We start from the raw sequence: 144,179 nt of genomic DNA on the forward strand, positions 1-144,179 counted from the left end.
TATGCATGGATACAGTTGCCACAGCAGCGGATCCCCCAGGTTCGTGCCGTACACTGCAGTAAGTCGATGGAGTCTTATTTTTATGTACACACAATTGATAAAGTTTAAACACTATAGATTGGGTCCACCCCACTGTCAGATGAATAGAAGTGGGGGCGGTATACACAGCTTTTTTCAATGATGTATTTGCATAATTAATTAGGTCAGATGACCAGCTTAGTAGGGTATATGTATTTGATTTTGAGTTCACAATGTTAGATTGCTTGAGAAAGATCACATCGATCGAAACGTCGCATTTTTTGTCTTGGTGAAAATAAAGCACTAAGGAACAAGGCTGGAGAGTGCTGCTGTCCTTTATTTCTATTTATCTGGATAGATTACCAGTATCTGACTGGTGGGGGTCTAAACTGATTACCTATCCTCTGGATAGATCACCAGTATCTGACTGGTGGGGGTCTGACACCCAGGAACCCCGCCAATCAGCTGTTTGAGAAGGCAGCAGCGCTTGCAATAGTACTGCAGCCTTCTCTCTGTTTTCCCTAGGTCAGTGACTACACATTCATGTGTCACTTGGACTAGGAGCAGCTCAGTCCCATAGAAGTGAATGGAGCTGAGTGCGATGCCAAGCACGGCCACTATACAATGTATGGCGCTGTGCTTGGTGTGAGAAGGCCACGGAGCTCACAGGAGCGCCACTACCTTCTCAAACAGCTGATCGCCGGGGGTCATCAGTAAAAAAAAAAAATCTTGGAAAACCCCTTTAATTTATTTATAGTGTATCATCTGTAAAATGTTCAAAATTTTTCCCAAAATGTTGCCTTTTTTTAACAAAAAGAAACCAAAACTTACCCATAACATAAAGTGCAATGTGTCATGAAAAAAAACATCTGAGGAATCCGCACTGTCGCATTTACAATCACAAAATTTGGCACACAGCTACATCCGGTGTCCGGGAGGGTTTTAGACCGGGTCTCAGCTCTCTAGGACGTACCGTTCCTGAGATATTCCCCAAAAATGCATTAGCCAATAGAAGCTTGGTCACATGACCCTTATCAGCTATTAGAAGCTCACACGATGTTACACTCCACATACATACAGTTTTACTTCAGGTTTCCATAACAACCCAGCCATTTTTCTTCACTGCTGTAGGAGAGCTTTAAAGGTAATCTGTCACCAGGATAATCGCTATTGCAGTAAAGCCATGGCCCAACAGCACTTAGTACCTTATTTCAGGATGTGCCTTTGTTCCAGCAATAGAGGTTTTTACCAGTTTATTTGGTATACAAATGATCCAGTGAGGTGCCCAGAGGGGCGTCATTCTTGCAGGAAGGAGCCCAGACACGCCCCCTGCCACCATATGTCCACCCTCAAAAGATTAACTTAAAACCCCGCCCCAGGTCCAGCTAAGCCACGCCCCTGATTCGATAAGGCAACACCCCTCCCAATCAGCCGACGGGGATTGAAAAAATGAAGTTAAAAATCAACTTCTGTCAGCTGCAGGGGTGGAACAGTGACTTTCTTCCTGCAGCTCACACTCAGACAGCACAGTGCTGCTGTCTGAGAGTGAGCTGTTCAAAAGGACATCCTTGTGTCCGTCCAGGCCCTGCGCCAGACTGAGGACAGGGAGTCTGAAAGCCAGACTGTCCGGCCTAAAACTGGACCTCTGGCCACCCTAGGGGCAGGCTGCTGTGTAGGTCACAGTTAAGGGGATGGTCCGCTATGGAGGTCGGTGCTAAGGGGCAGATTGTTGTAAAGGCCACTGTTAAGGGGGCGGGCCCCTGTAGAGGTCATTGTCAAGGGGGTGGTATGCTGTGAAACTCACTGTTAAAGGGGAAGGCTGCTGTAAAGGTCAAAGTTAAGGAGGTGGGCTGCCGTGGAGGTCCAATTTTAAGGAACGGTGCACTGTGGGGGAGGCAGTGTTAAGGGGTGGGGGGCTGTGGAGGTCACTGTTTTGGGGGTGGGGTGCTGTAGATGTCACTGTTATAGGGGATAGTGTTGATATCTTTTAACGACACACACAAACATTAAATGAAATAGATTAAATATACCCGAGCGAAGCCGCGTCCTTCAGCTAGTATATATATATTTATTTAATATACACTCATTGACAATAAATAATCCCGCACCAGATAGAAATGTTGGACACTGCAGTTATGTCTCTGGCAGATATGTAAATGATTACAGGTGAGGTTAGACACAATGGTACATCATAAGGATTGCAGTCATACACAGTGATTCAGCAGGGGTTTTATAATACATCTATATACCATATATATATAATATATATGATGTATAAAAGAAATTAACCTGCCGCACTCACCAGATTTCTTTGCAGCGTGTTTATTCAAGTTTAAAATATGGTCGCTACAGGCCTCATTGGTGGTGCACCCCTGTATATAAAATAAGTCAAAGAGAAGGTAACTGCTCCAGCCGAATTACAGATAATCGCAAGGCGAAGGACAGGGCACACATACATGTAATGGGGACGGAAAGAAAGGGAGAAAATAACATTATGGGGTCAGGTGGAGAAACCCCTTACACATTTTGTTACGTCCTGTGGATATGCCATAAATGTCTAAGGATATGTTTATGGCGATGGCTGACCTTGAGTTCCACCACTGTTTCGAATGCGCCGGATCTGCCTGCGGTTTTAGCCCCAATCCCTGCTTGATGCGGTCTAGAAATTAGTGTGAAACGATCTGCAGCTCGGACCGCCATTGACAACAATGGGAGGTGGTTTCTGCAGGTTTTCAGCACATAAATCCTTGAGCGAACAAACACATTGTGAAATCGATGCAGGTCTTACCTCCAAGCAGAAGATGGCACCTGAGGCTGCACACGGATCTCTCCCTTCACTTCTGTAGCACTTAGCTGAGCAAGCGTGCATGGCTGTTTATGTGACTTCCACAATTCCACATGAATGAATGGAGGAATCCCTGCACAGCCATCTATCCATTCATTTTCCACCTAGATGCGAAAGCCAGGGACTACCTCACTAGGCCAGAAAGTGGTCAGGACACCCTCAATCTGGAGATAGGGACCCGCATCGATCACACATTTATGGCACATTCTGTTTATTTTTTAATCATTTTCACCCAACTAAGTTTTCCTGACCAAGCTGATAAGCCAAAGGCAGCATGGAGGTTGTCTCTGAAGTTGGCAGTGAAGGTGTATATATGTCTCAGACGATCTCTCCTCTCATAAAAGGACAGTTTACCTTCATCATAGTCCAGATATATTCGCAGTCTCTCACATGATGCACTGTTTGGTAGACGGACGTCTTTACAGTCATGTCTTGCATAGATTTGATTACAATACCTGCGCAAACACCAGGACTTGTCATTGTCTCCTATCAAGGACTCTCGTCCTCTCCTGGCTATGCTGGAGTAGCTTACACCAACTCTCCACTCCCCCGACTCACCAGTGTCCACCTCCCAGTAATAATTTCCAGAGCTAAATTTTTCTATACTTAGAACCATAGGATACTGAAAGCTGTCCGGTGTCTCGGGGTAGCTCTGGTCTGTAACATGTGCTTTACATAAGTCCCCGGAGATGTGTAAATTCTTACCGGCTGTTGTTGGGTCAAGTGTTATGTCTGTGGGCTCATACCTAAAGATCCCGTTCTCTACACTTTTTACGATATTATAAACATCTTTGAATAACAATTTTAGGTTTGTGTCTGTTTGTAGATCTCCTGGACCTCGGAGTTCCCGGATTTCTGTGTCCTCTTCACAACTGTTGGTGTTAGAGATATCATCCTTCTTGAATTCTAGGACAGTGAGTGGATCGGTTGTCCTGATCAGTGTCTCCATGTCGCCAATCGTCTTGGACAGCTCGTTATTCTTTGTTTCCAGCTGTTGGATCAGATGAGTATTGGAGACTGACATTATCTTCTCCTGTCTGAGGATCTCGCTCAGGACTTTCTGTTCTAGGATTCCAAGTTCTTTCCTTATATTCTGAAATTGATCAGTGACTCTTTTTGACAAAACTGCAGCTTTTTGAAGAAGTCTGATGCTACGAGTCTGCAGACTCTGGATTTTCTGGTTAATTTTCTCTTGCATTGATCTCAGTGTCTCTTGTCTAAATTTCAGGTTCTTCTTCTTGTGCTCAACAGCTTTATCAAGTATCTCCACTTTGTGTCCCTTATGATCTCCATCCAACCTGCAGGACACACAGATACAAGCACTGTCCTCCATGCAGTAAAACTCAAGGATCTTCTTGTGAGTAGGACACTTTCTGTTCTTCAGGTCAGTGCTCGGGGGTAATAAAGTGTGCTCCGATGTCCTCATGTTGTGTCTTGTCAGATGTCTATTGCACATGGAGGTTTCACACTGCAAACAGGATTTGTCTGCAGGAACTGGGAAGTCACAGAAAGTGCAGAAGATCCCAGTCTCCTCCTGTTCAGATTGAGTACAGGCCTCCGCTATGTTACTTAGCCGAAAGTTTGTATTCAGTCCAGGTCTTCGACTTAACCTCTGCTGGCATTCAGGACATCTGAGGTCATCCTTATCCTGATGGTCAAATGTTTTGGTGATACAATCCCGACAGAAGCTGTGTCCACACGGCAGTGTGACAGGATCTTTAAAGATCTCCATGTGAATAGAGCACAGTAGCTCAGCTCTCAGGTCTGCAACCGCCATTAGTGATAGCAGGAAGTACAGCTGAAGATCAGATTTCAGCAAGTGACACTGTGTGGGTGTGAAGAATTTCTTATACTTTATGTCACTCCTCCAGAGACCTGCACTTTTTATGTGGCTTATCAAATAAGCCAAGAAAAGTACACTCTCTCTTGTTTGATGCCATAGGAAAATGAGCATCATTTTAGGTCATATATAGGGATAGTTGTAGTCACCTACTCTACAACAGAGGGGCTGGTGGGACACATTGATGAGGAGCCATCTACAGGTGCATCATGGTGTGGGATGGCATCTCCTCTCTCGGAAAATAATCACAGACCAAATAAAATTGCACCAGATGAACCTTACTAACACCATTGTAGATAGAATGTCACTCAGCATATTGTTCTGTCTCTTTATAAAAAGTACAGATTATAAAAATTGCTAACTTAGAATAGATTTGACTGATTTGGGGGGAGGAGAGGTCATTTATTGCATTGGTTCTTTTTCAAACTATCCAATCAATATTGGTCATGAATGGGTCTTACGCTGGGTTCACACCTGAGCGTTCGCGATGGAGTGCTCTGTATTGCGCGATTGTACCGGTGTTTGCAATCGCGCATACAGAGACAAGCGAACGCCCATTGTCGCGCGTTCCCGAAAGTCTATGTACGGGAACGCGCGACAAGACGCCCCAAAGAAGCTCATGTACTTCTTGGGGCGTCGGGTGTTTTACAGCGCGATAGTCCGCGCTGTAAAATGCCCAGTTGAGAACCATTCCCATAGGGAAGCATTGTTTTCTCCTTGTCGAGCGTTTTACAGCGCGTAGGAACGCGCTGTAAAACGCTCAGGTGTGAACCCAGCCTTAAAGTAGGACTAAGGCCTTATGCACACGGCCATCATACAGCCATTTTTAGCACCAATGAAAGTCTATGGGGCTATTCACATGGCCGTTCTTTTAACGGCCAGTGAATAGCGTCCGTCCAAAAATAGGACATGTCCTATTTTTGGCCGTTTTCTCGGTCAGACGGACCCATTGAAATCAATGGGACTGTTTTTAACGACCGATTGACAGGAGTGCACCTAACGGCCGTTAAAAACGGGTACACTTTACCCAGGCCATTTAGGGGTTAAAAAAAAAACTCACTTCATCCACTTGCTCGCAGTGCGGCAGTCTCTTCATTGAGCACGACCTGCGATATGCGTGGTGACGTAACCACGTGGGAGCGCGCAGTGACGTCATCACGCACCTTCAGCAGGTCCCGTTCTGTGAAGAAAGAAGAGACTGCTGCAGCGCAAGCAAGTGGATAAGGGGCGGTGGGCCATCATGGGGACATTATTTAAACCATGGGGGAAATTATTTAACATGGGGGCATTATTAAAGCTGGGGGCAGCAAAAAAATAAATAAAAATTCATACACTATGGGGGACATTATTTTAGCAGGGAGCCGACCATCCTGTAGGTGTCTATAAATAACTGCCAAACTGCCGTTTTCAACGGACATGAAAAACTGCTGCAAAACGGACATTAAAAACGGACACACGGACAGAAAATTGATGCACACACTGATGCAAAATGGCCATGAAAAACTGTCAGTGTGTCCGTTTTTAACAGGCTTTTTTTTCAATGTCTAGTGCATGTAGCCTAACCCAGGCCACATTAGAGTCTTACACCGAATTCTCGTCACCTACCACATGTTGGTGTCAATGTCTCACTAACACACTCTCTGGCTCCTGTTACTTGCAGCTCTAGGGTTCCATTCAGACTTAGTACCCTGTGTCTCAAAGAATCTGCCATGCCCCCTCTCCACTATCCCGGCCAGTCGGCAATGCCACATGGAATCAGGAACCAGGAATCAAAGAATTGGACTTTATTAAGTTATTTTTTGTCCTGATGAGCTGATTGACCTAGGTGGCCCATATTATGGTATGGCCAGCGTTTATTGCCCACATCTTTTTATGCTAAACCTTGCAGGTGGTCCACCATAGATGCTTGTGAAGATGGTTCCATTTTGGAGCATTGTATCGAGGAAGCTGGGCATTAGGGTCTAGAGCAGGCATGGCCAACCTGAGGCTCTCCAGCTGTTGTAAAACTACAACTCCCACCATGCCCTGCTGTAGGCTGATAGCTGTAGGTAGCCTGGGCATGCTGGGAGTTGTAGTTTTGCAACAGCTGGAGAGCCTCAGGTTGGCCATCCCTGGTCTAGAGATATCCTGTACCACACCTGGATGTCCTACATGGACATTCCCAGCTCGTGATTCCTTAGATTCTTACATTACGCTGATAATACAAAGTGCCCACCATGAGATGACCCAAGATATGACTTAAAAATGTAGGCCCCTAATAGACCATTTCAGTACCTAGGCATACACCCTTGAGAATGTATTTCCATAAATGAGACCCTGGTACATTTTAAAGGGAGGCCTTCATTTTGCCAGTAAACAATGAGCAAGAAGCAAGGTATGCAGCAAAGATGTATAAGTGTGTGAGAAGATATCTGAAGGGATAGACACTAGAACTGAACCCCATGAATGCATCACCGCCCACCTTCTTGGAAGTTGGACCAGGGTTACTACCTCTACATGGATGACCCTTATACTCGTGTCCCACTGAACAATTGCCTCGCTACCAGAAGTTCCTCAGCATGCAACATTAAAAAATCTGAATATCCTCCCCAGGTCACTACTCGGGCAAAGACTCAGCAAAGAAGAACGAGACCAGGTCAGTATGTGGTTATAAAACATTGTGTATCAAGTATAAGACCAGAGGTATGTCCGTATACTGACAACAATACACAATGATTGCAGCACACCTTTCCCAATACGAGGTACTAATACAGAGAACCCCAGGCCAGACTTCATCCTGGACTATAAGAAGTACATAGGACGGTTTGATCTGTCGGATCATGTCCTGAAGTCGTACTGGGCCATGCGGAACTCGAGGATGTCATACAAGAAACTGATCATACAAATGGCATTGTATATGCGAAATGGACAACAATCTGCCATGTGATCCCATATATGTTCATGCAGTGGCTTACACACAATCCATGGGGCCCCGGTGCGAAACTGATAAATGGGGCCCCCTCCCTGTCGCCACCGCCAATCCCCCCTCCGCGTGCGTGTGTGTATGTATGTATATGTATATTATATACTGTATATCGCTATATACAAGAGGATGATATGCGGTATAACATCTTGTATATAGTGATATAGTGGACCACGCTGATGATATAACCTGGGTATCTCCTGTATATAATTATATATGTACAGCTGGTATAAGGTATACATCTTCTTGTATATAGTGATATGGAGCATGCTGGTATAACCTGGGTATCTCCTGTATATAATTATATATGTACAGCTGGTATAACCTGGGTATCTCCTGTATATAATTATATATGTACAGCTGGTATAAGTTATACATCTCCTTGTATATATTGATATGGAGCATGCTGGTATAACCTGGGCATCTCCTGTATATAATTATATATGTACAGCTGGTATAACCTGGGCATCTCCTGTATATAATTATATATGTACAGCTGGTATAAGTTATACATCCTCTTGTATATAGTGATATGGAGCATGCTGGTATAACCTGGGTATCCCCTGTATATAATTATATATGTACAGCTGGTATAACCTGGGCGTCTCCTGTATATAATTATATATGTACAGCTGGTATAAGTTATACATCTTCTTGTATATAGTGATATGGAGCATGCTGGTATAACCTGGGTATCTCCTGTATATAATTATATATGTACAGCTGGTATAAGTTATACATCTTCTTGTATACAGTGATATGGAGCATGCTGGTATAACCTGGGTATCTCCTGTATATAATTATATATGTACAGCTGGTATAAGTTATACATCTTCTTGTATATAGTGATATGGAGCATGCTGGTATAACCTGGGTATCTCCTGTATATAATTATATATGTACAGCTGGTATAACCTGGGCATCTCCTGTATATAATTATATATGTACAGCTGGTATAAGTTATACATCTTCTTGTATATAGTGATATGGAGCATGCTGGTATAACCTGGGCATCTCCTGTATATAATTATATATGTACAGCTGGTATAAGTTATACATCTTCTTGTATATAGTGATATGGACCATGCTGGTATAACCTGGGCATCTCCTGTATATAATTATATATGTACAGCTGGTATAAGTTATACATCTTCTTGTATATAGTGATATGGAGCATGCTGGTATAACCTGGGTATCTCCTGTATATAATTATATATGTACAGCTGGTATAACCTGGGCATCTCCTGTATATAATTATATATGTACAGCTGGTATAAGTTATACATCTTCTTGTATATAGTGATATGGAGCATGCTGGTATAACCTGGGCATCTCCTGTATATAATTATATATGTACAGCTGGTATAAGTTATACATCTTCTTGTATATAGTGATATGGAGCATGCTGGTATAACCTGGGCATCTCCTGTATATAATTATATATGTACAGCTGGTATAAGTTATACATCTTCTTGTATATAGTGATATGGAGCATGCTGGTATAACCTGGGCATCTCCTGTATATAATTATATATGTACAGCTGGTATAAGTTATACATCTTCTTGTATATAGTGATATGGAGCATGCTGGTATAACCTGGGCATCTCCTGTATATAATTATATATGTACAGCTGGTATAACCTGGGCATCTCCTGTATATAATTATATATGTACAGCTGGTATAAGTTATACATCTTCTTGTATATAGTGATATGGAGCATGCTGGTATAACCTGGGCATCTCCTGTATATAATTATATATGTACAGCTGGTATAAGTTATACATCTTCTTGTATATAGTGATATGGACCATGCTGGTATAACCTGGGTATCTCCTGTATATAATTATATATGTACAGCTGGTATAAGTTATACATCTTCTTGTATATAGTGATATGGACCATGCTGGTATAACCTGGGTACAGTGGCGTAACTACCGGGGAAGCAGCTGCTTCGGGGCCCGGCACCCCAGCAGCGTGTGTGACAGTTTATTTTCAAGTTAGTTAAATATCGTGTTCAGGGCCCCTTCACAGCCACTAGTGTGATCTAATTTTACTGTCTACTAAAGTCTCCTGGTCTGGGATTCGAACCCACAACCTCCAATCTATCAGTGAATCAGTGGCAAAGCATTTACCCTCACAGCCATAAAGGCTGCATTACAACTGACTGTTAAAAAAAAACAAACAAAAAAAAACATCTATACACATGACAGCTGCCCAAACACACCTAGCACTGCTATATCTGTATATGACAGCTGTCCCAGCACACTCAGCTCTGCTATATCTCTATATATGACAGCTGCCCCAGCAAACCCAGCTCTACTTTATCTATACACATGACAGCTGCCAAAACACAGCCAGCTCTGCTACATCTATACACATGACAGCTGCCAAAACACAGCCAGCTCTGCTACATCTATACACTTGACAGCTGCCAAAACACAGCCAGCTCTGCTACATCTATACACATGACAGCTGCCCCCAACACACCAGGCACTGCTATATCTCTATATGAAAGCTGTCCCAGCACACTCAGCTCTGCTATATCTCTATATATGACAGCTGCCCCAGCAAACCCAGCTCTACTACATCTATACACATGACAGCTGCCGAAACACAGCCAGCTCTGCTACATCATTACACATGACAGCTGCCCCCAACACACCAGCACTGCTATATATCTATATGACAGCTGTCCCAGCACACTCAGCTCTGCCATATCCATATATATGACAGCTGCCCCAGCAAACCCAGCTCTACTACATCTATACACATGACAGATGCCTAAACACACCCAGCTCTGCTACATCTATACACATGACAGCTGCACCAGCACACTCAGCTCTGCTATATCTCTATATATGACAGCTGCCCCAGCAAACCCAGCTCTACTACATCTATACACATGACAGATGCCTAAACACACCCAGCTCTGCTACATCTATACACATGACAGCTGCACCAGCACACTCAGCTCTGCTATATCTCTATATATGACAACTGCCCCAGCAAACCCAGCTCTACTACATCTATACACATGACAGCTGCCGAAACACAGCCAGCACTGCTACATCTATACACATGACAGCTGCCCCAGCACACTCAGCTCTGCTATATCTCTATATATCTATCTACTGTATAGCAATACTTAGAGATATATAGATGTAGCAGGGCTGGTTGTGCTGGAGCAGCTATCATATATAGAGATATAGCAGGGCTGAGTGTGCTGGGACAGCTGTCATATAGAGATATAGCAGTGCTGGGTGTGTTTGGGCAGCTGTCATATGCATAGATGTAGCAGAGCTGGGTTTGCTGGGGCAGCTATCATATATAGAGATATAGCAGAGCTGAGCTGGAACAGCTGTCATATAGAGATATATCTGAGATACTGCTATATCTGTATATGACAGCTGTCTCAGCACATTCAGCTCTGCTACATCTCTATATATGAACAGCTGCCATGTGTATAGATGTACACTTAGCCAGCTATAACAGTAGAAGTCTCATATTTTTTCACTCAGCCTCAAGGCAGCTGGTATGGTCTAGTGGTTAGCTGCTCTGCCTCTGAAGCAGAAGGTCGTGGGTTCGAATCCCAGCAGACTCTTTTCTGAAATACAAGCACTGACTCCATATAAGGACATACAGGGCGGGACACAGGAAGAGGCTGCATCGCATCGCTGACATGGAGGTAAGTAGAAGTGTTTATTTTTTTTTTTTTAATACCCGACTGTTACTGCCATGGGGGAGCGGAAGGCACCTGATACTGGCACATTGGGGGAGGGGGGTTGGCACCTGATACTGGCACCTGGGGGGGGGAGGGGGGTTGGCACCTGATACTGGCACATGGGGGGGGAAGAGGCACCTGATACTAGTCTGGCACATGGGGGGGAGTGGGGTTGGCACCTGATACTGGCATGGGGGGGAGGGAGAGAGGCACCTGATACTGGCATTGGGCGGGGGGGGGGAGGGAGAGAGGCACTTGATACTGGCACTTTTTTTGTGGTGGTGGTGGGGGGGAGATGGCACTATGATACTGGGACATAGGGGGGGGGGGGAGGCACCTGATACTGGCACCTGGAGGGGAGAGGGGGGTTGGTACTTGATACTGGCACATGGGGGGGGGGGGGAGGCACCTGATACTGGCACATGGGGAGGGGGGAGGGAGAGAGGCACTTGATATTGGCACTTTTTAGTGGGGGGAAAGGGGGAGATGGCACTATGATACTGGGACATGGGGAGGAGAGAGGCACTTGATACTGGCATGTGGGGGGGGGGGGGTTGGCACTATGATACTGGCACATGGGGGGAAGAGAGAGGCACTTGATACTGGCACATGGGGGGTGGGATGGAGAGAGGCACTTGATACTGGCACATGGGGGGAGATGGCACTATGATACTGGGACATGTGGGGGGGGAGAGGCACTTGATACTGGCACATGATAGGGGCACTTACTGGCACATTATTGGGGGGCATTATGGGGGACACTAGGCCGGCAGCCTATCAGAGGCCGGACACTGAGCGGCATCTACTGGGGCACTATATATGGGGCATTTTATACTGGTACATTTTGGGGGGCACTAGCAGGAAGGGGGGAGAGGAGCACTATGGGGGAATTTACTGGGGGCACTATATAGGGGTATTTTATACTGGCACATTATGGGGGCACTATGGGGACATTAGCTTAACTGGGGGCATTACAAGGGGGTATTTTTTGCACTGTCACATTATAAGGAGAATTATTTCTACTGGGGGGGGGGGGGGCATTATGGTGGGTTTTATTACTGCCCCATGGTATGACCCCCTAGTAGCAGCACCGGCCTCTCCCTGCTCTGCTATCCCTCTGCCCCTTCTCCAAATCCTTATTATAAAATCTTTCTCATTAGGATAAAACACAACATCAGCTCCGCCGAGCCCCCGGCCAAAGTGTGGAAGTGGCGTCCGAGACCCCCAAGGGTCAAGTAACTGTAAGTGTTCATGTGGAGTATGTTTATGTTATGCACATATAGCCTACACTGTGCCCCACAATATACAGTATACCTCTACACTGTGCCCCACAATATACAGTATACCTCTATACTGTGCCTCACAATATACCTCAACACTGTGCCACACAATATACAGTATACCGCTACACTGTGCCTCACAATATACAGTATACCTCTACACTGTGCCCCACAATATACAGTATACCTCTACACTGTGCCACACAATATACAGTATACCGCTACACTGTGCCTCACAATATACAGTATAACTCTACACTGTGCCCCACAATATACAGTATACCGCTACACTGTGCCACACAATATACAGTATACCTCTATACTGTGCCTCACAATATACCTCAACACTGTGCCACACAATATACAGTATACCGCTACACTGTGCCTCACAATATACAGTATACCTCTACACTGTGCCACACAATATACAGTATACCTCTACACTGTGCCTCACAATATACAGTATACCTCTACACTGTGCCACACAATATACAGTATACCTCTACACTGTGCCACACAATATACAGTATACCTCTACACTGTGCCCCACAATATACAGTATACCTCTACACTGTGCCACACAATATACAGTATACCGCTACACTGTGCCCCACAATATACAGTATACCTCTACACTGTGCCCCACAATATACAGTATACCGCTACACTGTGCCCCACAATATACAGTATACCTCTACACTGTGCCCCACAATATACAGTATACCGCTTACACTGTGCCACACAATATACAGTATACCTTTACACTGTGCCCCACAATATACAGTATACCTCTACACCTGTGCCCCACAATATACAGTATACCTCTACACCGTGCCCCACAATATACAGTATACCTCTACACTGTGCCACACAATATACAGTATACCTCTACACTGTGCCCACAATATACAGTATACCTCTACACTGTGCCCCACAATATACAGTATACCTCTACACTGTGCCCCACAATATGCAGTATACCTCTACACTGTGCCCCACAATATACAGTATACCTCTACACTGTGCCCCACAATATACAGTATACCTCTACACTGTGCCCCACAATATACAGTATACCTCGACACTGTGCCCCACAATATACAGTATACCTCTACACTGTGCCACACAATATACAGTATACCTCTACACCGTGCCCCACAATATACAGTATACCTCTACACTGTGCCCCACAATATACAGTATACCGCTACACTGTGCCCCACAATATACAGTATACCTCTACACCGTGCCACACAATATACAGTATACCTCTACACCGTGCCCCACAATATACAGTATACCTCTACACTGTGCCACACAATATACAGTATACCTCTACACTGTGCCCCACAATATACAGTATACCTCTACACTGTGCCCCACAATATACAGTATACCTCTACACTGTGCCCCACAATATGCAGTATACCGCTACACTGTGCCACACAATATACAGTATACCTCTACACTGTGCCCCACAATATACAGTATACCTCGACACTGTGCCCCACAATATACAGTATACCTCTACACTGTGCCACACAATATACAGTATACCTCGACACTGTGCCCCACAATATACAGTACACCTCTACACTGTGCCCCACAATGTACAGTATACCTCTACACTGTGCCACACAATATACAGTATACCTCTACAGTGCCACACAATATACAGTATACCTCTACACTGTGCCACACAATATACAGTATACCTCTACACTGTGCCCCACAATATACAGTATACCTCTACACTGTGCCCCACAATATACAGTATACCTCTACACTGTGCCAAAGGAGTGGGGTTTACACAGGAGGAGGGAGGTGCGAAGCGCGCTGAGGGGGGCCCTTACAAATATTTGCTGTGGGGCCCAGTCACTTCTAGTTACGCCCCTGCCTGGGTATCTCCTGTATATAATTATATATGTACAGCTGGTATAAGTTATACATCTTCTTGTATATAGTGATATGGAGCATGCTGGTATAACCTGGGTATCTCCTGTATATAATTATATATGTACAGCTGGTATAACCTGGGTATCTCCTGTATATAATTATATATGTACAGCTGGTATAAGTTATACATCTTCTTGTATATAGTGATATGGAGCATGCTGGTATAACCTGGGTATCTCCTGTATATAATGATATATGTACAGCTGGTATAACCTGGGCATCTCCTGTATATAATTATATATGTACAGCTGATATAAGTTATACATCTTCTTGTATATAGTGATATGGAGCATGCTGGTATAACCTGGGTATCTCCTGTATATAATTATATATGTACAGCTGGTATAAGTTATACATCTTCTTGTATATAGTGATATGGAGCATGCTGGTATAACCTGGGTATCTCCTGTATATAATTATATTTGTACAGCTGGTATAACCTGGGTATCTCCTGTATATAATTATATATGTACAGCTGGTATAAGTTATACATCTTCCTGTATATAGTGATATGAAGCATGCTGGTATAACCTGGGTATCTCCTGTATATAATTATATATGTACAGCTGGTATAACCTGGGCATCTCCTGTATATAATTATATATGTACAGCTGGTATAAGTTATACATCTTCTTGTATACAGTGATATGGAGCATGCTGGTATAACCTGGGTATCTCCTGTATATAATTATATATGTACAGCTGGTATAACCTGGGTATCTCCTGTATATAATTATATATGTACAGCTGGTATAACCTGGGTATCTCCTGTATATAATTATATATGTACAGCTGGTATAACCTGGGTATCTCCTGTATATAATTATATATGTACAGCTGGTATAACCTGGGTATCTCCTGTATATAATTATATATGTACAGCTGGTATAAGTTATACATCTTCTTGTATACAGTGATATGGACCATGCTGGTATAACCTGGGCATCTCCTGTATATAATTATATATGTACAGCTGGTATAACCTGGGTATCTCCTGTATATAATGATATATGTACAGCTGGTATAAGTTATACATCTTCTTGTATATAGTGATATGGAGCATGCTGGTATAACCTGGGTATCTCCTGTATATAATTATATATGTACAGCTGGTATAACCTGGGTATCTCCTGTATATAATTATATATGTACAGCTGGTATAAGTTATACATCTTGTATATAGTGATATGGAGCATGCTGGTATAACCTGGGTATCTCCTGTATATAATTATATATGTACAGCTGGTATAAGTTATACATCTTCTTGTATATAGTGATATGGACCATGCTGGTATAACCTGGGTATCTCCTGTATATAATGATATATGTACAGCTGGTATAAGTTATACATCTTCTTGTATATAGTGATATGGACCATGCTGGTATAACCTGGGTATCTCCTGTATATAATGATATATGTACAGCTGGTATAAGTTATACATCTTCTTGTATATAGTGATATGGAGCATGCTGGTATAACCTGGGTATCTCCTGTATATAATTATATATGTACAGCTGGTATAACCTGGGTATCTCCTGTATATAATTATATATGTACAGCTGGTATAAGTTATACATCTTGTATATAGTGATATGGAGCATGCTGGTATAACCTGGGTATCTCCTGTATATAATGATATATGTACAGCTGGTATAAGTTATACATCTTCTTGTATATAGTGATATGGAGCATGCTGGTATAACCTGGGTATCTCCTGTATATAATTATATATGTACAGCTGGTATAACCTGGGCATCTCCTGTATATAATTATATATGTACAGCTGGTATAACCTGGGTATCTCCTGTATATAATTATATATGTACAGCTGGTATAAGTTATACATCTTCTTGTATATAGTGATATGGAGCATGCTGGTATAACCTGGGTATCTCTTGTATATAATTATATATGTACAGCTGGTATAAGTTATACATCTTCTTGTATATAGTGATATGGAGCATGCTGGTATAACCTGGGTATCTCCTGTATATAATTATATATGTACAGCTGGTATAAGTTATGCATCTTCTTGTATATAGTGATATGGAGCATGCTGGTATAACCTGGGTATCTCCTGTATATAATTATATATGTACAGCTGGTATAAGTTATGCATCTTCTTGTATATAGTGATATGGAGCATGCTGGTATAACCTGGGTATCTCCTGTATATAATTATATATGTACAGCTGGTATAAGTTATGCATCTTCTTGTATATAGTGATATGGAGCATGCTGGTATAACCTGGGTATCTCCTGTATATAATTATATATGTACAGCTGGTATAAGTTATACATCTTCCTGTATATAGTGATATGGACCATGCTGGTATAACCTGGGTATCTCCTGTATATAATTATATATGTACAGCTGGTATAACCTGGGCATCTCCTGTATATAATTATATATGTACAGCTGGTATAAGTTATAAATCTTCTTGTATATAGTGATATGGAGCATGCTGGTATAACCTGGGCATCTCCTGTATATAATTATATATGTACAGCTGGTATAACCTGGGCATCTCCTGTATATAATTATATATGTACAGCTGGTATAAGTTATACATCTTCTTGTATATAGTGATATGGAGCATGCTGGTATAACCTGGGTATCTCCTGTATATAATTATATATGTACAGCTGGTATAACCTGGGCATCTCCTGTATATAATTATATATGTACAGCTGGTATAAGTTATACATCTTCTTGTATATAGTGATATGGACCATGCTGGTATAACCTGGGTATCTCCTGTATATAATTATATATGTACAGCTGGTATAACCTGGGCATCTCCTGTATATAATTATATATGTACAGCTGGTATAAGTTATAAATCTTCTTGTATATAGTGATATGGAGCATGCTGGTATAACCTGGGCATCTCCTGTATATAATTATATATGTACAGCTGGTATAACCTGGGCATCTCCTGTATATAATTATATATGTACAGCTGGTATAAGTTATACATCTTCTTGTATATAGTGATATGGAGCATGCTGGTATAACCTGGGTATCTCCTGTATATAATTATATATGTACAGCTGGTATAACCTGGGCATCTCCTGTATATAATTATATATGTACAGCTGGTATAAGTTATACATCTTCTTGTATATAGTGATATGGAGCATGCTGGTATAACCTGGGCATCTCCTGTATATAATTATATATGTACAGCTGGTATAACCTGGGCATCTCCTGTATATAATTATATATGTACAGCTGGTATAAGTTATACATCCTCTTGTATATAGTGATATGGACCACGCTGGTATAACCTGGGTATCTCTTGTATATAATTATATATGTACAGCTGGTATAACCTGGGTATCTCCTGTATATAATTATATATGTACAGCTGGTATAACCTGGGCATCTCCTGTATATAATTATATATGTACAGCTGGTATAACCTGGGCATCTCCTGTATATAATTATATATGTACAGCTGGTATAAGTTATACATCTTCTTGTATATAGTGATATGGAGCATGCTGGTATAACCTGGGTATCTCCTGTATATAATTATATATGTACAGCTGGTATAACCTGGGCATCTCCTGTATATAATTATATATGTACAGCTGGTATAAGTTATACATCTTCTTGTATATAGTGATATGGAGCATGCTGGTATAACCTGGGCATCTCCTGTATATAATTATATATGTACAGCTGGTATAACCTGGGCATCTCCTGTATATAATTATATATGTACAGCTGGTATAAGTTATACCTCTTCTTGTACATAGTGATATGGAGCATGCTGGTATAATCTGGGTATCTCCTGTATATAATTATATATGTACAGCTGGTATAACCTGGGTATCTCCTGTATATAATTATATATGTACAGCTGGTATAAGTTATACATCCTCTTGTATATAGTGATATGGACCACGCTGGTATAACCTGGGTATCTCCTCTATATAATAATATATGCAAAGCTTGGTTACATTAGAAAATATCATCCATTACAGCTTCAAATAAATAAAATATATAAAAAAAAGTGGATTTATTGCGTTTTTTCCTGCAGTTTTCAGTATTTCATACAATATTTAAATATATTTTTTCCTCGTACAAATGTTTTCGGTAATAAAAGTTTATCTTCTATATAAAATGTCAGTCCAGTGATTACAGTCCGAGTTTTGAGTGCTCTGAAAATAGCTGATTTTTGTATTTTGTGGAAAAGTATCAAAAATCCTCTATGCGGCTAGTCCCGCGTCTTTGGCCATTCCATAAAATATTCCTCTGGCTGCGATGAGATTGGTCGGGGTGTCAAATTCCGCTATTCTCCCTTTGTCCAGGACTAAAACCCTGAAAGAGATTACAGAAATTTTTACAAGTAAAATCACAAAGGTATAATGTACAGAGTGAGCGTGATAATAAACTGCAGTTATTCATTTTGGCCACCAGAGGCAGTCTTAGAAAATCTTAACAATTCATTATCTCCCTTGCTGGTAGCAGATGACCCCCATTCCCGTTCACCTGTTTTTACCTGTGTAAAGCTGACCCTAAGCAGAAATGTGTTTGGGCTGGTGGGGAGCAGTGGACGGTGGTGAAGCTCCTGGGTCCTTTTGTGAAACCTTTAGCAGCACCCCCATCCCTAACGCATGGTTCCTAGAATGTAATGTGCGATTTTGCAGCAGCGTTGTGGATGGAGCCATATATGACCGCACACATACCTAGTGTAATCCATGATTGTGTTCAGCCGATGAGCAATGGTGAGCACCGTACAGTCCTCAAAATGCATCCTGATGGTCATTTGTATGAGGTCATCAGTTTCCAGGTCGATGGCGGCAGTGGCTTCATCTAATACAAGGATGCGAGTTTTGCGCAGGAGAGCACGGGCCAAGCAGATGAGCTGGCACTGACCAACACTGGAGAAGAAAGAGAAATATACATGCCTGTGACATGGGCGTTACCTTGTCTGGTCAATGTTTTTTTTATGGACCAAAAACATAAGGCACCTGTTGTTCCATATTGTTCCTTCCTAGAAAAAAAAACACCTCTACTTCATGGAAATAAGGAATCTGTGGCAGCAGTGGTGGTTGTCAAAACCACACCTCCCAATAGCTACGAAGCATTGACATCATTATCACCTGCCCCTTGATTTGTGGGTTTGGCAGTTGTGGTTGCTTCTTGGGGGAAGGGGGACATGGCATAAGATCTGATGAAAACAAGGCCCTTGGTATGTCAAGTGATTCATGTACGTCGATTTTACAGACCTTCACTATTGATTTAATTAATTGAGGTAATGGCTCTTCAGGGCTAAAGCTGGCCATGAACATTAGATGTTTGTTGGCCAAACACACAGATTTTGTAGGTTCTTGACGACTTTATAAAGTGTATGGAGGTGTCCTAATGCTCCCCTGATGGTAGATGGTTGGGGCATTAGCATTTCAACTGCCTGAACCTTTTGTTCTTGAGGGGATAAGCTACTGCCAGAGGAGTCTTGAATATGCTTCTTCCACCTCTTCCTATTGAGAGAACTTGTATGCTTGACCGAGGGAATTGGCAGTCATAGTGTTTGGCCGACTGGAATGATGTTTATGACCCTGTAGGATCAGAAATCCATTACCTGCCATGGGAATTCTGCCTCTCATACACACAGCAGCCCAGATCTCAGCTTCCTGCATCCCTGTGAAATAAACTAATTGGGGAGGGATAAGCTGCAATCATAGTTAGCTTTTCCTTTTAAATGGTGGGAGGGAAGTGCGTCCAGTATTTCTGTACCTCAGATTCTCTCCGCCCTCCGAACATTCGTAGTTCAACTTCTCGGCTTGGCTTGAAACAAACTTTTTCAGGTTTGACAACTCCAGTGCTTTCCAGATCTCGTCATCGGTGTATTTCTCAAAGGGGTCGAGGTTCATTCTGAGTGTGCCAGAGAAAAGAACTGGGTCCTGCAAAGAAGGTGACAATTATACTGAGGAACACTGATGTCACCAACACATATATTACCTTCTAATGCTGAGGACTGGGAGCGGACAACCCCAGATGAGAGTCATGTTTGGTTTTCCTGGCCACAAAGTAACCGAGATACGAGGTGTCAGTCAGCTTCTACCCAAACGACTAACCCAAGAATTGAGCTCTACCCCTTACTGCCCCAGTTCTTGTCTCCAGGGAGTATGGGGGGTTCACAGTCTCCTTGTCTTCTCAGAAATATTGCGTCAAGTTACCTCACTATTGCCACAACTAATTTGTTTTGGGGCATATAATCTTCTGACATGCCTATATGATATCAGGAGATCACTTTGGTGTGAATCTCTCCTGTAAGGCACAGTACCAGCTTGGAGGTCCACACTAATCATCCTTGTTCTGTCTTGTGGTGTCAGCTCACCTGTGGGATGATAGTGAGCATAGACCTGAGGCTGTGTAGCCCGATCTCAGAAATGTTCACACCATCGATTTTGATCATTCCTTCTGCTGCTTCCAAAATCCGGAAAAGACAAAGTGTCATGGAAGATTTCCCAGCTCCTGTCCTTCCAACGATTCCGATCTGTAAACCATTATGTCAAGTTATACAAAATCATTGACTAATTAGTAACCTCCAAGCTGAGGTCTACTGCATACTCTTGTTTACCCTTTCTCCTCCTTTTACAGATAGACTCAAGTCCTTCAGCACCAAGTCCAAGCCGGGCCGGTAACGGACTGAGTAGTTTACAAACTCAATTTCCCCACTGTTTGGCCAGTCCTCCGGAGGTTTATTATCTTCTATGATCCATGGAGCCTGAGGATGACAGAGTATAAAAGTCTTATATATACAGTAAGTATCACATATGTGACCAGAATATATGATCCATGGCTCCATCATCATTCAGTACAGCAATAGGATGACCGCACTGCAAGGAAATACTCATTAGCAGGGAGTTGGCTCCAAAGATTCTCTTTATTTGGACTACGTGTTATGGGGGCAGAATGATCCTTTCATCAGGTCCAGTCATATTAATAATAATAATTAATAATAACCATCCCTGCTGATAAGTATTTCCTTGCGGAGCAGTCATCATACTGGATCATCTTATTGCTGTACTGATTTCACCCACTCCTGTGTATGGCGGGTGGATCTCGGGACACGTGGCAGCCATATATTGACACTACATGGTGTTGTGCGCAAACATCGAAAGTAAGCAGCCCACTATCTGTCACATCGTCTTATACTGAATCTGATCACACTCGGAGTGCCGTGTTTTTTGAAATCTTTTTATTCTCATTCAGTCAGTGGCTTCCTACCATCGGGGTATCTACTGAGGACTCTTTCTGGAGGCTGATACAAATATGGTGGCTTCCCTTAGTATCTAAAGAGACATACATACACAATACAAGTTAGGTCCATATATATTTGGACACTGACACAAATTTAGTTTTTTATTTTACCTGTTTACTAAAACATATTCAAGTTATAGTTATATAATGGCCATGGACATAAAGCCCAGACTTTTAGCTTTCTTTTGAGGGTATCCACATTAAAACTGGATGAAGGGTTTAGGAGTTTAAGCTCCTTTACATGTGTGTTTTTAAAGGGACCAAAAGTAATTGAACTCAAAGGCTGTTTCCTGGGCAGGTGTGCGCAATTCCTTCATTATTTCATTCTCAATTCAGCACATAAAAGGTCTGGAGTTGATGTGAGGTGTGGTGCTTGCATTTTGAAGATTTTGCTGAGAAGTAAACATGCGGTCAAAGGAGCTCTCCATGCAGGTGAAACAAGCCATCCTTCATCTGCCATAACAGAAAAAAACCATCTGGGAAATTGCTACACTATTAGGAGTGGCAAAATCTACAGTTTGGTAAATCCTGAGAGAGAAATTACTGGTGATCTCAACAGTGCAAAAAGACCTGGACGCCCACGGAAGACAACAGTGGTGGATGATGGCAGAATATATAACAATGGTGAAGAGAAGCCCCTTCACAACAGCCGACCAAGTGACCACACTCTCCAGGATATAGGCGTATCAATATCCAAATCTACCATAAAGAGAAGACTGCCTGAAAGTAATACAGAGCCACTCATCAGCCTAAAAAAAAAAACTTCTTAAAAAAACATCACACTTCTGGAAGAACATTCTTTGGACAGATGAAGCCAAGATCAACCTCTACCAGAATGATGGAAAGAAAAAAGTATGGTGAAGGCATGGTACAGCTCATGATCCAAAGCATACCGCATCATCTGTAGAACACGGCGGAGGCAATGTGATGGTTGGGCATGCATGGCTGCCAGTGGCCCCGGGGCCCTAGTGTTTATTGATGATGTGACACAGGACAGAAGAAGCCGGATGAATTCTGGGGTTTTCAGAGACCTACTGTGTGCTCAAATCCAGCCAAACTGATTGGTCGGCGTTTCATAATACAGATGGACAACGACCCGAAACATAAAGCTAAAGCAACACAGGAGTTTATTAAAGCAAAGAAGTGGAATGTTCTGGAATGTCACCAGATGGGGACCCAATAGAGCATTTCACTTGTTATAGACTAAACTTCAGACAGAAAGGCCCAGAAACAAACAGCAACTGAAAACAGTGGCAGTAAAGTCCTGGGTGAGCATTAAAGAGGAGGAAACAGAGTCTGGTGATGTCCATGAGGTCAGACTTCAGGCAGTCATTGCCAACAAAGGGTTTTTAACCAAGTATTAGAAATTAACATTTTATTTACAATTGTTTAATTTGTCCAATTACTTTTTAGCACCTGAAATAAAGGGGTTGAGTTTAAAAAAAGCTTTAGTTCCTCACATTTTTATGCAATCATTTTGTTCAACCCACTGAACTAAAGCTGAAAGTCTGAACTTCAACTGCATCCGAATCCATTGTGGTAATGTACAGAACAAAGATTAGAAAAATTATGTCTCTGTCCAAATATATATGGATCTAACTGTATAGATCAACTATGGCCTACAAGTCGCTTGATAGCAGAATAAGGAACCAAAGACCTGTGTTGGGAGAAACCTTCCAGCATTTTCTTTGTTGGGGTCTTCTTCTAATAAAGAACTCACCTCTGTTTCTGTCTCAGTATACTCCTTGATTCGCTCCACGGCTACGATGTTCGTCTCCAGATCAGAGGACAGTCTCACCATCCAGTTTAATGACATTGTCACCTTAACAATAAAAAAGGAGATGATTTGGGGGAATTCTACAACTACTTTATACAACATCGGAGCCTGGCATAGAGATGAGGCAAATCCTTCAGCTTCCTCGACGACGGCACAATCTTCTCGGGTGGTCGCTACTCAATAGCGGCCATATTCCATTCTCTGTATCACCCCATCCCTTTGTATCCAAAATGTTCTGTGGCCAAAACATGCCGGTGTACAGAAAGAACTTTAATGGGCAGGTAACCCTCACAGTTCAGGGCATTATAAAAGGAATGGTTGATATCAGACACCTATGATGTACATATCTCTGGAGGTATGTATAGTAAAGAAGCGATCATGGGGTGTGCTAAGGCCCACCCATGCAGCTATGTGGATGCTGTTTCTTTAAATGTTGCATGTTTGCTATGCTTTCCTTATAGGACTGTCAGAGTTACCAGAGGGTCCTCCGTGAGCACTTTTGGGCCTAAGACTGGAATCCAAAGAAGACTCCCTCCTGTTACTGTTCTTCCTGTCACTGCTGGGACATATAGAGTGTGAGAAGTCACTCTACAGTGGCGATTCTGATGTGTTTATATGTTATGTGAATATGTCATGCGCTGTGTATGTCTTTTGTTGTGTGAATAACCCATTATTGTTATAATTTGCATTAGGTCCAGTGGTGGTTGCCGGGAGGACTGTGGTGCTGACCTCTAAGACACAAGAAGCATGGCATCAAGGAGAACCTTGGTAACCATGCTCCTGTCATGCAGGGTTTTCTTTATTGGGATGCTCCTGTAAAGACGTACTATGTAGCTGATGAGAAGGGAAACTGCCAAGCGTATGTGCCTGAGAAACTGCCAAGTGTATGTGCCCGAGAAACTGACAAGCATATGTGCCTGAGAAACTGCCAAGCGTATGTGCATAACTGAAAAACCGCCAAGGGTATGTGCCTATCTCAGAAACCATCAAGCGTATGTGCCTATCTGAGAAACCACCAGGCGTATGTGCCTGAGAAAGTTCTGAACTTCTAGGAAAGTTTGAGTCCAGTTGCAAGCTAATATCTGCTGTGCCATTCCTCTCTGTTAACCTGTCTCTACCATCTCATAGGGGCGGGATAGTTTTTGCTCTTCCCCTCATTCATCTGACTGAAGCCTCTCCCCAGCCTTATATGATGGGTAACAGGGACCAATAGATCGTAACTGCAGAGAACATGGAGAGGAGACATACTCTTTATCCCTCGGGATGAATTTGAGGAATGTGAGAGTACCGGGCCGTAGGAGTAGTGGACCTACCTGCAAGGCATAAGATACGGAGAGACCCACGAGACCAGGACTGAGATTCTCTCGTCCAATCACAGCAAAGATACCGGAAAAGAGGACCACACAATTTCCGATAAACTCAACCAGAATTCCAAGCCACCTGGAACAATGAGGTAAATTCATGTCAACTTTTCATCACTTTTTCTTTGCACGTATTTTTTTCCCCACATCAGCCTCACATGGCTGCCAGTTGGGTGCAAAAACGTATTTCTCACAATGGGCTTAAATAGAGGCAAAGCAGAATTTAAGGGTCCAACCATATGGCATGTTTTACCTGGAAATACAAAGAAGTAGATTCTGAAGGCGGAGCCTGAGCGAGTGGCGGCGGCAGAGAGAGAGAGAAGCGGATGTGGCGGCTCTGTTCATGCAGACAGCAAAAGCGCAAGAAAAGGCTGAAGGGACGGAGGAAAGGAAAGAGAGAGAAGAAGCATCAGCCAGGGGCAGGAGCCTGAGCAGCCGTGCAGTCCATTGTAGTCACGTTTTTACAGGGATTTTCATTCTTTTTATTTTTTTCCTTAAAGGGCCAGTCTAGTCTTTCGAAAATAAGGTCTATTTATTGTATAATGCACAGTTTTTCAATTTACGGTCCTGTTCATAGACATATCAGAGCAGCCTGGCCATAAAAAGAGGTAGGTATAAAAGGTAAATAGAGGTAGGTATAAAGGTAAAAAGAGATAGGTATAAACGTAACAAGAGGTAGGTTATAAATGTAACAAGAGGTAGGTCATAAACGTAACAAGAGGTAGGTAGAAACGTAACAAGAGGTAGGTTATAAACGTAACAAGAGGTAGGTTATAAACGTAACAAGAGGTAGGTTATAAATGTAACAAGAGGTAGGTTATAAACGTAACAAGAGGTAGGTTATAAACGTAACAAGAGGTAGGTTATAAACGTAACAAGAGGTAGGTTATAAACGTAACAAGAGGTAGGTTATAAACGTAACAAGAGGTAGGTTCTAAACGTAACAAGAGGTAGGTTATAAACGTAACAAGAGGTAGGTAGAAACTTAACAAATGGTAGGTAGAAATGCAGCATACGGGTAGGCTACCCGACACTGCTAGGTTGAAATGTGTATTTCCCTTTAAGCCAGTCAGGCCGGTTACCGGCAATTCTTGTCACAGCCAGCAGAGGGAGCCCCCAGCTCAGTATAAATAGGCTAGGGCCTAGCTCAGAAAGGCAGAAGTTTCTAGACTCAGTGCTGAGAGGGTAGAGTAAGCCCTGTAACCGGATTCCAGTTCTGAGGAAAAGGTTCCCCTCCTGAGTCATCATCCGTTTAATCCGAAACATCTTAATCAACCAGCCGGGACACAGAATAGAACAGAGGCCAATCTGATAAAGCAAGAGGTACTCAAGATAACAGAGGAGGTACTAGATAAGGACAGCTTCAAGGATACGCCAGCTATAGGGCATTAGACCTTGGAGAATAAGTCACATGTTTCAGGACCAGTCAGGAATAGTGTGCAAGCCGCCTGTACTGCATCTCCTGTAATTAACACTCTGTAAAGAACATTGCTATAACCGGCCATTCTGTACTTCTAAGAACCAACTGTATTCAAATAGAAACCAACTGTCTTCCATGGAGCTGCGCTTCCAACTACGTCCATGTATGATCATCACTGATATTCAGTAAAGTTCCAGTTTTTGGTTGGCTATCCCGTGGTTGCTTCATTCTTCTACATTACTATACACGGCGTGTCACCGTTTAATTGACACTGGCGTCACGAACTTTTAATCACCTGCCTGTTCCAGTATCTGCCCCGATTGAAGACGACAGTGGATCCCAGGTTAGTGGGTTAATCTGCACTACAAAGCCCAGCATACACTACTGACCCCCTGGGACACTGCATCGCTCTTTTTGGCGTCATGAACAGGATCGCATGCTTCTGAAGTGCAGAGAAGTGTGAACTGTGTGCTTTAACTATTCCACCACCGTATTGCAAAGACTGTAACCTTTATTCCCAAATCTGTGGATTACAATTGTGCCTGGGAGGAATCGGAGGCGCTGTGCTGTGTTGCGCTACCCCCAGGAAAAGAAAATCGTGGTTGTGGATTATAATTCATTAACTCCTCAACAACCCTGCTTGCTGTCAGGGAATGGTGATCAAGATGGCCACCAGCCGCCTGGAGTAAAGTTTCCCGCGCTGCTGAGGACCTTCGTGGGCGGATCCCTTCAAGGACACTGAAAAGCCCACCCCTCTTCATCATCGCACCGCCGCGGCCCTGTTTCCTCTACGTCACCGCGGTCGCAGGAAGTCCGGAGTCTCTCGAGATTTGGCCTGCGCACACCCGGCGATACCGGTAAGAACTTGTATCCGGAGGGAAGGGGATTGTTCCGGCCCCTTTAGTCACCAGCGGCCACCTCGTAATAAGTTAACATGTCAGATCCGGGAGTTGCCGAGCGGCCGGACCTGGGAGAGCTTGCGGCTCCTAATCATCCTATAGCCCCCAGCATGATGCCCTTTACCATGCCTTACTATTTTGGGGCCCCATGGTTTCCCCGCTATAACGGAGAGGCCCATACCCTAAGAGACTTTAAAGAAAAGTTGCTGGCCTTATTCAAACTATACCCCATAAATGCCGATCAGCAAATGGAAATCTTGCTAGCGCAACTGGAGGGGGCTGCCCGCAGAGAGGTATTATCCTGGCCTGCTGCTGAAAGGAGTACTCTAGAGCAGATATTCACCCGCCACAGGGCCACTTTTGAAACGAGGACTGCCTCAGAGGTAAAGATGCACTTCTTTGGCAAGAAACAAAAGTCCGGTGAGTCCCTCCGTGACTATGCCCTATCACTTCAGGAGGCTTTGGGGGCTGTAATCCAGATAGATCCCAGGGAGGCTGATAGTCAGGACCAGACCCTGAGGGAACAATTTATCACAGGGGTGTCTAGTGAGCAAATAAGGACTCAATTAAAAATGCTGTCAGCCCAACACCCCAGCAGTACCTTTCTGGATTTTAAAGAACTGGCTATAAAAATTCTGGGGTCAGCAGTATCCACAGAGTTGAGCACCCCACCTGAGTTATCAGCCTGCAGGTCAAAACCGCTTATCATTAACCGAGCTGAGGCCGGTCAAGCTGTTCAAGCTACAGCTACCGATACTATCGCCATGCTGACAGAGCAAGTAAATCACCTCACTAAAAGCCTAGAGAGAGTGTGCAGAAAAATGGAGGAATGGGAAAAACCCATAATGTCAGAAGAAGAGTTCCTGTCACCTCCTAAGCCGTTCCCACCTCCATACCAAGAGACTCACCCCAGGGATACTGGGAGGCGCAATAGAGATCGCAAGCGGCCCGTGTGTACATACTGCAAAAAGGTGGGACACACAGAATCCACGTGCTGGCAGTTAAACGGGCAACCCCTGAGGCTGAGGACCACCCCTCGGGAGGTAGAACACTAGGTCCAAAGGATCCAAATTGGATGCCACGGTATGTAGGATCCCATCCTAAAATCAATGTAGAGATCAACGGGGTCTCCTTTGAAGCCCTATTAGATACTGGGTCGCAGGTCACTACTATTCAGCTGCCCGCCTTTGAAAGATTCTGGGACACCAACCAATTGACCCAGCCGCCTGAATCCTGGGTAGAGATTATCGCCAGCAATGGCAAACCAGTAAAGATTCGTGGATACTGGGAACCCACCCTGCAGGTGGGAGAAGTAACCTTACCTCAACAGGGGGTGATAGTAGTACAGGCCGGCGACAGAGGAGGACATCCTGTCATTCTAGGCACCAATGTCTTCAAAAACTGTTATGCAGAAATACTTGCCGTATTACACCAGACTCTGCCCACTGCTTCCTCTGCATCCAAGAGGGTGATTCAGAAGACTATCACTGTGTTAAGTGCCCAGCAGAGGTTTGCTAACGGGAAAGGAGAAATTTGTACTGCCAGGATCCGTGATAATAAGCCTGTGACTTTGCCTCCTAATTCCCAAACTCTCTTATGGTGTCGTGCTGTCCTGGGAGTCCAAGGCCAAGATTATCCAGCCCTGGTGGAACCAATCCAGATGGAGAACTACCCTTATGTGAGAGCTGCCAAGTGCCTGGTAAACGTCTCCCAAGGTAAAGTACCTGTCCGTCTGATTAACCTGAGTGATCATCCTGTTGCGCTTACTAAGCATTACCCTGTTGCCCAGCTTTCTCAGGTGTTCTTCCAAGACATCATCCGTCTTCCAGTGGCAGAAAAGCCGCCAGCTGCAGTCAGCGGATGTCCGCCGGTGCCCCAGTCACAAGTGCCCTGGTGGGAAGAGCTCCATGTCGGGGACGAGACTACCCCCCAACGTCAACAAGAAGGGATACTACAGCTTGTCAAAGAGCACCACCAGGCCTTCAGTAAACATGCTACTGATTATGGAGAGGTTAGTGCCATACAACACACCATACCTACTGGCTCTCATCCTCCTATCAAGGAGAGATACAGACCCTTACCGCCTACTTCCTATCAGACTGTAAAGGAAATGATCCAAGAGATGAAAGACTCTAATGTAATCCGGGACAGTCGTAGCCCGTGGGCAGCACCCCTGGTCCTTGTAAAGAAGAAGGATGGTGGTATCCGTTTCTGCGTGGACTATAGAAAAATTAATCAAATAACCCACAAAGACGCGTACCCACTGCCCCGCATTGAGGAGTCACTAACTGCTCTGGGCTCCGCTGCCTATTTCTCCACGTTGGACTTGACCAGTGGCTACTGGCAAGTACCCATGGCCCCGGCAGATAGGGAAAAGACTGCTTTCACCACTCCCATGGGCCTGTTCGAATTCAATTGTATGCCGTTCGGGTTATGTAATGCCCCAGGAACTTTCCAGAGACTAATGGAGCGGTGCTTGGGTCACAAAAACTTCGAAACAGTGCTGCTGTATCTAGATGACGTCATTGTGTACTCAAAAACATATGAAGACCATCTGAAACACTTAACAGAGGTCTTTGAAATCCTTATCAAATATGGCCTGAAGGTAAAGCCATCCAAGTGCCACTTGCTCAAACCTGCGGTAAAATACCTGGGGCATGTGGTAAGCGGAGAGGGTGTACAACCTGACCCTGATAAGTTAGCGGCTGTCCGTAACTGGCCGGTCCCCACTACCGTCAAAGAGGTGAGGGGTTTCCTTGGTTTTGCCGGCTACTATAGACGTTTTATCCCCCATTTTGCTCAAATAGCCGATCCTATCTAGGAACTCTTGAGGGGGCAGCCCAAGAAAAGTCCTAGAACTCCAGTGCCCATTGAGTGGAATGAAGAAAGAGAGATAGCGTTCCAGTTGTTAAAAAAGAAACTGACCGAGCCTCCCGTGTTAGGTTATCCAGACTACAGCAAGCCCTTCCATCTGTATACTGATGCTAGCAAGCGAGGCCTGGGGGCTGTGTTAGCCCAGATCCAAGAGGGAAAAGAAAGAGTGATAGCTTATGCAAGCCGCTCCCTGAAAGGAGCTGAGAAAAATGACCAGAATTATAGTTCCTTCAAACTAGAGTTCCTGGCATTAGTGTGGGCAGTGACGGAGAAATTCAAAGATTATCTAGCCGCTACCCCATTCATTGCATTCACTGATAATAACCCTCTAGCACATCTAAATACAGCTAAATTGGGGGCTTTGGAGCAAAGATGGGCCTCTCGCCTCGCCAACTATGATTTCTCTGTAAAATATCGTGCTGGACGTACTAATGACAATGCTGATGCTTTATCCAGGCTTCCCACAGAGACAGCTCCTGATGATGTGCGAGATGCTTGGGAAGATGTAGAAATGCCGGCCTTCTACCATAAATTTGCTCAACAGGATCAGGCTCGGGCTACCAGTGACAGAGCTGCAGTTCCTTCACCCTCCAGTAGGCCTGAACTCAAAGAAGAAAGGTGGGTGAAACTACAGTCTGAAAGTAGAGTGCTGGGTGAATTGTTGGACTTCATTACCAGTGGCAGAGCCCCTGAGAGGATTCGGCGTAAGAGTACAGATCCTGAGCTCATCAAACTGTGGAGACAGCGCCATCAGCTCTTCATACAAAAGGGCCTGTTGCTACGGAGAAGCCTAGACCCAGTGTCCAACGAAAGAGTGCATCAGATTCTCATACCCCGACGAGATGCAGGTATGGTGTTAGAGATGTACCACAATCAATCCGGTCACTTTGGGGTCCAAAAGACTGAGGAAAATATCCGCCAGCGGTTTTACTGGGTGGGCATGAGAGAAGACATGGAGAAGTGGTGTCGAGAGTGTGTAGCCTGTACCTTGAAACGAGGTGAACACCATGATCAGAGGGCACCACTGAGACCCATTGTAAGTACTCGTCCTCTTGAACTTGTCGCCATCGACCATGTGAAGCTGGAACCTAGTCGCTCAGGGTATGTGTACGCTATGACTATTATTGACCATTTCACTAAGTTTGTTGTAGCGGTGCCTGTGAGAGACCAGACGGCCAAGACGACAGCCGAACTGTTCTGGAAACACTTCCTCCTGCCCTACGGTTGTCCAGAAAAGATCCTCACCGATCAAGGTCCTGCTTTTGAGTCCCATCTGTTCCATGAACTGTGCCGCCTGCACAACTGTAAGAAGATCCGGACGACGGCCTACCATCCGCAAGGTAATGGATTGTGTGAAAAAATGAATCAGACCTTGATAGAGATGCTGAGGACCGTGCCTCCTGAAACCAGGGGAGATTGGCCTAATCTGTTGCCACAGCTCATGTTCACGTACAATCATACCATACACTGTTCCACCGGGTATACCCCCTTTTATTTGATGTTTGGGCGCCAAGGGTTATTGCCTGCTGACCACTCCTTGGACGTACTCGTACCTGATTGCATCAACCCATTACCTAATACCGGCTGGGTTGCTGAACACCAAAGGCGATTGAATACGGCCCAAGCTATTGTTCAGGAACGTATGGACTATGCTAGAGACCGGCAGCAGAGAGACTATAACCAAGCAGCCCATGCAGAACCCTTGACAATAGGGGTTGTGGTATGGTTAAAAAATAACCGCCGTACCAGTAAACTGGACAGTAAATGGGAACAAAGTCCCTATGTTGTCACTGCAATCCCAAATGTTGGAACTCACACTTATGAGATCACCCGGGAAGGCAGGGGATCCCAAATTGTACACCGAAACCGGTTAAAGCTCTGCCTGATACCAGAACCCAGTGCCGAGAGTTCTATATCTGAACCCCCTGTGTCAGAGTCATCAATACGGCCCGAGGATCCTATGCAGGCTGTCCGTAATCTAAGGTATGACGCTGATCCCATGCATTGGCTTCTGACACCATGGTTGAACTTGTTGGTGCCCGCTCCGGCACCTACTGTACCTTTACTTCCAGAAGAGCCGGTTCAAGATGCCCCGGATCCAGCTCCCCCTCTAGTGGATCCTGTTGTTCCTGTTGTTCCAGTTGTTCCTGACCAAGGTCTCACGGATGGAGATCCTCCTGTTGCTACTCTCTCTTCTACCTCGGTGCTAAGAGAAGAGGAAACCCCTGTGTTGAGAAGGTCCACCCGGATAACCAGGGGACGTCCGCCAGTCCATTTAGGAGACTTTGACTATGCTGGTGGTGTCTTCCCCCGAACAGTTGTTACTAGAAATAGCCTGCTTGACGTTTGTGCGCAAGAATGGACTCCTCCACGTGAGCCCTTGCCTGTTCTACACCCGCGGGGAAACCCTGTGTAGTTCCTTATTATACTTCAGTCAAGAAAAATAGACTAACCTGGTTCACCTTAAGTCCGCTGTGCCAGGTCAGCGGCCGTGCCTAAGAAGAAAGAAGACGCCCTTTTTCTTGCGTCATTTGTTCATCAAGTCGCAAATGTTATATTTTTGTGTGAAATAGTTGTTTATCATATTTATAATGTAATGTTTAAATTATGCATCAGCTTATGTTGGTTCAGGCATGTGTGTGAGTACGAGGCCTTACTCACGTTAAAGTCTGGGGGTGTGCAGCATACGGGTAGGCTACCCGACACTGCTAGATTGAAATGTGTATTTCCCTTTAAGCCAGTCAGGCCGGTTACCGGCAATTCTTGTCACAGCCAGCAGAGGGAGCCCCCAGCTCAGTATAAATAGGCTAGGGCCTAGCTCAGGAAGGCAGAAGTTTCTAGACTCAGTGCTGAGAGGGTAGAGTAAGCCCTGTGAGGCTACTTTCACACTAGCGTTCGTCGGTCCGCTCGTGAGTTCCGTTTGAAGGGGCTCACGAGCGGACCCGAACGCAGCCGTCCAGCCCTGATGCAGTCTGAATGGAGCGGATCCGCTCAGACTGCATCAGTCTGGCGGCGTTCAGCCTCCGCTCCGCTCGCCTCCGCACGGACAGGCGGACAGCTGAACGCTGCTTGCAGCGTTCGGGTGTCCGCCTGGCCGTGCGGAGGCGTGCGGATCCGTCCAGACTTACAATGTAAGTCAATGGGGACGGATCCGTTTGAAGATGCCACAATATGGCTCAATCTTCAGGCGGATCCGTCCCCCATTGACTTTACATTGAAAGTCTGGACGGATCCGTACGAGGCTATTTTCACACTTAGCTGTTATATGCTAAAATAATGCAGACGGATCCGTTCTGAACGGAGCCTCCGTCTGCATTATTATGATCGGATCCGTTCAGAACGGATCCGATCGAACGCTAGTGTGAAAGTAGCCTAACCGGATTCCAGTTCTGAGGAAAAGGTTCCCCTCCTGAGTCATCATCCGTTTAATCCGAAACATCTTAATCAACCAGTCGGGACACAGAATAGGACAGAGGCCAATCTGATAAAGCAAGAGGTACTTAAGATAACAGAGGAGGTACTAGATAAGGACAGCTTCAAGGGTACGCCAGCTATAGGGCATTAGACCTTGGAGAATAAGTCACATGTTTCAGGACCAGTCAGGAATAGTGTGCAAGCCGCCTGTACTGCATCTCCTGTAATTAACACTCTGTAAAGAACATTGCTATAACCGGCCAGTCTGTACTTCTAAGAACCAACTGTATTCAAATAGAAATCAACTGTCTTCCATGGAACTGCGCTTCCAACTACGTCCATGTATGATTATCACTGACATTCAGTAAAGTTCCAGTTTTGGTTGGCTATCCCGTGGTTGCTTCATTCTTCTACATTACTATACACGGCGTGTCACCGTTTAATTGACACTGGCGTCACGAACTTTTAATCACCTGCCTGTTCCAGTATCTGCCCCGATTGAAGACGACAGTGAATCCCAGGTTAGTGGGTTAATCTGCACTACAAAGCCCAGCATACACTACTGACCCCCTGGGACACTGCAGAAACGCACCCAAAGATTAAGACATTTGATTTAAAAAAAAAATAATTTAATCAAAAAGATGATTCCGGAGCAGTGGGAGGTGAGCGACCTGGACGTGCCCAATTTTACCAGTCATCATTAGTTTTTCATTCAAACCTTCCCCCCCACCGAAACTGCGCCAAACCAAGGCTGACCATCTGAAGCCAGCTTCCCGTGACGGGACAGTATGTCCAGTGGCAGCGCCTGGGGACAGGGATTTTGAGAGATATGTGCTTGATGCCAGCAAGACCCAAAAGCAGAAAAGCAGCAGGAAGTACCCGACCCGATACATGAGCCAAAATACAACATCCGAAATCCCAATGAAGGAAGGTGAAGATTACAAATCTGATGGCTGGAAACTACAGGCCCAAAGCCTGAGGCTGCACTGCTGAGAGATTATGATGACTATGTGTCCCCTCCTTTTTTGTCAGGTGGACTATGCAGATTCATATCGACATCCGTCATCCACAGAATTATCAAGCCAGGCCGATGTAGTTATTGATGGAGATGACGCAGACCTGACAGAAATCAGAGAGGATCGTCACATTCTGTCAGTAGTGCAGCCGAGGGTCTATATCCTCTCAGCATAGGTCTGACATGATGCTCAGGTGGCACCACTGATTTCCACAATGTCCGCCCTGGTGATATACACAACACTCCGCACCTGTTGGACACTAGGCCGAGATAGAAGCTCTTTTGATTTTCATCCATTTTGCTGTCGCTGAACACAATAAAGCTGTTTTGGCGTCTGAACGCTCGGATGATGCTGGCACCGGTGAGGGATTCCGAGAAATGAGAGTAGATGGGAGACCGGCTGACCGATTCCAGACGCTTTAACTGTCGGGATGTGGGCACGTAGAATCTCTGCAGAAAAGCGTAGACGGTTAGCAGACTGAACGCATGTGACACGGAAATCTCTATAGGGTTCTAGATGTCACCCATGAGCCTGGTGATGGTTATCTTAAAGGGAAACTCCCCACAAGAACTGGATGGTGAAAGTTGAGTTTACAATCTCCACAGAAGTTCTATCTCTAGAGAGGCTCTCTCATTTGGTTGGGGAATGGGAACTTGATGTCCCAGAAGCTACAGAATATAAGGCGGTGGTTCGACATTGCCGTGTGCTACTGACCTTACCCTCTGATGATGATGCTGCTGGTCTGCAATGAAACTTCCCCCCCCCCCCCCCCCCCCGGGAATATCTACAAGTCTGACGCTCACCTGTACAAAGAAGTAGATGAAGGCCAGAGGTATGATAACCACCGCGAAGAGAGGCGTGCTGCACACTATGACAATCATGGTGGAGACGGAGATGAAGAACATGGCCAAGAACATGATAGTGGTGCCAGGGATGATTTCATCAATGACATAAATGTCCTTAGAAAAGCGATTGATGATACGACCGGTGGGTGTGGTGTCATAGAACGCCTGCGGGGTGTGCATCTTATTTTCCAGGAGCCCTGCGTGCAACTTCCGAGAGGCGCTAATCCCTGCCAAGGCCAAGGTGAAAGAGGATGCCACCACCAGGAGACCTATTCAATGGCAGAGGAATAACATGATACATTCTGACGAACCCTGAGAACTTGACCCACGACCCACACACGTTCCTGACCTTGTAAAAAGCCCAGAGCGGCGTAGACCCCGACTCTCATGTTTGTGTTCTGCTGCGTCCCATTGATGATCTCCTCACTTGTCCAGTCGCTGAGCCACACGTTGGTCCCAATGGCAGCTGCATTTTGGCAACAGTAGAGGAAGCAGACGACCAATGAGACGACGAGTCCGACCGCCTTGATGTATTCCCAGAACACCGAGGCTTTAACCTGAGGGCAACAATGCAAAATAAAATTCATCAGTGACATAAATGCAACAATAGACCGTATTCGGTACGCAGGACCATGGCACACACCCTCCCAGTCTCTGCTGTCTCCGCCTGAATGAGTTTCTCCATCTGAGGTTTTTTGGCTCCTGCGGTTTCTGCCACTTTTCTTTCACAGTATCTTCTGCGCGTTGACATCGTGTGTGACTGCTCTGTCTCTGAGGAGAGGACGCTGATCTGTCTGCAGAGGGAAGAGTTAAATGAGTGTATGCACCATAGGGGCACATGGAGAGTTGACCCATCCCTTGTCGTGGGACGCCCCTCTCCATATTCTGTACTGGCTCTTCATTTTGATAATGGCATTGGGGAACCCACTCATCTTGATACACCCCCTTACCGGATGAACTTTTTCCGTGCCTCGTTAGCGACAGGCTCGTTATCTGCAAGATCTGTGTGGTTACTGAGTGTCTCGTCGGCCAGAAGAATCTCCTCCTCATCTAGGACTGGAAATATGGAGAAGGTGGAGTGAGCATGGGAAGTGCGGTGACGTATCAGACCCGTTACGAGCTGCGGGGTCGTAACTTACTCGTCGGTACTTCCTCTTCCACGTTGTCATCGAACGAGTAGTTCCGTAAGAATTCAGCAAAAGCTCCGTTCTGGTCCAACAGCTCCTGGTAAGATCCCGTCTCCGAGACCTGACCGTTCACGATCACAACTATATGGTCGACTTGGGGCAGAAACGTAATCCCGTGTGTGACCAGGACCCGCGTCTGGGGGGAAGATCGAGAGGTCAGGGTCCAGAAGTATCTGATACATGGACAAAGGGCATCCTGATCACAAGGACATGGAGAATGAATGGAGCTTAGATACACAGCTCAGCAGGCAGTATCACACAGGATAGGATTAGATACACAGCTCAGCAGGCAGTATCACACAGGACAGGATTAGATACACAGCTCAGCAGGCAGTATCACACAGGATAGGATTAGATACACAGCTCAGCAGACAGTATCACACATGATAGGATTAGATACACAGCTCAGCAGACAGTATCACACAGGATAGGATTAGATACACAGCTCAGCAGACAGTATCACACAGGATAGGATTAGATACACAGCTCAGCAGACAGTATCACACAGGAGAGGATTAGATACACAGCTCAGCAGATAGTATCACACAGGATAGGATTAGATACACAGCTCAGCAGACAGTATCACACAGGATAGGATTAGATACACAGCTCAGCAGACAGTATAACACAGGATAGGATTAGATACACAGCTCAGCAGACTGTATCACACAGGATAGGATTAGATACACAGCTCAGCAGGCAGTATCACACAGGAGAAGATTAGATACACAGCTCAGCAGACAGTATCACACAGGATAGGATTAGATACACAGCTCAGCAGACAGTATCACACAGGGTAGGATTAGATACACAGCTCAGCAGGCAGTATCACACAGGATAGGATTAGATACACAGCTCGGCAGGCAGTATCACACAGGATAGGATTAGATACACAGCTCAGCAGACAGTATCACACAGGATAGGATTAGATACACAGCTCAGCAGACAGTATCGCACGGGACAGGATTAGATACACAGCTCAGCAGACAGTATCACACAGGATAGGATTAGATACACAGCTCAGCAGACAGTATTACACAGGATAGTATTAGATACACAGCTCAGCAGACAGTATCACACAGGATAGGATTAGATACACCGGTCAGCAGACAGTATCACACAGGATAGGATTAGATACACAGCTCAGCAGACAGTATCACACAGGATAGGATTAGATACACAGCTCAGCAGGCAGTATCACACAGGATAGGATTAGATACACAGCTCAGCAGACAGTATCACACAGGATAGGATTAGATACACAGCTCAGCAGACGGTATCACACAGGATAGGATTAGATACACAGCTCAGCAGACGGTATCACACAGGATAGGATTAGATACACAGCTCAGCAGACAGTATCACACAGGATAGGATTAGATACACAGCTCAGCAGACAGTATCACACAGGATAGGATTAGATACACAGCTCAGCAGACAGTATCACACAGGATAGGATTAGATACACAGCTCAGGAAACAGTATCACACAGAATAGGATTAGATACACAGCTCAGCAGACAGTATCACACAGGATAGGATTAGATACACAGCTCAGCAGAAGATATCGCACAGGATAGGATTAGATACACAGCTCAGCAGGCAGTATCACACAGGATAGGATTAGATACACAGCTCAGCAGACAGTATCACACAGGATAGGATTAGATACACAGCTCAGCAGGCAGTATCACACAGGATAGGATTAGATACACAGCTCAGCAGACAGTATCACACAGGATAGGATTAGATACACAGCTCAGCAGACAGTATCACACAGGAGAGGATTAGATACACAGCTCAGCAGGCAGTATCACACAGGATAGGATTAGATACACAGCTCAGCAGGCAGTATCACACAGGATAGGATTAGATACACAGCTCAGCAGTCAGTATCACACAGGATAGGATTAGATACACAGCTCAGCAGACAGTATCACACAGGAGAGGATTAGATACACAGCTCAGCAGTCAGTATCACACAGGATAGGATTAGATACACAGCTCAGCAGACAGTATCACACAGGATAGGATTAGATACACGGCTCAGCAGACAGTATCACACAGGACAGGATTAGATACACAGCTCAGCAGACAGTATCACACAGGATAGGATTAGATACACAGCTCAGCAGACAGTATCACACAGGAGAGGATTAGATACACAGCTCAGCAGACTGTATCACACAGGATAGGATTAGATACACAGCTCAGCAGACAGTATCACACAGGATAGGATTAGATACACAGCTCAGCAGGCAGTATCACACAGGATAGGATTAGATACACAGCTCAGCAGGCAGTATCACACAGGATAGGATTAGATACACAGCTCAGCAGACGGTATCACACAGGATAGGATTAGATACACAGCTCAGCAGACGGTATCACACAGGATAGGATTAGATACACAGCTCAGCAGACGGTATCACACAGGATAGGATTAGATACACAGCTCAGCAGACGGTATCACTCAGGATAGGATTAGATACACAGCTCAGCAGACAGTATCACACAGGATAGGATTAGATACACAGCTCAGCAGGCAGTATCACACAGGATAGGATTAGATACACAGCTCAGCAGACAGTATCACACAGGATAGGATTAGATACACAGCTCAGCAGACAGTATCACACAGGATAGGATTAGATACACAGCTCAGCAGGCAGTATCACACAGGATAGGATTAGATACACAGCTCAGCAGACAGTATCACACAGGATAGGATTAGATACACAGCTCAGCAGGCAGTATCACACAGGAGAGGATTAGATACACAGCTCAGCAGACTGTATCGCACAGGATAGGATTAGATACACAGCTCAGCAGAAGATATCGCACAGGATAGGATTAGATACACAGCTCAGGAAACAGTATCACACAGAATAGGATTAGATACACAGCTCAGCAGACAGTATCACACAGGATAGGATTAGATACACAGCTCAGCAGAAGATATCGCACAGGATAGGATTAGATACACAGCTCAGCAGGCAGTATCACACAGGATAGGATTAGATACACAGCTCAGCAGACAGTATCACACAGGATAGGATTAGATACACAGCTCAGCAGGCAGTATCACACAGGATAGGATTAGATACACAGCTCAGCAGACAGTATCACACAGGATAGGATTAGATACACAGCTCAGCAGACAGTATCACACAGGATAGGATTAGATACACAGCTCAGCAGACAGTATCACACAGGATAGGATTAGATACACAGCTCAGCAGACAGTATCACACAGGATAGGATTAGATACACAGCTCAGCAGACAGTATCACACAGGATAGGATTAGATACACAGCTCAGCAGACAGTATCACACAGGAGAGGATTAGATACACAGCTCAGCAGACAGTATCACACAGGATAGGATTAGATACACAGCTCAGCAGGCAGTATCACACAGGATAGGATTAGATACACAGCTCAGCAGGCAGTATCACACAGGATAGGATTAGATACACAGCTCAGCAGACAGTATCACACAGGATAGGATTAGATACACAGCTCAGCAGACAGTATCACACAGAATAGGATTAGATACACAGCTCAGCAGACAGTATCACACAGGATAGGATTAGATACACAGATCAGCAGACAGTATCACACTGGATAGGATTAGATACACAGCTCAGCAGACTGTATTACACAGGATAGGATTAGATACACAGCTCAGCAGACAGTATCACACAGGATAGGATTAGATACACAGCTCAGCAGGCAGTATCACACAGGATAGGATTAGATACACAGCTCAGCAGACAGTATCACACAGGATAGGATTAGATACACAGCTCAGCAGACAGTATCACACAGGATAGGATTAGATACACAGCTCAGCAGACAGTATCACACAGGATAGGATTAGATACACAGCTCAGCAGGCAGTATCACACAGGATAGGATTAGATACACAGCTCAGCAGGCAGTATCACACAGGATAGGATTAGATACACAGCTCAGCAGACAGTATCACACAGGATAGGATTAGATACACAGCTCAGCAGACAGTATCACACAGAATAGGATTAGATACACAGATCAGCAGACAGTATCACACTGGATAGGATTAGATACACAGCTCAGCAGACTGTATTACACAGGATAGGATTAGATACACAGCTCAGCAGACAGTATCACACAGGATAGGATTAGATACACAGCTCAGCAGGCAGTATCACACAGGATAGGATTAGATACACAGCTCAGCAGACAGTATCACACAGGATAGGATTAGATACACAGCTCAGCAGACAGTATCACACAGGATAGGATTAGATACACAGCTCAGCAGACAGTATCACACAGGATAGGATTAGATACACAGCTCAGCAGGCAGTATCACACAGGATAGGATTAGATACACAGCTCAGCAGACTATCACACAGGATAGGATTAGATACACAGCTCAGCAGGCAGTATCACACAGGATAGGATTAGATACACTGAACAATTCAGTAACATTAAATGATGAGATTGTAGACGATCTCAGTATCATATTTTAGTTTTTCCCCCTCTACTCACTTTTCCTCGCAGTAAACCGTCAGGACCAATCACATTGTCAAAGATGTGTTTGGCCACATGAGCGTCCACAGCGGAGAGCGGGTCGTCCAATAGGAAGACATCCGAATTGCTGTACACTGCGCGGGCGAGGCTCACCCTCTGCTTCTGCCCTCCTGACAGATTAATACCCTGCAGGGTGAAGAAATCAATGCAGTCATTATACACCTCGCCTCCTGTACTGAGCAAGATTAACATCGTGGTGGAAGAAGAAGCCCCCAGCAGCACAGAGTATTTCAGGAGAGGAGTTCAGATACATTGCAGTCTTTTCCACATTTTATGTCACCTTTTCCCCAATCTCGGTCTGGTCTCCTCCCGGCAGCATCTCCAGGTCAGGCAGCAGGGCGCAGGCTTCCAGGACCTTTTTGTAATTTTTTTCATTTTCTGATCGACCAAACAAGATGTTTTCCTTAAGTGTTGAGTTCTGTATCCAGGCCTGTTGTGGAACATACGCCACCGAACCCTGCAGCAAACAAGAGTGAGCATAGCATGTATATACCTCTCATTCCAGGTTACAGCAGCCGCACAGCGGTCATCTCCTCTGCACCCATAATACACCACAGGTTACAGCAGCCGCACAGCGGTCATCTCCTCTGCACCCATAATACATCACAGGTTACAGCAGCCGCACAGCGGTCATCTCCTCTGCACCCGTAATACAGCACAGGTTACAGCAGCCGTACAGCCGTCATCTCCTCTGCACCCATAATACATCACAGGTTACAGCAGCCGTACAGCCGTCATCTCCTCTGCACCCATAATACAGCACAGGTTACAGCAGCTACACAGCGGTCATCTCCTCTGCACCCATAATACAGCACAGGTTACAGCAGCCGCACAGCGGTCATCTCCTCTGCACCCATAATACAGCACAGGTTACAGCAGCCGTACAGCCGTCATCTCCTCTGCACCCATAATACATCACAGGTTACAGCAGCCGTACAGCCGTCATCTCCTCTGCACCCATAATACAGCACAGGTTACAGCAGCTACACAGCGGTCATCTCCTCTGCACCCATAATACAGCACAGGTTACAGCAGCTACACAGCCGTCATCTCCTCTGCACCCATAATACAGCACAGGTTACAGCAGCCGTACAGCCGTCATCTCCTCTGCACCCATAATACATCACAGGTTACAGCAGCCGCACAGCGGTCATCTCCTCTGCACCCATAATACACCACAGGTTACAGCAGCTGCACAGCGGTCATCTCCTCTGCACCCATAATACAGCACAGGTTACAGCAGCCGCACAGCGGTCATCTCCTCTGCACCCATAATACAGCACAGGTTACAGCAGCCGTACAGCCGTCATCTCCTCTGCACCCATAATACAGCACAGGTTACAGCAGCCGCACAGCGGTCATCTCCTCTGCACCCATAATACAGCACAGGTTACAGCAGCCGCACAGCGGTCATCTCCTCTGCACCCATAATACATCACAGGTTACAGCAGCCGCACAGCGGTCATCTCCTCTGCACCCATAATACAGCACAGGTTACAGCAGCTGCACAGCGGTCATCTCCTCTGCACCATAATACAGCACAGGTTACAGCAGCCGTACAGCCGTCATCTCCTCTGCACCCATAATACATCACAGGTTACAGCAGCCGTACAGCCGTCATCTCCTCTGCACCCATAATACAGCACAGGTTACAGCAGCCGTACAGCCGTCATCTCCTCTGCACCCATAATACAGCACAGGTTACAGCAGCCGTACAGCCGTCATCTCCTCTGCACCCATAATACACCACAGGTTACAGCAGCCGCACAGCGGTCTTCTCCTCTGCACCCATAATACAGCACAGGTTACAGCAGCCGCACATCCATCATCTCCTCTGCACCCATAATACACCACAGGTTACAGCAGCCGCACAGCGGTCATCTCCTCTGCACCCATAATACACCACAGGTTACAGCAGCCGCTCAGCGGTCATCTCCTCTGCACCCATAATACATCACAGGTTACAGCAGCTGCACAGCGGTCATCTCCTCTGCACCCATAATACAGCACAGGTTACAGCAGCCGCACAGCGGTCTTCTCCTCTGCACCCATAATACAGCACAGGTTACAGCAGCTGCACAGCGGTCATCTCCTCTGCACCCATAATACAGCACAGGTTACAGCAGCTGCACAGCGGTCATCTCCTCTGCACCCATAATACACCACAGGTTACAGCAGCCGCACAGCCGTCATCTCCTCTGCACCCATAATACACCACAGGTTACAGCAGCTGCACAGCGGTCATCTCCTCTGCACCCATACTACACCACAGGTTACAGCAGCCGCACATCCATCATCTCCTCTGCACCCATAATACACCACAGGTTACAGCAGCTGCACAGCGGTCATCTCCTCTGCACCCATAATACATCACAGGTTACAGCAGCCGCACAGCGGTCATCTCCTCTGCACCCATAATACAGCACAGGTTACAGCAGCCACACAGCGGTCATCTCCTCTGCACCCATAATACACCACAGGTTACAGCAGCCGCACAGCGGTCATCTCCTCTGCACCCATAATACAGCACAGGTTACAGCAGCCACACAGCGGTCTTCTCCTCTGCACCCATAATACACCACAGGTTACAGCAGCCGCACAGCGGTCATCTCCTCTGCACCCATAATACAGCACAGGTTACAGCAGCCGCACAGCGGTCATCTCCTCTGCACCCATAATACAGCACAGGTTACAGCAGCCGCACAGCGGTCATCTCCTATGCTCCCATAATACACCACAGGTTACAGCAGCCGCACAGCGGTCATCTCCTCTGCACCCATACTACACCACAGGTTACAGCAGCCGCACAGCGGTCATCTCCTCTGCACCCATAATACACCACAGGTTACAGCAGCCGCACAGCGGTCATCTCCTCTGCACCCATACTACACCACAGGTTACAGCAGCCGCACAGCGGTCATCTCCTCTGCACCCATAATACAGCACAGGTTACAGCAGCCGCACATCCATCATCTCCTCTGCACCCATAATACACCACAGGTTACAGCAGCCGCACATCCATCATCTCCTCTGCACCCATAATACAGCACAGGTTACAGCAGCCGCACAGCGGTCATCTCCTCTGCACCCATAATACAGCACAGGTTACAGCAGCCGCACAGCGGTCATCTCCTCTGCACCCATACTACACCACAGGTTACAGCAGCCGCACAGCGGTCATCTCCTCTGCACCCATAATACACCACAGGTTACAGCAGCCGCACATCCATCATCTCCTCTGCACCCATAATACACCACAGGTTACAGCAGCCGCACATCCATCATCTCCTCTGCACCCATAATACAGCACAGGTTACAGCAGCCGCACACCGGTCATCTCCTCTGCACCCATAATACAGCACAGGTTACAGCAGCCGCACAGCGGTCATCTCCTCTGCACCCATACTACACCACAGGTTACAGCAGCCGCACAGCCATCATCTCCTCTGCACCCATAATACACCACAGGTTACAGCAGCCGCACATCCATCATCTCCTCTGCACCCATAATACAGCACAGGTTACAGCAGCCGCACAGGTTATCCTCACACTCAGTAATCTCACATTGCAGAACAGTTGGTTGCAATTATTAAATCGTATTGATTGCTCATTGTGAACATTGCACAAAGTACTAATGGCACTGACCCGCACAGAGACATCGCCTTCTAACTTCTCCGTCTCTCCCAGAAGAGCCGACACCAGCGATGACTTTCCACAGCCGACCTGACCAACGATAGCGACCAGGGACCCGGAGGGGACCAGCAAGTTGATGCTGAGGGTAGAAGAGAGGAATGTTCACAGACTGTACAGTAAAGAGAGTCCCTATACTGTCCACCAGGGGGCATCATGGGGGAGGCGCAGGTTTAGGGTCTTTCATTTAGTATCTATAATACTCTCATCATCCGCCTGACATGGCGCTGCGTTTTCTTACTTGCTCAGCACTGGATCACTGGATTTTGCCCAGCTGAAGGTCCCGTTCTGTACCGCGATGGCGACGCCTGGGAATGAGAGAGAAGTACGTTACACGTCCCTTTATGGCTCTTCTCTGCTGGATAGTCAATCCCTCCTTACAGTGCAGTGTTTTGCTAGAAACAGGTGCCAGATTATCAGATTTTCTGGATTATCAAATTCCAGATTAAATGAGCTCACCGGTCATTGATTTCTCCTTGTTGACTGCGGCCGGATCCAACTCATCATGGCCCAAAAAGGTCTGGATCCTCTTTAAAGAGACGGCAGCCTGGAGTATGAGAGTGAGGGTTATACTCCAGAGTCAAAGCAGCCAATACAAGTGATCTGTCCTGTAATCCAGCATTTAAGAGTTCTGTTTGTGCCAGATTAAAGGAATTGTGCTGTAAGGGCTATAGATATACCCATGCATCCACACAAGTGCTGGATTATCTACCTGATAAATGCTGGATTATTAAAGGGACCACATAGGCGCCGGAGTATCAGATATCACACATTCTGAATGACTGGATTATGACGGATTCTGGATTATTGGATGCTGGATTAGAGGACTTTCACTAGAGTTCTTACCTGTATAACGTTGGTGATGACTTGGGGCAGCATGTTCAGGGGAAATCTTAAAATATTGAACAGAGAGAGGGAGACGAAGGCCTTCTCTGCGTCCAGAATGTTCTTGTCATCCACAGACACGTAGACAGAGAACGTAGTCAGCGCCACCTGGAACAAAGCGAGGGAGATATCAGTGGGATGTTGGTGGTTGTAGTTCCACCTCTATGTCTACTGCTCCTCAGGGCTTACCAGAAATGGCGCACTGGTCCATACGAAGGTAGATATCGCGTTCAGGTACGCTGACTTTCTGAGGACATTGAGCTCCTTGCTGCGGATTTCCAGAATCTTCTGAGAGAAGGATGGCTCCCAGGCGTAAAGCTTCAAGACCTTCATACCGTTCAGGATCTCAGTCATCAGCTTAATCCTGGCATCCTTGTACTTCATCAGCTCCACCTGAAACCCAGGATTCTCTTATATTAGGAGGGGTGGAGTCTGGGCACGGGGTACCACTAATCTCCAGCAGGGGGCAGAGCGGCACCACTAATCTCCAGCAGGGGGCAGAGCGGTACCACTAATCTCCAGCAGGGGGTAGAGCGGCACCACTGTTCTCCAGCAGGGGGCAGAGCGGCACCACTACTCTCCAGCAGGGGGCAGAGCGGCACCACTAATCTCCAGCAGGGGGCAGAGCGGTACCACTAATCTCCAGCAGGGGGCAGAGCGGCACCACTGTTCTCCAGCAGGGGGCAGAGCGGCACCACTACTCTCCAGCAGGGGGCAGAGCGGCACCTTTACTCTCCAGCAGGGGGCAGAGCGGCACCACTACTCTCCAGCAGGGGGCAGAGCGGCACCACTACTCTCCAGCAGGGGGCAGAGCGGCACCACTACTCTCCAGCAGGGGGCAGAGCGGTACCACTAATCTCCAGCAGGGGGCAGAGCGGCACCACTGTTCTCCAGCAGGGGGCAGAGCGGCACCACTACTCTCCAGCAGGGGGCAGAGCGGCACCTTTACTCTCCAGCAGGGGGCAGAGCGGCACCACTAATCTCCAGCAGGGGGCAGAGCGGCACCACTACTCTCCAGCAGGGGGCAGAGCGGCACCACTACTCTCCAGCAGGGGGCAGAGCGGCACCACTAATCTCCAGCAGGGGGCAGAGCGGTACCACTAATCTCCAGCAGGGGGCAGAGCGGCACCACTGTTCTCCAGCAGGGGGCAGAGCGGCACCACTACTCTCCAGCAGGGGGCAGAGCGGCACCACTACTCTCCAGCAGGGGGCAGAGCGGCACCACTACTCTCCAGCAGGGGGCAGAGCGGCACCACTACTCTCCAGCAGGGGGCAGAGCGGCACCTTTACTCTCCAGCAGGGGGCAGAGCAGCACCACTACTCTCCAGCAGGGGGCAGAGCGGCACCATTACTCTCCAGCAGGGGGCAGAGCGGCACCACTACTCTCCAGCAGGGGGCAGAGCAGCACCACTGTTCTCCAGCAGGGGGCAGAGCGGTACCACTACTCTCCAGCAGGGGGCAGAGCGGCACCATTACTCTCCAGCAGGGGGCAGAGCGGCACCACTACTCTCCAGCAGGGGGCAGAGCAGCACCACTAATCTCCAGCAGGGGGCAGAGCGGCACCACTACTCTCCAGCAGGGGGCAGAGCGGCACCACTAATCTCCAGCAGGGGGCAGAGCGGTACCACTACTCTCCAGCAGGGGGCAGAGCGGCACCACTACTCTCCAGCAGGGGGCAGAGCGGCACCACTAATCTCCAGCAGGGGGCAGAGCGGCACCACTACTCTCCAGCAGGGGGCAGAGCGGTACCACTACTCTCCAGCAGGGGGCAGAGCGGCACCACTACTCTCCAGCAGGGGGCAGAGCGGCACCACTAATCTCCAGCAGAGGGCAGAGCGGCACCACTAATCTCCAGCAGAGGGCAGAGCTGCACCACTTATCTCCAGAAGGGGGCAGTGCAGGATCATTACCCACCAGCAGGAAGCAGGGTAAAACCATTACTCTCCAGCGGGGGGCAATGTAGAACTTTAACTCTCCGGCAGTGGGCAGTGCAGTACCATTACACTCTAGCAGGGGGCAGTGCAGTACCATTACTCCCCAGCAGGGAGCAGTGTAGTACCATTACTCCCCAGCAGGGAGAAGTTCAGTACCATTACTCCCCAGAAGGGAGCAGTGCAATACCATTATTCCCCACGAGGGAGTGGTGCAGTACCAATTCTCCCCAGCAGGGGACAGTGTAGTACCATTATCCCCAAGAAGGAAGCAGCGTAGTACTATTATTCCCCAGCAGGTAGCGGTGCAGTACCATTACTCCCCAGCAGGGAGCAGTGCAGTACCATTACCCTACAGCAGGGAGCAGTGCAGTACCATTACTCCCAGCAGGAGGCAGTACAGTACCATTACTTCCCAGCAGGGAGTGGTGCAGTACCATTACCTTCCAGCAGGGAGAGGTGCAGTACAATTACTCCCCAGCAGGGGGCAGTGCAGTACCATTACTCAGCAGCAGTGCAGTACCATTATTCCCCAGCAAGGGAGTGGTGCAGTACCATTACCCTCCAGCAGGAAGCAGTGCAGTACAATTGCTCCCCAGCAGGGGGCAGTGCAGTACCATTACTCAACAGCAGGGAGCAGTGCAGTACCATTACTCCCCATCAAGGACGGGTGCAGTACCATTATTCCCCAGCAAGGGAGCAGCACAGTACAATTATTCCCCAGCAGGTAGCGGTGCAGTACCATTACTCCCCAACAAGGGGCAGTACCATTACTCCCCAGCAGGGAGCGGTGCAGTACCATTACCCTCCAGCAGGGAGCAGTGCAGTACTATTACTCCCCAGCAGGGGGAAGTGCAGTACCATTACTCCCCAGCAGGGAGAAGTGCTGTCCGCATCTTTTGCGGCCCCCATTGAAAATAAATGGCTCCGCACTGTGGAACAGATGCGGACCCATTTTGCGGACGTGTAAATGGACCCTTACCCTCCATTTATTAGTTATGTATTTTGATTTCCAGGAAAGGGGGGTGATTTGAACTTTATTTTTTAAGTCATCTTGAGTGACTATAACTGGCAATCATTATATTGCCCATTGTGTTCTGTTATAGCTACACAGCCTTTATAGAACACTCCCTTTACAATATACCAATACAGTGCTGCCACCTGCTGGCCTGTATTGGTATATTCTAGTAATAGCCCGAAGCCTGCTTGAGACTTCCGGCTATTACTATACCGTAAAAGATTCCCCGATCAGGCGAGGAATGCTGTTATGTGTGTGCGGGAATGTGCGGCTCCCGCTTGCGCACCGCTCAGATGCCATAGTCACATTTGACCACTGCATGTGAGGGGTTAAATGTATGCGATCAGCTGTAGAGCTGATCGCATACATCTGCCGTGGGTCTCTGCTGTTTGAAGCAGCAGAAACCCGACAGCTATGGTGCCCGCTGCATACGTGAGTGGGCGTTATCTTCAAAGGGGCAACTTCCGCCCTACATGTACGGCGGAGGTCACCATGGGGTTAACAGCCATAACATTTTAATTTTTCCTCGACAGTCATGTGAGGTCTTGTTTTTTGTATTTTTTCATTGCTCCATATAATGTACAGTGAAACAAAAAAACGAAAAAATAATTTGTGAAATTGAATAAAAAAAAACGCCATTGTCTTTGGATTTAGTTTTTACGGGGTTCACTTGGAGGAACTATGACATGTCCATCTTATTCTTCAGTCAGAACGATTGTGGTGATACCATATTGTCACTGTGCTCACCGGGTGGGGATAAATAGGGAAATGTTTATGTTAATTTTTAAAATGTTTTTGTCCTCTCGGGGGACTTGAACCGGCGATCATTTGACCACTGTATTGTGACGTTCTTCTATCACACCTCTATCAGGATGTAATGGGAGCACTAAGATCTTGGGTCGGGGGGGCTTCACTAGGCCTCTTGCTGCCATGACACGTGCTCAGAGCTCCGCCTCCCTCCCCCTCTGTTTAACCACTTAAATGCCTTGGTCCCAGTGAATATGGAGCGGGCTCAGGCCCTGACTAATCCCCACCTACCTGTGATATGCCTGCAAGTCTGAAATCAAAGTCACCATAAAGTGCAGAAGATGAGAACCCCTAAAATAGTTGTCACCTACCTGGAAGGCCCTGATTTTCAAGGCTATAACGGCATTAATGGGGATGAGAAGAACCATGATGGCGACTCCGGCAAACACGGGCGGCCCCAGGGTCTGGAAGAGGAAGAGACCCACAATGAATCTACGTCATGCTTGTCAATTTCCAAAAAAAGGGGTGGAGTGTAGGCAGGGCCATTGGCATATTTCTCCAGTTTTCTGACAAATTAAAGAGGACCTCTCCCCGCTCCGGACAGGCCTGTTTTAATAGCTCCATGCATTCCCCATGCAATAACGATTCTGGAGCATCTATTCCTGGGTCTGTATGTTGTGCCGTTCCTTTATTATTTCTACTAGAAGTGATGAATGAATTGCTAGCAGTCTGCAGTAAAGGTACTGAGGGGGAGTAACAAGTCGGGGGGGATGTACCTGCACAGTCTGACAATGGCAGCACTGATTGGATAGAGTCTGTGCAGGGACACCCCCCCCCCCCTAACTGGTTACCGCCCCTCTGTACCCTTACTGCAGACTGCTAGCAATTCATTCACAACTTCTAGTAGAAATAATAAAGGAACGGCACAACATACAGACCTAGGAATAGATGCTCCAGAATTGTTATTACATGGGGAATGCATGGAGCTATTAAAACAGGCCTGTCCGGAGCGGGGAGAGGTCCTCTCTAAGACTGAGATCTACACAGCTACGAGCAGGAGATGATTTCATTTTAGGTGCATGGACAGCAATTTCTGGATGTAGTAAACAATTAGCTGAGGCTAAGAAGTTCTGTCTATTAGTTCTATCTACTCATTAATCATTTATGTCTATTAGTTCTGTTTATTAGTTTTATAAGTTCTACCCATTAGTTCTGTCCATTACTTATTTCCATTAGTTCTATCCATCTGTCCTATCCATTCATTTATTAATTAATTCTATCAATCAGGTCTATTAGTTCTACCTATTCATTCGATCTGTTATTTCTATCTATTAGTTTTTTAGTTCTATCAGTTCTATCAATTCCTTCTGTCCATTAGTTTATTAGTTCTATACATTAGTTCTATCTATGAGCTCTATCTGTTAGTCCTATCCATCGGTTCTATCACTTCTATCCATCAGTTCTATCAGTTCAGTCCATTAGTTCCATTAGTTCTGTTTTTAGTCCGTTCTATAAGTTCTATCAGTTCTGTCCATCAGTGCAATTAGTTCTATCTATTCGTTCTGTCCATTAATTTATTAGTTCTATACATTAGTTCTATGAGCTCTATCTGATAGTCCTATCCACCGGTTCTATCACTTCTATCCATCTGTTCTATTTATCAGTTCTATCTATCAGTTCAGTGCATTAGTTCTATTAGTTCTGTTTTTAATCCTTTCTATCAGTTCTGTGCTTCAGTGCAATTAGTTCTATCTATTCGTTCTGTCCATTAGTTCTATACATTAGTTCTGTTAGTTCAATATATTAGTTCTATCTATGAGCTCTATCTGTGTCAGTTCCATCCATCGGTTCTATCAGTTCTATCCATCAGTGTTTTACCCGCCACAAAAAGTAAAGTGCCAGGAAGATCTGTAGAGGGGCCGACCACAGCATGTTGAGGTAAGTGGTCAGGTCCTGGATACGCTGAGCATCCACTGACATCAAGTTGACAATTTCTCCAACCGTAGCGGAACGTTTTGCAGCATTTGTGATGACCAGCGACTGAGGAAAACAAGAAAACGATATCGAAGTGAGGTCCTAGACTGTAGACATTTAATTCCAGAGGCAGAGACCCTACACAAGGAGCAAACAGGATGGCCACCCACTAAATAATAGTTATCGGATAGGGCGTTGTCAGACATGTCTGGCAATGCTTGTCCCCAGTGGGAGTCCAGTATACCTTCATGAGAAATAATGGGACCTCTCTGGCCAGCATATGGCAGAATCTACAAGAGATGTCCACTAATCATGGGGGGGGGGGGGGCTGAGGAACCCACAGATTTGTCATTTGGTGGATCTCACCTTTCTATATATGATGCCAGTGATAGCACTTCTCAGCCGCATCCCAGTGACCAAGCTATACTGGAAATGTTGGTGGAGGAACAATGTTTGGGTTACAGAGGTGAAGAACATCAAAGCCGCTATACAGAATCCCCACCATGACGGAGCTTGTTCATTGTTAATGAAGTCAATGAGAATCCTGGAGGATAAGATTTGTACAAACATAAGGAACTCATGTCCACATCCAGTAGAAGACCTACTTTTTTGTTATGTTCCATTGTGGAAAAGCCTGGAATAAATTCCCTATAAAGGGACAGAAGCATTGATCATTGATATGATGAATCAGTCATGACCATAGATTGATTCCACATAGTAATAACAATAAAACTACTTCTCCGATTATCATAATGGTCTCCACCTCATAGATAAAGTTGGGTGAACGTACCCTAGTAACTGAGGGTTCACAAAAGACAAGAGGTCCTGAAACAACTTCAATGCGGAACCGATTAAAAAGAAAGGGCCAAAGATCTTCAGCAGAATCTTTAAGAAGGTACGCTCTATCTTCTTTTTGGTGCTCTCGATCAGGACATCGCACTCAGTGATTTTTTCATCCACGTGGTTAAGCTCTACCTCCTCAGTCTTGGGGAGCTTTACCTCGCTTGCCCTACAACATGAAAGAATTAGGGGAAATCATAAAACCCATGCTCGTTCTATACTGGCCAGAAAGAAGGACAAATGGACAGTTTTCGCAAGACCCAAACCAACACAGTATTACTATGTGAATGAAGTCCTCATATGGCCTGGATGTTGTGATGTATTAACAGTGGTACTCTCAGAAACGGAACTACCGATGTAGCAGCCATAGTGTCTGCTATGGGGCCCAGGGTGTAATGGATGTCTGTCCATGAAGGGAAAGGTCTCATTCCCCTGCCTGTCAGGCATGATGCAGTGACATCAGGGGAGAAAGCTACTGCCAAGGGGCCACTAAGAAGACTCGCTACTGTGGAGCGGGCATAACTACTGTGTGGGAGCACTAATGGAACATATGTAACTGCTATGATGCTACTGTGAAGGGGCACTAAAAGAGCATAACTATTGAGTGTGTAGGAGGGTGTAGGTGCTCTTGACCAGCCATTGGAGAGGGGTTTCTGTGAAGTTGCTTGTGGGGGTGCATTCAAAAATTTGCCATGTGCCCCTTACAACCCTGGTTGCTTATAAGACGTCTGTCTTTGTTTTGATGTCCTTCGATGAATCTGAGGTTCAAAACATAGGTCATCTTTTCTAATGCATTAGAAGGGCTGATACCTACATGGGAATTGTCAAGCCAAGATATCTGCAAGAAGGTTAGTAAAGACTTGGGCGATCTTGCAGGTTGATCAGCTACATGATATAAAAAATACCTTATCTTGTTGATCTCTTTTTCCCATTCTTTTACCAGTTTGGACACTACTATTTTAGATGTGTTATCTTCATTCAAAGACCAAAGATCCTTGTCTTCCAGAGGTCTTTTGTAGCCCAGTATTGCCATCCTAAGTGAACAGGAAATATCAAAATCAGAAAATCAGACATTTTCAAGGCCTTCAGAAGCAGATAACGAGAGACTGACACTCTTTGTAGGTGGGGTATCTCCTATCCATTGAAAATAAGGCTGTCAACCAACCACCGATGGGCAGGGGAGGTCTCAAGGTGGTCAGTCACTCACTGATGGGACGGGGAAGGTATTAAAGCTGTCACTGATGGTGGTAGACATGTCAATTCTGTCAAACTATCCCGAATTGGAGGGGAATAGCTCAAGGTTGACATTCACTCACTAATGGCTGGGGGATTGTCTAAAAGCTGTCACGAGGAGATGATAAAGATAGAACTTTCACTCCTTGTTGGTGGGAGAAGGTCTCCGGCTCATGAAAGTAAGACTGTCAATCTACTGCTGATGGGTGGGGGGAACTCTCAAAGCTGGGATGGGCAAGGGAAGATCTCAAGGCTTTCAATCATTCAGTAATGGGTGAAGAAGGTCTTAAGCCTGTCACTGGCTGGTGGGTATATGACTTAAGGTTGTCAAACAATCCCTGATGAGTGAAGATGGTCTCAAGGCAGTCACTGATGGGCAGGTAAAAGGCAGTCAAACAATCACAGATGGACCGGGGAAAGTCTCCCGCTTATGCAGTTAAGGCTAATTATGATTTCATATTACTTACTTGGTGAACCACCAGAATATTAATCTTGATAGGAAACTCGCGTCTGATTCGGGGCAGGGATTCTGAGGAGAAGATTTAAATGACATTCAGAGTGGGTTTCTAAACCAATAGCCAATTGTAGATCAGTAGTGAATATGGACTCACACAGTCCGAGCTGATGGGAGAGAAGAAAGGTCGCGCCTCTTTGAAGCAGCAAAGAATAAGCTCCACCACAAGCAAAGAGAAATAAATAAAAAACGTGGTGAAGCGGAATCTGTCCGTGATGCCCTAAACACAGGGAAAATACGAGACATGGTTCATGAGATGGGATAAGTAATAGCAATAAAATCTTCAGGTGACTACAATCCCATTCCGTTACCTCACTGCTTGAAGACATGAGCTTGGAGCGGAACGGTACAATGGCACACAGTGTTGCAAGGAACCAAAATATTGTCAACACCCCTGAAGACCGGACACCCTTCAGCCTTTCGTACTGGATAAGTATTGTTGCCGCGATCTGCAAAAGAAAGCAAAAAAGTCACGGGCTTTCCACCAATCTCATGTCAGAGAAAGGACTTCCCTACCCTTCAGTGCTGATTGGAGATTTCTGGAGCTCACATAATACTCTTTTATGGAACCACCAAATCGGAGGAGGCTCTCTCTTAATATTTTCCTTCCATCCAGACTGATTGATGTCACAGGCCTGAGGCTGCACTACTGAGAGATTCTGATGACATGTCCACTTTGTCAACTCTAGTACTGCCAGTGAGACCCCAGGTGGATCCATATCACCAATGACATCAATATCTACAGTATCTGGCTGAGGCTCTTAGACATATGTGTGAACATTAATGTGGATGTTGACCCTGAAACTTTTTAAAACTAGACCCCTAAGTCTACAAAACCATGCGTTAGAAATTAGCTTGATACAAACCATAGTAATCCCGACTATGAGTGGGGTGACAAAGTAGACTGGAGGTGGAAGCTCGTTCTGTATGAGGCTATGGAAAGAATAAAACAGGTCGGCCCAACACACGCACCAGAGCAGCACCCCGAAAAGCTGCAAAACAGGAACCAATGATAACAATTGTTAGGTCTTATCTATGGTGATGTTCCCATTCCCCACCTACACATACTATGGAAGACCAAACAATCCTTACCGTCTTGGCTTTGCTCAGCATCGACAGCACAATATATCCCCTCCTGTTATATTTTAAATAAATAGTATAAAATGGCAGTATGACCCAGAGGTAGATGCAGGGGATCCAGGCAACGACCGTCTGCTGGAAGCATGGCGTTAGGTCGGGCTTGCTTGTGTACAACGTGAGGTTGGAATCCTAAAAAACAGAAAAAATTTATTGTAAAAGACTCCATCACTAAGAATACATCATTGTCTGCAGGCTCAAGGAGAAAACAACAATAGATTGTCAGGTCCGGTGTCTCGAATTTCTAGGAGGTTGGACACACTGGGGCTACCAACAAGTCTTAGGGTAGTATCCACATCTTCGACGACCTCTATGGTTTCTTGTGCTCCGCACCGTCCGTTCTGCCTCATCACACGTGTTCCCACAAAAAAAACCTTCTCCCAGGAAAGGTCCAAATACTGGGGACCTTATGATATATTAACAGGAGCTTACTCTAGTGAAATTGACAAAATAAGATCAGTCATCAGCAGCTAACCCGCTTGTTGATTGTTTCCATATAGAAATAGTTGATTACTCTAGTAAAGCTAAACTGACAAAATAAGATTCTTCATCAGTTAACCTTCTTGTTGATAATTTCCATATTGTAACATTAGTTTACTCTAGTACAACTGAACTTAAAGTGACAAAATAAGATCTGTCATCAGCAGCTAACCCCCTTGTTTATAGTTTCCTAATAGAAAGAGGAGCTTAGTGAAACAACCAAAACTGACAAAATAAGATCCATAATCAGCAGCTTACTTGCTTGGACCTTACTTAAGTAAAACTGAACTGACAAAACAGGATCAGTCAGCAGCAGCTAACCCACTTGTTAATAGTTTCCATATAGTAAGAGCTTATTTTAGTACAACTGAACTGAAACTGACAAATCAAGATCCACAATCATCAGCTAAAATGCTTATTGATAGTTTCCATATATCAGGAGCTAACTCTAGTAAAACTGAACTGAAATTAACAGAATAAGATCCGTCATCAGCAGCTAACCTGCTTGTTGATAGTTTCCATATATCAGGAGCTAACTCTAGTAAAACTGAATTGAAATTGACAGAATAAGATCCGTCATCAGCAGCTAACCTGCTTGTTGATAGTTTCCATATATCAGGAGCTTACTCTAGTACAACTGAACTTAAAGTGACAAAAATAAGATCTGTCATCAGCAGCTAACCCCCTTGTTTATAGTTTCCTAATAGAAAGAGGAGCTTAGTGAAACAACCAAAACTGACAAAATAAGATCCATAATCAGCAGCTTACTTGCTTGTTGATAGTTTAAATATAGTAAGAGGACCTTACTTAAGTAAAACTAAACTGACAAAACAGGATCCGTCATCAGCAGCTAACCCACTTGTTGATAGTTTCCATATAGTAAGAGCTTATTTGTCATGGTCTTACCTCCTTGCTGTTCCCTTCGTTTGACATGTGCTGGTGGCCATCTTGGTTTCTGGGTTTTCTTGTAGCCTCCCACCCTGCGGCTCCTCCTTCCCACTGGGAGGAGCTGGATGCCCAGCTCATATATATAGGAGGTCTGTGGCTTCAGTTCCTTGCTTGGTCCTCCTGTGTTCACATGCTTCCAAGACTGCTGCTGCTTCTGGTTCCTGATCCTGGCCTCGTCTGACTACCCCGTTGGTTCCTGATTCCGGCTTCGTCTGACTACCCTGTTGGTTCCTGATTCCGGCTTCGTCTGACTACCCCGTTGGTTCCTGTTCCTGGCTTCGTCTGACTACCCTTCTGGTTCCTGACCTCTGTCTCCGCAAGACCCTGCTTCGGTTTAGCCATCCGTTCGGACTTTGCTTACGGCTTGCTCTTCAATAAAATCTTCTTATTTTCCACTTATCTCTTGTTGTACGTCTGGTTCATGGTTCCATGACATTAGGACCAAGCCATGAATTCTGACGGTACAGGGCCACCCTCGCTACCTACGCTGGTTGCCAGACTTGATCAGCAGGATCACCTGTTGGGTCGGTTCGCTGTGGCGTTGCAAACCCTGCTTGAACGCACGGCTCATTTAGCTTCCGTTGCCGATGGGTCGGTTGTCGCTCCTGGGCCCGCTCCTACTGCCGCTCCGGTTGTTGCGCCAGAGTCTACCCTGACACCTGTTGCTGCGCCTGTGGTGTTTCAGGGTATGACCGGTTCTGCCCCCCTTCCACAGCGCTTTGGGGGAGAGCCAACTCAGTGCCGAGGTTTCCTTAACCAGGTGGGCATTTACTTCGAGTTGCTGCCACATGCCTTTCCTACTGAGAGATCAAGGGTGGGCTTCTTGATCTCGCTGCTCTCGGACAAGGCCTTGGCCTGGGCCAGCCCTTTATGGGAGAACAACAATCCGGTGGTTGCCGAGTTTTCCGGTTTTGTTGCTTCTCTTCGGAAGGTATTCGATGTGCCGGCTCGTGCTGCCTCTGCTGCGAAGCTCCTTATGTCCATCAGACAGGGTTCACGATCCGTAGCTGAATACGCCATTGAGTTTCGTACCCTGGCAGCAGAGGTGGGCTGGAATAATGAGGCTCTGGTCGCTGCTTTCTCTCATGGTCTCTCGGATGCCTTGAAGGATGAGGTTGCAGCTAAGGACCTACCAGTGGAGCTCGAGTCTCTTATTTCTTTCCTGATTTTGATTGACACCAGACTCAGGGAGAGACCTTCCTTTAAGGAGAGCCTGCGGAGGTCTCCTAACAGATTGGCGCCTACGTTTGCTGTCCCACCCGTGCCTCCCTCTCCTCCCACGCCTCCTGGGGATGACTTGTCTGGGGGTGAACCCATGCAGCGGGGGTTTGCTCGCCTGTCTGAGGGGGAGAGGGTACTCCGGAGACGCGAGGGCCGATGCATGTACTGTGGTCTCGGTGGGCATTTTCGGTTGGCATGTCCGAACCGTCCGGGAGAACGCTCGCACCTGAGGTCCTGTCGGGGGCAGATCTTGGGTGGAGTCTCCTCGTCCCCGGTTTCCCGTGTTGACAAACCACTGATCACGGTTGTCCTCTCCTGGGTCGGGGGCTCGGTGACGACCCAGGCGTTGGTGGACTCTGGTGCTGGTGGTTTGTTCATTGATAGAGTGTTCGTTGCCGCCAATTCCATTCCTCTGCAGCCTCGAGGTTCCCCACTGGCTCTTGAGGCGATAGACGGCAGACCCCTTCTGCCGCCACACGTGACTCATGAGACCCTTCCAGTGGGGATAGCCATTGGTGCCGTTCACAGAGAGTCGGTCTGTCTCCAGGTTATTTCGTCTCCACACTACTCGGTGGTCTTGGGGTACCCCTGGCTCCAGAAGCATAATCCGACTTTCGATTGGAGATCGGTCGAGATCCTCTCGTGGTCACCGCAGTGTGGGGCTAGTTGCATCCATGGGCCTGTCAAGTTGCTGTGTACTTCCTCGGACTCTCTGTTGCCTCCTGAATACGAAGAGTACCGGGATGTATTCGATAAGGTGCGCGCGGTTGCCCTACCTCCGCACCGCCCATACGATTGTGCCATAGAGTTACAATCCGGTGCCGTTCCTCCTCGTGGCAAAGTCTATCCACTGTCGGTAGCGGAGAATGAGGCCATGGAGGAGTATGTGAGGGAGGCGCTTTCACGCGGACACATTCGCAAATCCTCGTCCCCGGCAGGGGCTGGATTTTTCTTTGTGAAAAAGAAGGGCGGCGAGTTGAGGCCTTGCATCGATTACAGGGGTCTCAATCGCATCACGATCAAGAACGCTTACCCGATACCCTTGATTTCCGAGCTGTTCGATCGCCTCAAAGGGGCCACGGTCTTTACCAAACTCGACCTGAGGGCGGCATATAACCTGGTAAGGATCAAGGCGGGCGATGAGTGGAAGACCGCGTTTAACACCAGGACCGGTCATTATGAATCCTTGGTTATGCCCTTTGGGTTGTGCAATGCGCCCGCAGTCTTCCAGGAATTCATCAACGATGTTTTCCGTGACCTGTTGCAGCAGTGTGTGGTGGTCTATTTGGATGACATCTTGGTATATTCTGCATCCATGGAGGCCCACATTCTGGATGTCAGACGAGTGTTGCAACGCTTACGAGAGAACAAGCTGTTCGGTAAGCTTGAGAAATGCGAATTTCACCGATCCCAGGTAACCTTCTTAGGTTACATCATTTCCGCTGAGGGGTTCTCCATGGATCCTGAGAAGGTTTCGGCTGTCTTACAGTGGCCCCAGCCCAGTGGGCTTCGTGCCCTGCAGCGCTTTTTGGGCTTCGCCAATTATTATCGGAAGTTCATCAGGGACTTTTCCATGCTAGCCAAGCCTCTCACGGATCTGACCAGGAAGGGCAGTAATCCTCAGGTCTGGCCGCTCGAGGCCATCCGAGCTTTTGAGGCTCTAAAGTCCGCCTTTGTGTCGGCTCCGATTCTGTCGCATCCCAACCCTGGGTTGCCTTTTGTCCTCGAGGTGGACGCGTCTGAGACGGGAGTAGGCGCCCTCCTGTCTCAGCGTAGAACACCAGAGGGTCCTCTGCTTCCTTGTGGGTTTTACTCCCGGAAACTGTCTTCCGCGGAGTGCAACTATCAGATTGGTGACAGGGAGTTATTGGCCATCGTGCAGGCCCTTAAAGAATGGAGGCACTTGCTCGAGGGCTCGGTGGTTCCGGTTCTCATCCTGACGGACCACAAGAATCTGACCTACCTCTCTGAGGCCAAGAGATTGACACCACGTCAGGCCAGATGGGCTCTGTTCTTGTCACGTTTTAATTACGTGGTCTCCTACCTACCCGGCTCCAAGAACATCAGAGCGGATGCCTTATCACGGCAGTACTCCGAGCTGTCCGGGGAGGAGTCGATTCCGACTACGGTCATACCCCCGAATCAGATCCTGGCCGCTATTCGCACCAGCCTGACTTCTCCTCTGGGTGAGCAGATTTTGGCGGCTCAATCTGGTGCTCCCTCTGGGAGACCCAACGGCAGATGTTTTGTGCCTGAGGAGTTGCGCACTCGGTTGTTGCGAACCTACCATAACTCCAAGGCCGCGGGGCACCCTGGAAAGAATCAGCTGTCCTGGGCGGTTTCACGTCTGTTCTGGTGGCCTTCTCTACGTTCCGACATCGCCGCATATGTAGCGGCATGCTCCGTTTGTGCCCAGAGTAAGTCCCCTCGGCACCTTCCGTTGGGCCTTTTGCAACCCATAGCCACCGGGGAGCGTCCATGGTCACACCTGGGGATGGATTTCATTGTGGACCTCCCTGCATCCCGAGGCCATACGGTCATTCTCATGATTGTGGATCGGTTTTCCAAAATGTGCCACTGTGTTCCTCTCAAGAAGTTACCCTCTGCACAAGAGTTGGCCTCGATTTTTGCCAGGGAGGTCTTCCGGTTGCACGGTTTGCCCAAGGAGATTGTGTCGGATCGGGGGAGTCAGTTTGTGTCCAGGTTCTGGCGCGCCTTTTGCTCCCAGTTGGGGATTCATCTCTCTTTCTCCTCGGCCTACCACCCTCAGTCCAATGGGGCCGCAGAACGATCCAATCAGGCCTTGGAGCAATTCCTTCGTTGCTATGTCTCCGATCACCAAGACAATTGGGTTGACCTCCTGCCTTGGGCTGAGTTTGCCAGGAACACGGCGGTGAACTCTTCCTCTGGGACGTCTCCCTTCATGGCCAATTATGGGTTCCAACCTGCCGTGTTACCGGAGGTATTCTCTCCCCAGGATATTCCGGCTGTGGAGGATCACCTTTCCGTCCTACGTGCTTCTTGGGTACAGATCCAGAAGTCCCTTGAGGTCTCTGCGCAGCGCCAGAAACTCCAGGCTGATCGCAGACGAGCGCCCGCTCCTTCCTACCAGGTCGGAGACCGCGTATGGTTGTCCACCCGCAACCTCAACCTTCGAGTGCCCACTCCCAAGCTGGCGCCTCGCTTTGTTGGTCCCTTCCGAGTGCTTCGCAGGGTAAACCCGGTAGCCTATGCCCTTGCGCTTCCTCCTGGCATGCGGATCTCCAACGTGTTTCATGTCTCCCTGTTGAAGCCACTGGTGTGTAATCGTTTCACTTCCTCGATTCCTCGGCCTCGTCCGGTCCAAGTGGGCAATCGTGAGGAGTATGAGGTGAGCAATATCCTGGACTCACGCCTGGTCCGCGGCCGGGTGCAGTTTTTGGTCCATTGGCGTGGTTATGGTCCAGAGGAGCGTTCCTGGGTTCCCTCCGCAGATGTCCATGCTCCTGTCTTGCTCCGAGCCTTCCACGCACGCTTCCCTCAGAAACCGTTCCTTACTCCGCGGAGGAGGGGCCCTTGAGGGGGAGGTACTGTCATGGTCTTACCTCCTTGCTGTTCCCTTCGTTTGACATGTGCTGGTGGCCATCTTGGTTTCTGGGTTTTCTTGTAGCCTCCCACCCTGCGGCTCCTCCTTCCCACTGGGAGGAGCTGGATGCCCAGCTCATATATATAGGAGGTCTGTGGCTTCAGTTCCTTGCTTGGTCCTCCTGTGTTCACATGCTTCCAAGACTGCTGCTGCTTCTGGTTCCTGATCCTGGCCTCGTCTGACTACCCCGTTGGTTCCTGATTCCGGCTTCGTCTGACTACCCTGTTGGTTCCTGATTCCGGCTTCGTCTGACTACCCCGTTGGTTCCTGTTCCTGGCTTCGTCTGACTACCCTTCTGGTTCCTGACCTCTGTCTCCGCAAGACCCTGCTTCGGTTTAGCCATCCGTTCGGACTTTGCTTACGGCTTGCTCTTCAATAAAACCTTCTTATTTTCCACTTATCTCTTGTTGTACGTCTGGTTCATGGTTCCATGACATTATTTTAGTACAACTGAACTGAAACTGACAAATCAAGATCCGTAATCATCAGCTAAAATGCTTATTGATAGTTTCCATATATCAGGAGCTAACTCTAGTAAAACTGAACTGAAATTGACAGAATAAGATCCGTCATCAGCAGCTAACCTGCTTGTTGATAGTTTCCATATATCAGGAGCTTACTCTAGTAAAACTGAACTGATATTGGCAGAATAAGATCCATCATCAGCAGCTAACCTGCTTGTTGATAGTTTCCATATATCAGGAGCTTACTCTAGTAAAACTGAACTGATATTGGCAGAATAAGATCCATCATCAGCAGCTAACCTGCTTGTTGATAGTTTCCATTCGGTAACAGGAGATTTTTCCTGTAGAACAATGGATACGATCATAAATATGAAGTGCACAGATGCTGGATTTGTATAGATCATGTATGGAACTAATGACTGGTTAGTGCTTTCCCACTAATATCCTCCACAATGAGCGATTATGCACATGTTAGAAGTCAGGTAATTACAATGTCTCTGGGTGGATACTGCATCCTCCAGGCTGGGAATCTAGCAGATCTCACATTACCAGCGCCTGCCCTCATTAAAGCGAATGAAGCGTACTGAGCCAAGGGCTGATGAATGACTGGATTGTTATATAATATAAAACAGACCCGAACGCCATTAATCTCAGCTGGGCCACGGACCTATTCAGTCCAACCCTAATAGCTTCTAAACTGCTGAGGACTGGTATGTCAATGTGCCAACCTTAGGTAGAAGAAGCCTGCTGGCACTGCAAGGCTCCTCGAGCAGTCCTGTCAACTCCCTACTCTTCAGTATTCACCAAATGTTGCATTGTGAAGCCAACCCCCCAACAAATCTGCATGTCCTCCTCAGATATTGGGATGATCAATGGTCCCCGATCATCGCAACGCCATGTTCATTACTTTCAATTACTGTCTGGAAGTTGACATAATATGAGCAGAACGCGGGCCAGATGGCAAAGTATAAGTTAGCACTTGCTGTATCTGAGATGAAACAATACATTTTCGGGGTGGGTCTGTACTTTATCGACAAAAACAGAATCTTTACTTTGAGAGTTGTGCCCCCCCCCCCCCCCCCCCGAGCAGGCTCCTCTTCATGCAGTCCTTGGCGTGAGCATCAGGAGACTATGTTGGAGAACATGTCACCTTCCTCACATGCCACATTACATGCCATAGTATAAGGGGGTGGTTAGCGCCAAGTTTTCTTTTCAAAGAGATGTTTGGAACATGAAGGTTGGAGACCATCTGTTTGTGTCCTCGCTTGGTTATTTTTGGAACACCCATAGAAATTAATGGAAAGCACGTTGCCCATGAGCGGTGCTCTCTCCTTCACTTTCCAGTGCCTCAGACATAGGTGTGGCTCTCAGAAGTCACTTTGATGGTATATCGTAGTGATATGCCATCAAAGTCTGAGATGACACACGGGGATATCCAGGGTTAGAGAAACATGGTTGCTTTCTTCGGTCTATGGGTTGGGTCTGGTATTGATGCTCTGTTCCGGGGACAAAACTCAGTATTAGAGTCTGGCTGCTAAATCTGCTGATAGATGTGAGATCTTTCAACCAATGTTCTTCTGGAGGTGGTAGACTGGCGTAAACTGAAGCCAAGAAAATAAGTGGCACAAACCAGGCCTGCTGAAGGGTCAACCAAAAGGATGCCATCAGATCGTTGGCAGGTCCCACCAAAAATGTCAAGAGTTGTTGAGAGAAATCCAATGTATTCTAACATCAATCCTCTTGTAGGCCCTTGGCATATGTACAGGCTTTTTATACCAAATTTCGGTCCTAAAGACCCAAAAGTGCCCTATTTCTTTCATATGCCAATTATTTAGACATAACCTTTAATATATACATGTTTAAAAGTTTGCCCAAACAAATGAAAAATAAAGAATATTAAAACTATCACATGATGTTTGTGTATTTTTTTGTCTATAATATATTTGCTCATATACCGTACCTCCAAGCCATTGAGCATGGGGCTAGTACCTGCGTACTCACTACCTGCTCCCTACTGGCTAGTCCTACTCTATAATGTTGTTAGATGAGTCTCATTAAGTATCTCCATACACATCATGTGCAAACTGTACTTAAAAACTACTCAAACACTGCCCCTAACATGTTTCACCAGATAGACTGGCGTCATCAGGGGATTCGGGCAATCAGCGTCATCAGGGGACACTGATGACGCTAATCCATCTGGTGAAACATGTTGGGGGCAGTGTTTGAGTAGTTTTTAAGTACAGTTTGCACATGATGTGTATGGAGAAACTTAATGAGACTCATCTAACAACAATATAGAGTAGGACTAGCCAGTAGGGAGCAGGTAGTGAGTGCGCAGGTACTAGCCCCGTGCTCAATGGCTTGGAGGTATATGAGCAAATATATTATAGACATAAAAATACACAAAAATCATGTGATAGTTTTAATAATCTTTTTCATTTGCTTTGGGAAACTTTTAAACATGCATATATAAAGGTTATGTCTTAATAATTGCCATATGAAAGAAATAGGGCACTTTGGGGTCTTTAGGACCGTTTGTAAAGAATTCCAATGTATTTGAACATTTGATGAACATGTTGGAAGTAGTGTGTGTTTATCGGGAAGTGAAATTAATATGGAGGCTACAAAACAACCTTTGCATATCCATTTCCCTAATATGTAATCCGTTACAGAGAACGGGCATCAGAATGACAAAGGTTGGGTTGATGGTCACCGCTCTCATCCTGTCTTCTAAATAAGGGAAGTTCAAATGATATGCAAAATAATGCTCAGGAACCATTGAGAACGACTGCAATGGAAAGACCTGTGGACAATGGAGACTTGTCACTAAGATCTTGCAATGCAAATCGCGGCTTAATACGGGCTTGAAAATAAATTTGCCTCCAAATTTGATGACCACTGGGAGTCCTACTTGACCATTTAATGATTTTCATGGCATCGGTGGGTCGTTATCCCTTCGTGCACTCTGCTCGCTGGCTAGGGCTATATCAGGTTAATATTACGTCTTCTTATCTAAGCTCCTTAGAACGTCCTTCTTCATTCTGGCCCTGAAGGCCTTTCTCCCACTGGTATTCTGAGACATTACAGTGGTTCATTCGCAGTCCGTTTGTCGCCTTTCTGTGTTCTGTGTCCAATAATTTGCACTTTCAATAAATTACAGAGAGCCGGCTTCTACCATTCTAACAATAACCTGGCAGGAGGCCTAGTTTATGAGAGGTGAGTTTCATGCTGTAACGTCTCCAGATGAGCTCAGATATGTGGCAAAAAGCCCAAACAAAACCCAATAGGTACATAAATGTAATAATGGAGACGGATGAATGTGAGGTAATGTAATGGCGAGCAGGACTGGAGGCTGAACCCATCGCAGCACCGGCAGATATCGGGGGGGGGGCACTATTGTAAGGGAGCACTAAGGGGCTACACTATTATAAGGTGGCACTAATTAAGGGGGCTACACTATTATAAGGTGACACTAATTAAGGGGCTACACTATTATAAGGTGGCACTAATTAAGGGGGCTACACTACTATAAGGTGACACTAATTAAGGGGGCTACACTATTATAAGGTGGCACTAATTAAGGGGGCTACACTATTATAAAGTGGCACTAATTAAGGGGGCTACACTATTATAAGGTGGCACTAATTAAGGGGGCTACACTATTATAAGGTGGCACTAATTAAGGAGGCTACACTATTATAAGGTGGCACTAATTATTGGGGCTACACTATTATAAGGTGGCACTAATTATGGGGGCTACGCTATTATAAGGTGGCACTAATTAAGGGGGCTACGCTATTATAAGGTGACACTAATTAAGGGATCTACACTATTATAAGGCGGCACTAATTAAGGGGGCTACACGATTATAAGGTGGCACTAATTAAGGGGGGCACTATTGTAAGGGAGCACTAAGGGGCTACACTATTATAAGGTGGCACTAATTAAGGGGGCTACACTATTATAAGGTGGCACTAATTAGGGGGCTACACTACTATAAGGTGGCACTAATTAAGGGGGCTACACTATTATAAGGTGGCACTAATTAAGGGGGCTACACTATTAAATGGTGGCACTAATTAAGGGGCCTACACTATTATAAGGTGGCACTAATTAAGGGGGCTACACTATTATAAGGTGGCACTAATTAAGGGGGCTACACTATTATAAGGTAGCACTAATTGAGGGGGCTACTCTATTATAAGGTGGCACTAATTAAGGGGGCTACACTATTATAAGGTAGCACTAATTGAGGGGGCTACTCTATTATAAGGTGGCACTAATTAAGGGGGCTACACTGTTATAAGGTGGCACTAATTGAGGGGGCTACTCTATTATAAGGTGGCACTAATTAAGGGGGTTACACGATTATAAGGTGGCACTAATTAAGGGGGGGCACTATTGTAAGGGAGCACTAAGGGGCTACACTATTATAAGGTGGCACTAATTAAGGGGGCTACACTATTATAAGGTGGCACTAATTAGGGGGCTACACTACTATAAGGTGGCACTAATTAAGGGGGCTACACTATTATAAGGTGGCACTAATTAAGGGGGCTACACTATTAAATGGTGGCACAAATTAAGGGGCCTACACTATTATAAGGTGGCACTAATTAAGGGGGCTACACTATTATAAGGTGGCACTAATTAAGGGGGCTACACTATTATAAGGTAGCACTAATTGAGGGGGCTACTCTATTATAAGGTGGCACTAATTAAGGGGGCTACACTATTATAAGGTAGCACTAATTGAGGGGGCTACTCTATTATAAGGTGGCACTAATTAAGGGGGCTACACTGTTATAAGGTGGCACTAATTGAGGGGGCTACTCTATTATAAGGTGGCACTAATTAAGGGGGCTACACTATTATAAGGTGGCACTAATTGAGGGGGCTACACTATTGAAATAAAGGGAACTAAGAGCCCTACACTATTTTTAGGGGGCTGTAACTAAGGGGGTATTATTCTGTGTGGGGGCAGTACGAGGGCGTAAGTGCTATGAAGGGGGCATAACTACTGCATGGAGGCAAAAAGGAGGCATACCTGCTGTGTACGGGCACTAAGGGGTACAAAGAGGACTGGGTGTGATTGATCGTGTATAAATGGAGGAGTAAGAGGTGTGGCCAAAAAAGATTACAGCAGCTGTAAAAGTTGGAAGTTTTGGCTGCAAGTTACCGCAGCATCTGAGGGGTTTAAAGTCTCTGCCCCTGGGCGTCTGCTGTGTAAAACTGTAGGCACCCAGCTGCTATGGCGCCCACTCAGTTCCTGAGTGGGCGCCCTCTTTACAGAACCGACTTTCGCCGTACATGTACAGATAACGTCCAGAATGGGTTAAGTGGAGAGTTTATTGATTCTAATAGATTTACAAGGACAGTAAAAGGGATTGAGGGAAAATAGCAAGATGTGTTCATAACACCAAACAGAGGTGGTCGAGGCTCGGGCTTTTTCTTGGCCATGTGGGCGATGTGCCCTTACAATATTGCACACCCTGTACACTGCAAATAGTAACACTAAAAATGCATCATCAAGCTACAAGAATTGTTTTGTCTAAAAGTGAGGGCGCTGTCTCTGACCTTATCTGCATCAGAATTCATACAGGGGCCCAATGTCAGAATGACCGTCCCAGGGCCACGGCTACAGATGCCATTCTAGCACATCTTCTTACAATCACACACCGACATCTATAGAATATTAGCGATTATTAGAAAAGCTATACAGGATTATTTCCTTCATCTATCCTCATCTTCCCTGCTCTTAGTGAAAAGACTCTGAAATCAAACCGAAAAGCCGAAACAAAGGGACGACTTGCGGTCTCAGTGACTATGCTCTGTACACGACATGATAGCAGTGGTCACCTGTTCTGTATACAGACAGGACGTAGCACTAATGGCATAAATTCTATGTCTTAATGGAGTTACCCTTTAAGGTCACATGGCCAATCTTCGGCAGTGACCAATGCTTTTGACTGGAGAGCTCTATTAATTCTTTCTAGGCATTGTGTAATGACCCAGAGTGGCATTACCACTTCTGCACCCCGCTACTATCTCCTATGGTTAACCCAATGTCATTCTGTGCATTTATAATAATGTTATGTCATTGTTCATGTAATGTTCCTGGTTCACCAGCAGGTGGCAGCAACTACGGCAGTGCTACACTTAGAGAGACTGGAACTCACCATTCCATTCTCCCCTCCTTTCTTGGTCAGAAGTGGGCCAGTCCTGCTTGCTACCAGAAGGAAGTAGAGAGTTCTGGTGTGTTCTGGTTGAGACTCCATGTTGGAGCTGCCAGGATTCTAACCTATTCCCTGGCATAATCCAGAGTCAGACTACAAAGAGAAGTTGCAGCATCCTGCAGAAGCAGAGATTCCATTTAAGTCTGTTAGCACAGCAGAGCCAAAGAGAAACCGATGTAGCAGAGTTGAGATTGTTTGCCTGCCAGAGTTAGTGCTAAAGCCTGCTGGAACCAAGATAAATTCTGTAAACTGTTTGGAGAAACGGTTATGCAAAGTAAAGCTGCCATGTTTGTCTGCTTCAGAGCCAACGCCTGGGGTTCCAGCGTATCCAGGTAGGAGCACCGTGACACATGCACAAAACATTAAATCACTCGGCCATTACTACACCTGGGTACCACCACCATTTCTTAAAGGGACTCTGTCCCACTGTTGCTTCATTTATTTATTGTATGCACTTAAATTGCGCTACTCTACTTAGCACAGCTTTACAGACATTAGCATCCAACTGTCCCCAATGGTGCTCACAATCTATCAGTATGTCTTTCGGAGTGTGGGAGGAAACCCACGCAAACATGGGGAGAACATACAAACTCCATGCAGATGCTGCCCTTGGCCAGATTTGAACCCAGGACCCCAGCACTGCAAGGCACCAGTGCTAACCATCGAGGCACCGTGCTGCTCATTGCAACTGGCATCACAAAACACTAATCTCATCTTAAAGGGACCCCTTGTGGACCGCTGTTGTTGCAATTGCCTTCAGAGAGGAAACGCGGTTGTGAACTTATGATAACCTCGACCACAACGCTAAGACACCTTCCTCCATCTGTGGCACCATCAGTTACAATGCGGAGGAGGCCATCAGAGAGTCGAAAATACTATGAAAGAAAACCACAGAGAATGATGAACAGGTGAGAACACAAAACGGTGCTGCTACTCTGTGACTAAATCAAGGATCGACGGGGAAACCTGACAAATCCTCGTTTCTCCGACCTGAAGACGCGGAGGGACCACATTATTACCATGAGCTGGTGTAGAAGTGGGTCTAGATGAAGTGTAGGTCACCTCACTCTGGGTAAATGGGCGCCATGTGCGCTCATCTCTGTATATCACAAGGACCGGCAAGGATGTGTGCACAGCGTTATCAGGCATCTGATAAACGCAGCAGGGAAAGACATTATATATGGAAAGCAAACAGAGGTGTAAGGCAGGTGCTAGGAGAACACAGCAGGTGTGGAAGGTGAAGAAATCACGAGTTACATGGGTTGACCCTGAAAGTATAGTGACATTCTACATGGGAAAATCCACAACCTATCTGACCAAAATCTGCAGAGGCAAAATGGCCACCGAATAGTAGATTTTGCGGTTTCGCTGAAGATCTTACCCTTTGCTCCATGAAGGATGTTCACAGCATAAATTCTGCTGTTGCAAAAACTGCTGATTTTTTTTTTACATTCAATTCTGTTGTGCTTATTAGGGTGCTAATAGACTTCCAGAGCAGTCAACGCGTATTGCTCAGGCAGCTTGCAACCTGAAACAATGGTAAGTCTGGATGCAGATGACAACCAGCAATAAAACGCAGCCAAGGAAATGGATGGAGCCAATATTCAACATATGATCATTTTCAATAAATCCCGGCAGTCTTCGAATCTTGTACATGGTTGATATGATCGGTGAAGGTACACACCACCATTATATGCTGGACTTCACCAACGATTATGGGATTGAAATACGCAGACCAGTTTTATCCTTCCCCAATATCTGAGCCTCCGTAACCCACAATAAGTGGAGAGCTGACCACCCTCCTTATTTAGGTCTTCCACGTTTTATTGGCAAAGACTTTTTCCTATGGAGCAATCACCTAAAGACAACCTAGCAGCTGGATCTGCACCAGGAGAATCAGCACCCTTCACGAAGAACGTGATCTGCTTAGTATGTAAAGCCCTCAAGTCATATGTCAGGTTCTTCACTGTGCAAACAGCATTAGTATGGTGAGTACATAATTCCAGTAAATCAACCATCACTTTAAAAACAACTCCTCTATTGTGTCTATGGTGACCAGAGTTCAACGACCTACCGGCCACTCTCTCATATGTCACTCGCAGATTTACGACCGTGGATTTTAACGGGCAAATTCAATTTGAGAATCTGAGCAAATGACGTACAAACGTCATACTGATAAAGGAAATGGTGATTAGAAGCCACACACAGATGTCACATCAAGTCAACCACTTTCCGAGGAACAATCTTTTCCGAGAAATCCCCTAAAACCTCTCACGATCAAAATGATTTTTTGATATCTAAAGCCAATCACTTTGCACCTTTATTTATTGTGTGTTTTCCCACCTCAAAATATTAACTCATTAAGTTACAGGAGAATATAAAAAAAAATCTCTGTTTTTGGGGTGAACATAAGCCCAAACTTGCAAAAAGTCTTCCACCAGTTGCAACTATAAAATAACTCCAAAAATAATTTGAAATTTTCCAGTTCTGCTCATTTCGTACATCTCTTCCGCCTCGGAGTGCTGTTGCTGTTGGAACTGCCTGCGATGTTAGCATTTACTTCTGATAAATGTTGTTACAACGAGGCCAAAAAATATCAGGTTCTCTGGATGGTTACATCATCAGCGTACTAATATATGTGCATATAGATTTCTTTCTGTAGACAGCCATCTAACTAATCAGGGGAGAATTGTTATCAGGTTTCATGTCTGGACTCAATTTCAACTTTCCGCTAGGATGTTTTTGGTTTGTCACCTGGTCGCCGGATAATAATCATGTATCTTCGGTTGAGGGTCAACAGCACTGACAACCACAGCCTTGAGTACATCTTGGTGACATCTCAGCTTGATTTCAGAGCACTAGTGTTGAAGTATTTTTGGCACAATTGGACCATCTGTAAAATGATGGGGTGCAATCATTATCCCAACATCAGACTGGATAATCCCATTATGGAGGTCAGCAGAAAGTTTAGCTCCTATTAGATGGATATGAATTGCATAGATTTTTACTTTGTCAGCCGCCTAGGTATAACTAATCACGGCAGGTCAGCAGACTGTGTCGGTCCCGCTCTGTAGACATGCTTTCTATGGCCTGCTGCCAGCTGTGAGATTCTTTGGCCGCAATTTTTATGGTCACTGAGCTGTTTTACTCCACTTGGTTGAACCTCACCGCACACAACGCGGCCTCCTCCTCCTGACTTCTCCACTAAGTATCTGAAGATCTGTTGAGTAGACATGCGGCACCAGGCGATGGATGTGGCGCCAATCACTTTAATGGAACGTTTTCAGTCCATGTACTAGATCACACTAAAAGATTTTATTCTGTACAGAGTCAGTAGGATATAGTGATACATGAGCTGATTACTGTGGAGCTAACAAGCCCTACTAGATGGTTCTCCTGATAGCTACATGGCTGCTCATGTTAACTCCTATGTGGCAAATAAGAGATCACAGTCCCTCTCAGCACCATATAATCACTGTTTTTCGTAAGGGCCCACACGGATGTTTGGCTTATTGTCATCTGACAGTTTTGTGATGTTTTTTCTGTAATGACTTCAAAAAGTCCACATTACAGGCTTGTAAAACAGCAGGTCAAGCATTTGACGAGGTTCTGACATGGTACCACTTAGAGAATGGAAGCCATGGTGTCATTACCAGAGGTCTGTACTTCATATCTGTCCTCTATGAAGCTGCAATCATCTCATTAACCTGCTTGTTTTCCACCCACAGAGGACTAAATGTCAGCAGCAGGTGAAGAACACTGGTGTCTGTGAACAGAGGAGGTGGGTGGAATGAGCTGCACAAGGCCCTCAAAGCTTTTTCCAGCTGCCAAATTAAACAGAATATTAATCTCACTGCTATCAAAGAACAAGCTGCGAAAACTCCTGTCTCCACAAATAGGCGCTGCGCCAGAACTGACGAGTCACGTGACACTTTAAGGACTATTGCTTGAAGTGGGACAGCTGTCTTCAAAACACCATTCTTCACAAATGGGCCTAACAGCACTAAGGGGTTAGACCAGGACAGAGGGCCAGATGTTCCACAGAGGCAACCTCCATGTAGAAGGTAGCCTATGATCCGATGGACCAAATTAAATGTGTTGGTTTCCTCATAGTCAATTCACGGGTCAAGCACTCCTTCTTCACTACAACTGGTGAGGAAATGGAACAAGCTCCAGGCCATCAAAAACCAGGATGGCAAATATTGGTGTGAACCATTTGCTGTGGGGCCCTATTTTCTATATGGTCCAGTCTTCTGTATGCCCGTCCATAGCACCACATGGTACGAATCCAAGAATTATCACCCAACTAAGAACAGCAGTTGACTGGTGACGCAAGGACTTTACCAGCTGTGTCGTGGCATCTGACACGACCTGACCATACACCAAGCTTGAAGTCATTGGATGTAAGGCACCACCAGCTGCTGGTAGGGGGAGATTTTTGGTATGTTTTCCCAATTTTTCATTAGAGCTATCAAAATATGTCTTTAGGTTTGTGGGATCAGAGCTAAACATCTTTATATATTCTCTCCACATAAATGTTGCTGAATCATACACAAAAATGTATACCTATGACAAAGACATCTTCACTGTGACTATATGTTCCAGGAGGAGTTCTGTCTACACCCCTATAAAAAAGGCCTCAACAGATATTAGGTATAGGACAGCTGGTACAATATAATTATTATTTTTGGTACTGGCCTTAACAGAGCCAGAGAGTTTACTCAACACTGTTGACCTTGGTGATGTCAAGTGGGTGATGCAGGAAACTTCTACTGAATATTGAAAATTTGGCTGTAGGTTATCTAAACAAATTATTAAAAGTGATAACGGAATAGAGCTCATGGGCCCTGGATCTGTGCCAGGATTTGATGCCTTGTTCTAAGGTAACCTTTCGGCTCCTAAAATACTGGGCCAGATCAGGCTTCATCTTCTACACCTCCTGTAGATATACTTCTCCTATAGATATTCTACTCCTGTTGATATACTCCTCTTATAGCTATGCTCCTCCTGTACATATGTTCCTTCTGTAGATATGTTCCTCCTGTACATTCCCCCTATAGGCGACCTTGATTAGGTGGTACATATAGCTGTGCGGGCTCCTCTTCTCATTGGTTGCTTGGTGCACACAGAGGTGACTAGGAGCAGCACACTATATGGGCAGGGTCTGCTCTCCTCCATGTAGATGCCCAACAGCATAGGTAGGTTTAGAGTACGACCTGCCTGACTGAAACCACCTTGGAGCGAGTAGGTGGGAACATAATAGTTTTGATCAAATTATATTGTCTGAGAGTCTCTGATTTTACCATACCAGAATGAGGGCTTAGTCCATATATAATGTTTGCATTTATTGCGTTATTATTGCATTATTTTCTGTGATATTTTTTCTCCTGTAGATTAGCATCTTCTGAAGATATGCACCAACTGTAGATAATCTCCTCATGTAAATATACTCCTCCTGTTACTTTTGTACATCTGCTCAATTTGTAAGTAAGCTCCTCATGTAGATATGATCCTCCAGTAGATATCCTCCTCTTGTAGATATGATCCTCCTGTAGATATCCTCCTCTTGTAGATATGATCCTCCTTTAGCTACTCTCCTCCTGTAGATATGATTCTCCTTTAGCTACGCTCCTCCTTTAGCTATGCTCCTTCTGTAGATATGATCCTCCAGTAAATATCCTCCTCTTGTAGCTACGCTCCTCCTGTAGATAAAATCCTCTATTAACTACGCTCCTCCTGTAGATATTATTCTCCAGTACATATCATCTTCTTGTATGTATTATCCTCCTGTAGATATCCTCCTCTTGTAGATATGATCCTCCCTTAGCTATGCTCCTCCTGTAGATATGATCCTCCAGTAAATATCCTCCTCTTGTAGGTATGGTCCTCCTGTAGATAAAATCCTCTATTAACTACGCTCCTCCTGTAGATATTATTCTCCAGTGCATATCCTCTTCTTGTATGTATTATCCTCCTGTAGATATCCTCCTCTTGTAGATATGATCCTCCCTTAGCTACGCTCCTCCTGTAGATATGATCCTCCAGTAAATATCCTCCTCTTGTAGGTATGGTCCTCCTGTAGCTACGCTTCTCCTGTAGATATGTTCCTCTATTAGCTATGCTCCTTCTGTAGATATTATTCTCCAGTACATATCCTCTTCTTGTATGTATTATCCTCCTGTAGATATCCTCCTCTTGTAGATATGATCCTCCCTTAGCTATGCTCCTCCTGTAGATATGATTCTCCAGTAAATATCCTCCTCTTGTAGGTATGATCCTCCTGTAGCTACGCTTCTCCTGTAGATATGATCCTCTATTAGGAATATAAATAATGGAAGTGGGGCACACTCTAAAAGTATAGGGATCTTTATTAACACTATAGATAACTGTAAAATATCAGCAAATATGATAAAATAACAGCAATACAATAAAATATAATATAATAAGATAATACTGACAATAAGATAAATACTAAATTATAAATGACCATAAAATATATAAATATATAATATATTCAGTGTGTACATGGATCCCAATATAGACTTTAAGATCAAATGTCCGATCAAACAATATAGGATAAATCGCTGGTTGTGCTTGATGTAGTGTTCCATACAAGATTTATGCATAAATCGTCCTCTCCTGCAAACAGTCCTTACTCGCCAATATTGGCGGTGATCAAAGCGTATGCAGCCTGAAAATTTTAATTATGCGGTAGTCAGGCTGTCCATGCGAGGAGGGAATAAAACTCCCTGGAGTTACAATGAAGTTGCACCAATGCGTTTTTTTACGATGTTTGTTAAAAGAAAATATTACATAGTTTCAGCAAACCTGTACCAGGAAAAGTTTGCTATCTACCTTTTGATGCCTCTATATCATTGCTGAAAATTCTTGATATACATCTTTTACCTTTTTATATCCATATATATATTTTTATACTTATATTTATGTCTAATATATCTATATATCTGGAATCAATTTTTAACTATTTATGCAAGATGTTGCCATATTATTACGATAAGATAGCCGACAATAAGAGTATTACCTTCAAGACATGTCTGAAGCCAGAAACAGAATGTATGGATCCCAATCCGAAAAAATCCTGGATTCCGAACCAGTGCTTTGGATATACCTTATCCACTATAAAAGTGGAGCACAAGTAGGAGGAAATTAACCACTGAGGAAGGGGTCATTTTGTAAATCCCCGAAACGCGTCTGGTATCCATCCCCCTATTAAGTAGAGAGACCTTGCAAGACCGAGGAAGTCTGGATAATCGCCACCCTAACCAGAGAATTGCCGAAGTGAACCACCGCTACACTACTGCGACTGCTACACCACGTGCAGCAAACAAACCTCACTGGCGCTAAAATTCGAATCTGGGCATCAGCTCTTGAGACCGGAGTCAAGACAGACACGCCGAATCGAGAGTTTACCATCCAGCATCAAAAGACCCTCGGGTAAGCCTCTACATACACTCAATAAGCGATCGCTCTGCATATTCAATACAGCGGGACGCCGCTGTGCGCATGGACAGCCTGACTACCGCATAATTAAAATTTTCAGGCTGCATACGCTTTGATCACCGCCAATATTGGCGAGTAAGGACTGTTTGCAGGAGAGGACGATTTATGCATAAATCTTGTATGGAACACTACATCAAGCACAACCAGCGATTTATCCTATATTGTTTGATCGGACATTTGATCTTAAAGTCTATATTGGGATCCATGTACACACTGAATATATTATATATTTATATATTTTATGGTCATTTATAATTTAGTATTTATCTTATTGTCAGTATTATCTTATCTGCTGCGTTCCATTTTCTCTTTGATTCGCTGACCTCCATTCAATTTTACACTTGCTGATATTTTATCATATTTGCTGATATTTTACTGTTATCTATAGTGTTAATAAAGATCCCTATACTTTTAGAGTGTGCCCCACTTCCATTATTTATATTCCTTATTACCTTCAGACTGGGTGTTGTCTGTTAAGTGGGTGCACCTCTGTGTGGTTCTCCACCCCATTTTAGTGCGACATTACGTGTTTTATTAATATGATCCTCTATTAGCTATGCTCCTTCTGTAGATATGATTCTTTAGTGAATATCCTCCTCTTGTAGATATGATCCTCCTTTAGCTACGCTCCTGCTATAGATATGCTCTTCCTATAAATACCCTCCTCCTACAGGTAACCTCCTCCTCATGTAAGTAGTCTCTTCCAGCAGGTATGCTCCTCTTGTAGGTATGATCCTCCTGTAGCTACGCTCCTCCTGTAGATATAATCCTCTATTAGCTACGCTCGTCCTGTAGATATGATCCTCCTTTAGCTATGCTCCTTCTGTAGATATGATCCTCCAGTAAATATCCTCCTCTTGTAGGTATGATCCTCCTGTAGCTACGCTCCTCCTGTAGATATAATCCTCTATTAACTACGCTCCTCCTGTAGATATAATCCTCTATTAACTACGCTCCTCCTGTAGATATAATCCTCTATTAGCTACGCTCGTCCTGTAGATATGATCCTCCTTTAGCTATGCTCCTTCTGTAGATATGATCCTCCTTTAGCTACGCTCCTCCTGTAGATATGATCCTCCTGTAGCTACGCTCCTCCTGTAGATATAATCCTCTATTAACTACGCTCCTCCTGTAGATATAATCCTCTATTAACTACGCTCCTCCTGTAGATATAATCCTCTATTAACTACGCTCCTCCTGTAGATATAATCCTCTATTAACTACGCTCCTCCTGTAGATATAATCCTCTATTAACTACGCTCCTCCTGTAGATATTATTCTCCAGTAAATATCCTCTTCTTGTATGTATTATCCTCCTGTAGATATCCTCCTCTTGTAGATATGATCCTCCTTTAGCTACGCTCCTGCTATAGATATGCTCTTCCTATAAATACCCTCCTCCTACAGGTAACCTCCTCCTCATGTAAGTAGTCTCTTCCAGCAGGTATGCTCCTCTTGTAGATATGATCCTCCTGTAGCTACGCTCCTCCTGTAGATATAATCCTCTATTAGCTACGCTCGTCCTGTAGATATGATCCTCCTTTAGCTATGCTCCTTCTGTAGATATGATCCTCCAGTAAATATCCTCCTCTTGTAGGTATGATCCTCCTGTAGCTACGCTCCTCCTGTAGATATAATCCTCTATTAACTACGCTCCTCCTGTAGATATTATTCTCCAGTAAATATCCTCTTCTTGTATGTATTATCCTCCTGTAGATATCCTCCTCTTGTAGATATGATCCTCCTTTAGCTACGCTCCTGCTATAGATATGCTCTTCCTATAAATACCCTCCTCCTACAGGTAACCTCCTCCTCATGTAAGTATTCTCTTCCAGCAGTTATGCTCCACTTGCACGTTATCAGCTACCACCTCCAGCTCCTTTTCAAACAAAACCTAACAAGGCAAACTCATGAGATAAGGAATCTCAGTGTCTCATTGCTGTTTAGCAGGACAAGGATAAAACCCAGGGACCTAGGACAACCAACTGACATCTTATGTCTTCACAAAAGTCCACCTTGTTCCTTCACCTTCCGTGTCCTGAGCCACCCTCAGGCTCTAAGTATAACTCTGCGTCTCCCAGTTACGTAACCTTTTGGCCTGGAATTAAATGCTGAGAATCGACCTGAACGGATGAAAGAAGGCCAAGAGGCGACAACAGGAAAAGGACAAATATACATATAAAACAATTTGTAACCATGACTACCACCGTTACAGAGAATGTCCACCTTTCAGCTGATCAGACTCACAGCAGGATAATACAGTATTATGCATTCAAGCACTGAATACACACCCAAAATAAGAACTGTAGATCCGTCAACAGCAACTTGTCTAAGGTTTCTAGGAACAGCAATTTCACACTGCTACACAGCACGAGACGAAAATAACAGAAAATGGTGACAAAAATAATTCAGACGTATAATAAAGATGACGGATGTTATATTTACTCATCATATAACCATTCTACATCGTAGGTCCACTACCAGCACCATGTTACAGTTTTATTTATAACAGGTACAGTGTCAGTCAATGTATTGACAGAGTCTCCATTGCTAGGGTGAATTTGAAGAGACTAGCTTGCTTTGTGGTTACCAAAAGGATCCAGGCCTCAGCAGCACAGAGTATTTCAGTAGTGTTCTGATCTTGTGGAGGTCACAGGATGAGAGTTACATAGTGGAAGGAACAGAGTCCTCCCGGCAGCACAGAGGATTTCAGGAGAGGAGTGTGCTGATCTTGTGGAGGTCACAGGATGAGAGTTAAATAGAGGAAGGAGCAGGGTCCTCCCAGCAGCACAGAGGATTTCAGGAGAGGAGTGTGCTGCTCTTGTCGAGATCACAGGATGAGAGTTACATAGTTGAAGGAGCAGGGTCCTCCCAGCAGCACAGAGGATTTCAGGAGAGCAGTGTGCTGAAATGATGTAAATTGTTAAAGAATCCACAGTCTGGGGTTTGGATCACGGGATATCCGTGTAGCATTAATCAGCTGCTGTATAAAATGCTCCCGTGTTTTCTCTGCTGCCGACCAGAAAAAATGTTGTTTATAACTGAGCGCAGCAGACGCAGATGTTTGTCTGTGGAGACGTTAATGGATCCGCGGTCAGACTGCTGCCAACATTGCAGGAAGTTAACATTGCTACCATACATGTGTGCTGCTGAGCCCGTGTATCTAAGCTTGTGTGATACTGTCTGCTGAACCTTTGGATCTAAGCTTATGATGTGTCATCCAATCTGTTGTTCTGCTGTAACTAAGTGTACCTTGTTTGAGACTGTCTGCAGGGTCACTGTATCTAAGCCCATCATCTGTGATACTGTCTGCTGAGCTGTGTATCTAATCCTATCCTGTGTAATACTGTCTGCTGAGCTGTGTATCTAATCCTATCCTGTGTGATACTGTCTGCTGAGCTGTGTATCTAATCCTATCCTGTGTGATACTGTCTGCTGAGCTGTGTATCTAATCCTATCCTGTGTGATACTGCCTGCTGAGCCGTGTATCTAATCCTATCCTGTGTGATACTGTCTGCTGAGCTGTGTATCTAATCCTATCCTGTGTGATACTGTCTGCTGAGCTGTGTATCTAATCCTATCCTGTGTGATACTGTCTGCTGAGCTGTGTATCTAATCCTATCCTGTGTGATAGTCTGCTGAGCTGTGTATCTAATCCTATCCTGTGTGATACTGTCTGCTGAGCTGTGTATCTAATCCTATCCTGTGTGATACTGTCTGCTGAGCTGTGTATCTAATCCTATCCTGTGTGATACAGTCTGCTGAGCTGTGTATCTAATCCTATCCTGTGTGATACAGTCTGCTGAGCTGTGTATCTAATCCTATCCTGTGTGATACTGTCTGCTGAGCTGTGTATCTAATCCTACCCTGTGTGATACTGTCTGCTGAGCTGTGTATCTAATCCTACCCTGTGTGATACTGTCTGCTGAGCTGTGTATCTAATCCTATCCTGTGTGATACTATCTGCTGAGCTGTGTATCTAATCCTATCCTGTGTGATACTATCTGCTGAGCTGTGTATCTAATCCCATCCTGTGAGATACTTTCTGCTGAGCTGTGTATCTAATCCTATCCTGTGTGATACTGTCTGCTGAGCTGTGTATCTAATCCCATCCTGTGTGATACTGTCTGCTGAGCTGTGTATCTAATCCTATCCTGTGTGATACTGTCTGCTGAGCTGTGTATCTAATCCTATCCTGTGTGATACTGTCTGCTGAGCTGTGTATCTAATCCTATCCTGTGTGATACTGTCTGCTGAGCTGTGTATCTAATCCTATCCTGTGTGATACTGTCTGCTGAGCTGTGTATCTAATCCTATCCTGTGTGATACTGTCTGCTGAGCTGTGTATCTAATCCCATCCTGTGTGATACTGTCTGCTGAGCTGTGTATCTAATCCTATCCTGTGTGATACTGTCTGCTGAGCTGTGTATCTAATCCTGCCTGTGTGATACTGCCTGCTGAGCTGTGTATCTAATCCTATCCTGTGTGATACTGTCTGCTGAGCTGTGTATCTAATCCTATCCTGTGTGATACTGTCTGCTGAGCTGTGTATCTAATCCTATCCTGTGTGATACTGTCTGCTGAGCTGTGTATCTAATCCTATCCTGTGTGATACTGTCTGCTGAGCTGTGTATCTAATCCTATCCTGTGTGATACTGTCTGCTGAGCTGTGTATCTAATCCTATCCTGTGTGATACTGTCTGCTGAGCTGTGTATCTAATCCTATCCTGTGTGATACTGTCTGCTGAGCTGTGTATCTAATCCTATCCTGTGTGATACTGTCTGCTGAGCTGTGTATCTAATCCTATCCTGTGTGATACTGTCTGCTGAGCTGTGTATCTAATCCTATCCTGTGTGATACTGTCTGCTGAGCTGTGTATCTAATCCTATCCTGTGTGATACTGTCTGCTGAGCTGTGTATCTAATCCTATCCTGTGTGATACTGTCTGCTGAGCTGTGTATCTAATCCTATCCTGTGTGATACTGTCTGCTGAGCTGTGTATCTAATCCTATCCTGTGTGATACTGTCTGCTGAGCTGTGTATCTAATCCTATCCTGTGTGATACTGTCTGCTGAGCTGTGTATCTAATCCTATCCTGTGTGATACTGTCTGCTGAGCTGTGTATCTAATCCTATCCTGTGTGATACTGTCTGCTGAGCTGTGTATCTAATCCTATCCTGTGTGATACTGTCTGCTGAGCTGTGTATCTAATCCTATCCTGTGTGATACTTCTGCTGAGCTGTGTATCTAATCCCATCCTGTGAGATACTGTCTGCTGAGCTGTGTATCTAATCCTCTCCTGTGTGATACTGTCTGCTGAGCTGTGTATCTAATCCTATCCTGTGTGATACTGTCTGCTGAGCTGTGTATCTAATCCTATCCTGTGTGATACTGTCTGCTGAGCTGTGTATCTAATCCTATCCTGTGTGATACTGTCTGCTGAGCTGTGTATCTAATCCTATCCTGTGTGATACTGTCTGCTGAGCTGTGTATCTAATCCTATCCTGTGTGATACTGTCTGCTGAGCTGTGTATCTAATCCTATCCTGTGTGATACTGTCTGCTGAGCTGTGTATCTAATCCTATCCTGTGTGATACTGTCTGCTGAGCTGTGTATCTAATCCATCCTGTGTGATACTGCCTGCTGAGCTGTGTATCTAATCCTATCCTGTGTGATACTGTCTGCTGAGCTGTGTATCTAATCCTATCCTGTGTGATACTGTCTGCTGAGCTGTGTATCTAATCCTATCCTGTGTGATACTGTCTGCTGAGCTGTGTATCTAATCCTATCCTGTGTGATACTGTCTGCTGAGCTGTGTATCTAATCCTATCCTGTGTGATACTGTCTGCTGAGCTGTGTATCTAATCCTATCCTGTGTGATACTGTCTGCTGAGCTGTGTATCTAATCCTATCCTGTGTGATACTGTCTGCTGAGCTGTGTATCTAATCCTATCCTGGTGAGACTGTCTGCTGAGCTGTGTATCTAATCCTACCTGTGTGATACTGTCCTGCTGAGCTGTGTATCTAATCCTATCCTGTGTGATACTGTCTGCTGAGCTGTGTATCTAATCCTATCCTGTGTGATACTGTCTGCTGAGCTGTGTATCTAATCCTATCCTGTGTGATACTGTCTGCTGAGCTGTGTATCTAATCCTATCCTGTGTGATACTGTCTGCTGAGCTGTGTATCTAATCCTATCCTGTGTGATACTGTCTGCTGAGCTGTGTATCTAATCCTATCCTGTGTGATACTGTCTGCTGAGCTGTGTATCTAATCCTATCCTGTGTGATACGTCTGCTGAGCTGTGTATCTAATCCTATCCTGTGTGATACTAGTCTGCTGAGCTGTGTATCTAATCCTATCCTGTGGATACTGTCTGCTGAGCTGTGTATCTAATCCTATCCTGTTGATACGTCTGCTGAGCTGTGTATCTAATCCTATCCTGTGTGATACTGTCTGCTGAGCTGTGTATCTAATCCTATCCTGTGTGATACTGTCTGCTGAGCTGTGTATCTAATCCTATCCTGTGTGATACTGTCTGCTGAGCTGTGTATCTAATCCTATCCTGTGTGATACTGTCTGCTGAGCTGTGTATCTAATCCTATCCTGTGTGATACTGTCTGCTGAGCTGTGTATCTAATCCTATCCTGTGTGATACTGTCTGCTGAGCTGTGTATCTAATCCTATCCTGTGTGATACTGTCTGCTGAGCTGTGTATCTAATCCTATCCTGTGTGATACGTCTGCTGAGCTGTGTATCTAATCCTATCCTGTGTGATACTGTCTGCTGAGCTGTGTATCTAATCCTATCCTGTGTGATACTGTCTGCTGAGCTGTGTATCTAATCCTATCCTGTGTGATACTGTCTGCTGAGCTGTGTATCTAATCCTATCCTGTGTGATACTGTCTGCTGAGCTGTGTATCTAATCCTATCCTGTGTGATACTGTCTGCTGAGCTGTGTATCTAATCCTATCCTGTGTGATACTGTCTGCTGAGCTGTGTATCTAATCCTATCCTGTGTGATACTGTCTGCTGAGCTGTGTATCTAATCCTGTCCTGTGTGATACTTCTGCTGAGCTGTGTATCTAATCCTATCCTGTGTGATACTGTCTGCTGAGCTGTGTATCTAATCCTATCCTGTGTGATACTGTCTGCTGAGCTGTGTATCTAATCCTGATCCTGTGTGATACTGTCTGCTGAGCTGTGTATCTAATCCTATCCTGTGTGATACTGTCTGCTGAGCTGTGTATCTAATCCTATCCCTGTGTGATACTGTCTGCTGAGCTGTGTATCTAATCCTATCCTGTGTGATACTGTCTGCTGAGCTGTGTATCTAATCCTATCCTGTGTGATACTGTCTGCTGAGCTGTGTATCTAATCCTATCCTGTGTGATACTAGTCTGCTGAGCTGTGTATCTAATCCTATCCTGTGTGATACTGTCTGCTGAGCTGTGTATCTAATCCTATCCTGTGTGATACTGTCTGCTGAGCTGTGTATCTAATCCTATCCTGTGTGATACTGTCTGCTGAGCTGTGTATCTAATCCTATCCTGTGTGATACTGTCTGCTGAGCTGTGTATCTAATCCTATCCTGTGTGATACTGTCTGCTGAGCTGTGTATCTAATCCTATCCTGTGTGATACTGTCTGCTGAGCTGTGTATCTAATCCTATCCTGTGTGATACTGTCTGCTGAGCTGTGTATCTAATCCTATCCTGTGTGATACTGTCTGCTGAGCTGTGTATCTAATCCTATCCTGTGTGATACTAGTCTGCTGAGCTGTGTATCTAATCCTATCCTGTGTGATACTGTCTGCTGAGCTGTGTATCTAATCCTATCCTGTGTGATACTGTCTGCTGAGCTGTGTATCTAATCCTATCCTGTGTGATACTGTCTGCTGAGCTGTGTATCTAATCCTATCCTGTGTGATACTGTCTGCTGAGCTGTGTATCTAATCCTATCCTGTGTGATACTGTCTGCTGAGCTGTGTATCTAATCCTATCCTGTGTGATACTGTCCTGCTGAGCTGTGTATCTAATCCTATCCTGTGTGATACTGTCTGCTGAGCTGTGTATCTAATCCTATCCTGTGTGATATGTCTGCTGAGCTGTGTATCTAATCCTATCCTGTGTGATACTGTCCTGCTGAGCTGTGTATCTAATCCTATCCTGTGTGATACTGTCTGCTGAGCTGTGTATCTAATCCCTACCCTGTGTGATACTGTCTGCTGAGCTGTGTATCTAATCCTATCCTGTGTGATACTGTCTGCTGAGCTGTGTATCTAATCCTATCCTGTGTGATACTTCTGCTGAGCTGTGTATCTAATCCTATCCTGTGTGATACTGTCTGCTGAGCTGTGTATCTAATCCTATCCTGTGTGATACTGTCTGCTGAGCGTGTATCTAATCCTATCCTGTGTGATACTGTCTGCTGAGCTGTGTATCTAATCCTATCCTGTGTGATACTGTCTGCTGAGCTGTGTATCTAATCCTATCCTGTGTGATACTGTCTGCTGAGCTGTGTATCTAATCCTATCCTGTGTGATACTGTCTGCTGAGCTGTGTATCTAATCCTACCCTGTGTGATACTGTCTGCTGAGCTGTGTATCTAATCCTATCCTGTGTGATACTGTCCTGCTGAGCTGTGTATCTAATCCTATCCTGTGTGATACTGTCTGCTGAGCTGTGTATCTAATCCTATCCTGTGTGATACTGTCTGCTGAGCTGTGTATCTAATCCTATCCTGTGTGATACTGTCTGCTGAGCTGTGTATCTAATCCTATCCCTGTGTGATACTGTCTGCTGAGCTGTGTATCTAATCCTATCCTGTGTGATACTGTCTGCTGAGCTGTGTATCTAATCCTATCCTGTGTGATACTGTCTGCTGAGCTGTGTATCTAATCCTATCCTGTGTGATACTGTCTGCTGAGCTGTGTATCTAATCCTATCCTGTGTGATACTGTCTGCTGAGCTGTGTATCTAATCCTATCCTGTGTGATACTGTCTGCTGAGCTGTGTATCTAATCCCTATCCTGTGTAGATACTGTCTGCTGAGCTGTGTATCTAATCCTATCCTGTGTGATACTGTCTGCTGAGCTGTGTATCTAATCCTATCCTGTGTGATACTGTCTGCTGAGCTGTGTATCTAATCCTATCCTGTGTGATACTGTCTGCTGAGCTGTGTATCTAATCCTATCCTGTGTGATACTGTCTGCTGAGCTGTGTATCTAATCCTATCCTGTGTGATACTGTCTGCTGAGGCTGTGTATCTAATCCTATCCTGTGTGATACTGTCTGCTGAGCTGTGTATCTAATCCTATCCCTGTGTGATACTGTCCTGCTGAGCTGTGTATCTAATCCTATCCTGTGTGATACTGTCTGCTGAGCTGTGTATCTAATCCTATCCTGTGTGATACTGTCTGCTGAGCTGTGTATCTAATCCTATCCTGTGGGATACTGTCTGCTGAGCTGTGTATCTAATCCTATCCTGTGTGATACTGTCTGCTGAGCTGTGTATCTAATCCTATCCTGTGTGATACTGTCTGCTGAGCTGTGTATCTAATCCTATCCTGTGTGATACTGTCTGCTGAGCTGTGTATCTAATCCTATCCTGTGTGATACTGTCTGCTGAGCTGTGTATCTAATCCTATCCTGTGTGATACTGTCTGCTGAGCTGTGTATCTAATCCTATCCTGTGTGATACTGTCTGCTGACTGGATCTATTATGTGTGATCCTATGTCTGTGTGTATACTGTCCTGTGAGACTGCTGCGCTGTATCTAATCCTATCCTGTGATACTGTCTGCTGAGCTGTGTATCTAATCCTATCCTGTGTGATACTGTCTGCTGAGCTGTGTATCTAATCCTATCCTGTGTGATACTGTCTGCTGAGCTGTGTATCTAATCCTATCCTGTGTGATACTGTCTGCTGAGCTGTGTATCTAATCCTATCCTGTGTGATACTGTCTGCTGAGCTGTGTATCTAATCCTATCCTGTGTGATACTGTCTGCTGAGCTGTGTATCTAATCCTATCCTGTGTGATACTGTCTGCTGAGCTGTGTATCTAATCCTATCCTGTGTGATACTGTCTGCTGAGCTGTGTATCTAATCCTATCCTGTGTGATACTGTCTGCTGAGCTGTGTATCTAATCCTATCCTGTGTGATACTGTCTGCTGAGCTGTGTATCTAATCCTATCCTGTGTGATACTGTCTGCTGATCTGTGTATCTAATCCTATCATGTGTGATACTGTCTGCTGAGCTGTGTATCTAATCCTATCCTGTGTGATACTGTCTGCTGAGCTGTGTATCTAATCCTATCCTGTGTGATACTGTCTGCTGAGCTGTGTATCTAATCCTATCCTGTGTGATACTGTCTGCTGAGCCGTGTATCTAATCCTATCCTGTGTGATACTGTCTGCTGAGCTGTGTATCTAATCCTATCCGGTGTGATACTGTCTGCTGAGCCGTGTATCTAATCCTCTCCTGTGTGATACTGTCTGCAGAGCTGTGTATCTAATCCTATCCTGTGTGATACTGTCTGCTGAGCTGTGTATCTAATCCTATCCTGTGTGATACTGTCTGCTGAGCTGTGTATCTAATCCTGTCCTGTGTGATACTGTCTGCTGAGCTGTGTATCTAATCCTATCCTGTGTGATACTGTCTGCTGAGCTGTGTATCTAATCCTATCCTGTGTGATACTGCCTGCTGAGCCGTGTATCTAATCCTATCCTGTATGATACTGCCTGCTGAGCTGTGTATCTAATCCTATGAAGAGTGATACTGGGAGCCGCTGTATCTAAGCCCATCATATATGATGCTGTCTATCACGTGTGATGCTGTATCTAATCCACTTTTTTTCACCACTGCCGCACATTTCTACGTTACGTATTCAGGGTTAATCGCGGCGGTTCCTCCGGATCCGTCCACTAGATGATCGGAATTCACCCATGTTTACTTGCAGGGGACATCCCATTCCTGGCGGCCGCGCCCGGGCATTGTATGAATGGCTCTGGTTAACGACTCCGGGGAGAAGTTCTGGCACTTTACAAGGTTTAACTCCTTCAGGTGCTCATATCTGATAAAGGACATGGCTGCAGAGGAAACTAGAGACACCTCCATCTGCGGGACTGAAGAGAAACTAATGATAATGGGGTCTCTCCTGGAGTTCTGCTGGTTTCTGGTCCAGGAGGTGACAACCACAATGGTAATCAGCCAAGCAGCCTCCAGCTTAGCCCCATGGTATACATGCGCCGAGCAGCAGCAAAGCGTTGACTGCTTACTGGTGGAGGAGACACATTCATATGCAGCGATCTCCTCCACAGTATGAGGACGAGGGGTTACTATTGCAATCGCCCCTCTTCATACAGCTGCACTGTCCCTGGGCGGCAGATCACTGTTTAGACTGTAAGCTCTGTTGCCCAGGAACGATGACTGCAGTGTCTGCACGAACGACAGGATCACCCGATGACTACGTAGATCAAAAAGGACAACATCCCCCCAACCGCATGTCTTCCTGTGACCCAGTTAAGGATCTTCTTAGATGTTACATAGCCCTCCGAGTGCGGAGCAGCATCACTTACCTCCTGGCGATGGCCTTAAAGGGGTTCTCCGGGAATTAAGAAAATGAAAATACTTAAATATTACTTTATTATGAATATATTCTCAAATACCTTTCATTAGTTATAATGGCTCGTTTTGTCTGGGGAGCAATCATCAGGGGGAACACAATGGCCGCTGTCCTATTAGTTCTCACAAAACCTGTCCTGATCACACATGAGGACAAGTTACTTCACAACACTGAGGTAAAGAGCTGCCTCATCCTCCTCTCTGCTCTGCTTGTCAGGAATCATGATCCTGAATACAGAAGAATCTCTGGGGAATTTGGTTCATGAGGAGACATGAAGTACAGAGAGGACGGACAGGACCGGCTGTGGTAATGGAGACTGTAAACAAGAGCTGCTGCTCCTCAGCCACAGCTCACCCTCCTCTCATGTCTCCTCATCGTCTCCATTCCCACAGAGATTCACCTGTATTCACGATCATGATTCCTGACAAGCAGAGCAGAGAGGAGGATGAGGCAGCACTTTAGCGCAGTGTTGTGAAGTAACTTGTCCTCCTGCGTGATTAGGACAGGTTTTATGTGTACTTATAGGACGGCAGCCATTTTCGTTCTCCTAATGATTGCTCCCTATATAAAACGAGCCATTCTAAGTAATGAAAGGTATTTGGGAATATATTTTTTATAAAATAATATTTAAGTATTAAATTTTTTTTTATTCCTGGAGAATCCCTTTAACCAATAAATAAAAAAAGGCAAGTTGTTTGTTGGAGTGAGGGTCGGTCACAGCTTTATTTTCTTATTCTCACAAAACCATCAAAACATTTAGCAAGACCACTTCGAGGAGGGTAAGAAGCGCTATGCCAACCACTGTAACCCACAGTGGGCAAGTCCGACCTCCACGGAGGAGCCCGTGTACCTCTGCGCTACGACCACCACCCAACAGAAACTAGGCCTGTTCCATCCTGAAGACCAGAGAGAAATATATCGAGGCCGATATCATTTAGGTGCACCCCGTCAGGCGCTAGTTACCAGGACTGCAGCTAAAACCAAACCAGTTCTCAAGACTACGGCTGAACTGGAAAATATAAAAGGGGTTGAAAAAAACGAAGCAAATTTGGGCAGCAGCCCCTTTATTAGGGTAAAGGTTGAGCCACGGGGATAACGCGGCTACGCTCACCGGGGTCTTTTCCACCAATGGACCCTGGGGTCTAGAAGCTGTGGAGGGGGTTCGTGGACAGCGGATGGTGGAATGAGGTCCACCGCATACAGAACACTCGTGTTTGTAGTCACATAATGCGAAGAATTTGCAGTGGCCCTCGTTATAAAGCCAGCAAGCTCCCGAGAACGGCCACTGACCCCTGTCTACTAGCGGTGGGGCCAGCGGCTGGAAAGGGGTGGGTTCTTTGGGCCATCATCATGAGGAGCCAAACATCCGTGACTTTAACGCCCCAACCAATGTCCGGGGTAAGCACCAAGCGCCTTCGAAATGTCTGGTCATACCGCCACCTTGTAGGCGCTGTACATGGAATCCATGTAGAGAAATAATTCAGAGCATCGTTCAGGGTGACGCTGCCCCATGACATTCCCCATCGGCTTCAGGCTTTCTCAGTTTTAGGCTATGTCATGGGGCAGCGTCACTCCCTCTGGATAGGTCATCAATATCAGATTGGCGGGACCCGACTCTTGTGACGCTCGCCAGTCAACTGTTAGAGGAGTTTGGATGCTCTGTGAGCATGGCGGCCTCTTCCTAGTCCATGTGATGTCGCTGTACATTGGTCATATGGGGCTGATCTGCAATACCAAGCCCTGCCACTATACAATATACAGCGCTGTGCTTGGAGAGATGCCGGGAGCTGGCTGTGTTCACCAGAGCCCCAGTGAGCACTGCAGCTCCCTGGAACGGTTAATTGGCGATGAGCCGGGACTCGGACCCCCATCGATGTGATATCAATATCTTTACCTGCATAAACCCTTAAGTCTCTGTTTTTGTCTCTGCTGGGAGTCAAACCCATAACCTTCTGCATTGAAGGGAAAAAATCTAACCCCTGAGCCATAGAGCTCAATACTGGTAATTTCAAGATTTTCCAGGACTAGAAATCTGTTGTATTTTCCCCCATATTCAGATATACAATGTACTGGAACCTACAGATATATCTCTCTATATACCAGGACACTGTATTGGAGTTTTTGTAAATATACCAGGACATTTTATATTTTTTTTAACAAAAAATCACAAAACCATCCATTTATTTTGTGCCATTAACTTTTTTGCAATTGCTAAAAAAAAATATAATGCCCTGGTATATATACATTAAAAAAATCCCACACAAAGTCCTGGTATATATAGAAAAAAATCCCACACAATGTCCTGGTACATACAGGGATCTAGCTGTAGATTCCAGTACATTATACATCTGAATACATATTATTACATGGGAAAAATACCTGAGTTTTTTAGAAATAGAAAACTTACCAGCATTAAGCCCTATAGCTCAATGGATAGAGTTTTCGCCTTCAGTGCAGTGGGTTGTAGGTGGTCAGTTTCCTGTACCCTAGGTGTTATTGCCTTGTACCCGCTCTGTTATTTCTCTATGACACTGGGCAGTGCGGTAACACAGGAGCTGGGATACTAGATCAGCCAAATGACACTAGAAATCTATAAGATAAATAATTGAGTTACTCACCAAATGTGGCACCTACCTAAGATATTTAACTAATTTCCTCGCTGCCTCCAGGGATGTGTGGTCCACCTCTGTACACCCCCCTGCGAGGTTCACCCAGATGTGAAGTTCTGCCTCAACACTATTTACCGCAAAACAATTTCTCTCATTGTCAAAAGACCACCACTCTGTCCCCAATACGCCTTCAAATTGCCCCCCATGTGCCCACCTCTGCCCCTCATACAGTGAATCCCCCCCCACAGTATCTGCCCCTCATACAGTGAATCCCCCACAGTATCTGCCCCTCATACAGTGAATCCCCCACAGTATCTGCCCCTTTCACAGTGAATCCCCTCCACAGTATCTGCCCCTCATACAGTGAATCCCCCACAGTATTTGCCCCTTTCACAGTGAATCCCCCCCACAGTATCTGCCCCTCATACAGTGAATCCCCCACAGTATTTGTCCCTTTCACAGTGAATCCCCCCACAGTATCTGCCCCTCATACAGTGAATCCCCCACAGTATTTGCCCCTTTCACAGTGAATCCCCCCACAGTATCTGCCCCTCATACAGTGAATCCCCCACAGTATCTGCCCCTTTCACAGTGAATCCCCCCACAGTATCTGCCCCTCATGCATATCTAAATCCTCCACAACAACAGTCCCTCTGATATTCTCAGTCGGGGTGCCCCTCTTTCTCCAGACTTCTACTTGCTGCACACCGGCCTGGCTGCTGCTGCTTCTCTCAGTCACTAGGGTGATATTCCGCTGAGTGACTGTCCGAGTGCAGTGCACAGGCTGCTCATTGACTGCCTGATTGTTTCTGTGATGAGTGAATATCTTGCGTCATCGCTCTCAGCGGAATATCGCTCTAGTGACTGACTGAGATCTCAGACAGCTCAATGTGGCACTCAGTGCGTCGAGCCATAGAAAAGGAGGACCAGGAGTCCATCCAGGCCTTGTGCCAGATCAAGGACAAGGAGCTGGGAAACCAGATTGTCTGACCACCCTAAGAGGAAAAGAGGTGTCTGGAGGGAACGGAGGACACTGGAAGTGGACAGAGGGGTCTGGGGGGGAACAGAGGAGTATGAAGAGGACAGATGGATCTGGAGAGGACAGAGGAGTCTGAAGAGGACAGAGGGGTTTGGAGGAGACGGAGACAGAGGAGTCTGGAGGGGACAGGGGAGTCTGGAGGGGACAGGGGAGTCTGGAGGGGACAGGGGAGTCTGGAGGAGACAGAGGAGTCTGGACTGGAGGAGACAGAGGAGTCTGGAGGAGACAGAGGAGTCTGGACTGGAGGAGACAGAGGAGTCTGGACTGGAGGAGACAGAGGAGTCTGGAGGAGACAGAGGAGTCGGGAAGGGACAAAGGAGTCTGGAGGAGACACGGGAGTCTGGAGGAGACACGGGAGTCTGGAGGAGACACGGGAGTCTGGAGGAGACAGAGGAGTCGGGAGGAGACAGAGGAGTCGGGAGGGGACAGAGGAGTCGGGAGGGGACAGAGGAGTCTGGAGGAGACACGGGAGTCTGGAGGAGACAGAGGAGTCTGGAGGGGACAGAGGAGTCTGGAGGAGACAGAGGAGTCTGGAGGAGACAAAGGGGTCTGAAGGGGACAGAGGAGTCTGGAGGAGACAGAGGATTCTGGAGAGGACAGAGAGGTCTGGAGGAGACGGAGACAGAGGAGTGTGGACTAATTTTGGACTACATGTCCTCATACTGCACTAGGTTGCTTCATCCCTATGTGATGTCAGTTCTGGGCTCCTGTGAACAAGGCAGACATAGCAGAGCTGGAGAGGGTCCAGAGGAGGGCAACTACAGTAATAACTGGAATGGGGCAACTACAGTACCCTGAAAGATTATCAACATTAGGGTTATTCACTTTAGAAAAAAGACGACTGAGGGGAGATCTAATTACTATGTATAAATATATCAGGGGTCAGTACAGAGATCACTTCCGTCATCTATTTATCCCCAGGACTGTGACGAGGGGACATCCTCTGCGTCTGGAGGAAAGAAGGTTTGTACACAAACATAGAAGAGGATTCTTTACGGTAAGAGCAGTGAGACTATGGAGCTCTCTGCCTGAGGAGGTGGTGATGGTGAGTACAATAAAGGAGTTCAGGAGGGGCCTGGATGTATTTCTGGAGTGTAATAATATTACAGGCTATAGCTACTAGAGAGGGGTCGCTGATCCAGGGAGTTATTCTGATGCCTGATTGGAGTCGGGAAGGAATTTTTTATTCTGCTAAAGTGGGGAAAATTGGCTTCTACCTCACAGTTTTTTTTTGCCTTCCTCTGGATCAACTTGCAGGATATCAGGCCGAACTGGATGGACAAATGTCTTTTTTCGGCCTTATGTACTATGTACTATGTTACTATGTCTCCCTTCATATTTTCCCGGCTACAAGTTTTTCATTTTTTTCTCATGATGACCCCGACTTCATCCCTTCTAGTTTAGTATTTATTTGTGCCACCGGTAGTATAGTCACTTTCCTCCGCAATCTAAATATCCGGTAATGACAAAGTCAAACCAGAGACCTTCCAGGAAAACACATCCCCCCCTATGAGTTGACATCACCGCCCTAAATTCCTCATTAAGACAGTTTAACTCTTTGCTTACCATATAGATGTGGCTACTAGGAACAGGGATTGTACAGATAATGAAATATTCTTCTGATAAAAAACTGTTGCTCACATGGGGCCCCAGGGAGCCCCAGCATAAGAGTCAGCAATTGCACGTCAGTAGTTCTTACAGTAGATCTGATAGCCTCCAGCTTGGTCCAGAAGGATAAGCGTCTTAAGGATCTGTCTTCTGGAATTTTCTGCTAGGGTAACAGGTAAGTACAGCATTAATGGCTGCTGTGAGGTGGCTCCCTTTCCAATCTGTGGACTGTCAGGAGCTGGTTGACCTGTAGGTGTACGCGGCTGACAACCCTATGAAAGCTGGCTCCCTTTCAAGTCTGTAGACTGTCAGGAGCTGGTTGACCTGTAGGTGTATGCGGCTGACAACCCTACGAAAGGTGGCTCCCTTTCCAATATGTGGACCGTCAGGAGCTGGTTGACCTGTAGGTGTACGCGGCTGACAACCTTATGAAAGGTGGCTCCCTTTCCAGTCTGTAGACTGTCAGGAGCTGATTGACCTGTAGGTGTACGCGGCTGACAACCTTATGAAAGCTGGCTCCCTTTCCAGTCTGTGGACTGTCAGGAGCTGGTTGACCTGTAGGTGTATGCGGCTGACAACCCTACGAAAGGTGGCACCCTTTCCAATATGTGGACCGTCAGGAGCTGGTTGACCTGTAGGTGTACGCGGCTGACAACCTTATGAAAGCTGGCTCCCTTTCCAATATGTGGACTGTCAGGAGCTGGTTGACCTGTAGGTGTACGCGGCTGACAACTCTATGAAAGCTGGCTCCCTTTCCAGTCTGTAGACTGTCAGGAGCTGGTTGACCTGTAGGTGTACGCGGCTGACAACCTTATGAAAGGTGGCTCCCTTTCCAATATGTGGACTGTCAGGAGCTAGTTGACCTGTAGGTGTACGCGGCTGACAACTCTATGAAAGCTGGCTCCCTTTCCAGTCTGTAGACTGTCAGGAGCTGGTTGACCTGTAGGTGTACGCGGCTGACAACTCTATGAAAGCTGGCTCCCTTTCCAGTCTGTAGACTGTCAGGAGCTGGTTGACCTGTAGGTGTACGCGGCTGACAACCTTATGAAAGGTGGCTCCCTTTCCAATATGTGGACTGTCAGGAGCTGGTTGACCTGTAGGTGTACGCAGCTGACAACTCTATGAAAGCTGGCTCCCTTTCCAGTCTGTAGACTGTCAGGAGCTGGTTGACCTGTAGGTGTACGCGGCTGACAACCTTATGAAAGGTGGCTCCCTTTCCAATATGTGGACTGTCAGGAGCTGGTTGACCTGTAGGTGTACGCGGCTGACAACCTTATGAAAGCTGGCTCCCTTTCCAGTCTGTGGACTGTCAGGAGCTGGTTGACCTGTAGGTGTACGCGGCTGACAACCTTATGAAAGCTGGCACCCTTTCCAATATGTGGACTGTCAGGAGCTGGTTGACCTGTAGGTGTACGCGGCTGACAACCTTATGAAAGCTGGCTCCCTTTCCAGTCTGTGGACTGTCAGGAGCTGGTTGACCTGTAGGTGTACGCGGCTGACAACCTTATGAAAGCTGGCACCCTTTCCAATATGTGGACTGTCAGGAGCTGGTTGACCTGTAGGTGTACGCGGCTGACAACCTTATGAAAGGTGGCTCCCTTTCCAATATGTGGACTGTCAGGAGCTGGTTGACCTGTAGGTGTACGCAGCTGACAACAATATGTAAGGTATGTGGACCTCGTGAGTTTGCCCTGAAGTCAGTGTCTGCTGTTTTGCATGCGTTGGACAAGCCTTGTGACTAGAAGACGAGACCTGCTGTGGTGTCTAAGCCCGAAGCGCACAGTGACACAGCACAATATTACTGTCATAGGACAGAACGCACACAATGAAACTGCAAGGTGAAGAACTGAAACGCGTGGGGTCAGCTGCACAGATCGTGGCTTCCTCAAAATCACTAAATGTACGACTCAGACACATCCTCGCAATCATCTGCAAGAGTACTGGCCCAGCCACATACCTGGCCAAGAACCCAAACTACTCCACCCATCCTCCTCAGTTCTTCAAGGATGTGCCGTTATATTCTCAAACTCAAAGAACACGACGAATAAGTATTCTCCTGTTAATTGAGCCTCAGACTGTGACCCTCACCGGGGACAGGGGCATTATGGAGAACGCTGTACGATGTATGATCGTCATATGGTGCCTCCATAATACGGAGGTCGCAGCACAGCTGTGTGTACGAGGACTCATTGTGTCAGGTGAATGGCGCCATGTAATGAGAAGATACATCTAATATATAAAAGTCAGTCAGATTCAATAGAGAAAACCAGTGCATGTAATCTACGGTATCAGCGCATGTAATGTATGGAATCAGCGCATGTAATCTACGGTATCAGTGCAAGTAATGTACAATACCAGTGCATGTAATCTACGGTATCAGGTCATGTAATCTACGGTATCAGTGCATGTAAGCTACGGTATAAGTGCATGTAATGTGTACAATACCAGTGCATGTAATGTACAGTATAAGCGCATGTAATGTATTATATCAGCGCATGTAATGTACGGTATCAGCGCATGTAATGTATGGTATCAGCGCATGTAATGTACGGAATCAGCGCATGTAATGTACAGTATCAGCGCATGTAATGTACAGTATAAGCGCATGTAATGTACGGTATCAGCGCATGTAATGTACTGTATCAGCACATGTAATGTACAGTATCAGCACATGTAATGTACAGTATCAGCGCATGTAATGTACAGTATCAGCGCATGTAATGTACGGTATCAGCACATGTAATGTACGGTATCAGCACATGTAATGTACAGTATCAGCGCATGTAATGTACGGTATCAGCACATGTAATGTACAGTATCAGCACACGTAATGTACAGTATCAGCACATGTAATGTACGGTATCAGCACATGTAATGTACAGTATCAGCACACGTAATGTACAGTATCAGCACATGTAATGCACAGTATCAGTGCATGTAATTTACAGTGTCAGCACATGTAATGTACGGTATCAGCGCATGTAATGTACAGTATCAGTGCATGTAATTTACAGTGTCAGCACATGTAATGTACGGTATCAGCGCATGTAATGTACGGTAACAGCACATGTAATGTACAGTATCAGCACATGTAATGTATGGTATCAGCACATGTAATGTACAGTATAAGCGCATGTAATGTACGTTAACAGCCCATGTAATGTATGGTATCAGCACATGTAATGTAAGGTATCAGCGCATGTAATGTACAGTATAAGCGCATGTAATGTACAGTATAAGCGCATGTATGTATGGTATCAGCGCATGTAATGTACAGCATAAGCGCATGTAATGTACAGTATAAGCGCATGTAATGTACAGTATAAGCGCATGTAATGTATGGTATCAGCACATGTAATGTACAGTATAAGCGCATGTATGTATGGTATCAGCGCATGTAATGTACAGTATAAGCGCATGTAATGTACAGTATAAGCGCATGTAATTTATGGTATCAGCACATGTAATGTACAGTATAAGCACATGTAATGTACAGTATAAGCGCATGTAATGTACGGTGTCAGCACATGTAATGTACGGTATCAGCGCATGTAATGTACAGTATAAGCACATGTAATGTACAGTATAAGCGCATGTAATGTACGGTGTCAGCACATGTAATGTACGGTATCAGCGCATGTATGTATGGTATCAGCGCATGTAATGTACGGTATCAGCACATGTAATGTACAGTATCAGCGCATGTAATGTACGGTATCAGCACATGTAATGTACGGTGTCAGCACATGTAATGTACGGTATCAGCACATGTAATGTACGGTGTCAGCACATGTAATGTATGGTATCAGCACATGTAATGTACGGTGTCAGCACATGTAATGTACGGTATCAGCACATGTAATGTACGGTATCAGCACATGTAATGTACGGTGTCAGCACATGTAATGTACGGTATCAGCACATGTAATGTACGGTGTCAGCACATGTAATGTATGGTATCAGCACATGTAATGTACGGTGTCAGCACATGTAATGTACGGTATCAGCACATGTAATGTACGGTGTCAGCCCATGTAATGTACAGTATCAGCACATGTAATGTATCAGTCACGGAGCTGCAGATATCAAGCATCGCGTGTAGTAAAACCCACCACATAAACCGCTAGAGATATGCAGAGCATGAGTCACAAACCACATGAATTGTCTGCACTGAGAACCATTCACTGCACGGCAACAGAACTGTGTGTATGTAGATATGTATAGTACCGTGCAAAAGTATTAGGCACGCGTGGAAAAAATGCTGCGCAGTAAGAACGCTTTCAGAAATAGAAGTGTTAATAGTTTAATTTTTATCAATTAAAAATGCAGAGTGAAAGAAGACATGAGAAATCTAAATCCGATCTGTATTTGGTGTGACTGCCCTGTGCCTCCAGGATCAGCTCTTCTCGGTACTTGCACACAGTTGGAGGAACTTGGCAGGGAGGTTGCTCCAGACATCTTGAAGAACTAAGCGCAGATTTTCTGTGGATGTAGGCTTGCTCGGATCCTTCTGTCTCTTCATGTAATCCCAGACAGACTGGATGATGTCGGGATTTTCACTGAAGATAGTCCTTAATGTCATTGGCTGGATGCTTGAGGACATTGCCCTTCTGCAGAATACATTGGAGGCAATCAGACGCCTCCCTGATGGAATTACATGATGGATAAATATCTGCCTGTATTCCTCAAAATTAAGGACACCATTAATCCTGACCAAATCCCCAACTAAATCTGATGAAATGCAGCCCCAGACTTGCAAGTGCCCTCCATCATGGCCCTCCACATCTTCTGCCTGAAGACACTTATTATTGACGTTCTCCAACCCTTCACTGTCTAAACTACCTTCTGTTACGGCAAAATATTTTAGATTATGGTTCATCAGTCCAGAGCGCATGCTGCCATTTTCTGTACCCAGTTCCACCTGGTCTTGTTTCCACATCAAAGGTAGGACTTTTTGGCCACAATTCTTCCATGAAGACCATTTCTGGCCACACCTCTCCACACAGTAGATGGGAGTACTTGGGCCCCACTGGTTTCTACCAGTTCCTGGTGGACATCTTCCAGTTTTTAAGGAAGCATGATGTGCTGCACTTCTTCCATTCGAGTTAGGGATTTGGTCAGGATTAATGATGCCCTCAATGCTGAGAAATACGGGCAGATACTTATCCATCATATAATACCACCAGGGAGGCATCTGATTGTCTCCAAATTTATTTAGCTGCAGGACTTTGACCTCAAGCTGGAAGTGATGATATGGTCCCAGAGAGCCCTGATCCCAACATCATCCAGTCTGTCTGGGATTACATGGAGAAACAGAAGGATCTGAGTAAGCCTACGTCCACAGAAGATCTTCGCTTAGTTCTTCAAGATGTTTGGAACAACCCCCCTGCCGATTTCCTTTAAAAACTATGTAAAAGTGTTCTCTGTCTCTCTCTCATGACAATAGCGCCTGTTAGGAGGTGGGATATGTTACACAGCAGGTGAACAATCTTCTTGAAGTTGATGTGTTAGTAGTGGGGAAACGTTACGTCAGAAATTGTGAAGTCTAGACGACCAGGTCAGAGCATCTCCGGAATGACTGGTATTGTGAGATATTCCCGGTATGCAGTGTAAGTACCGACCAGACGTGGTCCAAAGAAAGGACGAGTCATGGGCTGCCGAGGGCCAAGTGATGTGCGTGTGGAGTAAAGGCTAGCCTGTGTGCTGTAACCCGCTGAAGAGCTGCGTTCACACTACATTTTGCATTCGGAAAACCCGGTGAACACGCGATACGTCACCTCTCACCCAACAGAGACCCAAAGAGTGTCCTTCAGGCTTTCATCTGGCTAGTACAGTATATAGATATACCTATGTTCTGCAGTCCACTGTGCTATTCTATACGGAGGCATGCAGTACAAAAAGTACATAACAAGGTATAGATTTTTATGTATGGGGGGTATCAGATCAGGAGATCCTCGGAGACAGCCATGTGCTGTACTCCCCACCGGTCGTCAGTCCCATATATACTGAATGGAGCGACTACTGCTCTGTCTAACGGGACCCCAGTTCTCCTGCCCCCAGGGATCAGCCACTTACTATTACATAGCACATACTACTGAGGGTGGGTCGTTATGGTGGGGCTAACGTCAAGTGCTAGATACTGCAGGACACCATCACGGGTCTTGCTATGTCACAAGGGCCACCTACAGCATAGAAGGTAGGTAGATGGCTTTAATGTTATGGCTGATCTTTGTACATAATTTGATTATTTATTTTCCTTTGTAATTCGTTTTTTAACGTAGTTTATATTTTAATCAATATTTTTCTGAATTAGTTGATATTGCACATCACTTGCCTCCATCTAACAGAGAATAAAACTCTACATCCATACTGTCGTATCCGTTTTACAGTCCGCGAAACGCGACTCTGTAAAATGCAGATACCGGCCATGTGCATCCCGCCGACTACATTGTTGAAACGCCTAGCACATGTTCTGCAAGCTGCGGGACGGGCGCACGGATGCAGACAGATCACATCCGTGTGCGGTCTGCATTTTTTGCGGTCCCACCGTAACGAATAGGTCTACATATAATACAGGAAACACGGTGATCGGACGCGGACAATACAGTCGTGTGCATGACGCCTAATAAAGTATAGGTAAAGCCCACAAAACTTGGACAATTTCATCGATTTTCAGGACAAAAATAATCATAAAAATATAAAAAGAAAAGAAAACCACACACAGAAAATACATCAGAATTCCTACCCAGAACTTGGAGCCTAGCTTCCCGTCGCTTCCACAGAACACGTCCATGTTCCAAGGGTTTCCAGGTGAAGAGCGGCTTCCTATGATCTACATAGAGCTACAGATGAGAGGCACACAGCGGCTTTGCCTCCAGAGATGACATCCAGGGAGAGTGCTGCTCTGAGGGTGGCTGAGTCTGCGCTGCGGCGCGGTGACTGCTGACAACCTCCAGTCAGTCTCCTGACTTGTGCTGGAGTTTTTTTTTGCATGGGTAGTTATATGTGCAGTGGGTGCAATTCCTGTATTTCCTGGTTTTTTACAACCGCCTTTCTCCTCTTCCTCCTCCTCCGTCGGTGAATTTGATGGTGCTCCTCCCTCGTGATGTGACCGTGTCTCCACACCCAGCTCTAGAAAGGGAAGGCATCTAAAGTTCTCCTGCCTGTCCCCCTCTCTCAAAATATGTAACATGTCAGGATGACGTAAGGTAAAATAGTGCCGGATGTGCAGCAAGAGCAGACGCTTCGTGTGAGCCCCGGACACTGTATACAGCAGATGGAGTCACTGATAAACGTATTCCACCCGTGTATGAGAGCCGCCTATTATAACCCAGCTGAGACGTGTCCCTGACGTGGGAGATAAATGACGGACTGGAGCGCACAATACCGGCTGAAAGAGAAGAGATCGAGAGGGACTAAGCTGCAAAGGGGTTCAAGGGATTTTCCAGAACGGTAGAAATAGGTTAAAAATCAACAAGTATCTCTAGAAAAGCTCTAGCGTGCTCCATATCACTATATACAAGAAGATGTATAACTTATACCAGCTGTACATATATAATTATATACAGGAGATACCCAGGTTATACCAGCATGCTCCATATCACTATATACAAGAAGAGGTATAACTTATACCAGCTGTACATATATAATTATATACAGGAGATGCCCAGGTTATACCGGCATGGTCCATATCACTATATACAAGAAGATGTATAACTTATACCAGCTGTACATATATAATTATATACAGGAGATACCCAGGTTATACCAGCATGCTCCATATCACTATATACAAGAAGATGTATAACTTATACCAGCTGTACATATATAATTATATACAGGAGATACCCAGGTTATACCAGCATGCTCCATATCACTATATACAAGAAGATGTATAACTTATACCAGCTGTACATATATAATTATATACAGGAGATGCCCAGGTTATACCAGCATGGTCCATATCACTATATACAAGAAGATGTATAACTTATACCAGCTGTACATATATAATTATATACAGGAGATGCCCAGGTTATACCAGCATGGTCCATATCACTATATACAAGAAGATGTATAACTTATACCAGCTGTACATATATAATTATATACAGGAGATGCCCAGGTTATACCAGCTGTACATATATAATTATATACAAGAGATGCCCAGGTTATACCAGCATGCTCCATATCACTATATACAAGAAGATGTATAACTTATACCAGCTGTACATATATAATTATATACAGGAGATACCCAGGTTATACCAGCATGGTCCATATCACTATATACAAGAAGATGTATAACTTATACCAGCTGTACATATATAATTATATACAGGAGATACCCAGGTTATACCAGCATGGTCCATATCACTATATACAAGAAGATGTATAACTTATACCAGCTGTACATATATAATTATATACAGGAGATACCCAGGTTATACCAGCATGCTCCATATCACTATATACAAGAAGATGTATAACTTATACCAGCTGTACATATATAATTATATACAGGAGATACCCAGGTTATACCAGCATGCTCCATATCACTATATACAAGAAGATGTATAACTTATACCAGCTGTACATATATAATTATATACAGGAGATGCCCAGGTTATACCAGCATGGTCCATATCACTATATACAAGAAGATGTATAACTTATACCAGCTGTACATATATAATTATATACAGGAGATGCCCAGGTTATACCAGCTGTACATATATAATTATATACAAGAGATGCCCAGGTTATACCAGCATGCTCCATATCACTATATACAAGAAGATGTATAACTTATACCAGCTGTACATATATAATTATATACAGGAGATACCCAGGTTATACCAGCATGGTCCATATCACTATATACAAGAAGATGTATAACTTATACCAGCTGTACATATATAATTATATACAGGAGATACCCAGGTTATACCAGCATGGTCCATATCACTATATACAAGAAGATGTATAACTTATACCAGCTGTACATATATAATTATATACAGGAGATACCCAGGTTATACCAGCATGGTCCATATCACTATATACAAGAAGATGTATAACTTATACCAGCTGTACATATATAATTATATACAGGAGATGCCCAGGTTATACCAGCATGCTCCATATCACTATATACAAGAAGATGTATAACTTATACCAGCTGTACATATATAATTATATACAGGAGATACCCAGGTTATACCAGCATGCTCCATATCACTATATACAAGAAGATGTATAACTTATACCAGCTGTACATATATAATTATATACAGGAGATGCCCAGGTTATACCAGCTGTACATATATAATTATATACAGGAGATACCCAGGTTATACCAGCATGCTCCATATCACTATATACAGGAAGATGTATAACTTATACCAGCTGTACATCTATAATTATATACAGGAGATGCCCAGGTTATACCAGCATGCTCCATATCACTATATACAAGAAGATGTATAACGTATACCAGCTGTACATATATAATTATATACAGGAGATGCCCAGGTTATACCAGCATGCTCCATATCACTATATACAAGAAGATGTATAACTTATACCAGCTGTACATATACAATTATATACAGGAGATGCCCAGGTTATACCAGCTGTACATATATAATTATATACAGGAGATACCCAGGTTATACCAGCTGTACATATATAATTATATACAGGAGATGCCCGGGTTATACCAGCTGTACATATATAATTATATACAGGAGATACCCAGGTTATACCAGCTGTACATATATAATTATATACAGGAGATACCCAGGTTATACCAGCTGTACATATATAATTATATACAGGAGATGCCCAGGTTATACCAGCATGGTCCATCTCACTATATACAAGAAGATGTATAACTTATACCAGCTGTACATATATAATTATATACAGGAGATGCCCAGGTTATACCAGCTGTACATATATAATTATATACAGGAGATACCCAGGTTATACCAGCATGCTCCATATCACTATATACAAGAAGATGTATAACTTATACCAGCTGTACATATATAATTATATACAGGAGATACCCAGGTTATACCAGCATGCTCCATATCACTATATACAAGAAGATGTATAACTTATACCAGCTGTACATATATAATTATATACAGGAGATGCCCAGGTTATACCAGCATGCTCCATATCACTATATACAAGAAGATGTATAACTTATACCAGCTGTACATATATAATTATATACAGGGGATGCCCGGGTTATACCAGCATGCTCCATATCACTGTATACAAGAAGATGTATAACTTATACCAGCTGTACATATATAATTATATACAGGAGATGCCCAGGTTATACCAGCATGGTCCATATCACTGTATACAAGAAGATGTATAACTTATACCAGCTGTACATATATAATTATATACAGGAGATGCCCAGGTTATACCAGCATGCTCCATATCACTATATACAAGAAGAGGTATAACTTATACCAGCTGTACGTATATAATTATATACAGGACATGCCCAGGTTATACCAGCATGCTCCATATCACTATATACAAGAAGATGTATAACTTATACCAGCTGTACATATATAATTATATACAGGAGATGCCCAGGTTATACCAGCATGCTCCATATCACTGTATACAAGAAGAGGTATAACTTATATCAGCTGTACATATATAATTATATACAGGAGATGCCCAGGTTATACCAGCATGGTCCTTATCACTATATACAAGAAGAGGTATAACTTATACCAGCTGTACATATATAATTATATACAGGAGATGCCCAGGTTATACCAGCATGCTCCATATCACTATATACAAGAAGATGTATAACTTATACCAGCTGTACATATATAATTATATACAGGAGAGGCCCAGGTTATACCAGCATGCTCCATATCACTGTATACAAGAAGATGTATAACTTATACCAGCTGTACATATATAATTATATACAGGAGATGCCCAGGTTATACCAGCATGGTCCTTATCACTATATACAAGAAGATGTATAACTTATACCAGCTGTACATATATAATTATATACAGGAGATGCCCAGGTTATACCAGCTGTACATATATAATTATATACAGGAGATACCCAGGTTATACCAGCATGCTCCATATCACTATATACAAGAAGATGTATAACTTATACCAGCTGTACATATATAATTATATACAGGAGATGCCCAGGTTATACCAGCATGCTCCATATCACTATATACAAGAAGATGTATAACTTATACCAGCTGTACATATATAATTATATACAGGAGATGCCCAGGTTATACCAGCATGCTCCATATCACTATATACAAGAAGATGTATAACTTATACCAGCTGTACATATATAATTATATACAGGAGATACCCAGGTTATACCAGCTGTACATATATAATTATATACAGGAGATGCCCAGGTTATACCAGCATGCTCCATATCACTATATACAAGAAGATGTATAACTTATACCAGCTGTACATATATAATTATATACAGGAGATGCCCAGGTTATACCAGCATGCTCCATATCACTATATACAAGAAGATGTATAACTTATACCAGCTGTACATATATAATTATATACAGGGGATGCCCGGGTTATACCAGCATGCTCCATATCACTGTATACAAGAAGATGTATAACTTATACCAGCTGTACATATATAATTATATACAGGAGATGCCCAGGTTATACCAGCATGCTCCAAATCACTATATACAAGAAGAGGTATAACTTATACCAGCTGTACGTATATAATTATATACAGGACATGCCCAGGTTATACCAGCATGCTCCATATCACTATATACAAGAAGATGTATAACTTATACCAGCTGTACATATATAATTATATACAGGAGATGCCCAGGTTATGCGTTAATTTCTTAACGTTAATTTGTTTTCCCTTAGTCCTAACAGCAGCACATGTGGGGGTTTATCCGCCCCAGTGAAACTGGTAGGACAGACGGAATGTTTAATGAAGTAAAGTAATCAAATAAATCCACGCCCCCATTACCTCACTATAAGAGGCCAAACCCCCCATACATCAGTGTGTCATAACAAGAAACTCTCAAAAAACAAAGGGAGGGATATTTGTGTGCTGCTGTTAGGACTAAGGGAAAACAAATTAACGTTAAGAAATTAACGCTTCCCTTACGTCCTAACCAGCAGCACATGTGGGGACTTAGCAAGAAGTTAGCCTAAAGGGTAGGGACTTCAATGCTGAATGGAATTCAAAACAGACCGCCCAAAGGCAGTGTCTTCTGATCCCCTGAGGTTGAGTCTATAATGGCTCACAAAGGTAGAATGTGAGCTCCAGGAGGCCGCGGAACAGATCTGTTCCAGAGGAATAAGAGACCTTTCGGCCCAACTAGTAGAGACTGCTCGGGTGGAGTGAGCAGTGACAAAGGCAGGAGGAGGTCTATTCTGGGAAGCGAAAGATTCTCTGATGGCCTCTCTGATCCATCTACTTAGAGTAGGCTTAGAGGCCTTCTTCCCTTTATTCCTGCCAAAGAACAGGATAAGAAGATTCTCTGACCTTCTGAACTCCCGGGATCTCTCAATGTAGATTCTCAAACATCTGGCCACATCCAGAGTATGGAGGGAAGTTTCTTCTGCAGAGGAAGAAGAGGAACATAACACAGGCAAAGACACAACTTGATTAATGTTGTGCACAGAGGGCACCTTAGGCAAAAAGGTGGGTAAAAAACGTAAAAGGACTCTGTCCGGTAAAAATAAAGTATATGGCTCATATGCCGAAAAAGCCTGAAGCTCTGAAATGCGTTTGGCCGAAGTTACGGCCAACAAAAAGGTTACCTTCCAGGATAAAAACTTAAAGTCCACTTCTTCCAAGGGTTCAAAGGGAGGACCACTCAACCCTTTAAGCACCACTGAGAGATCCCACTGCGGTATAGGTCTTGAAATGCTAGGCTTAAGACGTACGGCTCCATTAAGGAACCTCTTAATCAGAGGGTCTTGATGTAAAGATCTGCCAAAGGCGGCTGACAGAGCAGAGATCTGTACCTTGAGTGTAGAAGGGCTGAGGCCCTTATCTAGTCCATCCTGCATGAACTGAAGAATAGCTGATACTGGAGGATCCTGAGATGGTACTTGATGAGATGCACACCATAGAAGAAAAATGCGCTTTACCCTGGCGTAGGCCTTGACAGTCGCAGGAGCTCTGGAATGAGACATCGTTCTTAAGACCGCTGCTGATAGCCCTTCCGGCTCTAGAAGGGACTCATCAATCTCCAGGCTGTCAGATTGAGTCTGGATGGATCCAGGCAGAGCTGAGTGCCCCGGGACACCAGGTTCTGCATTGGGGGAAGCTTCCAATATTGCCCTCGGCTCATCTGCATGAGCAGGGTAAACCAAGACCTCCTGGGCCAGAATGGAATCACGGCTATTACTGAGGCTTGGTCCTGCCGAATCTTCATCAATACCCTGGGTATCATGGCGATGGGAGGAAAGATGTAGGCCAGCCTGAACTCCCATGGAATTGACAGAGCATCTACTGCCAAGGGATTGTCCTCCCGATACAGGGAACAGAACGTTTCCACTTTGGCATTGAATCTTGTCGCCATGAGATCTATGTCCGGGCGACCCCACCGGAGAGTGATCTGATGAAAGATCTCCTGATTCAGAGACATTTCTCCCAGAGCTGGGACTCCTCTGCTGAGCTGGTCTGCAACCACATTCAGGGACCCCCGAATGTGGACTGCTGAAAGGTGGGAAAGATTCTGCTCTGCCCAAGACAGAATTAGACCTACTTCTGAGAGTAGACTCTGAGACCTGGTGCCTCCCTGTTTGTTGATGTAAGATACCGCAGTAGAATTGTCTGAGCGAACCCTTACAGCCTTGTTTCTGATAAGGGGGAAAAAATGAAAGAGAGCCATCCGGATTGCTCTGAGTTCTCTCAGATTGGATGACATCAAACGCTCTTGAGGGCTCCAGGATCCTTGAACTTGAAGTTCCTCTAGATGGGCACCCCAGCCTAGAAGGGATGCATCTGTCGTCAACAGGATCCAACAAGGTTGGATCAAGGACCTCCCATCTTTGACCTGTTTCCACCACTTCAGTGAGCGGCGAGCTTGAGATGACAGGGAGCACTTTGTCTCTAGCCCTCTGGGAGTTCGATCCCATAGACTCAGAACTTCCGCTTGAAGAGGGCGAATATGCCACAAGGCCCAAGGAACCGCATCCACGGCTGCTGACATTAGGCCTAACATCCTCATCAATACTCTGATAGTTACCCGGCGGGGAACCATGAGTTGATCTGCAGTCTTGGAAATGCGTAACTTCCTTTCCGGAGAAAGGTAGAGCGTCATGTTGGCAGAATCTATTATGAACCCCAGAAACCTCCTGGTAGTGGAGGGAGAAATCTCTGACTTCTGCCAATTGATAATCCAGCCCAAGCGCTGGAGGAAGGACTGAGCCTGCAGAAGATGAAGATGAAGCGTCTCTACCGAGTGGGCTTTTAGAAGCCAATCGTCCAGATATGGAATGATCTCCAGGCCTCTCAATCTGAGGGGAGCTACTACAGCTATCACCACTTTGGTGAAGATGTAGGGCGCGGTTGTGATGCCGAAGGGAAGTGCGGCAAACTGAAAATGTTTCACCGTCCCTCTGAGACTTACTGCCACTCGTAGATACTTCCTGTGGGCCTGGCACACAGGGATGTGGAGATAGGCATCCCTTAGATCCAGTGTGACCATCAGGTCCCCTGGGCTCAGGATGCTGATTACCGATTTGATGGTTTCCATCCGGAACCGCCTTTTCTTTATGAATCGGTTGAGGTAGCGGAGATCTATGATCATGCGCCAACCTCCTGTGGCTTTGGGAACAAGGAAAACTGGCGAATAGACGCCGGATCCAATCTCTTCTGGAGGAACCTCCTCCAAGGCCCCTTTCCGCCTGTATTCCAGTATAGACTCCTCCAACACCGTTTGCTTCGCGCGTGGAAGTAATCTTGTCAAAACAAATTTTTCTGGGGGAACAGATAAAAATTCTATCCTGTACCCTGTCCTTATTATATTCAGGACCCAGGGATCTGGAACAAACTCTGTCCAGGTATTTAGAAAAAAAGTTAAACGGCCTCCGACTGGGAGGTCTGAAAGAATAGGAGTCAAATTTATGACTGGATCTGACGGAAGGGGAGGGCCGTCACTGGTCGGCTTTATTGTTTTTGTTCCCACCGGAACGATATGATCCTCCCCTCCTGGACCCACGGCCTCGCTGAGGCCTGGATTGGCCCTGAAAGGATCTGGACCCTCTACCCTGCCTACCCCTACCCTTAGGGGTTTGAGGAAGGCATTTGCCCTTTTTATCGGCAAGACCCTCCATAATGCGGTCCAGTTCAGTCCCAAAAAGCCTTCCTGGCTCGTAAGGGAGGCTGCATAAATTATACTTGGAGGCATTATCTGCCACCCAAGGTTTTAGCCATAGTGGCCTCCTACCCGCTGCAGAGAGGGCCATAGCTTTAGAGGCTAATTTTAACTGTTGTGGGCCAGAGTCACACAGAAATTCCACGGCACGTAGAATGGACTTAAACTGCGCCAGGATGTCATCACGGGATATGCCAGAGTCGATATCCGACTGCACCTGTCGGAGGCGTCTTTGGAGGAAGACGGCTACCTCCGTAGAGGATATGGCCACAGATGCAGCAGCAGCAGCAGTGGAGTAAGACCTTCTCAAGGTGCATTCTACCCGCCTGTCCATCGGGTCCTGTAAGTTGGAGCCGTCATCAGCCGGGACAAGAGTCCTCTTAGACAATTTTGCAATTGCCAAATCAACTTTGGGCACAGTGCCCCACTGGTCAAATTGGGAAGTCACAATCGAGAACATGGACTTGAAGCGCTTTGAGATGACCGGTGCCTTCTCAGGATGTTTCCATTCTAGCTTCATTAATCGAGACAGAGTCTCGTCCACTTTGAAGGCCCTTGGCCCCCTAGAGGTGGACTCTGAAGCTTCCCCGGGATCAACATCCTGGTCCCCCGACCGGATGGATCTAAGTAACCTCTGGGTCTTCTCTACAGGAAAGGCGTACCTTCCAGCCTCTTCTTCCTCCCCGCTAGACTCAGAGGAATGGACTTCGTCCACGGTATGGTAGACTTCCTCCTGCATAGGAGTGGGTCTCAGAGGAGATCGGACACTGGGTCTTCTGGATGACACGGAATCCCTTAGGGTGTTCATTGAGGACTCCACAAAGTCCTTTACCCAGACTACTACGTCCCGTATGGTAGGCTCCGTATCAGGAGGCAGAGGAGGAGGAGGACGGCAAGAGGGACACCTATTAAATTCATAGGAGTCCGCTAGAGGGGTGTCACAACCATCACCGGCAGAGGACATTATCTGCAGAGAAAGAGTTAAAAATGAATGAACAATGTCTATTCATTAGCTAACCAAGGAAGCAGCAAACCTACCAGACACAGGAAAGCTGGTGACTAAAGTAGTCTGCCTCAGTAACCAACCCAAGGCTGCAACAGCACAGCCTGGAAGGACTGGAGGCTTTATATATTCAAATTTGGCGCCCAAACTGACGTCAGACGCCAGGTTTGAACAAACTTTAATCATTGTTGTTCAGCAACAAACCACCAGAGGGCGCTGGAACACAATGTGTGTAAGCCAAACAGGAAGCTGAATGCATGAGCTCCGTGCCTCCACCATGCCGGCAGCACCAGCTTCATCAGATAAGCTGCAACCCTGAAAGAGAAACACAAGGTTAGCATGAAATCTAAGAGCATGGCAGCCAAATGGCCGCCCCGTCTGTCCTGCAGTCCCAAGGACAGAAAAAAACACACTGATGTATGGGGGGTTTGGCCTCTTATAGTGAGGTAATGGGGGCGTGGATTTATTTGATTACTTTACTTCATTAAACATTCCGTCTGTCCTACCAGTTTCACTGGGGCGGATAAACCCCCACATGTGCTGCTGGTTAGGACGTAAGGGAAACCAGCATGCTCCATATCACTGTATACAAGAAGAGGTATAACTTATATCAGCTGTACATATATAATTATATACAGGAGATGCCCAGGTTATACCAGCATGGTCCTTATCACTATATACAAGAAGAGGTATAACTTATACCAGCTGTACATATATAATTATATACAGGAGATGCCCAGGTTATACCAGCATGCTCCATATCACTATATACAAGAAGATGTATAACTTATACCAGCTGTACATATATAATTATATACAGGAGATGCCCAGGTTATACCAGCTGTACATATATAATTATATACAGGAGATACCCAGGTTATACCAGCTGTACATATATAATTATATACAGGAGATGCCCAGGTTATACCAGCTGTACATATATAATTATATACAGGAGATACCCAGGTTATACCAGCATGGTCCATATCACTATATACAAGAAGATGTATAACTTATACCAGCTGTACATATATAATTATATACAGGAGATGCCCAGGTTATACCAGCATGCTCCATATCACTATATACAAGAAGATGTATAACTTATACCAGCTGTACATATATAATTATATACAGGAGAGGCCCAGGTTATACCAGCATGCTCCATATCACTGTATACAAGAAGATGTATAACTTATACCAGCTGTACATATATAATTATATACAGGAGATGCCCAGGTTATACCAGCATGGTCCATATCACTATATACAGGAAGATGTATAACTTATACCAGCTGTACATATATAATTATATACAGGAGATGCCCAGGTTATACCAGCATGGTCCTTATCACTATATACAAGAAGATGTATAACTTATACCAGCTGTACATATATAATTATATACAGGAGATGCCCAGGTTATACCAGCTGTACATATATAATTATATACAGGAGATACCCAGGTTATACCAGCATGCTCCATATCACTATATACAAGAAGATGTATAACTTATACCAGCTGTACATATATAATTATATACAGGAGATGCCCAGGTTATACCAGCATGCTCCATATCACTATATACAAGAAGATGTATAACTTATACCAGCTGTACATATATAATTATATACAGGAGATACCCAGGTTATACCAGCTGTACATATATAATTATATACAGGAGATGCCCAGGTTATACCAGCATGCTCCATATCACTATATACAAGAAGATGTATAACTTATACCAGCTGTACATATATAATTATATACAGGAGATACCCAGGTTATACCAGCATGCTCCATATCACTATATACAAGAAGATGTATAACTTATACCAGCTGTACATATATAATTATATACAGGAGATACCCAGGTTATACCAGCATGCTCCATATCACTATATACAAGAAGATGTATAACTTATACCAGCTGTACATATATAATTATATACAGGAGATACCCAGGTTATACCAGCATGCTCCATATCACTATATACAAGAAGATGTATAACTTATACCAGCTGTACATATATAATTATATACAGGAGATGCCCAGGTTATACCAGCATGGTCCATATCACTATATACAAGAAGATGTATAACTTATACCAGCTGTACATATATAATTATATACAGGAGATACCCAGGTTATACCAGCATGCTCCATATCACTGTATACAGGAAGATGTATAACTTATACCAGCTGTACATATATAATTATATACAGGAGATGCCCAGGTTATACCAGCTGTACATATATAATTATATACAGGAGATACCCAGGTTATACCAGCATGCTCCATATCACTATATACAGGAAGATGTATAACTTATACCAGCTGTACATATATAATTATATACAGGAGATACCCAGGTTATACCAGCATGCTCCATATCACTATATACAAGAAGATGTATAACTTATACCAGCTGTACATATATAATTATATACAGGAGATGCCCAGGTTATACCAGCATGGTCCATATCACTATATACAAGGAGATGTATAACTTATACCAGCTGTACATATATAATTATATACAGGAGATACCCAGGTTATACCAGCATGCTCCATATCACTATATACAAGAAGATGTATAACTTATACCAGCTGTACATATATAATTATATACAGGAGATGCCCAGGTTATACGAGCTGTACATATATAATTATATACAGGAGATACCCAGGTTATACCAGCATGCTCCATATCACTATATACAGGAAGATGTATAACTTATACCAGCTGTACATATATAATTATATACAGGAGATACCCAGGTTATACCAGCATGCTCCATATCACTGTATACAAGAAGATGTATACCTTATACCAGCTGTACATATATAATTATATACAGGAGATGCCCAGGTTATACCAGCATGGTCCATATCACTATATACAGGAAGATGTATAACTTATACCAGCTGTACATATATAATTATATACAGGAGATGCCCAGGTTATACCAGCTGTACATATATAATTATATACAGGAGAAGCCCAGGTTATACCAGCATGCTCCATATCACTGTATACAAGAAGATGTATAACTTATACCAGCTGTACATATATAATTATATACAGGAGATACCCAGGTTATACCAGCATGGTCCATATCACTATATACAGGAAGATGTATAACTTATACCAGCGGTACATATATAATTATATACAGGAGATGCCCAGGTTATACCAGCTGTACATATATAATTATATACAGGAGATACCCAGGTTATACCAGCATGCTCCATATCACTATATACAAGAAGATGTATAACTTATACCAGCTGTACATATATAATTATATACAGGAGATACCCAGGTTATACCAGCATGCTCCATATCACTATATACAAGAAGATGTATAACTTATACCAGCTGTACATATATAATTATATACAGGAGATACCCAGGTTATACCAGCATGCTCCATATCACTATATACAAGAAGATGTATAACTTATACCAGCTGTACATATATAATTATATACAGGAGATGCCCAGGTTATACCAGCATGGTCCATATCACTATATACAAGAAGATGTATAACTTATACCAGCTGTACATGTAGTAAGGCTGAAGCTCAGCCTGCGTTTGTGGGAGGGGCGGAGGAGGCCTATTTAGTGCCACCTCACGCTCCCATCATGGACGCCGCGCTCTCACGTGACGTCTCTGCGCATCGAGGTTACAGTGCCGACGCTGCCACTCACCTACGCTGCTGCCCCTTCCAGCCTTCGCTCGAAGTATTCCTTCCTCTGGAACCGCGCTCCCCCGGTAAGCCAAGCGGCGCCTCGAGCTGCTCCCTGTCCTGGGAGCCTCGGCGCCGCGCTCCCACATACCCGCATGTCGCTTCCTGGCCCCACCTCCCGCTGATCGCCAGGCAGCATTGAAGCCGAGTCCCCAGCGCTCCCACTTACTTTGCATGTTCGCAACCTGGCCCCACCTCCCGCACCGGCTGGTCTCCAGGCAGCACTGACGCTGGGTCCCTGGCGCAGCAACCCCCCCCCATTAACCCCTTCACCTGGCATCCCATGAAATAGCATCCTGGCTTCACCAGGGTGCTTAAAAGACATACATTGGTTGCTCAGCTTGCAAACCCGACAGCTGAGGCCTCAGCAAAAACAGTACATACCTGGGCAATGAGCTGGCTGGGGCTCCAGCAACAACCAAAACAAGGTTTCCAAACAGTGGAAGCCCATGCACGCCGCCCACAGCCATGCATCAGATACTTCACCAAAGTCCCACACATGCCGGAGCCAGGCCCCAATCAATAAAAAATAAAAAATAAATAAATAAATCATTTTTCAGGTACACACATACGTGGTATATTTCATTCCACGCCATTATCTGCCACAGCAGAGTCATGTCAATGTTTTTCTTCCTTAAGTTTCATCCACACCATGGTCTGCCACGCAACAGATTCATGTCATTTTTCCTCAGGTTCACTCACGCTATTGTCTGCCACGCAGCAGATTCATGTCAATTTTTCCTTCCTTAAGTTTCGTCCACGCTATTGTCTGCCACGCAGCAGATTCAGGTCAATTTCCTCAGGTTCGCTCACGCTATGGTCTGCCACGCAGCAGATTCATGTCTTTTTTCCTCAGGTTCACTCACACTATTGTCTGCCACGTAGCAGATTCATGTCAATTTATTCAGGTTCGCTCACGCTATTGTCTGCCACGCAGCAGATTCAGGTCAATTTCCTCAGGTTCGCTCACGCTATGGTCTGCCACGCAGCAGATTCATGTCTTTTTTCCTCAGGTTCACTCACGCTATTGTCTGCCACGTAGCAGATTCATGTCAATTTCCTCAGGTTCGCTCACGCTATGGTCTGCCACGCAGCAGATTCATGTCTTTTTTCCTCAGGTTCACTCACACTATTGTCTGCCACGTAGCAGATTCATGTCAATTTATTCAGGTTCGCTCACGCTATTGTCTGCCACGCAGCAGATTCAGCTCAATTTCCTCAGGTTCGCTCACGCTATGGTCTGCCACGCAGCAGATTCATGTCTTTTTTCCTCAGGTTCACTCACGCTATTGTCTGCCACGTAGCAGATTCATGTCAATTTTCTCAGGTTCGCTCACGCTATTGTCTGCCACGCAGCAGATTCATGTCAATTTTTCCTTCCTTAAGTTTCATCCACGCTATGGTCTGCCACGCAGCAGACTCATGTCAAATTCCTCAGGTTCGCTCACGCTATCGTCTGCCACGCAGCAGATTCATGTCAATTTTCCTCAGGTTTGCTCACGCTATTGTCTGCCACGCAGCAGATTCATGTCAATTTTTCCTTCCTTAAGTTTCATCCACGCTATTGTCTGCCACGCAGCAGATTCATGTCAATTTCCTCAGGTTCGCTCACGCTATTGTCTGCCACGCAGCAGATTCATGTCAATTTTCTCAGGTTCGCTCACGCTATTGTCTGCCACGTAGCAGATTCATGTCAATTTTCTCAGGTTCGCTCATGCTATTGTCTACCACGCAGCAGATTCATGTCAATTTTTCCTTCCTTAAGTTTCATCCACGCTATGGTCTGCCACGCAGCAGACTCATGTCAAATTCCTCAGGTTCGCTCACGCTATTGTCTGCCACGCAGCAGATTCATGTCAATTTTCCTCAGGTTTGCTCACGCTATTGTCTGCCACGCAGCAGATTCATGTCAATTTCCTCAGGTTCGCTCACGCTATTGTCTGCCACGCAGCAGATTCATGTCAATTTCCTCAGGTTCGCTCACGCTATTGTCTGCCACGCAGCAGATTCATGTAAATTTTTCCTTCCTTAAGTTTCATCCACGCTATCGTCTGCCACGCAGCAGATTCATGTCAATTTTCCTCAGGTTCGCTCACGCTATTGTCTGCCACGCAGCAGATTCATGTCAATTTTCCTTAGGTTCATCTACGCTATTGTCTGCCACGCAGCAGATTCATGTCAATTTCCTCAGGTTCGCTCACGCTATTGTCTGCCACGCAGCAGATTCATGTCAATTTTTCCTTCCTTAAGTTTCATCCACGCTATCGTCTGCCACGCAGCAGATTCATGTCAATTTTCCTCAGGTTCGCTCACGCTATTGTCTGCCACGCAGCAGATTCATGTCAATTTTTCCTTAGGTTCATCTACGCTATTGTCTGCCACGCAGCAGATTCAGGTCAATTTTTCTTTCTTTAAAGTTTCATCCACGCTGTTGTCTGCCACGCAGCAGATTCATGTCAATTTTCCTTAGGTTCATCTACGCATTGTCTGCCACGCAGCGGATTCATGTCAATTTTGTCTGTTCCTTAGATTCATCCACGCTATTGTCTGCCACGCAGCGGATTCATGTCAATTTTGTCTGTTCCTTAGATTCATCCACGCTATTGTCTGCCACGCAGCAGATTCATGTCAATTTTGTCTGTTCCTTAGGTTCATCCACGCTATTGTCTGCCACGCAGCAGATTTAGGTCAAATTTTCCTTGGGTTCAGCCACGCTGTTGTCTGCCACGCGGCAGATTCATGTCAATGTTCCTTAGGTTCCTTCATACAATTGTCTGTCCACGCTATTGTCTGCCACGCAGCAGACTCATGTCAATTTCGTCTTTTCCTTAAGATTCATTCATGCTTGTCTGCCACGCAGCAGATTTACGTCAATTTAAATGTTTCTTTCACGTAATCATCTGCCACGCAGCAGTTGCCCTTTCCGTCTCGTTTTCTTTCCCTAACACATATCAGGCTTCAGTTGTGGTCTGCCACGCAGCAGTCCACGTGAGTTTTCCGGACATGCATCAGGTTCATCCACCGCCCTGACACGCATCAGGGACAGGTTCCCACGTCTCATGCGCTACTCACTCGCCCCGTCCTAATCCAGGTGCCTCGATGCGCCTCACGAGCTTCGCCTCTAGCCACGCAGCTAGCCCACGGGTTCCGGCCGCCTGCAAGGCGTCAGGTCATTCAGGGGCACCTCACAGGTGTCAGGCACGGTCAAGCTTGACTCAGCTTTCGCTCCCTGATTCACGTCAGGTCCTACCTTCTTCTGCTCTCAAACCTCACCCCATGTTTCTAGGGTCACCCCGGAGGTCTGTTCGGTTCGAAGTTCGCTAGGCGAATTCCTCAAGGTACCAATCCCAGGTCACCTTTTTTCATCCAGGTCGTTTTCGTTTACGATTGCATCAGCCAAGTCCAGGTAAGTTTGATTTCACTACTTCATTCCTTAGGATCAGGCTAGCATCCGCAGGTCTTTTTCCTTCAGGTAGTCTAGGCCAGCTCATCAGGTAGGTTGGGCCTCTTAACCTCTTCCTGGTAACGGATTCGGTCACTCTTCGGTGTCATTCAGAGGGTTTCACCGATTCACTCGCTGGTGTCAGGTGGCTCTATCACCCTTACCTTCCATTTTTCCTGTTCACAGCACGATGTCTCACGCATCGGATATCGCAGAGACTCGCTCCATTCCGGAATCGCCCGGCTCAGCCCACGGAAGCACTCTTTCATGCAGGCAATGGACCATCCCGAAACTCATGGCCGAATTAACCAGGAGAGACATCCGCTATCCTGCCTCAGCCCGCAAAGCTGAGTTGTACAGGCTACTGACGGCAGGGCCTATCTCAGCGGCTGAAGAGCAGGTGTCTCTGTCCACGGTCCAGACAGCGCTGGCCCAGCTTCATTCCGCTATCAACACTCTCACCAGTTCGGTGTCCGACATGCAGACCAGGTTGCTAGTGGTGGAAACCAGGCCATCAAGTTCAAGCACTCCCACCTCTCCGACTCCAGGCCCGTCCGCCATTCATGCCCCAACCCCAAGCCAGGCCCCCAGCTCCTTCACCATTTCCCCATCACATTTTGTTCCCGATAATATCCGAAAGGACACTTTGGCAGGTGATGCCAGACGCCGGTCCATCGGGGGTTCCTCCACCCGCCATCGAGACACCGATGATGGATTGAGCAAGCATGTCAGAACTGCCAAGTCACTCATCCATAACTCCCTATCCCTCAATACAGCCAGGAACTACAAGACCGGGTGGGAAACCTTCTCACAATTCTCCCTCAGACACCCACAAGGACATCTGGATCAAACAACTCATCTCATGGCATTCCTGGCTTATTGTCACACAGACCTTCACCTATCTTTCAGCACCATCAAATTGTACCTGGCAGGGGTACAATATTTCCTCACTTTAGATTTCCCAGGCAGCCAGTCCATATTTTCTTCCCAGGCCATCAAATCCACCCTTAGAGGGTTCCAAAAGAGCAGCAACAAGCCGGAGTCCCGCAGGAAACCAGTCACCGGGACAATGTTCAGGGCTTTTTCCACCTCCCTAGACAACGATCCTTTCGGGCCATACAAAAGCATAGTGATCAAAGCTGCCATGTATCTCAGTTTCTACGGGTTCTTACAGCCCGGGGAATTCACCAGCTCTCTGGGACACGCAAGCCTCACTTCAGACCAGCTGGTCTGGCAGCAGACCCATTGCACCCTTTCTCTCCATTCCACCAAAACTTCCCAAGTAGGACCTCCAGTCAAAATTGTCTACTTCCAGACCTTCAATGAATGGTGCCCGGTGGCCGTGTTCAACAAGCTTCTCGCTATCTCAACAGTTTCCGCGCCAGGCAGCCCTCTCTTTCCCTTCAACTCCAAAGGTCTGTCAACTTCACAGTTCATCCATCACATCAGAACTTTAGCTTCCGGGCTGGGGTTCGATGCCAAGGCCATCTCAGGGCATTCGTTCCGCATAGGCGCGGCTTCCGCAGCATCAAGTCACGGGGTCCCAGCACACGTCATCCAGGAAATGGGCAGATGGCAATCCTCCTGCTTCACGCATTACATCCCTAATCCACGAGCCGAGATCGCCAAGGCTTTCACCAACTTAGCCCTATGAGTTCTACCCTCACATTTCCTACCCGTTGACTTTTGCCCCTCATTTAGCTCGCACCCGGCCATGGCTTCCCGCACACCCCAGCCATCTGTAGCAGACAGCCTGTCATCCCTTCCCCCCCCCCTGTCCTCAGCCACGGTCTCTCACCGTAGCCAGGACCACAAGTAGTAAGGCTGAAGCTCAGCCTGCGTTTGTGGGAGGGGCGGAGGAGGCCTATTTAGTGCCACCTCACGCTCCCATCATGGACGCCGCGCTCTCACCCCTCCCACCCTTCCCCTTTCTTCACCTTTCTCACCATCAGGCATGCCCCTCATTTAGCTCGCACCCGGCCATGGCTTCCCGCACACCCCAGCCATCTGTAGCAGACAGCCTGTCATCCCTTCCCCCCCCCCTGTCCTCAGCCACGGTCTCTCACCGTAGCCAGGACCACAAATATAATTATATACAGGAGATACCCAGGTTATACCAGCATGCTCCATATCACTGTATACAGGAAGATGTATAACTTATACCAGCTGTACATATATAATTATATACAGGAGATGCCCAGGTTATACCAGCTGTACATATATAATTATATACAGGAGATACCCAGGTTATACCAGCATGCTCCATATCACTATATACAGGAAGATGTATAACTTATACCAGCTGTACATATATAATTATATACAGGAGATACCCAGGTTATACCAGCATGCTCCATATCACTATATACAAGAAGATGTATAACTTATACCAGCTGTACATATATAATTATATACAGGAGATGCCCAGGTTATACCAGCATGCTCCATATCACTATATACAAGAAGATGTATAACTTATACCAGCTGTACATATATAATTATATACAGGAGATGCCCAGGTTATACCAGCTGTACATATATAATTATATACAGGAGATACCCAGGTTATACCAGCATGCTCCATATCACTATATACAGGAAGATGTATAACTTATACCAGCTGTACATATATAATTATATACAGGAGATACCCAGGTTATACCAGCTGTACATATATAATTATATACAGGAGATGCCCAGGTTATACCAGCATGCTCCCTATCACTATATACAAGAAGATGTATAACTTATACCAGCTGTACATATATAATTATATACAGGAGATGCCCAGGTTATACCAGCATGCTCCATATCACTATATACAAGAAGATGTATAACTTATACCAGCTGTACATATATAATTATATACAGGAGATACCCAGGTTATACCAGCAGTACATATATAATTATATACAGGAGATGCCCAGGTTATACCAGCATGCTCCATATCACTATATACAAGAAGATGTATAACTTATACCAGCTGTACATATATAATTATATACAGGAGATACCCAGGTTATACCAGCATGGTCCATATCACTATATACAGGAAGATGTATAACTTATACCGGCTGTACATATATAATTATATACAGGAGATCCCCAGGTTATACCAGCTGTACATATATAATTATATACAGGAGATACCCAGGTTATACCAGCTGTACATATATAATTATAGACAGGAGATACCCAGGTTATACCAGCATGCTCCATATCACTATATACAAGAAGATGTATAACTTATACCAGCTGTACATATATAATTATATACAGGAGATACCCAGGTTATACCAGCTGTACATATATAATTATATACAGGAGATGCCCAGGTTATACCAGCATGCTCCATATCACTATATACAAGAAGATGTATAACTTATACCAGCTGCACATATATAATTATATACAGGAGATGCCCAGGTTATACCAGCTGTACATATATAATTATATACAGGAGATGCCCAGGTTATACCAGCATGGTCCATATCACTATATACAAGAAGATGTATAACTTATACCAGCTGTACATATATAATTATATACAGGAGATGCCCAGGTTATACCAGCATGGTCCATATCACTATATACAAGAAGATGTATAACTTATACCAGCTGTACATATATAATTATACACAGGAGATGCCCAGGTTATACCAGCTGTACATATATAATTATATACAGGAGATGCCCAGGTTATACCAGCTGTACATATATAATTATATACAGGAGATACCCAGGTTATACCAGCATGGTCCATATCACTGTATACAAGAAGATGTATAACTTATACCAGCTGTACATATATAATTATATACAGGAGATACCCAGGTTATACCAGCATGCTCCATATCACTATATACAGAAGATGTATAACTTATACCAGCTGTACATATATAATTATATACAGGAGATGCCCAGGTTATACCAGCTGTACATATATAATTATATACAGGAGATACCCAGGTTATACCAGCATGCTCCATATCACTATATACAAGAAGATGTATAACTTATACCAGCTGTACATATATAATTAAATACAGGAGATACCCAGGTTATACCAGCATGGTCCATATCACTATATACAAGAAGATGTATAACTTATACCAGCTGTACATATATAATTATATACAGGAGATGCCCAGGTTATACCAGCATGCTCCATATCACTGTATACAAGAAGATGTATAACTTATACCAGCTGTACATATATGATTATATACAGAAGATGCCCAGGTTATACCAGCATGCTCCATATCACTATATACAAGAAGATGTATAACTTATACCAGCTGTACATGTATAATTAAATACAGGAGATACCCAGGTTATACCAGCATGGTCCATATCACTATATACAAGAAGATGTATAACTTATACCAGCTGTACATATATAATTATATACAGGAGATGCCCAGGTTATAGCAGCATGGTCCATATATAGGACGATATACAAACCGGATTCCAAAAAAGTTGGGACACTATACAAATCGTGAATAAAACTGAATGCAATGATGTGGAGGTGCCAACTTCTAATATTTTATTCAGAATAGAACATAAATCACAAAAGTTTAAACTGAGAAAATGTACCATTTTACGGGAAAAATATGTTGAATCAGAATTTCATGGTGTCAACAAATCCCCAAAAAGTTGGGACAAGGCCATTTTCACCACTGTGTGGCATCTCCCCTTCTTCTTACAACACTCAGCAGACGTCTGGGGACCGAGGAGACCAGTTTCTCAAGTTTAGAAATAGGAATGCTCTCCCATTCTGGTCTAATACAGGCCTCTAACTGTTCCATCGTCTTGGGCCTTCTTTGTTGCACCTTCCTCTTTATGATGCGCCAAATGTTCTCTATAGGTGAAAGATCTGGACTGCAGACTGGCCATTTCAGTACCCGGATCCTTCTCCTACGCAGCCATGATGTTGTGATTGATGCAGAATGTGGTCTGGCATTATCTTGTGGAAAAATGCAGGGTCTTCCCTGAAGGAGATGACGTCTGGATGGGAGCAGATGTTGTTCTAGAACCTGAATATATTTTTCTGCATTGATGGTGCCTTTCCAGACATGCAAGCTGCCCATGCCACACGCACCCATGCCACCCCATACCATCAGAGATGCAGGCTTCTGAACTGAGCGTTGATAACAACTTGGGTTGTCCTTGTCCTCTTTGGTCCGGATGACATGGCGTCCCAGATTTCCAAAAAGAACTTGGAATCGTGACTCGTCTGACCACAGAACAGTCTTCCATTTTGCCTTTGACATGGCTTCTTCTTTGCACTGTAGAGTTTCAGCTGGCAACGGCGGATGGCACGGTGGATTGTGTTCACTGACAATGGTTTCTGGAAGTATTCCTGAGCCCATTCTGGGATTTTCTTTACAGTAGCATTCCTGATTGTGGTGCAGTGTCGTTTAAGGGCCCGGAGATCACGGGCATCCAGTATGGTTTTACGGCCTTGACCCTTACGCACAGAGATTGTTCCAGATCCTCTGAATCTTCGGATTATGTTATGCACAGTTGATGATGATAGATGCAAAGTCTTTGCAATGTTTCGCTGGGTAACACCTTTCTGATATTGCTCCACTATCTTTCTGCCAACATTGTGGGAATTGGTGATCCTCTACCCATCTTGGCTTCTGAGAGACACGGCCGCTCTGAGAAGCTCTTTTTATACCCAATCATGGTGCCAATTGACCTAATTAGTGTTAATTGGTCTTCCAGCTCTTCCTTATGCTCAAATTTACTTTTTCCAGCCTCTTATTGCTACTTGTCCCAACTTTTTTGGGATTTGTTGACACCGTGAAAATTTGAATCAACGTATTTTTCCTTTAAAATGATACATTTACTCGGATTAAACGTTTGATCCGTCATCTACGTTCTATTACACATAAAATATTGACATTTGCCATCTCCACATCATTGCATTCAGTTTTTATTCACAATTTGTTTAGTGTCACAACTTTTTGGGAATCCGGTTTGTATATTTACAGCTGGTGTAACACTAATATTATTATATTTACATTTTTTTAAGTTTTGTGCAATTTTCCTATATTCTGAAAAGAGGCAGGAGTTCTGTAAATTCCCGTAAAGATTCAGGAAGGGACATGGAGGTGATGAAGGCCGGTTCCTTCCTTTACGGTTCTCTATGGCGGTAGATAATTAGGAATTTTTCTGTGAGGTTTGGTCTCATGTGGATTTTTCAGTAGTCACTACTCTTGGGGTGATTTCACAGTAATAAGAACTTCCCAGAACCTATTTTGGAGACACAAAGACATTCTTGAGTTTTGTGTAGACACGTCTTAAAGGTCACTTTGGGTGCCATGTCTTCAGCACCGTTTTCCTCTTTCTGCATACTGCTGACTATTCTAGGACATGGAAAGTCTGAAAGACGATTTGGAAGAAGTAAAGCCAGAAAAAGATGATGATGGTCATTAAGACCTGGCCCCCCCAAGGAGCGCAGACTAGATGGTATTGGTTGCCACGCTGGCACCAGAACACTAAAGGCTTCCATCTTATTGGTATTGAATTACATATCTTAGTTTATGGCTGATGTAGGAATTAGGCTACATGCACACAACAGCTAAAAAAAATGTCAGTTAAAAACAGACATTTTTAACGGACGTTTATTTCACTGGTGCCTTTCTGAGAAATGGATGTTATAAATGGAGCCATTCAATTATATGGGGGCAGTCAGTAAAGAACGGACAAGATAGAACTATTTTTTGATGTTTTTCACTTGGTTTTAAAGCAGACGTCTGATGGCCTTAAAAAAAAATGCACATCACAAGTCCGTTTTTCACTGTCGTGTACATGTAGCCTAAGTAAATGTAGGAATAAATGCAGGGAAACTACAGGGGGAGTGCAGGGACAGTGCAGGGGGAGTGCAGGGAGAGTACAGATAGACTGCAGGGGGATTGCAGGGGGAGTGTAGCGAGGCCAGGTCCAGTGCCTGAGGGTTCCCTTGGATGGTGTAGAACAAAGTTGAGTCCAGACTTTTGAACAGTTGCTTTTACTTGTAATAAACGGTAATCCATACCGTTTTCAGACTTTATCTTGGTTTCCAATAGGTTTCAGCAGGCACATGGCAGGCAAATACTCTCTCTGCAAACAAACTCATCTCTGCTGTATCCTTAGTGTAGCTCTCTCAGCTCAGCTATGTTAGCAATAGTAGTCTGTCTCTTACTGTAGGAAATCCAGGAACTTCTTGTCCTGGTTTTGAATATCTCAAGCTCTCACTTTAGCTTGGATGAAGGCAATGCAAGCCCAGGAGGGGACATGCAACCAAAATGCACTTTAGAGACAGAGCCTCTGGGCCTAGCAGAGCAGGCAGTGCTCTGCTAGCCAACATACAACCTTTTCCCAGGAGGGGGTAGGCTAGACTGACTCCCTAACACTAAACTCCTCCTCTCTCTAAGTCATCAAATAGTGCGCCTCCTGCTGTCCATACGTTTGACCTATAAGGTCCAGCGTTCTTACATTTCTACTCTTTCTGAGAGAGGGATAGAGACTGGAAGGAAAAGTTCCAGATTCTGCTAATGCTCTGCCAAGAATTTGCTTCCACCTGCTGGCGGACCAGGCACACTACATGAAATACAACAGTTACATGGAATAAATATGCACATTATTCTGAGATGACATAAAATACATTAGATGACAGGTATTAGCACATAGGAGACAGTAGCAGGGTGCCAAAATGAGTGGTAATGGCACTCCGGGACATTACATAAATAAATACATCTGACACAGAATAAGTCTCTGTCACCGCCAGACATCTGAGAAGCTCTGACAGACGTTCTTCAGTACCTCCTGCTTGAGGTTCTTTTGTTTTGCTTTCGTTTTCTCATCTCGTTAGCCTCTCTCAGCTGTCATGTAGTTGCACTGATTGCATCCCTTTAAATCCCTTCCCATACTGCATCACTTTGCGGTTTATACAACTTCCTGGAGTGTGTGCATGCTTGATGCTACTACTGATGCTTCTACAGATAAGTCTGTTCATTTATTTGTGTTTTCCTGTTTGCTTGCACCTAGGTGACCCTGACTCCCTCCGTATCAAGTGTAGGGAGCCGGTGGTCGTGTCCCCTCACTATTATAGCGTGTTCAGGTGTCATACAGTCGAGGCACGAGGGCATGCAATTTTCTATCATAGAGATCTTTGCATGGGCTGAGAAGACAGGGAGAGTTTCAGCGCTTAAATAGGGGTCACCCTTTTGTTCCTTAGTTTTGGATCAAGCCAGTCGGATCCTTATTTGTAACTTCTTGTTTTCTGTTACACCATCTGTGACAGTCTCCCTGCACTCTTCCTGCAGTATACCTGTAGTCTCCCTCCTCTCTTCCTACACTCCCCCTGCACTCTATCTGTACTCTCCCTGCACTCCCCCTGAACTCCCCCAGCAGTCTCCCTGCACTCTCCATGCAGTCTCCTTCTCCAATATTCTTTTATTCATCGTCTTAAGCAACACTGTCCCTAGCGCATGAACACTTGTCATGTCTCTCCCGATGCTAAGCTCACAGGACAATGGAGGAGACCGCATGGTTTTTCTAAACTTCGGACTGAATTCCATTTCTAATGATTTGTTTCGCTCAGCACTAGTTATCAGTCTTAACAACTCAGAAAACCCCTTTAAGGAACTGGATTCCATGATGTACATGTTTATTTTTTAATTTTTTTTTTACTGGAAGCATCAATTACATCCAGGTATAGATACTGTAGATATATATAGATGGACGATGGAGAATTCAATAAATAACTCAATTACAGTCGTCCCACAGGAATCTGAGGATGAAAAAGTTGTATTTCTTGATGCAGCGGTTTGGTTGTGGCCTCGAGGGATGGGCACTACCACATTATTACTGTTAGAAGAACAGCAGTTTAGACCCACACGTTGGTCCTCTTAACACTGGTGGAGACCAAAAATGGTTTCATCGCAAAACATCACTCAGGGAAATAGCACTCCAATTTGGGAGACAGCAATTTTTGACTCTGGTCTCCCATGAGAAGTTTTATGCTGGATTGTACAGGACATGGGAAACCTAAATGGTCCAAACATAGATAATAATGTCATCTTACAACGACAGAGCATTTTCATCTTCTGGGAGCTTCCCTGCATTTGCTAAACTAGCCCATAGATCGCTGACGTTTTCTGTATCGGGGGGAATGACTTTTGTCTAGAACTAGAGTTGAGCGAACACCTGGATGTTCGGGTTTCAGAAGTTTGGCCGAACTTTCCGAAAATGTTCGGGTTCGGGATCCGAACTCAACCCGAACTTCGCTCCGAACCCCATTGAAGTAAAAAAGGACCCAAACTTTTCGGCACTAAAAGGGCTGTAAAATAGACCAGGAAAGGGCTAGAGGGCTGCAAAAGGAAGCAAAATGTTGGTAAATCTCCTGCAAACAAATGTGGATAGGGAAATGAATAAAAAATGTTAAAAAATTAACCAATATCAATTGGAGAGAGGTCCCATAGCTGAGAATCAGGCTTCATGTCAGCAAAGAATCAGGCTTCATGTCATAGCAGAGAATCAGGCTTCACGTCACCCACCACTGGAACAGGCCATTGTCAGATATTTAGGAGTAGCTTGGGTTGGACGGCACTCCTCTGGTGTCGTTTTGGTACGGTGCTCAATGGTAATTTGAGGTAAAAATAATTTTCTAATAAAATACATTTTCAAAACTACTAAAAACGAGTGCCGTGGTTTCCTTCATTGTCAGATATTTAGGCCCCGGCACCCAGACAGAGGAGAGAGGTCCCATAGCAGAGAATCAGGCTTCATGTCATAGCAGAGAATCAGGCTTCATGTCACCCAACACTGGAACAGGCAACTGTCAGATATTTTTAGGCCCCGGCACTCAGACAGAGGAGAGAGGTCCCATAGCAGAGAATCAGGCTTCATGTCATAGCAGAGAATCAGGCTTCATGTCACCCATGACTGGAACAGGCCATTGTCAGATATTTTTAGGCCCCGACACCCAGACAGAGGAGAGAGGTCCCATAGCAGAGAATCAGGCTTCATGTCATAGCAGAGAATCAGGCTTCACGTCACAGCAGAGAATCAGGCTTCACGGCACCCACCACTGGAACAGGCCATTGTCAGATATTTAGGCCCCGGCACCCAGACAGAGGAGAGAGGTCCCATAGCAGAGAATCAGGCTTCATTTCATAGCAGAGAATCAGGCTTCATGTCACCCAACACTGGAACAGGCCATTGTCAGATATTTTTAGGCCACGGCACCCAGACAGAGGAGAGAGGTCCCATAGCAGAGAATCAGGCTTCATGTCATAGCAGAGAATCAGGCTTCACGTCACAGCAGAGAATCAGGCTTCACGTCACCCACCACTGGAACAGGCCATTGTCAGATATTTAGGCCCCGGCACCCAGACAGAGGAGAGAGGTCCCATAGCAGAGAATCAGGCTTCGTGTCATAGCAGAGAATCAGGCTTCATGTCACCCACCACTGGAACAGGCAATTGTCAGATATTTAGGCCCCGGCACCCAGACAGAGGAGAGAGGTCCCATTGCAGAGAATCAGGCTTCATGTCACCCACCACTGGAACAGGCCACTTTCAGATATTTAGGCCCCGGCACCCAGACAGAGGAGAGAGATCCCATAGCAGAGATTCAGGCTTCATGTCATAGCAGAGAATCAGGCTTCACATCACCCACCACTGGAACAGGCCACTGTCAGATATTTAGGCCCCGGCACCCAGACAGAGGAGAGAGGTCCCATAGCAGAGATTCAGGCTTCATGTCATAGCAGAGAATCAGTCTTCACGTCACCCACCACTGGAACAGGCCACTGTCAGATATTTAGGCCCCGGCACCCAGACAGAGGAGAGAGGTCCCATTGCAGAGAATCAGGCTTCAAGTCACCCACCACTGGAACAGGCCACTGTCAGATATTTAGGCCCCGGCACTCAGACAGAGGAGAGAGGTCCCATAGCAGAGAATCAGTCTTCATGTCATAGTAGAGAATCATGCTTCATGTCACCCAACACTGGAACAGGCCACTGTCAGATATTTTTAGGCCCCGGCACCCAGACAGAGGTTCATTCAACTTTGGGTTGCCCCGCAATATAATGGTAAAATGAAAATAAAAATAGGATTGAATGAGGAAGTGCCCTGGAGTCCAATAATATATGGTTAAGGGGAGGTAGTTAATGTCTAATCTGGACAAGGGACGGACAGGTCCTGTGGGATCCATGCCTGGTTCATTTTTATGAACGTCAGCTTGTCCACATTGGCTGTAGACAGGCGGCTGCGTTTGTCTGTAATGACGCCCCCTGCCGTGCTGAATACACGTTCAGACAAAAACGCTGGCCGCCGGGCAGGCCAGCACCTCCAAGGCATAAAAGGCTAGCTCTGGCCACGTGGACAATTTGGAGACCCAGAAGTTGAATGGGGCCAAACCATCAGTCAGTACGTGGAGGGGTGTGCACACGTACTGTTCCACCATGTTAGTGAAATGTTGCCTCCTGCTAACACGTTGCGTATCAGGTGGTGGTGCAGTTAGCTGTGGCGTGGTGACAAAACTTTTCCACATCTCTGCCATGCTAACCCTGCCCTCAGAGGAGCTGGCCGTGACACAGCTGCCTTGGCGACCTCTTGCTCCTCCTCTGCCTTGGCCTTGGGCTTCCACTTGTTCCCCTGTGACATTTGGGAATTCTCTCAGTAGCGCGTCTACCAACGTGCGCTTGTACTCGCGCATCTTCCTATCACGCTGCCAATCTAGCATTCAGCCATCAGCTTTACACCATTCCGACGTGCTGCATTATATGACTTGTAACATTTATTGATTTACAGGTGTTTAATAAACACCTGGAAATCAATAAATGTTACAAGTCATATAATGCAGCACGTCAGAATACACTAAATAATTTTACCAGCCACAGCAGTAACCACAGATTTAGCTGAATATAAATTGTAGGCCTAGTATTTAGGCCCTGGATGACAGGTATCCCTTTTTACGGACAGAATTAGACTTGGAGATGCACGGTAGCGTGTGAAGTTATTGAGGAGGACCCTATCCGCACCTTCAATCTAATATACCCTTTTACGGACAGAAATACACTATGTGAGATGCACAATAGTGCGTGCAAATTTAAAGGCTTATGCTTTCAGCAATTGTAATTTAACAGTTTGTGTAATATACCCTATTACGGAACAAAAATACACTTGGAGATGCACGCTGAGTGTAATATACCCTTTTACGGACAGATTTAAACTTGGCCTGCAACAGCAGAAACCACTGATTTAGGGTATTGCTATTTTGGGAATTGAATTTCAACCCAGAACAAAAACTATGCTTTGACGGACACTAAAAAACTTGTCCAGCCACAGCTGGAACACCAGATTTAGGGAATTGCTATTTTGGCAGTTGAATTTCGCCCCAGAAAAAAAATATATCCTTTGCCAGACAGCAGACAGTATTACAATTGGCTGGCCACAGCTGAAACACCAGATTTAGGGTACTGCTATTTTGGCAATTGTATTTCACCCCTCAATAAAATAGCAAGCACAGCCAAGCCCCTGATGTAGGATATAGCAAAAATAAAACCACACCATTGAGGGTTAAATGTACTTGGTGGCAGCTTGTGCTGGCGCACCACAAGACACGAAATGGCCGCCGATCACCCCAGAAAAAAGTGACAGAAAAATGCTCTGGGCAGCCTAAAAACAGTGAGCATTTAAATAGCAGAGGTTGAATGATTCACAGCTGTAGATCGATCACTTCATTAAGTGTTTTGGAAGAGTAAATCCCTGCCTAATCTCGCCCTAACAGCAGCAGCTGCATCCTCTCCCTACACTGATCAGAGCAGAGTGACGGGCGGCGCTACGTGACTCCAGCTTAAATAGAGGCTGGGTCACATGGTGCTCTGGCCAATCACAACCATGCCAATAGTAGGCATGGCTGTGATGGCCTCTTGGGGCAAGTAGTATGACGCTTGTTGATTGGCTGCTTTGCAGCCTTTCAAAAAGCGCCAAGAAAGCGCCGAACACCGAACCCGAACCCAAACTTTTACGTAAATGTTCGGGTTCGGGTCACGAACACCCCAAATCTCGGTACGAACCCGAACTATACAGTTCAGGTTTGCTCATCCCTATCTAGAACCTTACTCCAGAAATGATGCAGATGACTCAGCAATCAACTGTTCTCAGATACCATCTCCAACAACAGTGGGCAAATACCTGAATACTTCAAACTCTCCATAAAATTAGCATCATAACGAGGAATCCAACTACAGCTGCAGCTAGCCTTGCATGCAAATGAAAGTTTTGGCTAGCATCCATCCTGTAGAACATTCCTCTGGCTTCATGTAATTCCGTTTTCTGATAAATAACTCATCGAAGTTGTCAGAGGAGCTACATCAGTAGCGATCTGGCGGCTGAACCACACATTGATATGGAGATGAGTTCTGACACCAGTTTTATGCCTGCACCCATTGTTTCCGAGATTTGTATGAGACAAAAATAATCCAATGCTTAAAAAGTGTTGTTGGCCAACCCCATCGCTGAAGCACTAGCTTCAACTAAGTCACAGAGTTGAGGATCCAATTATGTGTGAGATTCCTATGTAAGAGCCATTGTTTGAGAGTTCCCTCAATGCTGCTGGATGGCCATTAAAGCTCATTCACTCAGCACAATTAGTGGCCCCATTATAAAGGGGCCTGCAGGGGTCACAGGTCCTCTTTAAGGTGGCCTACACTCTACGTAGTTTTAAAGTAAAACACTTACATTCCCTCAATACGTTCCGAGGTTGTATCGATGAGACATCAAACGTTGACATCTGTATCACATCTAGGAAGTAGTTTGATCTTGAAAAGTTATACCCAGAAGCAACATGTGATACAATCTAATCCGGACTGAATCTGTTCCAAAACTAATACAATCACTAAGCTGGATTTTCAAATTTGACTGATAAGGATCGGAGAGGTCTAGGCCAAGCTAAATGCGTCTGAGTGCATGAATAGAAAACTCGGAGAGTTAGTTACTTGTAGTCTGTATTTCAGAGTTAAGCCTCTTGGCTAAATCATTGTGATGAAAAGTGATGACTGGGGTGCCTAATACAAGATCAAATCTGTTTTGACTCCTGTCGGCCATCTGGCTGGAGTTCCTCCAAAATGTCTTGTCTTTTTGTCGGCTCTTCAGGCTTCTCAGTTGCTGTGCTTTCATGATCCCTGTGATTGTCTCCATCAGGAGCAGACTGGGAACTGGTGGCCCTGGACAAAAGTTAAAAGTGGCTCCATTTTGACTGAAGGCAGGGCCAATATAAGTAGGTGGGGCCAGCAATACCTCCCCAAAAGCTGCCCCACTGTGGTGGCCACAGCCAGTTGATCAATCTGTTTTCCTAATCTAGATGCCTCTGGACGGCAATACAGTTGAATTGAGGAATCATTAGGGGAGCATCAGGTCACTACTTACCTGAGCAAGTAGTGACCCCCTGAGCATCAGCGCACTGGTAAGTTTCCCTGTAGAGTCTATGGCCAGTCTACCCCTGGTCTTCAGCCTTTGTATTGCCGGTTGTTCTCTCTACAGAAGAGGTTTACTGGAAATATGCAACCATATGAAAGTGGGGTCACCGATATCTCACAATTCATTGATATGGTGCCCACCCCGAGCTCAGTGAGCTGATATTTTAATTTAAGGCTTCTTTCACGCGACCGTATTTTTTCCCGTTTACGGGCCGTTTTTTGCGTTCCGTATACGGTCTGTATACAGAACCATTCATTTCAATGGTTCTGCAATAAAAACCTGAATGTACTCTGTATGCATTCCGTTTCCGTTTTTCCGTTCCATTTAAAGATAGAACATGTCCTATTATTGCCCGCGAATCACGTTCCGTGGCTCCATTCAAGTCAATGGGTCCGCAAAAAAAATCTGAACACATACGGAAATGCATCCGTATGTCTTCCGTATTTCTTTCGTTTTTGCGGAACAATCTATTGAAAATGTTACGCCCAGCCCAATTATTTCTATGTAATTACTGTATACTGTATATGCCATACGGAAAAATGGAACGGAAAAACGGAAACAAAAAAACGGAACGACGGATCTGTGAAAAATGGACCGCAAAACACTGAAAAAGCCATACGGTCATGTGAAAGAGGCCTAACTGCAATCACTTTTTGATGGACCTTTAAACAATTGGTGGGGCGTTAACCTCAATCTAGCCAACTTCAGCTAATGTTCTTCTACAGGTCCGGAAGCGTACGCAGGTGAAATCTAACCGGAGAATAAAACTACTCAAAAGGAGGTGATGTGTTATTGTATCTCACATTCTAGACACGCAGAATAGTAGTTGTGACTTATATGACAGTGAATCTTCAGAAGTCACCTAAGGCTTTACATTCCACAGTGGAGGCGCCCGCAGACTCAGCATTACTCATCAGATTTCACATACAGGAGCTTTCTTGGTAGCATGCTCCACCAGGTTTATTATTACAACCAGCCAAGTCAGAATGTGTTTAACAAAATGTCGCTTTCCTTGATTACACACCCAAGGAGACCCAAGATGAACCTTCATTCATATGTCAAAGGCAGAGGTGTAGCTAGGCTTTACTGCACCTGGGGCAAAGAACCCCCCCCCCCCCATCCTCCGAGACCAAAGCTTAGAGGAGCTGTAAGATCTTCAGACAAGTTTTCACAAATACTTATTCCTCATGTAATAATTCAGGAGCATCAATTCTTGTGATGTACTGTCTTTATTACTCCAGCTTAAAGTTTACAAAAACATTGCCAGCAAACCGCTAGAAGGGTCCAGTCACATGTCCGTATGTGTTTTGTGGATCTGCAAAACACGGACACTGGCAATGTGTGTTCCACATGTTGCGGACCGCACATCTCCGACACTCTCATAGAAAATGCCTTATCTTGTCCGCAATTGCTATTTTTTTGCGTATCCGCAAATGCGGATGCGGACCCATTTTTCGGACGTGTGAATGCACCCTTAAGGTACTGTTGTGTCCCCCCCACTCCCAAATGGAGCCATGAAATTAAAGAAACCCCCCCCCACACACACACACACACACACACACCTCCTGACATTTCAGTTTTAGTAAATACTTGCATTCCCCATGTAGTACTTCTAGAGCATCTATTCTTATGGCCCTCTGATGTGCCACTCCTATATTATTCCTGCTAGAGGTAATGAATGAATTGCCAGCAGGGTGTTACCAGTTGGAGGAGTGTCCCTGCATAGTCCACCACCAGCAGCAGTCATTGGACAGAGTCAGACACACCAGTACCTTTACAGCAGAGTGCGGGCAGGAGTAATAAAGGAATGACACAGAGTCATAAAAGTAGAGGCTGCAGAATTCTTACTACATGGGGAATGCAAGTAGTAACTAAAACTGACATGTCAGGAGAGGTGACAGCTCCTCTTTAATGGCATGCCCCAATTCCTCCCGCAACAGAACTGTCAAAAACTAGCGAAAATATTGTTTTGGTTTAGACCCTTTTCTAGCAAAGCTGTAAGTGAGCGGCACTAGAGAGAGTCAGTCTTCAGTGTTTTACTGAGGGCTGAAGATGCCCGTGTGTGACGAGAGGCGGCTGGAATCCTCTGTATCTTACACACAGGAGTCTTCTGCAGACTGGAGACAGATTAGAGCTTGGCTAAGAAGACTCCTTACACTCTTTGTCCCTAATAAAGTATACTACAAAAACAGTAACCATCCCTGTCCCTACACAATCTAATATATAAAGCTGAGTGTGTGTGTGTATGTCCGCTAAAGGAATCCGCAGTGTCGCATTTACAATCACGAAATTTGGCACACAGCTACATCCGGTGTCCGGGAGGGTTTTAGACCGGGTCTCAGCTCTCTAGGACGTACCGTTCCTGAGATATTACCAAAAAATGCATTAGCCAATAGAAGCTTGGTCACATGACTCTTATCAGCCAATAGAAGCTCGCAGGACGTTACCCGCCACATACAGTTTTACTTCAGGTTTCCATAACAACCCAGCCATTTATCTTCACTGCTGTAGGTGAGCTTTAGGCCCCCTGCACACGATCAGGATTGCGTGTGTATTTTCCGCGCGGATTTGCATGCGGAAAATCCGCACCGTAGGTCATGTACATTGTATTCTATGAGAATTTGAAATTCTCAATGCACACGATGCAGATTTTTTCCGCGCGGATTTTGACCTGCGGTGCGGATTTAAAAATCCGCGACATGTCAATACATTTTTTTTTTTCTGACCGGATTTTCTTAATTCACTTAGTGAAATCCGCATGCGGAAAATCCGCACGCAAATCCGCATGCAAATCCGCACCAATTAATGCGGATTGACCGCACGGATTTGCCTGTGAACACCTGCGGATTTCAGTGCGGATTCTCCGCACATAAATCCTGGACGTGTGCATGTAGCCTAAAAGGCAATCTGTCACCAGGATAATCGCTATTGAAGTAAAGCCATGGCCTAATAGCACTTAGTAGCTTATTTCAGGATGTGCCTTTGTTCCAGCAATAGATGTTTTTATTCTCTGAAAATACTGTTTATTTGGTATGCAAATGATCCAGTAAGGTAACATAGTAACATAGTACATAAGGCCAAAAGAAGACATTTGTCCATCCAGTTCAGCCTGTTATCCTGCAAGTTGATCCAGAGGAAGGCAAAAAAAACCTGTGAGGTAGAAGCCAATTTTCCCCACGCCCAGAGGAGCGTCACTCTTGCAGAAAGGAACCCAGACATGCCCCCTGCCACAATGTGTCCACCGTCAAAAGACTTAAAACCCCGCCCCCAGGTCCCGCTAAGCCACGCCACTATCTGGTTAGGCCACGCCCACTTCCACTGAGCTGACGGGGATTGAAAAAATGAAGGTAAAAATTGACTTCTGTCAGTTGAAGGGGTGGGAGGGAGGGTGACTTTCTCCCTGCAGCTCACACTTAGACAGCACGGTGCTGCTGTCTTAGAGTGAGCTGTTCAAAAGGACATGCCCCTGAGCTGGTTAGGCCACACCCCCTCCCACTACTTAGCCGACTGAGATTGAAAAAATGAAGTTAAAAATCTACTTCTAGGTCCCACTAAGTCACGCCTCAATGTTGTTAGGCCACGCCCCCTCCACTCCTCAGCCAACAGGGGTTGAAAAAATGAAGGTAAAAATCTACTTCTGTCAGCTGCAGGGGTGGGAGGGAGGGTGACTTTCTTCCTGCAGCTCACACTCAGAAAGCACAGTGCTGCTGCCTTAGAGTGAGCTGTTCAAAAGGACACGCCCCGATGCGGTTGGGCCATGCCCCATCCCACTCCTCACCCGACAGGGATTGAAAAAAATTAAGGTAAAAATCAACTTCCGTAAGCTGTAGTGGTGGGAGGGAGGGTGACTTTCTCCCTGCAGCTCAAACTCAGACAGAACAGTGCTGCTGTCTTAGAGTGAGCTGTTCAAAAGGACACGCCCCTGATCCAGTAAAGGCCACTGTTAATGGGGCGGGCCCCTGTGGAGGTTGCTGTCAAGGGGGTGGTATGCTGTGAAAGTCACTGTTAAAGGGGAAGGCTGCTGTAAAGGTCAACGTTAAGGGAGTGGGCGGCTGTGGAGGTCCAATTTTAAGGGACGGCGCACTGTGGGGGGGTGTCAGTGTTAAGGGGTGGGGGGCTGTTGAAGGTCACTGTTTTGGGATGGGGGGCTGTAGATGTCACTGTTATAGTGGATAGTGTTGATATCTTTTAATGACACACACAAACATTAAATGAAATAGATTAAATATACCCGAGCGAAGCCGTCTTCAGTATTAAAAAAAACCTAAACGACAGTTACATTTTCACTTTACAAGCTTTCATTGCTGCAAAGGTTTTTATGATGTCATCATAAGAAAGTTTTGCTCCAACCTCGTGCTCAATGGAAATAATGCTAACATTTGAAGGTACGTTTTCAGAAGCTTTGACTTGCTGAAGCTTCTTTCACTGGAAGCAACCGTTACTGGTATCGCGAAGAAGATTCTCAAAGCTATGGCGGTATTGGGGTAAGCATCTTCTAGTCCGTTGTTGTAAATGAAGCTCCACAGACTTGCAGGTGTGGCAGTCCTCATACTTGTGTTGAAATCCAGAGCGTGATATTTAAAGCTCTCCGCTTCTAGAATTATTTCATCCTTATCAAGATCATCTTCATATACCCGGGACAGTTCTGTGGCCTTTTCCTTGACCTCTTGTGTTGATAATGAGTCAAATGGAGACCCAGTAAGAAAACCAAAAATAGCATTAACCATGGCTTCAAAACACGTTCTCGTTTCAGAAAGAATTTTGTCACTTATTTCAACAAGTGCAACCCTAAATTTGTCTTCTTGTGAGAATAGCGCACTCTCATCTTCACATTCTTCTTTGACCATCCTATTGACTTTTCGCTTTCTTACATCTCTGAAGTGTGGATCCAGCCCACCCCTTTCAGCTATTGTTTTTGCTTCATTTATGGCATCAGCTGCAAAGCTTGTTCTAGTTGACTCTGCAGCAGAGGCGCGGGGTGCACTGGGGTCCATTTAAGATGGAGAGGTAAATGTTTTTTTGCGACGTCAGTTGCAGTAAAGCAACAAGGGCACAGGGCCCCTTTTAGTGATATGATGGTAGATGGTACCGAGGTGTAGGAATGTCAGAGTGGTGGTGAGTGGCTGAAATGTCCCTTAATGTTTTGTGTACTTGTCACAGGGCTCCTACCTGGATATGCTGGAACCCGAGGTGTTGGCTCTGAAGCAGTCAAAGGGGGTAGTGAACTTGAGGACAAAGAATAAATTGAGTCCAGACCATGTGGTGAAGTTGATAACAGCTTTACTTGAATGAACGCTTCTCCAAACAGTTTACAGACTTTGTCTTGGTTTCCAGCAGGTGTTGGCATTAAGTATGGCAGGCAAACAATCTCAACTCTGCTACAGCTGTTGCTCTCTGGCTCTACAGTTCTGACAAGCTTCAATAGAATCTCTACTTCTGCAGAATGCAGCAACTTCTCTCTTGTAGTCTCAATCAGATGTTGCAATGTTTGAGGGTGCGTGCAGTTGGCATGCTGACTGCAGCAATGTCTACCAGAGTGGTTGCCCGTGGAATGAATGTTCATTTCTCTACTATAAGCCGTCTCCAAAGGCATTTCAGAGAATTTGGCAGTACATCCAACTGGCCTCACAACCGCAGACCACGTGTAACCACACCAGCCCAGGACCTCCACATCCAGCATGTTCACCTCCATTATTGTCTTAGACCAGCCACCTAGACAGCTGTTCCCAGTGATGGTCGTGTCCCGACCTTTTCTCCTTTGCCTTGCGTGGCTCCTTCCGCAGAGCAGGCTTATCCCCTCTCACTTCTTTTACGTGCCTCTGATTCACTTCTTCCTTCTTTCCAGCAGTGGTTTCTCCCACTTTGGCAGCAGTTTCAGAGACCTCGGCTTCTTTAGTGTTTTTTCCGCTTCGTTATCCGCTCCTTCGGTCACTGGGGCAACTGAGGACTTCACGTTCTCCAACACCTCAGCCTCAACTTCTTCAGCCTTGGTTTTATTGGACCCGGCATCATATACTTGCCCTCTTAAGTCCTTTTCCTCTTTCTTATTGAGGTAGGAGGTATCGGGGACACCAGGGACTTCACCAGACTCGTTGACTTCTGGCATTTTCTCCAGAGGCTCACTTAGGACACGGTTCTCCTTTCGGGAAGAATTCAGGAGAGCCAACCCAAAGTAGTAGACAGGATTCACATACTGGTCGTCCATCTCCTCGTATTCCTTCCCCAGCAGGCTGCTGGCTATTTGGACAGCTTTTCAGGGGGAGGGGACGTTTTTCAGGACCAGGTCCTAGCTACCCACTGCCATGAGTCTCTTGGCCTCTACATCCACATCAGCCCCCTCAATGGGTTTAGCAGAAAGATCTTCCATCTTCTCTGCCTTGGTCGTCACCGCGGTGCCACATTTTCAGACCCCTTCTTAACAGGCTCTGGCTTAGACTTCTTGGCCTCTTGTAGAGGATTCTCCTCTTCGGTTTTCTCATTTTGTTTTGATTGAGACAACCTATCATCTCGAGAAGCTCTTGCCTCTAACTCTTCAGGCTTAATCTTCTCCAACTTATAGAGATTCTTCCCAACGTCATCCTTTGAGCTCATGAGATCCTCCATCTCTGCTCTGAGTTGCTTGTTCAGCCTCTCAAACTCATCTCGCTCCTCTTGCGCTTCTTTAAGGGCTCTAGCCAAGGAGAGGGCCTTAGTCACTTTTTCCCGAGCATCGCCTTCGCTTGGTCATGTTCTTTGGCATATCGGGCCAAGATGTAATTCTCTTCAGCCCAGGGCCGGTCAACCTTCTGTTTCTTCTTAGTTTTTCGCACCAATTTATTGGAAGCGCCCCGCTCTTGGGCCTCCTGGTCCAGCTGCTCCTCGCTAGGTTCTGCTGCAGCAGATATAGGAGTATCACCATTCACTTTTTTGAGACCCTGTGGGGGTTCCACCCAGAGTCCCTTAGAGCACTTTATCGGTGTCTACCGTAGTTTTCTGTATTTCTTTGGAGCTTTTGCTCTTCATCTGGATATCAGGCTGTAGACCCATCAGATCACTAGTTTCTTTTGGGGTCTCCTCCCTTGACCCCTCTGCAGCCTTCTTCGGCGACTCTGTGAAGACAGCTAGTCTTTTCTTTTTTATATCTAAGGACCGTGTAGAGAGGGAGAAATAGTCTTCCTGATTGCTGTTGTACCGACATGTCAGGTCCTTTACCATGGCCTGGGTATGGGTGTCAGACACTAGGCTGAAGTCTCCCCACTAAACTCTCGTCATGTCAGATACAACTGTCATCTGGTCGCTACTAGTAACCACCTCAACTTTGCAAGACTTTGACCTGGTAGCTTCCCTCTCGGAGTTGCTAATGGTCACAGCACATACGTCACCTATGCCGCTCGTGTTATTATTAACGCTGACCTCTAGGGGCACTGACGAGTTAATCCCTACCTGGGACATTACCTAATTGACCATAGAACACTGTGGAGACTGCATATCCACCTCTAGAACTGCCACACTTTCCTGTCCATTCACCCCCTTGGGTTCACCCCGCTGTAATTTCTCAACATTTATCAACCCTTATGCGCTATTCCCCCGACCACATCCTGCAACGGAAAAGGCATGTCATCGTCATCACCTATTTCACAAGACGTCACATTTTCATTTTGCATTTTATCAGCACCATTGTTTCTAATGGTCACTTCATTTAAAGGGCTAGAAACCACTTCTGCAGGAGTTTCATCACTAGCTGCAGAAGTATTTCCCCACAGTCCCCATACCAAACGGAAACCACGGCCCCACTTCACCTCATGTACATTTTTTACAAAAATCCACATTGTAATTATGACGTTCAAGTAACTTGACACTTTCACTTTGCATCTTATCTGCACCCTTGTTCTCAATGTGCAGCTCCTTCACATTATCATTTAAAGGGACAGGTACAGGTTCTGCAGGAGTTTTGTCACTCTCTGCAGAAGTGTCTCCATTACTCAAAACCTCCAAGCATAAGGGGAAATTACGGCCCACCATTCCCTCATGTATGAGCGTATTTGTAACATCAGGTTCACAAGACCCAGTTCTCACTGGAGACTTCCTCTCAGTGAGAACCACCTGATAGTCCGTATAGGGGTACATTCACACATTCACACGGACACCAGCAATGTGCGTTCCGCATTTTGCGGACGGCACATCGCCGGCACTATAATAGAATATGCCTAATCTTGTCTGCAATTGCGGACAAGAATAGGACATGTTCTATTTTTTTCGGGAACGGAATTGCGGACCCGGAAGAGCGGATCCGGGCAGCACATCGTGCGGCCCCATAGAAATGAATGGGTCCACAATTCCGTTACACAAAATGTGGAACAGAATTGCGGACGTGTGAATGGACCTTTATCCACATAATTGTCCCGAACATTTAATATTCTATCAGTCTCTCGGGCAGCTATCATGCTACCTCTTACCTGGGCTAGCATGGGATCTCTGACTTTCACCACCCGCTCTTTGGACGACCCAGAAACCTTCTCCCCTGCAGGTTCCTGCGAGGGAGTAACCACAACTGCCTGCTCAGACACTGCGTTTTTCCAAATGTCATACGCTTCCGAGACAGTTTCTCGCCTCTGTGATTTTTCAGTCACCGACCCAGCCGGTTTCCACTGCGACCCGGGTCACGGTCACTGGAACTGCCACAAAATTATCAACAGGAACAGTCTTACCGCCTGACGTTGTGGATTCGGTAGTCAAGAGACAAAGATATTTCCAGGATCTCTCTACCGAGATCACCAGCCTTCTCTTGGTTCCCGAACACCGGCCGACTCCTTACTGTACCCGTTGCCACCGGAAACAGCAAGGCCTGGAGTCTCAACTTTTCCTGGACGGTCACTCCACCGCACCCTTTTGGACTCTGTGCACAGTCACAGGTAATATAGCAACTCCGGAAAACCGCACAGTTCTCCATCTTGTCTTCCCAGCGGTTGCCCTTGGCAATGGCATACATCTTTGTCTCTGGAACTCCAACCTCAGAACTTGAAGTATTCTCTCCGCTCCATAGCTGCCAAAACAACGGAAAGTCTTTGCCCAGTATGAATTCCTCCCTCAGGGTCTCACATATCAAGAGCTCCCATTGTACAGAGGCACAGTCCGTTACAAAGGCCAGAGCCACCTTGGTATCTGTTTTTGGCCCCCTCTCTAGCAATTCCAAAACTTCGGGCCTGACCCGAGACACTTGTTGGCGGGAGACTAGCGTAACCCACGCCAGGAGTCCCCAAATCTCGCAGGATCTCTCCCATGGGCTCCCCCAAGCCGCAGCCATTTTTATCGGTCAGTCTCTCTCACTGGCTTCTGGCCCTTTAAATCCCTGCACAGTTTGCACCACAGAAAAAAAAAGTCCAGATTATCACCAGTAGCACCTGCTCCAACTAACAAGGCTTCTGAGTTGTCATTGTCCCCAGAAACACTTTGCCTTTTACTGGTCAGCACGGACGCTTGCCCGCATCCTCAACCAATTGTAAGGGATTAGGTCTTTTTCGGGGGTCATTGTCACAATTATCGCCACAACAGCAGGTCCAAACGTGGGGTTTATTTTCATAACAACAAAACATAAAATAACACCTTGCCCGTCTGGGCTCTAACTAAACAGGAAATATCCCTTCCTCACTTAAAGTGCCGTTCACACGGTAACAACATGCAGCTTTTCCAGCCTCTCCAGTACCTTTGGGGGTATGGGTCTAGCAGTCCTGCCGACTCTGACCCTGCAACTGTCGTTTCCCAGACCTCGCGGAGTCCCCCAAAGCTCAGGCTAAAACCTAGCCCCATGGCCCCTCAGCCAGCTTGGCTGAGACCACTCTTCCAGAGCCTCCAGCAGGACTCTGTTGCACAAAGACTCTCTCCTTGACTGGCAGTCTGGGCTGGACTCTTATCCCAGACTGATTGTGGCACCTGGTGCTGCCTCAGACCTGATGACTGACGGGGAAGACACAGAAACTCCTGCCATGAATCCCCCCTAGCAGCCATGGGGCCTGTCACTGCCTCACAGTATATGTATTCTTTTCATACTAGGTCACGCCTCTAACTCTGCCCAAAGCATAACTATATACACCAAGTCCCTTGAATGCCCCCACATAGTAATTATTCCCCCTTTGTGCCAGTACATAGTAGATATACCCTGATATGTGCTCCTCACAGTAGTAATGGTCAGATATCTGCCCCCTCACAGTAGTAATGGTCAGATATCTGCCCCCTCATAGTAGTAATGGTCAGATATGTGCCCCCTCACAGTAGTAATGGTCAGATATGTGCCCCCTTCACAGTAGTAATGGTCAGATATGTGCCCCCTTCACAGTAGTAATGGTCAGATATCTGCTCCCTCACAGTAGTAATGGTCAGATATCTGCCCCCTCACAGTAGTAATGGTCAGATATGTGCCCCCTCACAGTAGTAATGGTCAGATATATGCCCCCTCACAGTAGTAATGGTCAGATATGTGCCCCCTCACAGTAGTAATGGTCAGATATGTGCCCCCTCACAGTAGTAATGGTGAGATATGTGCCCCCTCACAGTAGTAATGGTGAGATATGTGCCCCCTCACAGTAGTAATGGTGAGATATGTGCCCCCTCACAGTAGTAATGGTCATATATGTGCCCCCTTACAGTAGTAATGGTCAGATATGTGCCCCCTTCACAGTAGTAATGGTCAGATATCTGCTCCCTCACAGTAGTAATGGTCAGATATCTGCCCCCTCACAGTAGTAATGGTCAGATATGTGCCCCCTCACAGTAGAAATGGTCAGATATGTGCCCCCTCACAGTAGTAATAGTCAGATATGTGCCCCCTCACAGTAGTAATGGTCAGATATGTGCCCCCTCACAGTAGTAATGGTCAGATATGTGCCCCCTCACAGTAGTAATGGTCATATATGTGCCCCCTCACAGTAGTAATGGTCAGATATGTGCCCCCTCACAGTAGTTATGTCCAGATATGTGCCCCCCTTAACAGTAGTAATGGTCAGATATATGCCCCCTTCACAGGAAGTTAAAAATATATACTCACCTAGTTCCTCGTGATCACAGTTCCGCCGCAGCCGCTCCACAGCAGTAGCAGGATGTAGTGTCACACATAGGAGGAGGAGCACAGCAGACTCCCGGCCGCACCGCTTCTCCTCATACACAGACCGGCAGTGTGATGGGTGACACTACATTCTGCTACTGCTGTGGAGCCAGGGCCATATTTAGATTTGATGCTGCCCTAGACACTTTAATGCCAGCTTTCTCCCCTCCAATGAAGTCCATAGCTGATGGTAAACTGCTCTCTAGGCCTTCAGCTATCCCTCAGAACTCCCTCATACACTTGGACAATTAAAGGACTGACCTGTTCCATGTGCGCTCGGCAGCTGAAGGCATCTGTGTGGGTCCCATGTTATGTGCCCGCATTGCTGAGAAAAATTATGTTTTATTATATACAACCGGGGGCGTTACCATTACACCTAGAGGCTCCGCCCTCTCTGTAACTGCCACGCCCTCTGCACTGTACCATGGCCCGGTGGGATGACATGTTCACTGCCAGGCCCTGTCAAAGTAGAGACAGCAGAGACTCTAGGTGTAATGGTAACGCCCCTGTTGCTCCTAGAGGATCATTTGCATATCTTCAAATATCCATTTTGTTTCTCAATAATGCAGGCATATATGAACATGGGCCCAACACAGACCGGCACTGATGGGTGGCTTTAGCACTGCCCTAGCCATTTTACAGGCTAAAGCATGTCCATTAGTGCCAGTGACATCCCCGGGCTCACTGCCAGACGAAGCCTCCCCCAAATAGTATCCCCAGTAGTAATAAGGCTTCCTACAGTGCCCTCAGTACTAATAAGGCCCCCTATAGGGCACCTCTATAATCTTTAATTCTATATGATCTTCCTTACAGTCTTCTATACCATGCAGTCCCATGTAAATAACACCAGCCCTCTCCCTACAGTCCCATGTAAATAACTTCTCTTCCTTACAGTTCTCTATAACATACAGTCCCATTCCTCTGGCACTTACATTCATTCCATGACATCACAGGTCTCCACTGCTGAGCGCTGCCTCTTTCTGCACTGGTCACATGACGGTGACCTCATCACAGGTCCTACCTCCACTTCCACTGCTGAAAAGATCACATGACTATGATGTCATCAAAGGTCCTTCAACTATGGAGTGTAGACACAAACAGCCAGCAGATTCGCAGTAAGTGCCCCCCAAAAAACTCAGCCTCCTCCCGACCTCCACACCAAGGTGCCCAGGTTACCCTGTTGGCGGAGGTAGGGAATGAAATATATGATAAGATAAAAATAAATAAACACCTCTGCTGGCACTGGGATGGGCCCCCTCCCTTGCTGGGCCCCTGTGCAGCTGAACTAGCTGCCAGGCGGTATGTCCGTCCCTGACCCATATAGTGATCAGCCTTCCGCATATTAGTAGACATATATTCATATACAATTATAGCTGAAGAACATCTGTCTTTTTATTTTGATTACTGATATGACTAACAGTAATCAAAATAAAATGGAATGAAATAAACTAAAGAAAGACAACCTACAAATGTCACATAGAAACATACCTGTGTTATTGGTGCGTTTTCGATGCGTTTTTTTCTATTTTGCTATATTCAAGCCTGTGGTGTATGGTTATTTGGGTTACATATATGCTGGGTACTATTATTTTATTTTTTTTTATAAACAATTTTATTGTTTTAAACATTAAGTCATTTTCCAAAGTACGAGGTTACAGCAGGTTGGACATACATGACATTTTGACATTGTAGGCTACACTTAAACCTCATTCAGATATCAAAAACTGCATAAACAGAATATATAGAGAGAATACAGTGAATAATTGATTGTGTGGAGAATAACACGGACCTGTTTTAAGGCACAAAAGTGGGAGATGAGGGGAGATAATATAAACATCCAAAAGAAGGAGATACCTGGGAGGAGAATACTCGAGAGATCTCATAAATCAAGAGAAATTTCTGTAAGCTTTCCAAGCTGACCAGGTAGAAAGAAATTTCTTTCTGCTCTTTAACTCCCAATTAGAAAGTTCTTCAAGGCGATAGATTTGATCTACCCTATTTTTCCAATGCTCAATTGAGGGGGTTTCAGAGGAACGCCATAATGTTGGAATTAAGAGGCGGGCTGCTGATAACAAAAAAGACATAAGAGACGAGTTTTGGTTACCCGTAGCAGTTAGGGCCAAGGAAAGAAGGGCACTTTCAGGTATACATGAAAAGTTGGAATTGCAAATATTGTTACTTATCTGGAAGATTTGTTTCCACCAAGCCAGTAATGGGGGGCAATTCCACCAGATATGCATAAACGTACCTTTATCAGAGCCACATCTCCAACACGTATTGGGAACGTCGGGGTACAGGAGAGCTACCTTATCTGGAGTTCTGTACCACCTAGACAAAATTTTATATCCATTCTCCTGCACCCGGACGCACCTAGAGAGTTTATGTGG

The 144,179-nt window shown here is 45.3% G+C and overlaps 3 protein-coding genes across 3 annotated transcripts; all 3 read right to left on the reverse strand.

The window, feature by feature from the left end:
* Positions 1–2,104: 2,104 nt before the first annotated feature.
* LOC122941617 (E3 ubiquitin-protein ligase TRIM39-like) lies at positions 2,105–4,637 on the reverse strand. Its single transcript, XM_044299008.1, has one exon. The coding sequence runs from the start codon at positions 4,593–4,595 to the stop codon at positions 3,075–3,077; it is 1,521 nt and encodes a 506-aa protein (XP_044154943.1). The 5' UTR covers positions 4,596–4,637; the 3' UTR covers positions 2,105–3,074.
* Positions 4,638–18,638: 14,001 nt separating this feature from the next.
* Positions 18,639–99,730, reverse strand: ABCC3 (ATP binding cassette subfamily C member 3). Its single transcript, XM_044296227.1, has 31 exons — positions 99,372–99,730; positions 55,201–55,377; positions 54,975–55,100; positions 54,420–54,557; positions 54,206–54,328; positions 54,062–54,123; positions 53,267–53,395; positions 52,312–52,530; positions 51,888–52,065; positions 51,426–51,587; positions 49,919–50,011; positions 46,041–46,244; positions 45,813–45,959; positions 45,426–45,513; positions 45,208–45,274; positions 44,922–45,048; positions 41,557–41,733; positions 41,235–41,402; positions 36,650–36,833; positions 36,461–36,566; positions 36,154–36,304; positions 35,860–36,067; positions 35,469–35,779; positions 34,915–35,114; positions 24,995–25,121; positions 23,625–23,726; positions 21,222–21,368; positions 20,979–21,137; positions 20,375–20,541; positions 19,324–19,518; positions 18,639–18,955 (listed from the first exon to the last, which is right to left on the reverse strand). The coding sequence occupies exons 1-31, from the start codon at positions 99,417–99,419 to the stop codon at positions 18,844–18,846; spliced, it is 4,602 nt and encodes a 1,533-aa protein (XP_044152162.1). The 5' UTR covers positions 99,420–99,730; the 3' UTR covers positions 18,639–18,843.
* Positions 99,731–104,728: 4,998 nt separating this feature from the next.
* Positions 104,729–108,972, reverse strand: LOC122942469. The gene is made up of 2 exons (XM_044300111.1): positions 108,699–108,972; positions 104,729–105,833 (listed from the first exon to the last, which is right to left on the reverse strand). The coding sequence occupies exons 1-2, from the start codon at positions 108,842–108,844 to the stop codon at positions 104,870–104,872; spliced, it is 1,110 nt and encodes a 369-aa protein (XP_044156046.1). The 5' UTR covers positions 108,845–108,972; the 3' UTR covers positions 104,729–104,869.
* Between the last annotated feature and the right edge of the window lie 35,207 nt (positions 108,973–144,179).

Source organism: Bufo gargarizans, chromosome 6 (assembly GCF_014858855.1).
Source record: "Bufo gargarizans isolate SCDJY-AF-19 chromosome 6, ASM1485885v1, whole genome shotgun sequence".
NCBI lineage: Eukaryota > Metazoa > Chordata > Amphibia > Anura > Bufonidae > Bufo > Bufo gargarizans.

Coding starts and splice junctions, on each gene's coding strand:
- ABCC3 (XM_044296227.1), bottom strand. CDS start 99,419: ATGGACGTGTTCTGTGGAAGCGACGGGAAGCTAGGCTCCAAGTTCTGG. Junction 36,068..36,153: donor AGACAGCAGAGACTGGGAGG/GTGTGTGCCATG, acceptor TGTTGCCCTCAG/GTTAAAGCCTCGGTGTTCTG. Junction 35,115..35,468: donor TCATCTACTTCTTTGTACAG/GTGAGCGTCAGA, acceptor GCTTTTCTGCAG/AGATTCTACGTGCCCACATC.
- LOC122942469 (XM_044300111.1), bottom strand. CDS start 108,844: ATGAACACCCTAAGGGATTCCGTGTCATCCAGAAGACCCAGTGTCCGA. Junction 105,834..108,698: donor GAGGAAGAAGAGGCTGGAAG/GTACGCCTTTCC, acceptor GTCTCATTCCAG/AGCTCCTGCGACTGTCAAGG.
- LOC122941617 (XM_044299008.1), bottom strand. CDS start 4,595: ATGGAGATCTTTAAAGATCCTGTCACACTGCCGTGTGGACACAGCTTC.